At 46.0% G+C, this 142884-nt stretch overlaps 3 protein-coding genes across 22 annotated transcripts in view; 1 reads left to right on the forward strand and 2 right to left on the reverse strand.

Annotated features, from left to right (window-relative positions):
- Nucleotides 1-13804: 13804 nt before the first annotated feature.
- Nucleotides 13805-76762, forward strand: IL34 (interleukin 34). 6 transcript variants are annotated; one of them, XM_072636602.1, is made up of 8 exons: nucleotides 21035-21150; nucleotides 44123-44271; nucleotides 58258-58728; nucleotides 64974-65095; nucleotides 69764-69841; nucleotides 72775-72936; nucleotides 73917-74049; nucleotides 75171-76762. In XM_072636602.1, the coding sequence occupies exons 3-8, from the start codon at nucleotides 58701-58703 to the stop codon at nucleotides 75389-75391; spliced, it is 744 nt and encodes a 247-aa protein (XP_072492703.1). In that variant the 5' UTR covers nucleotides 21035-21150; nucleotides 44123-44271; nucleotides 58258-58700; the 3' UTR covers nucleotides 75392-76762. The 6 variants fall into 6 exon arrangements, with proteins under 6 accessions (XP_072492707.1, XP_072492702.1, XP_072492708.1 ...); XM_072636606.1 differs by lacking the exons at nucleotides 21035-21150; nucleotides 44123-44271 and adding an exon at nucleotides 13805-13902; XM_072636601.1 differs by lacking the exon at nucleotides 44123-44271 and having other exon boundaries at nucleotides 21028-21150.
- A 3636-nt stretch (nucleotides 76763-80398) lies between these two features.
- Nucleotides 80399-117152, reverse strand: MTSS2 (MTSS I-BAR domain containing 2). 12 transcript variants are annotated; one of them, XM_072636590.1, is made up of 15 exons: nucleotides 116957-117152; nucleotides 104916-104977; nucleotides 104552-104625; nucleotides 98460-98544; nucleotides 98144-98235; nucleotides 97955-98029; nucleotides 95327-95484; nucleotides 94482-94583; nucleotides 93841-93948; nucleotides 92418-92515; nucleotides 91389-91596; nucleotides 89478-89552; nucleotides 88351-88527; nucleotides 87141-87306; nucleotides 80399-85156 (listed from the first exon to the last, which is right to left on the reverse strand). In XM_072636590.1, exons 1-15 carry the CDS (start codon nucleotides 117023-117025, stop codon nucleotides 84381-84383), a joined length of 2325 nt encoding a protein of 774 aa, XP_072492691.1. In that variant the 5' UTR covers nucleotides 117026-117152; the 3' UTR covers nucleotides 80399-84380. The 12 variants fall into 12 exon arrangements, with proteins under 12 accessions (XP_072492691.1, XP_072492690.1, XP_072492694.1 ...); XM_072636589.1 differs by having other exon boundaries at nucleotides 91389-91599; XM_072636593.1 differs by having other exon boundaries at nucleotides 91389-91515; nucleotides 116957-117151.
- Nucleotides 117153-119609: 2457 nt separating this feature from the next.
- VAC14 (VAC14 component of PIKFYVE complex) overlaps nucleotides 119610-142884 on the reverse strand; it is a 131879-nt gene continuing 108604 nt past the window's right edge. For 2 of the 4 annotated variants that reach the window (XM_072636586.1, XM_072636585.1), the window contains exons 15-19: nucleotides 133465-133639; nucleotides 131442-131560; nucleotides 130537-130616; nucleotides 127081-127231; nucleotides 119610-120362 (exon numbers count right to left, since the gene is read on the reverse strand). In XM_072636586.1, coding sequence (XP_072492687.1) covers nucleotides 120200-120362; nucleotides 127081-127231; nucleotides 130537-130616; nucleotides 131442-131560; nucleotides 133465-133639 — 688 coding nt within the window. In that variant the 3' untranslated portion in view covers nucleotides 119610-120199. Of the gene's footprint in view, nucleotides 120363-126814; nucleotides 126912-127080; nucleotides 127232-130536; nucleotides 130617-131441; nucleotides 131561-133464; nucleotides 133640-142884 lie in introns of all 4 variants that reach the window. The other 2 variants (XR_011972957.1, XM_072636587.1) reach the window with 2 other exon arrangements.

Consider the following 142884-nt stretch of genomic DNA (forward strand, 5'->3'; position numbering starts at 1 on the left):
AGATCAAAACAGGAGACTCCTGGCAGATTTTGGAGGGGAGGACATGGAATGCTGGGTTAAGAAATTTGGGATTTATTCAGCAGGTGTTAGGGAACCATCAGACAGTTTTGAGGAGGAAAATGTGATCAGCAGAGTGTTTTAGGAATGTTAGTATGACAGCCTGCATGGGGTGGATTGGTTGGAAAAGCAGGAAGTAGGGAGACTGAGGGGTCAGGAGTGAGATCATAAGGATGATGTAGCCTGGGTGGCAAAGGAGGGGGCCGAGCCCGCAGGATCTGACTTGGTGTGTGGGGGTTGGGAGAGAGAGAGAGTGAGTGTGGGGAAAGGGGAGCACCTGGAGTTTCAAACCTGGGTGACTGGGAGAGTCAAAGGACGACTGTGGCGGTGAGAGGAGGGCTGTCTGAACTGATGAGGCGGGGGTAAGGCTCCCTAGTGCTTTCTGGCTTCCTGCTGGGGAGATGGCCATCAGCCAGCTGGGCCAGGCCAGCTCAAGGGATAGCTCTCATTGCTATGGGAACCAGCTCTAGCAGGAGTAGTTCTGGGGACAAGCCCCCACCCACTGTGGTCATCTCAGAACTTCTCAGATCACTAGAAGCTTCAACCTCCCTCCCAGGGGTTTCACTTTCTCAGTCTTAGGGCATGAGTAATTACTAACAGCTGACTTTGCAAAGGGCTTTACCTATATTATCTCATTTTATACTCATAACAAGCTTGGGAGGGAAATGCTACAGATGTTGCTATCCCCATTTTACAAATGGGGAAACTGAGGCAGACGGAGATTAAAAATGACTAGTTCAGCTCACACAGCTAGTGACCAAGGCAGGATTTAAATTCAGGTTTTCTAGAGTACTATTCCAACACATTGTACTATGGGTGAGGAGTTGATGGGGCAGAGAGAGAGTGAAAGTGTGTGTGTGTGTGTGCGTGTGTGTGTATGTGTGTGTGTCACTGGCTGGCTTTAAAACTCACCTTAAATCCTTTCTTATGCTTCCACCTTAGCAATTACTTCCTATTTATGTTGCATAGAAACATGCATATTTATATACAAGCCCACATTTTTAATGGTAAATTTTTATTTCTTCACATATATATATAAATATTTCACTGGGAGTAGGTAGATCACATAAATTTGTACAATTCTGTAATTTACATTATGGACAACATGTGAATGAGACACGGAATATAAGTAAGAGGGACTTTGCAAAGTGGAAAAAAATCCTTGGTTTTAGGGAAGCTAGCTTGGACAAAAATAATATCAATGTACATGTATACGTGCATTGTATATAGGTATATGTATGTGTGTATATATATATATATATATATATATATATATATATACATACATAAATAGCTACCATTTTGATAGCACTCGAAAATTTATTTAAAAAAAACTGTTCTAAGCATTCATTTGGTTGTGCAGTAAATAGAGTGCCAGGCCCAGAGTCAGAAAGAGTTGAGTTCAAATCCAACCTTAGACATTTACTAGCTGTGTGACCCTGAGCAAGTCACTTAACCTCTGTTTGCCTCAGTTTTCCCATCTGTAAAAGTGGGGTCATAATATCACCTATCTCACAGAGCTGTGAGGCAGGAATGAGATAATATTTTTAAGACTCTCTCTAAACCTCTCTATCCACTATGTAAATGCTAGTGTTAACACTGAAGCTTTTACAAAGAATATAATGTATATATTCCAAAAGGTATAATCACAAACATATAAACTTACTCCCAAAACACACAGAGATATAATTCCCCTCTCCTCCTTGGACCACCTCAATCTCTTGGAAGGGGAAGAGGGGTTGGATTCGTAGCTTAGGTTAATTCCCGTAGAACACAGTTGAAACCTGCCCTGGCCTGGATTCCAAGGTCCTCTGACTTTTCAGGGCTTCCATGCTAGGCTAATTGGCTGCCTGGCCCTCCTCCAATCCTGACTCCAAGATTGTCATGGTTTAAATTCCCAAGTCCGATGGGGATCACCTGTGGCACCTGAAACCAAGGAGGACAAGTAGCACAGAACAGAAACAAACACCCTAGACCTATTTCTTGGAGCTGGGGTTAAAGAGAGAGATCAGGGAAGGAAAGTCCTTTCCCTCTCACTGGTTCAGTTTATGGCATTCACAAGGGCACAGTAGATAAGAGACTGACCAAAAGATGGTGGAAAAAAAACATGCAAATGAATAGGTTTCAGCACTTTTTTTATTTTAAAATTTAATTTAATTTTTTCTCCACATTTATTTGTTTTCAATTTTCAACAATCATGTCCACAAATTTTAAATTTTTTTCCCCTCCCTTATCTCTCTCTCCCCAAGAAGGCATACAGTCTTATATGGGCTCTACACATACATTCTTATTAAACACATTTTCACATTAGTCATGTTGCTTAGAAGAATTAAAACAAATGGGAGAAAGCATGAGTAAAACTAAACAAAACCAAAAGAGAAAATAGTCTGATTCATTCTGAGTTCTGACTCTGCATGTGGATGGCGTTTTGCATCATGAGTCCTTTGGAAATGTTTTAGGTCCTTGCATTGCTGTGAAGGACTGAGTCTACCAGAAAACTTCCTCTCACACTGTGGTCATTGCTGTGTACAAAGTTTTCCTGGTTCTGCTCCTTTCACTCAGCATCAGTTCATAGAAGTCCTTCCAGACCTCTATGAAGTCTTCCTGTTCATCATTTCTTAAAGCACAATAGTATTCCATTACATTCATATGCCACAACTTGTTCAGCCATTCCCCATTTAATGGGCATCCCCTCCAATTTCAGTTCTTGACCACCACAAAAAAAATCTGCTATAAATATTTTTATGCACATAGGGCCTTTTCCCATTTTATGAACTCTTTGAGATACGGCCCTAGAAGTGTATTGCTGGGTCAAAGGGTATATACATTTTTATAGCTCTTTGGGCATAGTTCCAAATTGCTCTTTAGAATGGTTGGATCAGCTTACAGCTCCACCAATAATGAATTAGTGTTCCAACTCTCCCACATCTTCTCCAGCATTTATCATTTTCCTACTTTATCATGTTAGCCAATCTGATAGGTGTGATGCTTCACCACTTTTAAAGATGCAGGCAACCAATAAAAGGAAACTCCCTCTACCCATGTGGAAGAGGATACAGCAGGCTCCACACTGAACAAAGTGGGCATGCTCAAAGGCCCCTTAGGGCCAGTTCTGCTCAGAATAATTAATGCATTACTTGTCGAAGATGGGCCTCCTCGGAAGCGTACTACGCCATTCCTCCTCTGGAGTGCAATTTGTTTAGACTGCCTTGGTTTTGAGGCAGTGACAGAATAATTAATCAACTTCTCTCAGTCTCCCATTTCCTCATCTGTAATGGGGATAATAATAGCTCCTATCCTGGAGGGTTGTTATGAGGATAAAATGAATTGATGATATTTGTAAAGAACTTGGCAAACCTTAAAATGCTATATGAAGTATCTAGATATTATCATTATTATTATTCTGAAAGGAGGTCAAGACCATGCTGCTTTGTACCAGTGCTAAACACTGCTCTACTCTATACATGCCAGAGGATGCTACAGGTTACGGCAACAAGGACATCCTCTCCAAGAGCAGCTTCCTTCCTTCCTTCCTTCCTTCCTTTTCTTTCTTTCTTTCTTCCTTCCTTCCTTCCTTTCTTTCTTTCTTTCTTTCTTTCTTTCTTTCTTTCTTTCTTTCTTTCTTTCTTTCTTTCTTTCTTTCTTTCTTTCCTTCCTTCTTTCTTTTTTGGTAAGCAGTATTTTACTTTTTCCAATTACATGTAAAGATAGTTTTCAACATTCATTTCTTATAAGACTGAGTTTCAATTTTTTCTCTCTCCCTGTTTCCCATCCCCTTTCCCCAAGTCAACAAGCAACATGATATAGATTATTCATGTGCAGTCATGTAAACATATTTCCATAATAGTCATGTTGTGCAAGAAGAAACAAAACAATAGGAAAAGCCACAAAAACCAAAAAAAGTGAAAATAGCATGCTTCGATCTGCATTCAGACTCCATAGTTCTTTCAGAGACAGGTTTCAGGACAGTGGTGGAGAAACAGGTCAAAGAAATCCTTTCTTAGCCAGCACCAGCCTCCCACTGATTCACTAGATGGTTCAGGAGGAAGCCCTAAGATCCATTCTCTTCCAACTCAATAGGATGCTGTCAGTTCCAGACTTGCTGGAAAGAGAGTTCTGTGTCTGTTCAGAACTGTTGGGACTCTCTGACACTGAGTCTTTGGGCAGAGTGCCTCTACTTTGAGATCTATTGATCTGTACAATCAATGGAAAATGGAAGGTCAAGAATGGGTCCTCCTGTCCCCCCAGGACAAAAGAAATAAAATTCTACAAAGAGAAGAGTCTAGATGCTCACACGACCCTTAAATGGAGACCATCCTTCTTGGTCTAGATGAGAAATACTAACTAGCTCCCTGAAAGGTTGATCAATGGATTTGAAGATGAAAGGGGGCAGGGAGAAAAATCTAGGAGAAAAAAAGGGGAAAGTTAAGTGTAAGAGAATTCTTCTAGGCTTGACTACCTGAATCAAAGGCAACTTCATTAAAGATGTCCTCTGACCCATATCCCAGGATGGAGCTGATCTCCACTCTCTCAGAGAAACATTTGAAACACAGAGGAAAAATGATTGGAAGATACAATAGCTAAAGCCTAGTTAGTCAATCAACAAGCATTTATTAAGGGCTTAGTATTTGTGAGGTACTGTGCTAAACACTGAGGAGGAAAAAGGAGGCAAAGCAAATTGCAGCCTAGTCTTGATAAGAATAGTTTTTGTCAATAATCATAAAAATAATAACTAGCATTTATATAGCACCTACTGTGTCCCATGGGGCTGCTAGGTGGTGCAGTGGATAGAGCACCAGTGCAGGAGTCAGGAGGACCTGAGTTCAAATCTCACCTCAGACACTTGACACTCACTAGCTGTGTGACCTTGGGTAAGTCACTTAGCCCCAATTGCCTCATCCTGGGTCATCTCCAGTCATCCTGATGAATATCTGGTCACTGGATTCAGATGGCTGTGGAGGAGAAGTGAGGCTGGTGACCTGTACAGCCCTCCCTCACTCAAAACACAGTCAAGTGTAAGTCATGTCATCATTTCTCTGATGGCATGGTCTTCTTCAGCAACGAAGGATGAGCACACACTCTGGCCCACACAATGTTAAGCACTTCAGAAATATTTGAGAATTTGATGCTCACAATAACCCTGGGAGGTAGAAGCTATTATTATCCCTATTTTGCAGTTGGGGAAACTGAGGTAAATGGAGGTTAAGTGACTTGCCCAAGGTTACCCAGGTAGCAAGTGTCTGTGGCCAGATTTGAACTCAGGTCTTTTTGACTCCAATACTGCACCATCTATCTGCCTCTAAGTAGAGACAAGATAATCACTTTGTACTATTCCTATGCACTATTGGGCAAAAATCAAAAAAGAAAATACTGACAAGTATTTTATTTTTTTACCAGGGCAAGGGGAAAGCTCAACATGCACACACATGGACACACTGGGCAGGAGGTGGACCAAGTCTTCTTTACTGCCTCAGTTCTCATCAGTCCTCACCTCTCCCTTCCTATGGCTGCAAATCTAGACCAGGCCCTTATGACCTCGTACCTGGCCTATGGTGTTAACCTCCAAACTGGCCTTCCAGCTTTTAGTTTTTTCCCTATCTCCAGTCTATTCTCTACACAGCTGCCAAAAACGTCTCCCTAAAGCACAGCCTTGACTGTGTTATTCTCCTGCTTAAGAAACCACAAGGGCTCCTGATTGCTTCTGGTACAGAGAGTACACAATCTGGCATTTAGAGACTCTTTCACAATCTGGTTCCAACCCACCTTTCCCAACAGGATTTCAGGGTAAAGTAAAGATTGGAGATTACTTTCCTAAGAGAGAACCTCTGGGATACACTTTGGAAGGTAATCCATTTTAGAGATGAGGAAAACTGAGGCCTGATGATGTTTGGAACCAGCTGATCAGAAGGTGGTAAGTCCAGAGCCTGAATTTGAACTGAGCTCAAACCTCACAAAACACTTTGCTTTACAATTCTCTAAAACGCTTGAATTGTAATGTATTTTATAATTATCTGTATTTGTATCTTAACCTCAAAAAAACTGCATGAAGGTACAGACCATACCTCATGTGAACTCTATATATCAAATGAAATAATATTTAGCATGATGCCTGGCACACAGTAGGTCCCTAATAAATGCTTATTCCCTCTATAGTTCACAGTAAGCACTTAATAGATGTTTGTTGTATTTTTACCCTGTAAACCACTGAGTGGTTTCTTGCATGAGTCACCCTGTTTCACTCTCTGTTGGGGCAGCCCCTTCTCATTTCCTTCCTCATTCCTAGGAAAGGCTCACACCTTCTCAGGACAAATGCTAGTCCCAATACCAATCATGGCACACATCTCTCCACTGTCCTGACTGGTTAATGGACCGTTGCTAGGAAAGTTTTGTGGCTTAAATGAATGAGAAGACATCTGCTGCAAAGCCAGTGCAGACACAGAGAGAAGCGTTCAGGTAGACACAGATTACATAAGCCCAAAGCCAAGGAAAGGAGGGGAAGACCCAATGAAAGGCTATTATATATAAAGCCTTATTATATTTCAGTCTCCACCTGGTGATGTGTCATTGTGACTGAGAGGTCACCCAGCGTTCTTGAAGGTAATGCCAGGTTAGCAAGTTCTGGCAGGGCCTGCCAGGCTAGAAATACCTTAGGTGCAGGCTTGGGGATGGCCATACATTTCTGAGGAACAGCCATAAAGGGATGATTTTTCAGGTGCTAGCAGTTCATAAAGCCTACATGCTGAAGGTACAGGAGTAGTCATCTGTGTGATGTAAGAGTCCAAATAGGTACTCAGAACAGTATGGGTGTGACATTTAATTAATTAATAATAAATCTTTACTTTTACTTTTTTAGGTGGCTTTATTTTTTAAACTGAACTTAAATGATGAAGAAAATGAGCATTTTCATATACTTGGAGAACAGAAGGAAATTGAATATGAAATTGCAAATCTCTTCAATGTAGAACTTGCTTTTCTTTTTAGGTATGCAATACATTTCTCATATAACTTTCAAAGCAATCCTGCTTCTCTGGTATTCCTTCTGACCTTCCTTCTATTTCATCTGTTTTTGGAACTCTATCTCTACCTCAGTCTCTCTCTCTGCCACCTCCTCCTCTCAACTGAAAAAAAAAAAACAAAGCCCATGTATTCGTGCCTACTTGATTAGCAAAACAAAATCCCACATCCAGCATTTCTAAAAATATATTCCTCCTTCTGTATCTTGCATCTATCACTGCTCTGTCAAGACATGGAAAGCATTCTTCCTCATCTGTCTTCTGGAACTGTGAATGTTCACTATATCAGTGAGATAGGTTGTCTTTCAAAGGCATTTTTCTTTATGTTGTTGTAAATTAATAATATTAATAAATGATGATATACATAGTATAAATTATCATCCTGGTTCAGTTCATTTCACTCTGTAATCAGTTCATACCAGTCTTCCCAGGTTTCTCTGAAACCATCACTTCTGTCATTTCTTACAGCATGATAGAATTCCATTAAATTCATATTCCATAACTTGTCCAGCCATTACCCAATGGATGGGTATCCCCTTAGCTTCCAGTTTATAGCAACTATGAAAGAAGTTGCTAAAAAAATTTTGTACATATGGATTTTTTTCTTCTTTTTTAAAAACATCTCTTTGGAGTATAACCCTAGTAGTGGTACTGGTGGGTCAGGCACAGTTCAGGAGCTTTGTAGAATTCTGCTTTCCAGAATGGCTGACCTGGGTCACAACTCCACCAACAGTGCATGCATGTTTTCCCACAGTCCCTCCAACATTTTTAATTTTCTGTCATCTTTACCAATCTGATGGGTGTGAGGTAAAGCTTCAAACTTACTTTAATTTGTATTTTTCTGTTAATGACTTGAAGTATTTTATTTTTCATATGGCTGTTGATAGTGTAGCAGGTAAAAGATGAAATGACTGCAGAAAGAAAGGTTCACTATTCCAGGCATATTGATTTATTAAGCAATGTGTGCCAATTGCCCAACAAACCAAGATCAGACCTCCTCAGCTTAGGCTGGGACCCCAAATACAGGGGGAGACAGATTTTTATACATTAAAAACAATTAATCAAATAAGACCAATTAATTAATAGGAAACAACACAACATTAAGGTAATCTGATTTCTAATTAGAGGAAAGATTAAGGACTTTCCAAGTTGGGAGGGGAGAGCAAATAGGTGTAATTCCTTGAATTCAGAAAAAGAGGTATTCTACTTCTTAAAAGTATTGTGAAAAATCAAAGGGTGATGGAAACAATAATCAACTGACCAGAATGGGGCCAGGTTTCAGAAAAGACATACGTATTGCTTTGAAATGTATAATTGTGAGGAAACTCCTTATATCAATCTTAAGATCTGAGCAGGTGTCTGATCAGCATAACCAAGGTCCTTAGCTAGGGCCACCAGGTAGAGGTGTCCAGCTTCCCAGCCACAAAGGACTAGGTTCAAACAATGCAGTAGGGTTTTCTCCCAATTGAATAGTTTTTTTTTTCACAAGACAGAAATTGGACCAGCCCTGTAATTGACGAGAAAGGGAACTGAGTTAGATCCAGAATTGAGTCACAAGATGGAGTCAGTGTGATTAGCTCAATTCCCACTATCACTTTCTGCTCCAATCCCCTCAATTTCCTCAATAGCTTGGATTTCTTCCCACATACTGTTTTCTAAGATTACACTGGAACACCAAGTCTTCCAACACCAGAGAACCATTGATTGCCTGTCAGGACCAACAAGCTAGCAAACACTCTTAACTTGTATTCTGAGGCAAGGCTTCTAAAGATCACTGAGACTCTCGTAAATCCCATAAAATCTCATAAAAATATATTGATTGTTTTTTTTGTGAAATTGAAAACACTGATAAATTAGCATAACTGCTTAGGGACCTGTGGTATAGTTACTGTTCGTTGGTATAATGGGTTGATTCATTGAATGTGGAGTCAGATGACTTGGGTTTCTTTCTCAATTCTGTTATTTACTACCTGTGTGACTTTGGGCCAGTCACTTACCCTCACTTTCCTCTTCCGTCTAAAACAAAACTGTTTATCTTTCCCCCAAAACATATCCCTCTACCAAATTTGTCTATTTCTGTTTTGAGTACCAATAATTTCTCAACCTCAACTTTATAATCTCAATGTTAACCTCAATGCTTTGTTTTTCTACATCCCATATAGCCAATCAGTTGCAAATCTGGCCATTATTAGAATCACAATATCCCTTGCATCCGATCCCTGCTGACTCATGTATCCATCATTTCTCACCTGGACTATTGCAATAGCCTTCTAATGGATCCCAAGTCTCTCTCTCCACTACAATTTAGCCGTCACCCAGTTATTAAAGTGATTTTTCTTAAACACAGATCTGACCGTGTTGCTCCCCTACTCAAACTATTTCAGTGGTCCTTCTGTCCTCAAAGATAAAATATACAACCCCCTGTTTGATTTTTAAAACAGTAAACTGGCCTCAAATGATCTTTCTAGCCTCATTTTGCATTACTTGCTTTTCTGAACTCTACTGTCCAGTAAACTGGTCAGACCTCATGTCCCATGGAAAGATGTACAGCTCCATGGAATATGCCCCATTCTAGTAAATCAGAGGGTTCTCATCACCACCAAATACTGGCAAAAAGAACATGGGAACTTTGGATCAGGAAACTTGAGCTTCATTCTGTACTCGGACTTTTACTTCCTGTATCATCCTGAGCATTCTCTGGAGAAGTGTTTAAAGACTGGAAAAGAACCGATATTCATAAGGTGGCTCCAAAGAAGTGAGAGAACTTTTTTTAAAATAGAAGGCAACATTGGGTAGTGGAATGAATATTGCACTTGGAGTCAGAAGGCCTGGGATGGAAGGAGAGAGGAAGGAAGGAAGGAAGGAAGGAAGGAAGGAAGGAAGGAAGGAAGGAAGGAAGGAAGGAAGGAAGGAAGGAAGGAAAGAGCATGGAAGGAAGAAAGGAGGGAGAGATGGAAGGAAGGGAGAAGGAGAGAGGGAGAGAAGAATGAAGGGAGGGAGGGAGGAAGGAAACAAGCATTTATAAATTGCCTATTATTTGCCAGGTACTGTGCTAAATACTTTACAAACATCTCTTTTGATCATTGTTAAAAGGTGTGCCTTCAGAGCAGCACCATTGGGACTTATGCTGATGATGCTCCAAATACATCCCAACTCTGATTCTGGAATTGCTTCCAGAGTCAATTTGCAAGCCACACAAGAAAAACTGGGTAGTTATTTGACATTAACATCCCTTTAGACCATAGATAATCAGGGAAAACATGGAAACCTAAGCTCTGGAGCAGGGATGCTTAATCCTTTTTATGACATGGATGCCCTGGGCAATCTGGGGAGGCCTTTGGAGCCCTGCTTATAATTATGATTTTAGAAGCAGAAAATAAAACAGGAATTCAAAGGAAACCAAATATGTTAAAATACCGTTATCAAATTTTTTGAAAAAACATATTTATAGATTCCAGGTTAAGAACTCCTACCCTGTGGGTATTTGACCTCTTCCCTGTTTATCCCATCTCCCCCCATCCCCATCCCCACCTCTGCCTTTTTTTTGCCCTCCCCATTAGATTCTTAGAATTGTCTACTAGGCCTCAATTTCCTTATACATTAAAGGTACATCAAACTGATGACTTGAAGGCCAAAGAAAAATAGATTTTCCAAACAATATCTGAAATATATTTGTTTCCTCCCTTATACAGATATTTCTTAATTAGTTATGTCTAAAAAATAACATAAACTTTGAAAAACTAAAAAAAGGTGCCTATTGAGATATTTCTTTTGGACTGGAGATGTGGTTTCATCAGTGTAAGGAACTCTCTCTACCAACACACGTCAGAACCTTTTCAGAAACTTCTAGGCAGCTATGTTGTTCTATGGCTAGACCTCTGGGCTGGGCGTCAGGAAGACCTTAGCTGACCTGGGCTCTGACAATCTGACAATCTCTAGCTGGGTGACCCTGGGCAAGTCACTTAACCTCTGTCTGCTTCAATTTCTTCAATTCTAAAATAGAGGTAAATAATACTATCCACCTCACAGGATTGTGAGGATCAAAGGAGACAACATTTGTAAAGCGCTTAGCTCAAGGCCCTATGCAAATGCTAGCTATTATTACAGTCTCAGCTTCCCAGGCACTGAGAAATTTGTCCTTGATCACAGAATGTGTCAGAGATAGAATTCGAACCCAGGTATCCCAGGCTTGAATGCTATCTCTGTGTCAACTAAACATGATTTCTGTTCAAAAATACCTGCATAGTCTTCAAAGGAAGGAGTCCAAGTTATCAGTAGCCATATAAAAATGTTCTAAATCACTAATAATTAGAAAAATATAAATTAAAACAACTTTGAGGCTTTACCTCATGCCCTTTATGTTAGAGGATTGGGTCTGCAGTCAGGAAAACCTGAAGTTCTAATCCAGCTTCAGACAGTTACTAGGCAAATCACTTAACCACCATTTGCCTTAGTTTCCTCATCTGTAAAATGGGGGTAATAATGGCACCTACCTTGCAGGGTTGTTGTGAGGATCTCAGCAAATGAGATAATAATTATAAAGTGTCGGGCACAGAGAAACGCTATATAAATATTAGCTGTTATTATTATTTAGATCAGCAAAATTGACACAAAAAGAAAATGACAAATACTGGAGGGAACAAAACCCTCGTTAATGCATTGTCAGTGGAGCTGTGAACAGGTCGAGTCATTGTGCAAAGCAGCTTGAAACCATGCCCACAAAACTATTAGAAACTGTGCATCTCCTTTGACCCATTAATATCACTCACTATTAGGGGCAGGTAGGTGGTGCAGTGGAGAGAGCACCAGGGCAGGAGTCAGGAGAACCTGAGTTCAAATCTCACCTCAGACACTTGACACTCACTAGCTGTGTGACCTTGGGCAAGTCATTTAACCCCAATGGCCTCATCCTGGGTCATCTCCAGTCATCCTGACGAATATCTGGTCATTGGATTCAGATGGCTGTGGAGGAGAAGTGAGGCTGGTGACCTGCACAGCCCTCCCTCACTCAAAACACAGTCAAGTGCAAGGCATGTCATTATTTCTCTCTGATGGCGTGGTCTTTGGCAATGAAGGACAAACACACATGCAATCACTCACTACTGGTCTGTAGATCAAAGAGATCAAAGACAAAGGAGAAGGACCCATAAGTACCAAAATGATTCTAGAAGCTAGCAGTAGTAGTAGTAAAGAATTGGAAATTGAGGAGGTGTACATCAATGGAAGAATGGCCTGACATACTATTGCACAGGAATTTGATGGACTGCTGTTGTCCCATAAGAAATTTTAAAAGAGATGGTTTCAGAGAAACCTGAGAAAACTTGTAGGACTTGATGCAGAGTGAAGTGAGCAGAAGTAAGTGAACAGTTTATACAAGAATAACGTTGTAAAGACAAACAACTTTTAAAGAAGTAGCAACTCTGATCATCCCACTAGTCAACCATGATTCCAGAGGACTCATAATGAAACAGGATCAGATGCTAGAGAGCTGATAAGGCTCAAGAGCAGTACAGATGCAGATAACATTTTTTGGGGCTTGTCCAAGACAGGAATTTATTTTGCTTGATTATACATGTTTCTAACAACGGTTTTGTTTTCTTAATTAGAGAACGTGGAGGTGAGAGGGAGAGAAGGTGAACCTTCCTTTAGAAAAATAGTAATTTTAAAAAGTTCACATAAATGTGGGACACGCATATATAATAACTTTTGACCCATTTCCCAATAGTCTAGCAACAGACTGCAGCATTTAAAAACTTTTTTATCATGGCTATTACAGGATTCTAGTGAGATAATATATTTAGATCTTCTAAAGATTTCTGAGCTGCCACCAGTGTTGCATTACTAATCTCAACCCAATTACTGCAAATTTAAAGTGAAAGCATTTAATAAAATCTACTAACTGGTGATATTTGGGAATGAAATCTGGTGTCAGACTTTCCTGGCCCCCATTCCCAGACTATCATGTGTAGTCCTGCCTTTTGGTCTCTGGGCAAGCACTAGGCTTTCCCCCAACTATCCCCTTGTTTTCCCCAGCCCAGTGAAAGGGGAGTGGCTTACACCAGCTCCTCATTCTGCTTACCCAATTGCATGCTTCCCAGCTAGGGACCTGACCCTTTTTGCTCACTTGCCCCCAGACATTGGCAACTCCTTGCCCAGTCTCTCTATTGGCTGTTTCCTTTTGTCTCCCTCCCTCCCCTCCCCCTCCCACCTCTCATCCACCAGTGAGATTTCAATTGTTCTTTTCAAACTGGGGGCATTAAAAGCTACTGATTTGTGTAACTGCTCCTGAGGGCTGTAGTTCCCCCTCTTCTAGTAGGAAGGCCATCAGCAGGGCCTGCTGATTGGTACCAAAATATATCACTATTTTCTAGCCATCTCTGGTACATACAATTCTTGCTTTATGTAAGCAGGCCATTGAGCAGACCTCTATATAAAGTGACTTTTGCCCAGTGAGAATTGGCAAAGGACTTGGGGAAGGGAGGGAGGGAGAGAAGGAAAGAAGAAAGAAGGGAGTCACACACAACTCAAGGGCATGGCAGGGCTCCTGACAAAGAAGCCAGATTAGAAAGGGTCATTCACATGGGGGCCTGGCCAAATAGAGAGAAAGGGGGGGTAAACACATGAGGGTCCTGACTTGGACACAGATAGGAGAGGGCAGAGACTGGGGATAAACACCATACCAAGTGCATACTGGACCCAGACACAAGGGTGGATGGATGGAATGGACAAAGTTCTTGGGCAAAGGTTTCTATCTGAATAGGACATCCCAAGCCAACCCCCTTTCGTCATCTGTATCTGCCTTGTTGATGAACATCCATCTCTCATATTGTCGGTAGGACGACTTTTTCTAGGATTTTATTTTTGGTGATGGTGGGGGTGGAGGCCATGGAGCACCTAGCCGAGGGGCAAAGCTGGGAGAGAGAGCAGGGTACTATATAATAAAGTGAACACAGGTGTTCTTTTGTAATGCACATTTCTTTCAGGATTCTTTACTATAAAGTCAAATTTGCATAATGTGAATTTATGTAAAGCTAGAACTGTCTGAAAAGCATTAGAAGAAAAGGAGGAAAAAAGGGAGCAATTTGTGGATATTTGACCTTATTAACAGATGCTAGATCCCCCACATTCTCAATAAGCCATAGCTACTGAAGACCTAGTAAAGAGAGTTAGGGGAGTGGGTGGATTAATATGGTGGTCATGCTGAGTCATGGTGGTGAAGTCCAGAAAGAATGAGAATTGTAGCCAGGAGGGAAATGAATCATAACTGGCCTGGGGCTATTCCCAAAATGGATGGCCCAGAAGGAACTCACCAATGAGAAGAGGGAACCCACATGGCAGAGGAATGTTTCTAGGGTGAGAAGGCAGGTGAATCATGGTGGTGAAGTGTAGAGAAAGTCAGAAGCAGAGCGAGGAGGAGGATGATTTAGGGCATATTTGTCCATTTGTGATGATGTGCCTGGCCTTTTTCATGAAGTTGGTCCCCTTGACAGTGGGTACAAGGTCCTGGAATCTTTCCACTTTGGTTTTTGGGGAAGTAGTAGTAGAAGTGGTGGTGTTTTGACCCACTTGGTTCATTTCATACTATTCTCTCTTGCTGCTTCAATTAAGCCACTTTATCTTACTTACAAATAACTTGAGGGATATTGGGTGCCAACCCACCTGGCTACATAAAAACCATAACAGTAACACCATCTCACATGTCTGCAATGATTCGAGGTTTACAATGTGCTTTGCTCCCAACTTAGTAAAGCAGGCAATAAACAAGTCTGATTGCACCTAAAATCCTACCTTTTTTATGAGAACCCTTTCCTGATCCACCTTAATGCCAGGGCATTCTTTCTGTAGAATATCTTCAGTTTATTCTGTCTATAGCTTGTTTGTACAGGTTTGTTTGCATATTGTCTCCCTCAAATAAATTGTAAGGTCCTTAAGATCAGGAACCTTCTTTTACCTTTTTTCATATCTCCAGAGCCTAGCATAGCGCTTGACAAATAGAAGGTGTTTAATAAATGATTGCCTATTGATTGGTCTGCTTATCTTTAATAATCAAATATAATTTCTCTGGATCATAGAGCCAGAGCTAGAAGGGACAATAGAGATCACTTAATTCACACCTTTGACTTTTCAGAGGAGGAAACTGAAGCCAAAGAAGTTAAGTGAACTTTTAAAAGTTCCACAAAGCTAGAACTGGAACCCAGATCTCATTCCAGAGATTTTTACTGCACCACCGTTGGACCTTTCCTGTGTGACACAAATTACAATATTATGCAAAATGTGACCTTTAAGCCTCATGATTAAGAAGGTGACAATTGTCAGGCCAGATCCAGAAGGAATATCAACAGAACAGTGTCAAAAGTAGAGACAAAACAAAGGTTTTTCCATAGCCTGGACCTGCTCAGTGTACTTTACCATTTTCATCAGACACAGAAGAAAGACCTCTGAAGAAAAGGGAAAGACACTGGGAGGGCTTGGCCTGGTGAGGAGAGAGCTAAGGGACAATGAAATCTCTGATGGAGAAAGTGGAAATCATTCTTTCCCAAGGACCAAAAAAAAAAGGTGCATGTAGTGTGAGGGACTGAGGTTAGATATAAGAAAAACTCTCCTGTGTATTAGACCAGTACAGTACAGGAAGCTTTTGGAATCTCCTTCTCTGGGAGTCTTTAAAAATAAGACTAGCTGGGAAATATTAAGTCTGGATCTTTCTGAAGGCAAGGAAATCCTGTGATGACTTCTTTTAAAATTTCCTTCCTAGATTACAAATCGCTCCAAAATGTTCTCAAACAAGACTGTGTCATCAATTCAACGAATACTCCTTAAGAGTCCACAATTCGCAAGAATCTGTGCTTGGCAATGGAGGGGAGGGAGGGAGAAGTGGTGGAGGTGATATAAAAATAAAGAATGACACAATCCTGGCCCTTCAAGGAGGATAAGGCAGATAGTGGGGCCAAATTGGAATGTCGAAAATGCACAGGAGAGGTTCAACAGGTAAGTGTGAGAAACTGAGGAGGGACAGATTACTTCTGGCTTTGGGCATCGGGGATGTTCTATGAAAACAGTATGTACAAAGTAACATCTGAGCTGTACCTTGAAAGAAGAGAAGGATTTCAGCAGATAGATATGAGAAGAATGGCAGTGGTGTGAGCCTAAACTGGTACCCAAATCAATGTTTCAGAGAAGGGCTCCGCTAGCTTTGAAGGCACCCAGCTTATACTACGGGTTTTGGAACTGACCTAGAGAAGTCTTTAGAACACCTCTGTACTGTGGACAGCCATTCTTCTGTCTTTCGAGGCATTCTAGTTTAGCTCATCAGAAAGATTCCCTTCCATTCCAACTGAGAGAGAGGAGTTATTTCCTTTAGTGGACTCCCTTACAGTGGAGGCGGGGGAAAGGGAGGGGGCTGCTTGGGTGGTATTTGTGAATTATGTGCATCCTAGCTTTATTCAAAACCAGATGTGGTTTGAAGAATGCTGACCCAGGTTACATCTCTTCGAATAAGGGGGGGAAAGAAAGAAAAGAAGTATAAGGCCAAAAACAATTTTAAAGCAATAACAGGAGAAGACCTCTTGCTCCCAAAACTTCTTTGCAACAGATTGCCTTACAGACCTTATCTGTTTCCCCCTTATCCATGTCCCAGGAGGTCTAATGTTATGAAGGCTCTCAATTTCTCAGGTAGGGAAACTAAGGCTCCCTGAGGAAAACACTTCCTGTTCCCCCTAAAGCTAGCAAGTTCCCTCTGAAATTATCTCCTCTATCTATCTTATCTGGACAGAATTGTTTGCATATTGCCTTTCTCCCCTTATACTATGAGTTCCTTGAGGGGAGGGACTATTTTTGCCTTCCCTTGCATCTCCAGCACTTAGCATAATGCCTGGCAAATAGTAGGTGTTTCATAATGCTTGTTGACTTACCCTGGGTCACATAGCAAGTTGGTGGAAAGTTGAAAATTTGGAGTTTCCTGGCTTCCTGAATATGTCCATTGGACCCCACAGCCTAGCTTGCTGATGCCAAAACCTTTCAAACAAAGTTTCTCTGTTCACCAACAATTCAGCCTTTCCTTTTGTCCTCAACTTGGGACATTCCTGAATCAGTCAGGGGAAAAAAATGTTTTCAGTCCCCCAAATTCCAGATAACTATCACAAAGTGTTTGACTAATCATTTCTATTACCTGACTACAGAGCTATAATTAGGGCTGGGCAACTGGAATTTCCCCCCAAGGCACTGACAGGGGGGTACACCCTTGCCTTCTCATCTATTCTCCGATTACCAGCCTCAGGGTCTACTGTAGTGTACCTCACTCCTAGGGTCTGCCTGGTCTGGTGGAAGAGCACTGGCTCTCGAGTAAGAGTATCTGGGTTCAGATTCTGCCTCTGATACTACCTTGGTGAGCTTGAGGAAATTCTTAAAGCTCCCTAGATCTCAGTTTCTTCATCTGGAAAACAAGGGGGTTGGACTAGATAATCTCTGAGGTCCCTTCCAGTTCTGCATTCCTGATCCTATGAACTCCCTGCCTCTTACCAGGGCTGATTCTATCCATATTGTATTTCTAGACCAACGGACACCTGACACCTTCATTCTGTATCTAATCTATGGAATCTGTCAGTATTGGGATTTTTTAACTGAGGTGGGATCCCAAGTCCTTCCTGTACCCAAGGTGAACTTTCCCTAGCCTGGTTCCATCCTTTGCTCTCCTTAGGTGGCTAACCTAGCAATGGTTTCCCAAACATCTTTCCCCTCATGGAACTTAATGTCCTGAGATTTGAACATGAAGATCTCTCTCCCTACCTGCCCTCTCCACAACCAAATTTATCTGCCTCATGTCCCAGAATTCCTAGTTCTAGCTCTACCTGGCTGGATTGGAATTATTCCTGTCCCTGAAACTCTGTAAGATCTGAGATGGTGAAATAAGCAGGAAAAAAAAAAAGGTTGGAATTGACAAGCAAAATTGCCTCATAGGGGAGTTAATTGTAGTGCAGAGGAAAAGAGAATTGTACATTATGGGGGTTAGGGATGCCCCCACGATCTGGAGACCTGTAAAATTTTTTGGCCTTCCCTTTTCATTGGAGAAGAAGTCTGAATTATGGTGGTATTAAAAGATAAAATATGTTAATATTATACAATATTATATCTATATTTTATGCATGTCTGAGTTTCTAAACTTTTTCTGTGTCATGTGCTGGCCTTCATGTGTTGTCTGTGGCTTCCACAAAATTCCCCCAAAATTTCCATTTAATGTCTTACGCCAACCTTTGATATATTGAAACCATGTTAGAAAACGTTTTGATGTGGAAGGGATAACTCTATTGAGGACTGGCATCAGAGGACCTGGGTTCAAATCTCAACTCTCTCAGCCATTCCATTTAGACACAGGCTGAACCAGGAGCAAAAAGGGTGGAAACTTAAAATAGACCGATATAGGCTCTGTGTGAAAAAATATTCCTAAGAATTGGAGCTGTTCAAAAGTAGAATGATTGCCTTGAGGGGTGCTGGGTCCCTGGGGGTCTTCTAGCAGAGGCTAGATGACTATTTGTTGGTTATGTTATAGGAAGGGATTGGTTTTATGGATCGGTTGGACTGGAGGCTGCTGAGGTCGGTTCTAACTCTTCAATTTTGTAATTTTGTGATATCTTGGATAAGTCACTTGAACACTGAGTTGACATAGGTCTAATCACTGTCACTCCCCTATACAAAAGTCTTCAGTGGCTCCTGTTTCCTCTATGGCAAGATACAAATTTCTCAGCCTGGTATTTAAAGACCTTTCTGCTCTGGCTCCCACCTACTTTATTTCACACCATTCCCCTTCATGCATTTTATATTCTAGTCAAAATAGAACTCAATAAACCATCTCCTGTCTCTTGCTGTTTGCACAGGCTGCCATACCTATCTGGAATGTGTTCCTTCCTCACCTCCCTTTCTTAGATTTTCAAACTTCCTTCCATGGCTAAGCACAGGACCTATGTCCTGATCCACTAAGTTGCTCTTTCCTCAGTTTTCCTTGGATCATAATTATTCATGTACTTTGAGGGAGATCCTGTCATCTCTCCTGTCCCCTCCCCTAGAAAGTAAGGTCTGTGCAATTAGGAAACTTTCCTCTTTGTCATCCCCAGCAAGGAGCACAGTGCCTTGTATATAGTAGGTGCTTAATAAATCTTCCTTTAATTTGACCTTGTTTCTTCCTCTATAAGGAGGATGGAGTAGATGATTGCTAAGGCTTAATTTAGCCTTTTTAGGACCTGACTTCAAATTCCATTTCTGAGTCTTACTGTGTGTCCTTGAGAAAGTAATTTCCCACCTCCCTGAGTCTCAGTTTTCTCACATATGTGTAAAGGAATTGATTTTTCACTGATCTAATCACAAAAAAGGGGCCCCTTAATCAGGTGTCCAAGGAACTGTAAAATTCAGCCACTCCAGGTGATCTCTGAGGTTGCAACGGTCTCTCAAATGACTCAGAAAAGGAATAACTATAAAATGCCTCAAGGTAACCTTTAAAAGTCCGTTCCCCCTGAGTCCAGGAAACAGCTTCCAAGGGGAAATCTCCTCAGAGGAGCAAAATCACGGAGCCAGAGAAAGGATAGCCGGGAGACAAAGAGAACCTCAAGAAAAAGTAATAGCTACAAAGGGATAGGACTCTGTCATGGAAGATACTTGGGCCCATCTGACAGAAGCATGTGGGGACAGAAGCTGTAGAGCTGAACTCCCCCTCACCCCACACCAAATCTTAAACTCATTAGTGAGGACCTGAAGCCTTTTCTTATGGGTTTAGGGGTAGGAGGGCCAAGAAAAAATGTATTTACTTTTCATTTAAATGTTTAGTTTGTCTTTATAAACAGTGGTGACCACCAGCAATTGCTTACTGAGGTTGTACTCCCTGGGAAAAGCTGGGAAAAGTGAATGGGGTAGGGTAGGGGAAGGATGTTTTCTGAGAATAGACAGACCCAACACTGAGCAGCCTGGGGCTGGAGGCTCAAACAAACCAAAAGATAAAGGGAATTACACATCCTTTAAGACTACTTTCATCCAGAGGAAAGTAACACAGTGAGGGACAACGAGAAGTAGTTGAATAGTTCCAGACACTTTCCTATTTCCCCTAACCACTCATTGCTACATGAATATTATGATGTAAAACAATCCTTTGTTATTAAAGAAGGCACAAACGAAAAGATCCCAACCTGGACTTGACTTCCCCCTGCCGCGGAGAGTTGGCAAAGGGTGATTTGTTGTTGATTCTCTGCCAAGGAGGTGCGCATCTAGCCAGCCTCTTCAAGAGGTACACGCCAAGGGGAACGAGGTGCCCTTTTGGGCACCACCTTCTGCCACTCTGGTACCACACTTTGTTATCACTGCTGCCAAGAAAGCATTCAGGAGGAGGATGCCTGTCAGACAGGTGGGAATCTCTGTTTGTGCCTCCTTGACAGGGGAGCACTAACAAAGGGTGGGACTCTGGTTACGTGCGAAATAGGCTGGACTAGATGGTCTCTAAGGTCCTTTCCAACTCTAGACCGGTAGTGCTCAATTCCGGGATGGGGCTACAAAGATGGGGAGTACTGTCACTGCCAGTCTGGCCTTGTCTGCCTGGTGTGAGCAGGCTAGCAAATGCTACCCACATATGCAGAAAACAACATTCTGTGCAGAAAACAACATTCTGGATGATGCCGAATAACTGCTTTCAACCCACATAACTGGAATCTCCGGGATGGACGGTCCTCCTTTCAAGGGCGTTTTTCTGAGCCATGGGGAAGAATTCCCCTCCGCTTTCCCGGAATTCTCAGGGTTTCTGGCTCGGACTGATGCTGCCGCTGCCACCACGCACCGCGGCTCTGAGTCATCCGCGTGGCAAGCGAAGCCTGGGAATGAATGTGAGAGACCCTCGCGGGAGTCAGCGCTAGCGCCGGGCGGGCTGCAGGAGGGCAGGGAGGCGCGCGCCTCAAGGCGCGTGACCGGCGAGTGGCGGGGGGGGCGGTAGGTGGGTGGAAGGGTGGGGAAGAGAGACTGCACGAGGAGCCCTGGAGCCCGGGCAGGCGAGCCGCACGGCCGCGGCCCGGAGAACGGCCAGGGGGACCTGCTGCGCCCGGCGCGGCCCCAGGTAAGTGGTGCGTGTGGAGGTGCGCTGCTGCGCTTAAAGTTCGGGTGTGCCAGCCTGTCAGCGAGCGTGTGTGCACGGATGTACGTGTGTGCCCACGGATGTACGTGTGTGTCCATGGATGTACGTGTGTGTCCATGGCCAAGTTGGAGGAACCTCGGGGACTATTAGGAGAGTTGGCCCCGCGCATCGGGGCGGAGGTGGGAGGGTAGCCTCTGAAGCCGCACTCCCGGCCGCGGCCCCCAGGCTGGACTGAGTTGAGCTGGGCAGGGCTGGGTGATCGAGTGGAAAGAAACCCACGACCTGCCGCGCTGCTCTGTGAGCGAAGCTGGGGCGAGTTGCCTGCCAGCGGCGGCTCCCGCTCGGGCTGCAAGTGGCAGTACCCTGCCCAGATTCGCAGCCTACGGCCACCCTCTGGGACAGGGACTCCCGCTAGTCCAGAGGCAGCCGGGCTTCTGACGCCCCCCTCCTTGGGCATTTGGCAAAGGTAAAGAAGCTCGCGAGCTGGCGCTGCTGGAGCTGAGAGCGACAGCTGTGTAATTTGGGGTCTCGCTGCTGGTTACGTAAGAGCTTGGGGAGTGGGGGCTTGTGATTCCAGGGTCCTCGGACCCGCGATCCAGCCAAGTTCCGTCCTCCCCCTCTGCCTCCTTTCCCACGGCATCTAGGGGCAGACTGAATAAGCAGGTCTGGCCCCTGGCCAGGCCCTAAAGCAGCGCGGGGCGATTGAGGAAAGTGGCGGTGTCTGTGCCGCTCGGGTGTCGGGACTGCTCTGCTGCCTTCTCGGCCGTGGGTGGAGGCGAAGGTGCCTCGGGCGCTGCGCCCCATTGGGGGCTGCGGGGAGGCTGGAAGCTGGGGCAGACCAAGCGGCCCCGCCCGTCCACGTGCAGACAGGTGTTTGCTCGCTCAGCTCGGCCTCCCTCGGCCGCCCGGAGTCTCCCCAGTGCTAGTGACAGTGACTGAGAGAGGGGTCCGGAGAGCTCGGGAGGGGGGCAGGAAGCTGGTTAGGGGCAGGCCGGGCACTTGGCTGTCAGCCGGCCCCCGGCCGCTGCCTATCTGTGAGTGCGTGCTATTTTGAACCCGCTCTGTGAGTAGCGATAAGACTGGTGCGCTGGGGGAGGGCAGCAGCTGCCGGAGAGGCTCCGCTGGGAGATCCAGGGCTTCAGTTAACGCCGCCTGCACAGAACCACGTAGAGGAAGCGATGCTTCCAAACGTTTTCATGGCTAGTTTGGGGTGACTGGAATAATAATAACTGACATTTTTATATAGATCATTAAAGTTTCTGGGGGTGCTTTATCACCCCGATCTCATTTGAACCTCCTGCTACAGGTATTACTATCTCCATTTTGCAGATGAAGAGAAAGCTGGAACTAAAGGACCGAGGAACGTATAGTGGTGTATAGATAGGTCTTGCGGTCTGCAAGGCTCGGGTTCAAATCCCGCCCAAGACTAGACGTATGATGCTGGGCAAGTCGCATAGCCCCGAAGCCTCAGTTTCTTCTCCTGTAAAGTGGGGATAATCATAGCACAGTGTTATTATGAAGATCCAAAGAGGTGGCACATGTAGGGTGCTTGAAAACCTTAAAGAGGTATAGAAATTCATTATTAAAATGAAGGGGTTGGACGTGAATCCATGGTCCTAAATCCATGACTTGCTTGCAGTTCATAAGTGTGTGTATTTGTGAGGGTGCGCTGGGGGGGAGGGGGATTTGAATGCCGGGTTCGGGTGTTAAGCCGGCACACCTCGAGAAGCCGGTTAGCACCGTCTTTTGCCAAGGTACTGGGTAGTGGAACCCTGGAGTTTATCCTTCCCTGTAACCTTATTTTGGCAGGCAGCTTCTCATTTTGCCAAGTGAATACGGTCCTGAGGTTCTGCAAACGGGGGAAGAGGATTTTTCCTCCACAGCCTTTGAAATTTGCAATTATGGATGTTTCTCAGTCCTAAATTTGGGAAAGATAGAAGGCTCTTGGCTTCCTTCCATTCTGTACTATTCTAAAGGGGTTGTGTGTGTGTGTGTGTGTGTGTGTGTGTGTGTGTGTGTGTGTGTGTGTGTAAGAGGGACATAAATGTACATTTAAAGATTGGTACCACAGCCTTGGGACAGGACTAGTGTTTCTAGGTGTGATCAGGAAAGGCTATTTGCAAAGAAAGGGGGAGGAGTTGTGAAAAGACCTCACAGTTGTGAAAAACACTCCGAGATCTGTCCATTTGTCAAGGATAGGCAATTTCACGGCATAACTATCTGTTCGTGGAGAAAGGAGATTCAGAAACTGAAGTTTTGGGGCAATTTCTTTCCCTTTCCCTCAAATCTTGCCAGACGTTTCATTTGCCTGTGGACAGAATTTACTGGTTGCTGGCAGATAGTTTTTTTTCCCTCCTTTATTTCCTGGGATCTCAGTTTTCCCATCCTCCTCTTTGGAAATGTCTCTAATCCCTAATTAACAAATTCAATGAAAAAAAAACCTTTCTTTGCATCATTATCTTTCCTCATTCCCTTTAAAATAATTTTTGGACTATTTCCCCTCCAAACAAACCCAGTTACAGAATAAGCAAAATGAAAAAGAAAAAAAAGTCCAAAGGAAAAAAATTACAAAATTATGTGAAAAAGAGATTGTGAACTTTTATGATTTTTGCTGTCGCTTTGTTAGGAATGGTAATGGGGGATTGGTGGGCCTGGAGGGCCAGGACCCCAGGGTTCTAATAATCTCAATGTTACTCCCACATCACTACCCTACACAGTAGGGATTATTTCATTTCTTTGTATCCCTAATGCTTAGGACAGTGCCTGATACATAGTAGACTTCTCTCCACCCGCCACTGTGACATTACAGTTTACAAAGGTTCCAAAAGTATCTTTGTAAAAGTGGATTGTTTGGAACGTGAAATCCATGGAAACAGTGTTACAAATGCTGATGAGGTTCCCAGACATTCCCCAAAAAGCCATTTTAACCCATAACATATTGACAGCTGGAGCCTGAGTTCTGAATGTGGGGAAAAGGGGAAGTACAAGGATACTTTCCCAAACAATAATAACAAATTGCTACCATTTACATAACATTTTAAGGTTTAACTCATTCAGTCCTCTAAAGAACTCTGGGAGCTAGGGGCTGTTATCTCCATTTTGTCCGTCAGTTGACTTTATCCATAGGGTTTTCTTGGCAAAGAGTGGTTTGCCATTTCTTTCTCCAGTGTGACCCCATTTTACAGCTAAGGAAACAGGCAAACAGGGTTAAGTGACTTGCCCATGGTCACAAAGTAAGTATCTGAGGTCAGATTCTAACTCTTCTTGATTCCAGGTCCTGTCATACCACTTAGCTAAGAAGGAGGGGAGAGCTGCATATGTAGGTTGAACTTACATGTAAGAAAGGAAAAATTTTGCAAAATACATTTTTTTTAAATAAAAGGAAGAGAGTGGTGATTGGAGCAGTGTAGGGCAGTGGAAAGCAAGCTGAATTTGGAGCCAGAAGACCAGGGTTCCTTCCTCCTTTTCTTATCTGTAACATGAGATTGGACAAGATGAATTTTTGTCATTCTCTTCAAGCTCAAAATGCACAGTCTTGTGGTTTTTATACTTCCTCACCCCCTCCCCCTTTGATTTTGTATGTTTTGAATTCCTGTATCACTTTCTCAGAGAGCTAAGCACCCTGGACCCTAATGGATGAGGCTACTTACATAGCCATCACCCTGGTTCAGACCCATTTCACCTCTTACCTAGACTCTTACAGCAGGTTTCTAATTGAGCTCCCTGCCTTGTGTCTCTCCTCATTCCAAATCATCCTCCACATAGCTGTCAGTGATTTACCTAGAATATAGGCCTGATTGAGACCAGTAGATAGTGCTGGGTCTGGAGTTAGAAGACTCATCTTCCTGAGTTCAAATCTGATCTTAGAAACTTCCTGTGATGCTGGGCAAGTCACTTCACCCCTTTGACCTCAGTTTCCTCATCTGTAAAATGAGCTTCAGAAGGAAATGACAAACTACTCCAGTATCTCTGCCAAGAAAACCCCAATGGGAGTCACAGAGTCAGACACTACTTATAGGCCCCATCATGTCACTTCTCCTCCTGCTCACTCTCTCTCTCTCCTCTCCCATTCAGTACACTTCAGGCTCCCTATTATTTCTAAAATCTAATATAAAATCTTCTGTTTGGCATTTAAAGCCTGTAACATCATTGCCCTTCACAGGGCCCTCTTTTCATCTCAACCTCTATGTCTCTATGACTTTCCTCATGCCTGAAATGCTTTCTCCTTGACTATTGACCCTGACACTGCTTGACTTCCTTTAAGATTAGTTCAGACCTAGAATGAACTAATCCTGTTCTGAGTGGTTTAAGTGGGGAAAGAGAAGGAAGGGTAAAAGAAATACACTTGCTATTTCTCAGACTCAAGATTTGTGAGAAGAGTGGATACCTTCATGTTGGAAGAAGTGGGAGGAGCAGGCACTAGATGTACCTCCTGCTTCTCTGAGATCAACGAAAGAATGGTGAAGACACAAAGCAGTGTGAGATTGAAATACATCAGACTCAATGGAGGAGCAAGTGGTAGGGCATTAGGGGGAAAGATAACACATTAGAGAACAAACAAACCAGTCTTCCTCGTCCTGAGTAGGGGAGTTAAGATTGGAGTGGGGGAAGAAAAAAACTAACATCTTGGGGGTGGGGATGAGGGAAGTTAGGGGGTGATCTTGCCTGTCAATCTGGGAATGGCTGAACACAATAGAAATATAATCAAGTAATATTACACCATAAGAGATGACCCAAGAGATGATTGCAGAGAATCCTGGGTCATGGAAACTGATGAGGAGTGGGCAAGGAAAACAGCTTATCTGTAGAACAAAAACTTGAAAAAACTCAAGAACTCTGATCAATACAATAACCAGCCATGTCTTCAGAAGACCTAGGATGAAGCATGTTATCTGGCTCTTGACTGGGGACAAAAAGAGGCTTGGCCAATATGGGAATTTCTTTTGCTTGACTCTGCTTACTTGTTCCCAAAAGTTTTCTATCCTTTTGGAGGGCTGTTGGGAGGGTGGAGAAGGGTTAGCAGTAGTAATTCCAAATAAAAAAGGCTATTGAAGCATTTTTTTAAATGCATGCAAGAAAACAGAAGGAAGTTGAGAAAGAAACATCCAGGCAGGGTAATTTGTTATGTACTTAAAAAAAGTAAGCAGTGTGACATGGAGATTCATGGCTTCATATGCACCCTCTGGGTTCAGCTGTGTATTTGGAAATGCTCCCCCCATTTTTTGGTGTTTAAATTCAGAATAAAAATGTCAAATTAAAAAAAAAAAAGATGATATAAGGAGGGCAGAAGCCTTTCCCAGTCCCCTGAGCTGTTAGAGCCTTTCCTCAAAGACTGCCTTCTATTAACTCTGTATGTATGTATTGATTTATATATATACTGCCTCCCCCTCTAGCACTGGACATGTTTTGCATTCTGTTTCAATTTTCCCAGAGCTTAGCCCAATGCCTAGCACCAAGCAGACACTTTATATTGCTTGGTGATTGATTGACTCTATAAATCATGAATAACCATTCCTATTGGGTCTGTCTTGGGGAGCAAATGAAATAGTGTATGTAAGGCCCTTTGTAGATTTTCAAGCGCTTTATAAATATCCACTATTATTGTTATTTATTGCTTCAGACAAGCTGGAAGATTTCCTTGAAAAGAATCATTTTTAGAATATTACTATTAATAATTATTACCACTGCTACTATTATTACTGCCATTACTGGAGCTTACTACTTTTCACTGATAATCTTACTGCCATTATTTACAACTACTGTTATTGTTACTATGATTATCAGCGCTCAGCCAAGGATGCCAAGAACTGTTCAGTATGCTCAGAAGCTACTGATACGACGACGAAGTAGATGCTGTTGTAAGATAGAGATAATAGTGAAGTCGGTCCTCGGGGCTTGCACAAATGTCAGTGAGCTTTAGCAAGAGTTAGAGAACTCCCTATACATGTCAAGTGCTCCCTGAATATGAGTTAGAGAGAGGCTAACTATGGCGGGACTGAACCCTAAGTTAGTCTGAATGGATATGATTGCTTGGCCCCCTCTTAATCTCAGGAGATGATTTGTTGGGACTCTCAGCCAAAAGCAGGGGTTGGGACAGACTTGCCTGGACAGGGCAAATTACCTTTCTTGGCATCTGGCTTTGTTTATTTCTGCTACCTGATGGAAAGAAAGCAGAGTTGTTTGTTTTTTGTTTTTTTTTTTCTAGAGGTCACATGCTCTAGAGGAAATACAGGTAGGTCCAAATTAGGTGAATGATGAATCTCCTGAAATGGTGGCATGTATTTGAATTCACATTATTCTAAAGTTATAATTATATAAAACAAGATAGTGGGTTCCAGCCCAGTAGAAATACGCTGCACTCATTCAAATAATATGAACACTATAGGGGATTCATTATTTACGTTATTTGGGACTTATATGTAACGCTGGATATAAAGGCAGAACTCTTCATCTGTCTATCTCTTTTTAACATTCATTAAAATTTTTTTGAATTCCCAATTCTCTTTCTCCTGACCCTTCTCCACCCATTTAGAAGGCAAGTAATATATCATTTATACATGTGATGTCGTGTAAAACATTTCCATATTAGCCATGTTGCAAAACAAAACAAAGGCAAACAATAAAAACCAAGAAACATAAAGAAAGTGAAAAAATGTTTCAGCTTTACTCAAAGTTTATCAGTTCTCTCTGGGGAGGGGGATAGCATTTTTCATCATGGGTCCCTTGGAATTCTCAAGGATCATTGGCTTGATCAGAGCAGCTCAGTCTTTCACAGTTGATCATCCATCATACAATGTTGCTCTTACTATGTACAATGTTCTGGTTTTGCTCACTTCGCTCAGTTCATGTAATTTCTTCCAGGTTTTTCTGAAAGCATCCTGCTCATCATTTCTTAGAGCACAGTAGTATTCCATCACAATCCTATACCCCAACTTGTTCAGCATTCCCCAGTTGATGGGCATCCCCTCAGTTTCCAATTCTTTTTACCACCAGAAGAGCTGCTATAAATATTTATTGTACATCTATGTCCTTTTCCTTTTTCTTTGATCTCTTTGGGGTGCAGACTAGTAGTAGTCTATTACTATTACTACTAGTAGTATTGCTGAGTCAAAGGGTATGCATATAGCCCTTTGAGCATAGTTCCAAATTTTCCTCCAGAATGTTTGGACCAGTTTACAACTCCACTAACAGTGTATTAGTGTCCCTATTTTTCCATGTCCAAGAAGGCAGAATTCTTTCAATTAATTGTCCTCTTTGGGGATTAAATCTCTAGGCATCAACTAGGAAACCACTGCCTATTGTGACTTAAGGAGCTGAGCCAAGGAAATTCCTGTGGGATTGGGCCTAACATTTCTGGATTAGTGACATGCCACTGATATTTGGATAATCCAGAGAGAAAATAAAATTGTAAAAAAGTTCCAAACCTTTGAAAAGTGCTCGATGGTACATATTTTATAGGACAGTGAGTCACAACTAGTTTTGTTTATAGAATTTCTTGAGAATTTCTTAATGTTCTTTGAGAAAAAGTAAGATACTCTGGAGGGTTGCAAAACCAACCTTAGGAGTTCTGGGTCAGAATTTCCTTCAGAAGGGGAAAACCAAGGCCATTAGGAAAGACCCACTTTTATTGTGGGGTTTGGCATAACTGTGAAAAGAGGCTGAATTTGTTTTTTTTTTTAAACCTGACTACAAAACCTTATGCCCTGAAAAAGAAAAATGCCAGCCTACATGCCAAGTAATGAAAATGTCCTTTTAAATATTTCTCTGCAGAACCAGAGTTGATCCATCATGATGGACTTGTTCTTTGTAAGATAAAGCAGCATACTTAAAGATCTCACATACTATTTGAATGCTTCTGATCAGTGGTAGGGGCAGGTAGGTGGTACAGTGGATAGAGCACCAGTGCAGGAGTCAGGAGGACCTGAGTTCAAATCTCACCTCAGACACTTGACACTTACTAGCTGTGTGACCTTGGGCAAGTCACTTAACCCCAATTGCTTCATCCTGGGTCATCTCCAGTCATCCTGATGAATATCTGGTCACTGGATTCAGATGGCTGTGGAGGAGAAGTGAGGCTGGTGACCTGCACAGCCCTCCCTCCCTCAAAACAAAATCAAGTGCAAGTCATGTCATCATTTCTCTGATGGCATGGTCTTCTTTGGCAATGAAGGATGAAGACACATGCACAAAAGAGAGGAAAGATGGGGAGAGGAGGTTGTAAGAGATGTTTGAGTGCCATACAGGGGATTTTTATATCTGCTTCTAGAGGTAATAAGGAGACATTGGAGTTTATTGAGAGACAGTGTGTGGATGCTCATGACTGTATATCTTAAGTATCTTCAGGGTCTGTTATTTGGTATAGACAATTCCTTCATCTTTGCAGATTATAACTCATTTACTTTTAATTTACTCCTAATTTATTGGCAGAAGGTAGCTAGATGGTACAGTAGACTGAGCATTGGACTTGGAATAAGAAAGACTCATCTTTATGAATTCAAATCTGGCCTCAGACACTAGACCCTGGGCTAGTTACTTAACCCTGTTTGCCTCAGTTTCCTCATTTGTAAAAAGATCTGGAGAAGTCAATGGCAAACTATTCCAGTATCCCCGCCAAGAAAACCATGAAGAGTTGCATACAACTGAAAATGACTGTACAACAACAATCTCTTGTCAAAGTCCCTTCCACAAGGTCACCGGCACAATGAGAGTGTCAATCTGGGATTAGGACTCACCACCCTCTATGCCTCCCATCTTTCCCAGGGTCACTTTTTCCTAGCCCTAATGATGCTTCTGTTGTATGTTGCTGCTGTGTGTTTCATTTTCTCTCTCTTTGTTTCTTTATTCCGTACTCTCCCCTTCCTTCCTCCCTCCCCCCCTCTTTCTCACGCTCTGTTTCTTTTCTTCCTTCCTTCCAGAGTGAGTCTTCTGTTTGTGTTGGATCTCTGAGCTTCCTTTGCTCTCACCAGTGCTTCACTGATCTGCTTTGGGATCCTCTGCAGGAATAGCAGTGGTATGCATGAAAACCCTTTCACAACTGGGTTTCAGTCAGCTTTTCTAGATTTGCTTCACATTGGTCCCCTTTATGAATGGTGTGTTCCAGCTAGAGTCTTTAGCATCTTCCTTAGATGCTATGTCCTTCACAGACGCCTGTTAGACTGGGAGCTCTTTAGGGACAGGGACAGTTTTTTGCCTTTCTTTGTATCCTCATTGCTTAGCACAGAGTTCTTGTTCAGTCATTTTTCTGTTGTGTCCGACTCTGTGATTCCATTTTGGGTTTTCTTGGCAAAGATACTGGAATAGTTTGCCATTTTTGAGGAAACTGAGGCAAACAGGGTGAAGTGACTTGCCCAAGGTCACACAAATAATAAGTATTTGAGGCCAGATTTGAAGATGCCTTCCAGATTCCAGCCCTGGGGCTCTCTAAGCACTATATCTCCACCTAGCTGCCCTGTAAGAATTTAGTACATGTTGATTAGCTGACTGATCCATCTTCCTAACTGTTAATTCCATCTTTCTCCTCAGACTATCTTGAATCTGCTTATTTGTTTACATGTTGTCTCTTACAACAAAATATCTCTTTGTACCTAGTACATCACCTTACATATAGGTGTTTTTAATAAATGCTTATTTGAACTGAATTGTTAATTACCTGAATTTCTGGAAAAAAGAAAATAAATAATTTTTAACCAGAGTAAAACCTGATGTGGGAATGAAGCTCATGATCCAGAAAGAAATATTTCCCAGGGCAGAGGTTAACCTTTTCTGGATCCTGCATCTCTGTGGCAGTATGGTGAAACTCAAACTTAAAGCCCCTGACCTAGGGGTCTTCTTATATAGTAATTCATTCATTCAGTGATTGCTTACTAAGCCCCTACTGTGTGCCAGGGTCTGACAAGTGCTGGGGATACAAAGATTTAAACCCCCCCCACCAGTTCCTGCCTTCAAGGAACTTGCGTTCTGTTGGGAATAAACAACACATACACATACAAGTAAACATAACCCACATACAAAGTAAAAACAAAGTAAGCTAGGGGGAGGGAAAAACACCAGTAACTGGGGGATGGGGACATGGAGTAGAGGAGCAAGCATCTAGGTCAGGATTGGTTGGTTGGTTGTTGTTCTTGATGCTAGAAGAGTATCAACATGATGTCACTATGTCAGGGTCAAGGTACAGTGTGTCTGACTGTGGCTGATCAGACCAATAAAAACTTGAAAGGTTCTACCACAGGTCAAGGGCAAATAGTCCATGTGAACGTCGGGAGTGGAGATGTCTCTAAATTTGTGCATCTCATGTTACCTTTGAGCTACTGTAATTCTGCTTTGTTCATAAAGCACAACACCTTCTCTGATGAGGGCACACTATGCTGAATGGTCATGTGCCAGTGTCTCCCATGTCACACAATTTCAAAGTTCTTCAGAGAGATCTTGAGAGTGTGCTTGTATCACTTCCTCAGACCCCCATGTGTGTGCCTTCCTTGTGTGAGTTCTCCATAAAATAATCTTTTAGGCAAATGTACATTTGGCATTCAAACAACGTGGCCAGCCCATCAGAGTTGAGCGTTGAATGCTTGGCAGTTCAGCTCAAGCAAGGACTTCAGTGTCTGGTACCTTATCCTGCCATGTGATCTTTAGAATCTTCCTAAGACAGTTCAAATGGAACTGTCACTGATCTACCTGGCACTGATCTACCGTTCATGTTACACAGGCATATAACAATGAGGTCAGCACAACGGCTCTGTAGACCTTCAGTTTGGTAGTCAGTCTAATACCTCTTCTCTCCCAAACCTTTCTTTGGAGCCTCCCAAACACTGAGCTAGCTCTGGCAATGTGTGCATCCCTGGAAAGTACACTACCAAGATAAGTGAACTTATCCACAACATTCAAAACTTCTACATTTGCTGTAACTGATGGTTCTTTGTATGAATGATGCAGTGCTGGCTGGTGGAGAACCTCTGTTCTCTTGGTGTTGTCAGGTCAAAATTAACATAAGTGGTAGAGAAGTGATTCAGCCTCAGAGGCTGCATTGAATGTATGATCATTCAGGAATAAAAAGTCAAGCACCAACTCTCCCTCTACTTTAGTCTTGGTTTATAGATTTTTCAAGTTAAATAATTTACCATTAGGTGGTAGCTGCCCCTGATTCTGTTTTCACCCCTGTTGAGGGTGTCTGACAACATTGCTGAAAATATCATGCTAAAAAGCATGGGAGCAAGCACTGCTTCACTCCAATGGTGACTGGGAAAGTGAGAAAGCATTAGCCATTATCCAGAATCTAGGCAAGCATTCTTTCATGAAATTGATGTACAGTACTGATGACCTTCTTTGGGCAACCAAATTTTGCCATAATTTCCCACAAACCCTCATGATTGACAACATCAGAGGCCTTGGTCGGATCTACAAATGTTCTGTTCTGCTCTGGGCTTTTCTCCTGGAGTTGTTGGGCAGCAAACACCATATTGACTGTTCTTTGGCCCTTTCTGAAGCCACACTGGCTCTCAGGTAGATGACCATCTTCCAGGTGCAGGATCACAGGATAATCTATTTCCTTTACCTCTATAAGGATGGAGGCATCCTTGAACTCCTATGGGATAACCCTACTCTTTCCATATAACCCAGAAAATTTCAGTCAGCTTTTGTATCAGCAGTGGATCCCCTGCCTTGTAAATCTCAGCCAGAATAGAATCAGTACCAGGTGCTTTTGTCACCAGAGAGGAGCCTCATGGCATTCAAAACCTCTTCTTCAGTTGAATGTTTGGCTAGAGGAGGGATTGACTTCAGCCTTGACTTCAGAATGTGGTCAATGGCTTCAACACTGATTGATGATAGTCTATTGAGAACACTATGAAAGTGTTCAGCCCATCTCCTTATCACTAAGCAATGTAGTGCCATCAGCACTGAGTAGTCAAGATTCACCATAGTTCTTTGGTTCATAAATAGCCCTCATGGCATCATAAAAACATTTTGGGTTGTTACTATCAGTGTAAAGCTGAATTTCATCTGCCTTCTTACTGAGTCAAGAATCCTGCATCTCTCTAATCTTTACTTGTACTTTACTTTTTTTAAAATAGTATTTTATTTTTTCCAATTACATATCAAGACAATTTTTAGCATTCATTTTTACAAGATTTTGAGTTCCAAATTTTTCTCCCTCCTTCCTTCCCTCCCCCATTCTTCCAAAAATGGTAGGCAATTCAGTATAGGTAGGATATTTGATATACATGGACTTGCATGTAAAATATATTTCCATATTAGTCACAGTTGAGAAAGAAGAAATGGATGAAAAGAAAAAAATGAAAAAGAATAAAATGAAGAAAATATGCTTCTATCTGTATATAGAGTTCATCAGTTCTTTATCAGGATATGGATAGCATTTTCCTTTGTGAGTCATTTGTACTTTGTCTTGGATCATTGTGTTGCTGAGGATAGCTTTGTCATTCATAGTTGGCCATCACTCAATGTTGCGAATACTGTGTACTGTGTTTTTCTTGTTCTGCTCATTTCACTTTACAATAGTTCATGCAAGTCTTTCCAGGTTTTTCTGAAATCTGCCTTCTCATCATTTCTTATGCACAATAGTATTCCATTACATTCATATACCACAGTTTCTTCAGCCATTTCCCCACTTGATGGGCATCTCCTCAGTTTCCAATATTATGTCACAATGAAAAGGGCTGCTATGAATAATATTGCACATGTAAGTCCTTTTCCATTTTTTATGCTCTCCTTGGGATACAGACCTAATAGTAGTATTTGCACTTTACTTTTGATGGAATTAAATGCTGCCTTTTTAGAGACAGATGAATTATCTTGCTGGTAAAACTTTGTTTTTTGTTTAACAACTTTTGAATTTTGTCATCATTTTTGTCACATCAGTCTTGATGCTTGTGAGTATTCTGGCCCAGCTGAGCCGAATGGTACTGTACATGGGATTTCTGAAAGCTGTCCACTCGTTTTCTCCCCCATTTTTGCCAGCTGTGTTTTGGTTCAGCTTTTCCTCCAAGTTAGCAAAGAACTGTTCACACTTAGAGAAGCACTCTACTCTATTGACATTGTCTTCTGGGAGTTGTTTTGCCTTGGGTCTGCCACTTTTGTTGATTATTAGCTTGGAGAGGATAAGTCTATGATCGGTCCAGCACCCTATGCCACACTTCACCTTTTTTACTCTCATGTCCTGTGTTGTCTTTTCTCCTTACAATGACATATTCTATTAAATGCCAATATTTGATGTGAGTGTGCATCCACAACATTTTGTTGCATTTAGGTAAATGGAAGACAGTGTTGGTGATGAGAAGGCCATGTGAAGCACAAGTCTTCAGAGTGAGTGACTGTCCTTGTTCCTAATTCCATTACTTCCAAGGACTCTCTGCCAAATTTGATGGACTCTGCCTACTCTGGAGTTAAAGTCACCCAGAATTATTAGCTTGTCCTCTTTCAGCATGTTAGGGTCTCTAGGTCTTCATAAAATTTAGATCAGGATATGCTTGTGTAAGAGGAGACACCTGAGCTCAGCCTTGAAAGAAGCTAGGGATTCTAAGACATGGAGAGTAGGAGAGAGTCTATAATACTACCCTCAAGGTCTGTGGTACAAGGTTATTATTATAATTATATTATAATATAGAAATTACATTATAATATACCAATTACAATACAAATTATAATATACAAATTATATTATAATATATAAATCTGTTATAATATTATGTCATACATGATAATATGTGATAATAGAGTATATGTGATATTATGTTATGATACTGTGTTATCGTATAATATGATAATAAAAATCTTAATAGTTTTAATAGTCTAAAACCACGCTAAGACTTTAAGGACATTTTGTATAATAAATAGTAATAATTTATTTATATTATAGGTCATATAATGATATAATACCACAATACAGTGTTGTTATTATAACAGAGTTCCTCTATGCGTGTGGGTACATACGTTAATATTCATGGCCTATCACTTGTAGCTTATCAGCATGTCGGAGTGTTATTTCTACCCCAAAGAAGAACTTCTGGGGTACTCAGTGCCAAGCATTCATGGAAGATGGTGATTGACCACTTCATGTACTTCAAGCAGCTGCTAGAGAGCTCTTATAGGCTCCATGCTTTTTCATCCTTGGAGCCTGGCACTCAGAGAGAGCAAGTTTGAGCACTGAGGTGGGAGGAAGTACACAGGGTCATCTCTGATCAAGTAATTGAGGCAATGGGTGGGGCATGGGGGTCAAATGTTGTTTGAGGCATCAGCCAGGTCTTGTCTGAATTGGTAGCATCTGGACCCCAAAAAAGTCATAGGATTCAGAGCTGGTAGCAACCTTAGAGGTCACTTAGTCAACCCCCCTGATTTTATAGAGAAGTAAACTGAGGCCCAGAAAAGCACAGTGTAGGTATTTAATGAGTGTTTATTATATTTAATTAAATTGAACTAGCCACCTGAGAAATAACAGTGATTCTGGGCCAGATTCCTCCTTTTTTGGGGGAAAGAGACTTTAGTTTAATGTAACAAACATTTGTTGTTCAGTTGTCTTTCAGTCATGTTCAGGTCTCTGTGCTCCCATTTGAGGTTTTCTTGGCAAAGATACTAGAGTGGTTTTCCATTTCCTTCTTCAGCCCATTTTTTAGATGAAGAAACTGAGCCAAACAGTGTTAGGTGATTTGCCTAGGGTCACACCGCTAGTAAGTGTTTGAGGCCAAATTTGAACTCAGGTCTTCCTGACTCCAGACCTCTATCCACTGCATCACCTCGGCCTTACTCTTATCATTTGTACTGTTTGTCATTTATACATAAAAATGATTCAAGATTCTTTGAAAAGATAGAATAGGGACAACCCTCTAATCATAAATGTCAGCTTCCATATGCTTCTCAAGGGTTGGTAATGAAGGATCAATAGCACAGAAACCATGCTGGAAAAAGATTTCCTAGAGATGGTGAGGTTCTCCAGATCGTCCTATTTATCAATGACATAGTTAAGAGTATAAACTCCTTGAGGTCAGGGGCTGTCTTTTGTCTGTATCGTAGTGCCTGGTACATAGTAAGTACTTCAGAAATGTTGATTGTTTATATCAAGCTCGGCAACATTGTAGCGTCTCTTGGTAGAGATACGTAGTCAGAAGAATTTGGCCTAACCATTCACATGAGAAAAAGCCAAGAATATGTGTTATTGAGATTACGACACACAGTGAGAGGTATGACTTTTAGAGTTAGTCTGTCAGAGAGAGGCAGACGCGCACACACAGAGAAATACATACAAAATATTTGTGAATCATTTATGCCATGAAGTAAACGCAAAATAACCTGAATAGGGGAGAATGGGAGATCAGGAAGGGCTTCATGGAGGAGTCGATGTCTCAACAGGGATCTGAAGGAAGATCTAAAGATCCTGGAAAATAGTGATGAGGAGGGAATGCATTTGAAGGATGGGAAATAGCTCATCCAAATACCCAAAGGTGGGAGATGGAACACTGAGTTCAGGGAACAGCTGTTAGACCAGTTTGGATAGAGCAGACTGACATGTAATAGTGTGACCCTGAGCAACTCACTTAACCCTGTTTGCCTCAGTTTCCTCATATGTAAACCAAGCGGAAGAAGGCAACAGTAAACCACTTCAGTATATCTGTCAAGAAAACCTCACTGGATTTTCTGGGGTGGCTGAGAGTCAGGTACAACAGAACACCAAAAAGGCTTGGGATCTTTAGCCTGCTAGAATTGCTGATTCATGGAACGGGGATACTGAATGTACATCTTCTCTAGTCAGTCAAGAGTTAACAACCAATGAAGACAGGTTCTTGAACATCTGTTCTGTGCCAGCTGCTGGAAAACAAGAGACAAAAGGCTCGATTATCTCTCCAAATAGGACGATGGCTATGTGTCTCTACTTGTGTCCAAAGGAGGTCTGGAATCCTATCCCTCACCCCCCACCCCCAGGGGAATTTAGGTTGGTGTGGGAAAGCCCCAGTGGAATCTGTACTGACCAAATAAATCCCTTCTTGCTTCACTATTTTGGTGTTCTCTTCCAGGGAGTCAAGAAGATGTGGATTCTAATCTTGCTTTCAACTCTTACCAGTTTTATGATCTTGGCCATGATGCCTAACATCTAGGAGCCTCAGTTTCCTCATCCATAAAATGGAGATAATTGGACCTATAATACCTATCCCAAAGGGTTGTGGTGGGGGCTAAGTGAAGCATTTTGCCAGCTTTAATGTGCCATATACATATCTGTTTGTTGATGATCTCCAGGGCCTCACATTTGTAAAGCATCTTTTATCTAGACAACTTTGACTGTTGCTTTTATTTCATGATTGTTTCTAGCCACATCCCAGTAAGGGAGGTGGCTCCATCTTACGGAAGAGGAAACTGAGGTAAAGGAAGAGTTGAAGGAGTGTGGCATGATAAGAACTCTAGTAGGGGAGGCAGAAATCTTGGGTTTTACTCCTGGCTCTGACACTGCCTTGTTCTCTGAGCTTGGTCTAGTCACTTAACCCAACTTCTGGCCTCAGTTTCCCTCTCTGTAAAATGACGGTATTGGATTAGAGCATCTCTAAATCCCTTCCAGCCAAACTAGTTCCATTCTCCTGAATATGCTGTATGTCCCCTGCCTCGGTGCCTTTGTTTGTTTTCTCCTTTTTGCTCAGAAGTACTCTCTCTTCTTGTTCCCTGTTGAATTCCTTTAAAACTCAATTCAGACATTAAGTTGGGGTTGGATTAGAAGCTCTAGAAGGCCCTTTCCCTGATCTTTCCCAGTTGGTAATGACCTTCATCCTCTGATATCGCAAATACACTTACCATGTAATACTGTCTGTTACAGTTTTTCTTCATTTTGCAGGTGAAGAAACTGAGGCATAGAGAGGTTAAGTGACTTGCCCAGGGTCATACTGACAATAAGTGTCAGAGGTGTAGAGTTTGAACTTAGATCTTCTTGACTCCAGGTCCAGCACTGTCTTCACTGTGCCACCTAGCTGCCAAATTATACCATATGAACATAATAGAACGTTGGAATGGAATGATGGAGACACTTTCAGGGAAACCGAGGAACTTACAAGAATTGATGCAGAAGCAGGAGAACACTTTACACAGTAATGGCAACACTATGAAGGTGAACAGCTCAGAAAGGCATTAAGAACTTGGATCAATACAATGCCCAAATACAGTTCTAGAGGATCCCTCATAAAACATGCTTCCCAACAGAGAGGTGATAGACTCAGGGCTCAAAGTAAGATATATTTGGGGGGAGGGCATGACGAATGGGAACACAGTCAACAAAACTGGCTACTCAACATTTTTCAGACCTAGGCTGTCAAAAGAGCAACATTAGATTATTACAAGTTCTTGAGGACAGAGCCTGGCCTCTTTTTGAAACTTTTTTTGTGTCCCCAGAATTTAGCAGAATGCTTGGAACGTAGCAGGCCCTTAATAAATGTTTATTGATGGATTGAAATTGCCAGAGCAAATATCTTGGTAATGCAAGAAAGTGTTTCCTTTCAGGTCCAAGAGTAAAAACTAGGCAGACAAGCAGAAACAGAATTGGTTCAGTGACACTGATATTTATTCTAGGAGGGCACAACCCTGGATTTTCCCCTACAGATCATCAGAATCCTTGAAGTAGGTCATGCTCAGACTCAGGGACTACAGCACCAGAGAGCTGTTTTGTCAGTCTTGAACTCCTGCAGGGGATTGGAAAGTAGGAGAAAGAAATAGGGAGGAGGGAAAGGGAAAAGATTATCTTGAAATCCCTTAGGTGCCCAGTATGGTCCTTTAAGCATGTTGTTTCCTGGGTCAGCCTTTAAACTTATTCTGGTTGGAATGAGCAAGCAGCATATACCCTCTAACAGGTCTATCTGGAATTAATTAACTCCCAGCCTTGGGAAAAGAGCATGCTTTGGGTGCTACAAACCCTGCCTCCTATTGCCTCGATTCCTGGAAATGACTCCATTACCGCTTGAAGTGTGCCAACTTGTTTGTCTGGTTAAGCATTAGATAGTCTTCTGCAGACTAAATCTTTACTAGCTCAGGAGAGGAGACAGGGGCTCAGCTGGAGAGGAACTGATTTGTAGAACAGTTCCCTTCAGCTGCTTGGAAAGTACTTAGTTTCATGATGGGCCTTTGTGGGCCATGTGGTGTGGGAGGTATGGACAGGAGCTGATTGGAGTCACCTCTGAGAGCCCCGGCTAACATCAGAAGTAACCTTTTTTTTGCTTTTTGCTTTTAACGTTTTGCTGCAGCTTTTATGGGGCACAGGCTGGCAAACTTTCTCTCAGTAGCTGCCTGCCTACATTGGATCTCCTAGGACACTGATCCCAGCTTTCTCCAGAGGAGAGGAATAGGGATGGGAGTGGGGTGGGGCTGGTTTTGATGGAATATTCAAGGCTATCTGATAGGAATGGTTCTGTGGAGCTTTAGAGGCTGAGCTGGCGGAATATGTTTGTGATAATTTAGCGTTTCTCAATTCAACAAGAATTTATCAAGGGTTTATTGTGTGCCAGGCATTGTGCTAAAGCGTGGGGATGCACATACAACCAAAAGGAAACACAGTTCCTGTCCTCACATAGCTTCCATTCTGATGGAATTTCTGTAGCATTTTGTCGTGAAAATGTTCTGCCATAAATAGTGATCTGGGAACTATATGAACTATGTGGAAGGCTAACTTGCTACTCTCTATGAACTCACCAATGTGTATCTTACCAAACGATGTCCCCTCTACCTTCCTTTGCTCTTGGAACATTTTTACCTCTTTCTCTCCTTCCCCCATCCCATCCATTCCATTTCCACAGTAGAGTATGAAGTAGGAAGGGGGTGGGAGAAGGATGTTGAAGGCTGGAAGTATTATGAGCTGCTGTTTCGGATCACAAGCTGTACTCTGGTTTCCTCTATCTTATCATGACTTATACTTTCCTCCAGTGAACCTTGACCTGGTCACAAAGTCTAAGGCAGATTACAGAGCTTGGTCTCTGTGTTAGATATTCCATTAAAAAAAAAAAAGGAAGGAAAAAAGAAAAAGAAAGGAACATGCCTTGTTTAGCAATGCTTCGTGGCTCCAATCTGCTTGGTTGAAGGTGCCCCCCCATCCCCTCTAGACTGACTGTAAATTTATCCATTGTAGTCTCCTCCTCAAGGGCAGAGACGCTTTCTAAAAAATTTTTTTGTAAACACAGTGCCTTGAACATAGTAGGCATTGCATAAATGCTTGTCCATTGATTGCTCTATATTTTGCCCACTGAACTCCAAGTCCGTATCAGTAAGGAATGAGAGAGTTTGTCCCAGCTTGGGGTGCAAGTTCAGTATAATCCCTATAGCTACGCATACATAATCTGTCCAGTTCAGCACAGTTTTTAAAAAAAATCAAACAAACAAACAAACCAGAACCCCCTGGTAAAATGTATTCAAGGTGGATAATTGAAAAAGTATTTAAGGAAAAACAAGGAAATAAGCAGGAAATGGCCCACGGATCTAATGTTAGGACCTTCCCACTGGGACACAGCGGTGTCAGGATGTACTGGGGACTCAGCGGTGGCCACCTTCAAGGGAGATTTATAGATGAAAGTTGTCTGGGTGAGAAAGGAAGACAGGGTTTCGTGTGACCTGGACAAAACAAAGCAGCCTGGTGGTGTTGTATAGGAAATGGGGGAGGGGCAGTGTTGTTTTGTCCCTTGCACAGCTGTTGAATCCCCTTTCAAAGCTCCTCACACAGGGACAAAAGCCAAAGGAGACAATGGAAAAGGAATTTCTGGCAGGATTGGCCCTGAAGATTCTAGAGTTTGGAGAATTCAGGGTAGACTTTGCTACAAATGATTGTAATCGTATATAGACCCATTGTAGATGCTTGATAATTTTGTGTTGGAATGAATTGTATTGTATTAAATAGGCTAAAATCCAAATACCAATCATTCTTTAGCACTTCTATAGCATAATATGGTTACAGATCACTTTATGTTCATTAAAGCATTTATCTACTCCTCACAGAGGCCCCAAGAGATTTACCCAAGGTGACACAGGATTAGAACTTGGGTCCTGTGATTCCAAGTTCCCTGCTCCCTCCCCTTGCATGGTGGCTTTCATTGATCATTGGTAGAATGTGAAATGAACTTTGCAAATGGTTAATTGTCCTGTGAACATCAGTGGGTCGTTGCCATTGGGAATCACAAGCATGGTAGGAGTAAGGAAGGAGAATCAATGGCCCTGGAAGATTCACAGCCTGGACAGTTAGCTCCTGAATAATCCAGGTAATGCTAAGAAAATAATTATAAACAATCACTAACATTTACATGTTAATATGTGCCAGGCACTGTGCTAAGGGCTTTGTGATTCCTGCCGCATTTGATCCTCGAAACAACCCTGGTATAGGTAGGTATAGGTGCTGTTAATTATCCCATTTTACAGATAAAACTGAGACAGAGGTCGAGCGATTTGCCTCAGGGGTCTGAGCCTGCATTTCAGACAGACCTAGGCCTGCAAACCAGGTCTTTTGGTTCTCAGTCAGTCTTTTCAATGATGCCTCCAAGAGGCTGGCTACTGGATCTTCCTAGGTGTTTTCCAGTAAGTATTATGGATACTTCAGCAACAGTAAGTTTGGAGGCTGCGTGGAGCAGAAGAACAGCGATTGAGTCCGAGGTCCTGGGCTCAAATACTGCCTCCAATGCTCACTAACCATGGGCAAGTCATTTATCCTCCTTAGGCCTCAACTGTAAAATGAAGGGATGGGACTAAAATGAAGGTCTCTGAGTTCCCTTTTAGTGTTAAACTATGAACCTACTTGACAAGCAGTGGTTATTCTTGCCATCCTCTTTGGCCTATCCTCCACCATGATCACTTCTACTAATGAGTGGCAGCGAGGTGGTTCAATGGGTAGAGCTGGGCCTGGAATCAGGAAGACTCATCTTCCTGAGTTCAAGTCTGACCTCAGACACTTTCTAGCTATGTGACTCTGGGCAAGTCACTTAACCCTGTTAGCTTCAGTTTCTTAATCAATAGAATGAGCTGAAGAAGGAAATAGCAAACTGTATGGAAGGAGGATTTTGTTATCCATTTAGAGTTTAGTTTCTCAGGATCCATGACCATGGGAATGTCTAGTTTCCACGTGTTAGATAATAACTCCCAAAATAGTCTCAAGGATCTTCAATAGTAGTTCTTAGGATCATAGTGACGGTCCTACTGAGGCTGCGTTGTGAGATAAGGGGTGACGTAATACACCTGTGCAGAATGATGACATTGCTAAAGTTAACCTGTTGGCTAGATGCTTTCTTTGCCTGATTGCCTTATAAAAACAGGTGGACCCTGGTCAGTGAGGGGGGAATCCATGGGGAAACTACAGGGAACATGTGGGGGAAAACCATGGGGAACCCATATGTGTGTGCCTCCACTGGACCCCATAGAGGCTTGAGGGGAGTTAGTGGAGTGCATGAAGTGTGCCTGTCTTGACCCCATCGAGACTTAGGGTAGCTGCCCCCCCCTTCTCTCTGGCCCCTTCAAGAAGGGTGATTAGGAAATACTGAAGGAGTTGGTTCTCCCAGCAACCATTTGATTAGACTAGACTAGAATAAAGCTTATTGTTAACCCTTCCGAAGCTGTCTGCCTGTTTGACCAGATCAAGAGTGAACCTGTTAGAGGCTGGAGCCCCAGACCTCCAGTGCCTCCTGTGAGTTATCTGTGAAACACAAACCGCTCCAGTGTCTTTGCCAAGAAAATCCCAAATGGGGTCACAAAGAGTCAGACACTACTGAAAAAATGAATAAGCAGCAACAGCCTCACCAGGGAGCAAAGACAGATGTAGGGACATTGAACTGAGGAGAGACACTTTTCTTATATTTCAGCTCCTCTACTAAAAGATTGGGTTGGGAAGGATGCTGCAGTATTTCTTTTGACTCATCTGTGGCTTGCAATGACCCAGTCCTCTCTTTGCCACTGATAATTACAAGCTGGCTGGGTCTAGGAAACAAGAGGTCCTTACAGTATTGCCATCCTCCTAGGAAGGATTGTACCAGACACCACAGTTTAGAAGAGTTCTGTGTTTGGAAGGAGATGCCTCTGGCATATTTTACAGATGCAGCCACTGTAACTGCCAATTGTCATGACTGAAAAATAATGTTCTGGTTAATTGGATTTCTTTGTTTAATCCCCTCTCTGTGATTCTGCCCCCCTCTATTCTCATCCCCTTTGTCCCAGCCTCCTTTTGCCACATTCTGGCTAGTATTACAGTTATCTGTGTACTTGTCCTCCCAGCAGGAGGTAAATGTCATAGCCTTCCTAATGCCTGGCATGCCTAACATGATGCCTGCCACAGACGTAGACTGTTCCTGAATGGACAGTTTATTCCCTCTCCCTGCTATCACCCCTCCACCCTTCCAACTGCCAAACTGATGAAATTCCTAAAACCCAGATCTGATCATTTCATAAACACATCCCTCTCCCCAACTAAAAAAATATTCACTGGCTCCCAGTTACTGCATAGAAACTTTAGCTTCCTTTGAAGCCCAGCTCAGATGCCGTGAGCTCCTTCTTTCTCCTTCTTCCTCACCCTTTCCCCTGGTTATGAACACTCTCTCTTTCTTGAATTGAAGTTTGTTTTTATTTTGTCTTTGCTTACTTGTGAACATTGCCCTTCAGTGGTATATAAACTCCTCAAGGGCAGGGACTTTTTTTTGGTGGGGGACGGGGGGAGAGAAATGGGATGGGTTAGGGGAAAAAGGATAGCTCCAGTATGTAGCAAGATGCTTTGCATGAAATAGAAATTTACATGTTTTTTTGAATTGAATGAAGATAGACAAGGGCCTATTAACAAAGTATTGGCAAAACTCTTTTGGAGAGACAGGGTGGGATTGTAGGAAAGTTATTGAATATGGCCATAAGTCCTGAGTTCTAGGCCTAGCATGGCCAGTGGTTAGACTTATGACCTGGGGAAGGCTTTCAGCTTGAGTTTTCTTGTCCCTGGGATGAGGATAATCACACGTTCTTGGTACAGTTACAGGTGTGTTCAGATGAAATGATGGGCGTGAGAGAGTAGAGAGTGAGCTGTATCCAACCAGCATGACAGGGTAGTCTGAACTTGTCAAATAAAAGAGCACAAGAGTGATTTGCAGTTCCACAGAACAGAAGACCTGTTCCACCCAGGTATGTGTCTACTACCTGATCATTTCCCTTTGCTAAACTTCTGTTTCCTCAGCCATCAAATGACATTGATAATCCCTGTAACTACCTGCCTTGGTTGTGAGAAGAGTGCTCTGATTGAAATTGGAGCTTGTTAAGACATTGTACGGAAGAAGTGAAATCCAATGAGGGCTTTTAATCATTCAGCTCCCCTGTCCTTTGAATAAAGTCCCACATGTGGGAAAAGACAAGGGCAGTGATAAGCCCAGAATTACAGTTAGAATTTGCACTCAGAACCCTCTCTGTCAGTTGAGTGGCCTTGAGCTCTTGGGGCTCACAACTATTGTAGCTACAATAAGATCCTAGGCCGGGGTGGAAAACCTGCAGCCTCAAGGTCACATGTGGGTCTCTAGGTCTTCGAGTGTGACCCTTTGACTGAACTGAATCTGTCAAAGGGCTGCACTTGAGGACCTAGAGGGCCACATATGGCCTCAGGGCCACAGGTTCCCCACTTCTGTAGAGAAATGGTCCCTAGACATGATACTGAGAGCTCCTAGGGACCCATGTGCTGCTCATATAAACCTGTCAGCAATATCCCTGGCACTGTTGGGTATAAAGAGGGTTGTTTTGACTGTTAAGAGACCATAGGCATATATCTTTTATTTTTAAATTTAATCATTTTATTTTTCTAAATTACATACAAACAAAATTTTTTAGTATTCTTTTTTAATGTGTTCCATATTATCTCCCTCCTTCCCCTTCCCCCTCCTTGAGAAGGCAAACAATTTGATATAGATTATATATCTGCATTCATGTAAACATCTCCATATTAGCCATGTTAATGGCAACATTAACTGCAGACTACAAAAAAACTAAGAAAGTAAAAAAATTATGGTTCAATCTGTATTCGGACTCTAATTCTTTCTCTGGAGGTGGATAGCATTTGCTGAGAACAGCTAAGTTAGTTACAATTGATCATCGTACAATATTGCTATTATTGTGTACAATGTTCTTTGGGTCTGCTCATTTCACTTTGCATCAGTTCATTTGTGTCTTTATCCAGCTTTTCTGCAAGCATCCTGCTTGTTATTTCTTATAGCACAGCCATATACCACAACTTGTTCAGTCATTCACCACTTGATAGATATCCCCTCGATTTCTAATTCTCTGCCACCGCAGAAAGAGCTGCTACACATATTTTTGTCCTTTCCCTTGATCTCTTTGGAGTACAGACCTACTGGCTGAACCAAAGGGTATATACAGGAGTACAGACCTACTAGCTGAACCAAAGGATATATACAGTTTTGTAGTCCCTTGGACATAGTTCCAAATTGTTCTCCAGAATGGTTGGATCAATTCACAACTCTACCAATACTGTATTAGTGTCCCTGTTTTTCCAAATTTCCTCCATCATTGATCATTTTTCTTATCTATCATATTAGCTAATCTGATGGGTGTGAAGTGGTACCTCAGAGAATTTTAATTTGCATTTCTCTAATTAATATGATTTAGAGAATTTTTTCATATGACTGTAGATAGCTTTGTTTTCTTCTGAAAAGTGTTTATATCCTTTGACCATTTATCAGTTGGGGAATGATACACATTCTTATAAATTTGACTCTGTTCTGTATATATTTGAGAAAAGAGACCTTGATCAAACTTTTTTTCTTTGTTTCCTGCTTTCCTTCTAATCTTGTCTGCATTGATTTTGTTTGTGTAGAAGTTTTTAGTCTGATGTAATCAAAATTATCCATTTTATATCCTGTAGTGTTCTCTTTCTTGTTTCAACCATGGGCATATTGAAGGTGGGAGCAACAGATGCATTTTTGTCTATTGCATATTTCTTTCTGGAATCCAGGTCCCCATCTTTGCTCTGTTTCCTGGGAGATATTACTGGGCACTAGCCAAGAGACGCCAAGGGCTTCTTGATTGTGCTGCTCAAGTGAACACTGGTGTCCTTTATGGACTGATTCATTCACATGGTCACTACCCTAGTTCAGGCCCTCATCACCTGGAACTGTAACAATGGCCTCTTAATGGGTTTCCCGGCTTTTAGCCCTTTTTAGTTCATTCTCTATTTGCCGTTGTTCAGTCATTTTCAGTCGTGCCTGACTCTGTGACCCCATTTGGGGTTTTATTGGCAGACATACTGGAGTGGTTTGCTTTTTACTTCTCCAGTTCATTTTACAGTTGAGGAAACTGAGGTAAACAGGGTGAAGTGACTTGCCCAGAGGCACACAGCTAATAAGTAGCTGAGGCTAGATTTGAACTCAGGTCTTTCTGTCTCCAGGTACATTGCTCTATTGATGCCCTGGCTACCCTTACCTTATCTTTATTCATCTTAGATTCAGCCCAGTTCAGTTCTAGGCTGCCAAGATCTTTTTAGATCTTTACTCTGAGATCCAGTAAGTCATCTTTCTCTCCCACCTTTGTGCCATCTGCCAATTTGACCTCCATGTCAGTTATGCCTTTGGGAGCCATCTCCAGCCATCCTGATCTATCCCTGGCTGCTGGACCCAGATGGCTCTGGAGGAGAAACTGAGGCCAGTGACTTTGCACACTCCTCTCTCACTTCAGTCTCATTCATATGCAAATTATGGCATCACCTTCCTGCTGTCCTCTTTGAGAATGAAAGACAGCAGCAGCAATTATTCCTTTATCCAAGTCACTACTAAAATGCTGAACATCCCAGGGCCAACCACAGATGCTTGAGACGTCTCACTAGAGACCGACTTCTTTCCAAGTGCCCTGCAACCATTCCATACTATTCTTTGCGGTCAGTCAATCCCCGAGTCCCCACATCATCTACCAACGCTATTGTCTTGTCCTCATCTATCAGTCTTGTTCACAAAACTAGCACGAGTGACTTAACCAAATGCTGTGCTGGTCATGTGGTCTTTTCACATCATGCCCAGATCTGTCTGTCTAGTCACCATGTCAGAAAGGAAAATGATGTTAGACTGGAGGGACTTGTTTTTGATGAAGCCAAGCTGGCTCTTCGTGATCACCCCTTTTTCTAGATTTTCTCCAATTATCCCTTAAATAATACATTCTGGAAATTTGCCTGGAACCAAAGTCAAGTTTACTGGCTTAGTTTGCAGATTCAATTCTCTTTTCATTCCTTCTCCCCCTTTTATTTAATATCAGAATGTAAACCCTTCCCTGGTTCTTCAGGATCTCTCTAGCTCTCCATGAATTTTCAGAGATTCCTGTCAATGACTCAGCAGTCATATCTGCCAGTTATTTTTTCTAGTGCCCTAGAATATAATTCATCTGACCCAGGTGACTAAGGGTGACTAGATCAATCCTCTCTCACCATTTCTTTCCTTAACTTGGGTACCAGCCTGTTTTTTGACCCAATCAATAATTCTCCCTGTCTGAGAAAACACAAGCAAAATGAGGGTCAAGTGTCTTGTCTGTGTCTTTCAATATCATTGTCTGGTCCTTGTCCTTCTTCCCTCCCTTCCCCCCAACATAGCTTTTAAAAACCTTATTGTTATCCCTAATTTTCCTCACCAATCTCAGTTCATTCTCTGCATTAGTGCCCTGATGCTATTTTTGGCCTCAGATGATTATTAGCCTCAGTTTCCTTATCTGTAAAATGAACTGAAGAAGGAAATGGCAAGCCATGCTAGTATCTTTGCCAAGAAAACTCCAAATGGGATCACAAAGAGTTGGATGGGACTAAAAAAACTGAATGACAACACTATTCTTGCCATGTTTTGGTCTTCCTCTTCTGTTACCTTGTCATAGGAAGTTGGGTTTAGAGGTAAACATAACCTTATAGGGTATCTGGACCAACCCTTCCATTATGTAGATGAAGAAACTGAGACTGAGAGAGGTTAAGTCGGTCAGCTAGCATCTGTTAAGCACCTACTATATGCCAGGTCTTCTGATAAGCATTGGGGATATAAAGAAAGGCCAAGAAAAAACCCCCAATCCCCCAAACCATACCAAACCACCAGTTCCTATTCTCAAGGAGCTCATGGGGAATTTGCCCAAGGTCATGCAGATGGAGAGGCAGGATTTGAACCCAAGTACTTTGACTCCAGTTTCAACCCTCCTCCCCTTTACTCTATCACAGTGCTTCTGACCTTGCCCCCTTCTTTTGTACCTGCCTTTCAAAAATTGAAATTGTTTGGTAAACTACCCTGTGTGTTTACTTCACTCTCTTTAGACAACTCCCTCCTTGTCAGAATTTTTTCTCCTAGTATCGTGAGAATTTCATTCTTGATAATTTTTAATCACTTCTGAGTTGCTTTCCCCTGTAGAATTTTAGTTTATAGAATTCTAACCATTCCTTCTCTGAACTCTTTGAAATATGCTTTTCTCAAAGCTAGGTTCTTTATCATAAAATTTCAGATAGAGTGATTACTTCCTCTCAAGTTTCCCATGCCTTTGCTGTGACATTTGAAGAAAACTCCCTCTGGGATATTTCCCTCAATTTGCATTTCCACTTATGGTTTGTGGACCCTAGAGGGAGATTCTTACTTATTCCTAGGTTTCCAAGGAGTAATCCAGAAAGTCCAGGTTCTAGTAGTACTGTCATGCATAAGCCCCCACTGGTGTACTTCTCTTTGACCATCAGCCAGTAGATTTAATTAGTTTTTAGCAAATACATTTATTAAGGTGGTATAATAAGATCACTTGATACAAAGCATATGAATATATATGAAGATCCTAAGGATAGGCTCAAGCTTAGAGTACAGTGGTAGAGAAGAACATATGTAGAATATATATGTGGTAGAGTTCACTCATAACTCTAGGTCTTTGTGGCCTGGAAATCCTTTCTTAAGTACAAAACTGCCATTCTTCTCTTGGTGCAACAAGTTTGCTCCTTGAAGCTGTCACTCTCTACAAGTGACCATCTTTTCAAACCCATTTGTCCTCTATATCCATCTACTACTTCCCTAGTCTCTCTCATGGCATAGCCAGTGGGGTACATTGGAGACAGATGGGGAAGAGAGAGAGAGAGACAGACAGAGAGACAGAGAGGCAGAGAGACAGAGACAGAGAGATTGAAATTTCAGGGGCTAAGTTTCAATTCTGGAATCTTCAGATCTTGAACTTGGACTTATATGCAGCTAGACTGGTATAAAACTTAACTGACCTCCATGCTCATTCATAGGCCTAGAGGCATAACTGATTCACTCAATCACAAGATGTTTCTTGAGTGACATCATCTGCTTTCTTACACGATTTATAGTCCTATAATACTTTTAAATTAACTCATATTCACACATTGTTATAGTTTGTAGGAAATTCCTTAGTTCCTCTTTTGCTCTGATTGATTCAATTGAGGCATCTGAGTCTTCTGTGACTCGAGATAGGGATTTATTTATTTAATATATTTATATTAGGGAGGCAGTATGTTAGTGGAAAAAATATTGACTCCAAAACAAAAGGATCTGAGTTAAAATACTACCTGTGATGTTTACTGTCTCAATGATCCTGGGCAAGTTAGTAAACCTTCCCAGGTCTCAGTTTCCTCATCTTAAACTTAATGCTTTGGACTAGATGGCCTTGGAGGTCCCTTCTAGTGCTATATCTCCGATACTATGATAATTTCCACTTCATCAATAAGTTACTGCTTATGTGCAAGAATTAGATGCAGAAGAAAATTTTCCATTGTTGGTTTCTCCTTCTTTGGAAGGATGAAGTAATCATTGAAGAAGAGACAGAGTTCCAGAGGATATTCAACTTATTGGACTTGCCCATTACTGCTATTATCATGCCTAGGTGGCAGGTTTCTTTGTGATCTGTTTATCAGACTTCTAATTTTTCTTTTCGGAAGGGAGGGGCAAGAGGTCTGTGATAAACTCCTATGAAAATATAATTATATTTGTTCTTCCACCTCCTTTGATGTTCACTCAGATATTGTCCACACAATTACACTCTCCATCCCCCCAACCTGGTTCCTGGATTTGCTGACACAAGTATAATGGTAGTATGCCTCTTTTTTTTATCTATATTGTTTCTTTTGAAGAAGGTATCATTTCAATACCATATTCCAGTCATAGTCTCATCCCATCAAGTCTCAATAATAACCATGATGTCAATGTTGCCTTATTGTAAAAAGAGCTGGGGTTCACCTTGGTTTCTCCCCCCCATCCCGAAAATCTGTGCATTTGTGTAAAGACATCTGAGGCTTTGGACTTTATTATTGAATTTTCCCTTGGATGTTGCCTTTTTGTAAACTTCTGAAGGTCTCTGTTGTAATTCTTCTATACTCCATGATAGCTAACTTGATCAGTCAGTAAATAAATATGTATTAAGCACCTACTATGTACCAGTTACTGTGATAAGCTTTGGGATTACAAAAGAAGACAAGATAACTCCTGTTCTCAGGGAGTTCCCAGTGTAATGGGGGAGGTAACATGTAAACAACTATGTTTAAACAAGATCTCTACAGGAAAAATGGGAGATAATTAGATGGTGTTAGTATTAATTAATGGGGATCAGGAAGAGCTTCTTGTAGCAAGTGGGATTTTAGCTGGGATTTGAAAGAAGCCAAGAAGCAGAAATGAGGAGGGAGAGAATCCCAGCCATAGGGGATTGCCAGTGAAAAGTCTTAGAGGTGGGAGGTGGAACTGGGAACAGTAAAGTCAGTGTCACTGGGAAGGAGGAAAGCATAAGAAAATTGGAAAGGTGGGTGGGGTGAAGAGGAGAAAGTTATGAAGAGTTTTAAAGGCCAATTAAAGGATTTTCTATTTTATATTACTATTCTATATTAATATTCCGTATTATCTGAAGGTAATAGGGAGCCATGGGAATTTATTGAATAGTGTGTGTGTTTGTGTGTGTGTGTATGTGTTTATGTGTGTGTGTGTGAGTTACATGGTCAGACCTGCACTTTAGAAGATAATTTTGATGACTGAGTGGATAATGGATTAAAGTGGGGACAGACTTGAGGCAGGGATACTAACCATCAGTCTATTGCAGTAGTTAGAGGATGAGGTGATGAGAGCCTGTACCAGGGTGGTGGAATGTCAAAGGAGAGGAGTGAGTATATGCAAGAGATGTCACTAAGATAATATCAATTGCCCTTGGCAACAGATTGGATATTGATGGGGGGAGAGGGGGGGGTCAAGTGTCAAGGCCTCAGATATTGAGTCTGGATGACTAGGAGGATGGTAGTGCCCTCAATAGTAACAAGAAAGTTTGGAAGAAGAAGTTTTAGGGGAAAGAGGGTTCAGTTTTGGACATAATAAGTTTAAGATAATTAGAGGGCATCCAGTTTGAAATGTCTAATAGGCAGTTAGAGATGGAGGAGAGAAGAAATATTATTACTGAATAGTCAAAATTTTCTTTGTGAAGTATTAGACAATGTTCTTACCTGAGAGGGCAGGGGGAGGAGCTGTAGGAAGTGTGAGGAGGGATGAAAAAGTTTGTGGTGAGATAGTGAGCCATTTAGGGAAGGATAAGAGGATTACTTTGCTTCAATAAGGGCCCATTTGTGATTATGTACCGCACATTTTTGGTGGATCCAGTCAGCATGGTTTCATGTTCTTCTCTAGCTTCTTTTGGTGATGTTTTAGTAGGAGTAGAGGCAGTGGATGATGGGAATAATCCTGGCTTGAGGGTTGACAGGACAAAACTAATGATAGGATCAGGGGACAAGGGACTCAAAAGCAGTAGAGAGTGTTGAATTGAACTCTCAGGGGTCAAGATGAGGAAGTGAGAATTAAAAAAAAATAAATAATAAAAAAAAATGAGGAAGTGAGGAGTGTAGCGGATACAGAGGTGGTGACTTAAGAAAGAATTTAAGAGGTAAAGGAGTGGAGGTTTTTGAGGATGCGGTGAAGGATCTGGGATTGTAAGGTGGAGGGAGGGGTGAACTAAGCAGAATGGTGTGAGATAAAGACATTTTAGAGGTCATAAACATGGAGCTGGTGTATTTGTGGGTGATGACAAGGTCAAAAATATGACCATATCTAAGGCTGTGACTATGTGTGTAGCTGAGGTGGAGTGAAAGGGTAGGTCGTGGGAAGTGAGTAACTTGAGGAACTGGAAGGTTAGGGTTTTTGAAGAAATATTGATAGGAGAGTTGAAGTCATCTAGTATGAGGGCAGGAGTGGGAGAGGAGAGAAAGACTACGAGTCAAGTACTGAACTCATTGAGGAAAGAAGGGGAATGTCAGAGAGACCAGTAGACAACAGCTACTAGAATTGTGATTCGGTGGTAGATATGGAGTGAGTGAACCTCACAAGAGGAGAGGTTGAAGGAAAGCTTGGAAATAGGGAGCAAAGAGTATTCTAACTCCATCACTTTGATCAGTAAGTAAGGGGGTGTGAATGGGGAACAGGGAATGAATAAAAGTGTAAAGTGCTGGCCAAAGAGGCTGTGTCATTAGAAGGGAGCCAATGGAAAGGAAAAGATGAAAGAAAATTTGTTACCAATGGAGCATCATTCCAGAGAGCACATGGAAGTAGTAGGTGGTCTTAGAGTGGGATGTTAGGCAAGGAGAGGGTTGGAATGGAGGCCACAGTGGTGTGCTGAAGGCAGCTTGATAATCTAGAACTGATTGTTAAATTTGCATCTTGAGCATTTATACTTTGGAAATCAGCAAATGCTAAAAATCAGGGCTCGATTTGTTATTTTGTTGATTGTTTTGACTTAAGAAACTGATTGAGAAAATTGTAAAAATGTAAATTAAACCTGAAAGTATGTCATAGGTATTTCTTCGCCTTGTGAAAAATTCATACACACATCCCTGGTTGAATGGGATGAGAATAAGGATATGGTCAGTGGAAGATGGAGAATGGGCCTTAAATATACACAGGCAGCTTTTTCCTTCTCTCTTTGCTTTCAATTTAAAGGTTTCTTAAAATTAGTTTCAGGAACTAAAGCAAATACATTCTTCAGAAAATCTTAAATAATTTTCATTATTTTAATATCATTTTCATTTCTGAATATATCTTTTCTCTTTCCCTGTCCTCTACTCTGTAAAATATTCCTTATAATGGAAAAAAAGAAAAGGAGGGCATGGGGAGGAATTCAGCAAAACTAATCACTATATCGATTGTCCAGTAGTACATGCATGGGATATTTTACATCCATAGTAATGCCATCTCTGTAATGTAGGAAGTGAGGAGCATTTTCTTGTTTCTTCTTTGGGGCCATGCAAGGTCATTATAATTACACAATGTTCAGTTTCAAGGGTCTGTTTGTTTGTATCCATTTACACTGTTGTCATAGTGAATAGTATTTTCCTAGCTCTGCTTACTTTACTTTGAACTTATTTATATGTAAGTCTTCCCATGCTTTTCTAAATTTTTACATTCATTTTTTTCTTAGAGGATACTAATATTCCATTAGATTCATGTTAGTCAATTTGCTAGTTGGTAGAAATTTACTTTGTTTCCTGCTCTTTGCTACCACAAAAATGTTATTGCGAATATTGTGGGGATTTTTCTTTCTGTCTTTAACCTCTTTGGGGAATATACCTAGGAGTGGGATGGAAGTCTGGGCCAAATGGTATGGACATTTTCGTCACTTTCTTAGCATAATTCTGAATTATTTTCCAGATTGGTTAGATCAATTCACAGCTCCACCAAGAGTATGCTTATTTTTATGCAACTCCTCCAATACTGACTATTACCATCTTTGTCCTTTTTTTGACCAATTTGCTGGGTGTAAGGTATAACCTGAGAGTTTTCGTTGTTATTGCTTCTATTATTAGCAATATGGAAGTCTTTCAAATTGTTAATAGTTTGCAGATCCTCTTTTGAGAACAGTTCATACCCTTTGGTCTTTGGTTGTGGTCTTATACATTTGTTAGTATTGTATATATTTGGGTAGCAGATCCTGAACAGAGATATTTATGGAAGAGATTTTTTTTCTCTGAATCAACTGCTCTTCTTAGACTAGTTGCATTGGTTTTGTTAGTGAAAAAGCTTTCATTTCATTCTTTCATTTATTTTTAAAAGACACCTTCAATTTATTATTTATTTTAAAGATTCTTTTCTGTTAAAATTTTGAGTTCCTAATTCCCTCCCTCCTTCCCACTCCCTGACCAAGCAATCAATATGTTATCAAGTATACATATAAATTGTGCAAAACCTATTTCCATAGTAGCCATATTTTTATTTTTAAAAAGCAAGAAAAATAAATTAAGAAAATTATACTTTAATTTGCACTCAGGATCCATCAGTTCTCTCTCTGCAAGTGGAGAGCATTTTTTCATCATGAATTTTTTGGAATTGTCTTAGATCATTTATTGATCAGAGTAGCCAAGTTTTTTTACAGTTGTTATTGTTATGACACTGATGTTACTGTGTAAAATGATCTCCTAAGTCTTCTCATTTCACTTTGCATCAGTTTATCTAGGTCTTGCCATGTTTTTTCTGAAACTATCCCACTTTGTCATTTCTTATAGCGTAATAATATTCCATCACTATCATATGTAACAACTTGTTCAGCCATTCCACGATTAATGAGCATTCCCTCAATTTTCAATACTTTGTCATCAGAAAATGAGCTGCTATAAATATTTTTGTACATAAAGGTCCTTTTTTTCTTTGCTCTCTTTTTGATATAGCTTATTAATGGTATTACTGGGATATGCACAGTTATATAGCCCTTTGGACCTAGTTCCAAGTTGTTCTCCACAATGGTTGGACCAGTTCACAACTCTACCAAACAGTTTGTTAGTGTACTATTTTTCCATATACCTTCTAGTATTTGTCATTTGTGATAGGTGTGAGGTGGTACCCCAGAGTTATTTTAATTTGCCTTTCTCTAATGAATAGTGATTTAGGATATTTTTTCACGTGGCTATAGGTAACTTTGATTTCTTTTCTGAAAATGGCCTGTGTATATCCTTTGACCATTTATCAATGGGCAAATGGCACCTATTTTTATGAAAGTGACTCAGTTCTTCTATACTTGGTATATGTTTGAGAAATAAAGACTTTAACAGAAAACTTCCTGGAAAATATTTTTGAATGACTCCATTTTATGGTACCTTTTTAGTAAAATGCAGTTTCTCTGATTATGCCTTTTAATTAGATTTATTTTTCCTTTTGTTTTGTCTGACATCATGATTGCTACTCCTGTCTTTTTTTCGTTCAGCTGAAACATAATAGATCCTGCACCAAACCTTTTTTTAAAAAAAACTCTGTGTAACTTTTTTGAAAATTTGAATAGAATGATTATTTTATTATACTGACTCAACCTATCCGTGAACAATGAATGTAGAAGCTGCTAAATCTTGTGTGATCCTGACTGGGCCCTATGATATTTGAATTGTTTCTTTTTGGCTGCTTAAAGTATTATTTTCTCTTTGACCTGGGAGTTCTGCAATTTGACTGTGATATTGCTGGGAGTTTTCATTTTGGAATGCTTTTAGGAGATAATTAGTAGGTTCTTTCAATTCCTATTTCGCCCTCTGGATCTAAAATATTGGGGCAGTTTTCCTTGATAATTTCTTGAAACATGATGTCTAGGCTCTTTCTTTGATCATGGCTTTCAGGTAGTCCATTAATTTTTAAATTATCTCTCCTTGATCTATTTTCCAAGTCAATTGTTTTTGAATTTCACAGGTCTATTTTTTCATTCTTTTGACTTTGTTTTGTTGTTTCTTCATGTTGCATGGAGTCATGAACTTCCAGTTGACAATTCTAATTTTTAAGAAATCAGTGAGATTTTGGATCTCTTTTTTCCATTTGGCCAATTCTGCTTTTTAAGGAGTTCTTTTCTTTAGTGAATTTTTGTGCCTCTTTTACCAAGCTGTTAATTATTTTTCATAATTTTATTGCATCTCTCTCATTACTTTTCGCAATTTTTCCTCTTCCACTCTCTTTTTGTAACTTTTTGAGGAATTCTGATTGGGTTTGGGTCCAATTAGCATTTTTCTTTGAGGATTTGTTTGTAGCAGTTTTCACATTATTATCTTCTTCTATGTCATGTCTTGGTCTTCCTTGCCACGTGGTCAAGTTATTTTTTAGTTGTTTGCTCATTTTTTTCAGTCTGCTTTTGACTCTGAACTATATGTTAAAGTTGGGCTCTGTACAGCTAGGGGGAGTGGTGAAGATGCACTATTCCAAGCTTTAGGTTTTTTTTTAATTGTTGTTTTCAGAGCTAGTCCTGGGGGTCTGCAAGTTTTTGATGCTTCTGAGGTGATGTGATCTTGGGAGAAGTATAGTCGCTATTTTCCTGGTCTACACTCTGGTCTTTACTCAGGAAGGCCCACTGCTTTCCTGCAATCACAAGTACTGGCATTCTCTTTGCCTTGGAACTGTGACTAGGGCTCCCTTGTGACTACCCCCTCAGTGTTCCCTTTCACCCTGCAACTGGGACTCAGATATGCACGTGGGCAATAGAGTTGCCAATCAGTGTCAGCAAAGCCCTTACATGTCTGGGCTGAGAGCTCCCAAAGCTGTTGCTGTTGCTCCTACACCTGTTATTCTAGTGTGAGGGCTCCAGACGGATGTTACAAACTTCTTCTAACCTCCAAAATTTTCTTAGGCTGGAAATAGGTCTCATTCTGACCCTTGGAGCAGATTTGAGACATTATTTTGTAGTTGTTTGCAGGGGGCTGTTGAGAAAGTTCAGCTGGATCGCCTCTGATCTGCCATCTTTGCAAAGGCTTTTCAGTTCCATGTGTCTGAAGTTCCCTGTTTCATCTTTTGTGATTGTTTCTGCCCTTTGTTTGCCTCCTCGTCACAGCTGTGAAAGGGACCTCATTGGGTTCTTTTCTCGTTTGTTTCATGGTATGACCTTAATATTCAGGTCATGTGTCTGATTTGAGCTTATTGTGATATATGGTATAAGGTGTTGGTGTAAGCCTAATATTGGGCAGATACATTCTTAATGCCCTCATTAGGTTCACTTAGGGAGGTGGTACAGTGGATAGACTGTCTGACCTGGCATCAGGAAGACATCTTCCTGCATTCAAATCTGACCTCAGACATGTACTAGCTGTGTGACCCTGGGCAAGTCACTTCACCCTGTTGGCCTCAGTTTCCTCATCTGTAAAATGAGCTGGAGAAGGGAATGGCAAACCACTTTTAGTATCTTTGCCAAAAAAATCCCAAACGGGGTCACAGAGAGTCAGACACAACTGAAAAATGACAACAAACAATATCTCTGGCTCAGGACTATCCTTTTAGAATGGGAAGGAACCTTAGAGGTCATTATTGAGTTCAACCCCCTCATTTTAAAGGAAACTGAGTGAAATAGTAGACATAATACTAGAAGATCTGCGTTCAAATCTTCCTGTATACACTAGCTGTAGGACCTGGGTAAATCACTTTAATTTCTTACCCTCAGTTTCGTCCATAAGACTGGGGATGATAATAGCATCTGCTTCCCAGAGTTGTTGAGAGGATCCAATAAGATCATATTTGTTAAAATAATTTGCATACAAAGGGCTAATCAATGCCAGTTGTTATTATCACATATTATAGGAAACTGAGGCTGAAAGAAATTAAGTCACATGCTCAGGGTCACACAGTCAGCAGGTGTCAGAGGCAGGGGTGGGGACCTTGGGGCCTCGAGGCCACAGGTGGCCCTCTAGGTCTTCAAATGCAGCCCTTTGACTAAATCTAAACTTCACAGAAGAAACCCCAAACAAATCTCACCTTGATTTCTTCTATCTTTTTCCCAAGAGGCAGCGGATGGGATAGCTGTAGGACCTGGGCAATAAGACCTACATAGGTGGCTGGGCCTGAGCAGGATGACCCGAGTTCAAATTTGGCCTCAGATACTTATTAGCTCTGTGACCCTGAGCAAGTCACTTAACTCCATTGTCCTCAGTTTCTTGAATTGTAAACTGGGGATAATAACCCTTGCAGGGTTGGTGTAAGGGTTAAATGAAATATTTGTAAAGCAGCTAGCACAATGCCTGGCACATAGTAGCCCCAGAATAAATACTCTTTCCCCTTCTTGTTATCATCCTAGAGCACTTAGCAATGTGCCCTGCAAATATTAGATGTTTGATGGATATAGTTGTCCTGACAGGCCAACTGTTATTATGTAACATATTTCTTTCCTCTTTTCTCTTCCCAGGAACAGGCTTAACACCGAGCAGCCGTAAAAGGAGAAACCTAAAAACACCACCAGATTTTGATTGGACTCTGGGAGGTCGGAGGGATCCTGTCTTCTCTCCTGAACCAGAACACCAGTTTGCCTGGCTGGGGCTGGCCTTTCCTGCTAAGGAAGGCTGAGGGATAGGATGTGCATCTGGGGCCAAGGGCAGCCCACGCAGAAGAGGAGATCAGGGTAGAAGAAGGTCACAGCAGGCCCACGACATTCCCCCTCACCCCCTCTGCTTCTGCCCCCTGACCTTGGTTGGGGCCGTTATCTGGATTTTGCCCCTCTCTCTCAGCAAGGGCTTTGTGCCTGCCCATGGGGAGACTGTAGCCATGTAAGCTAATCCCTTTTCTTCTTGGCATTCTGGCCACTGGGGGGAGAGGCTGCCTTCGCTCACTGCCTGGACCCAGCTGACCAACATGCCCCGTGGTGGATACCTAAGACTTTGTGAGTAGGATGGCCTGGGCCTGGAGCCAGCCAAAATTCTGGTTAAGCCGGGGGCTAGTGGTAACCATGGTAACTGTGGCACTCTGGGGTTGTTGTTGGTCTTTTTTTTTTTTTAAACATATGTGAAGTTGAGATACTTAATTAACCCTTGGCCCTGCCTGGGGAGCCTGTGTACTTTCTGCCTGAGCCTCATGTTTGTTGGTGGGGGGTGGGGAAAGGGTTAGCAGTGGGGGTGGGGCACTTCCTGGGATGATGCTTGGGGATGGCTGGAAAGGATTCAGTGAGATCAGGAAGCAGCATCTGCCTTCTATTTGTAGCAGTGGAGAGAAAAATAAGGGAATGAGGTAGGCAGGGAAGAGTATTTCTAGTCTTCTTGGGGGTTACTGTAAGGTTGGGGGTATCTCTTTTGAAAATGATTATCTTTAAAAAAGAAAAAGAAAAGAGAATAATTATCTAGCATTGCCCCTCCCCTTACCCTTCCCAAATGCCCATTTAAAAAAAAAAAGTATTCCAATATTTCATGAACTCTTTGGGGAAGGCACAGACTGTCATGAAGACATGCTGACGTATTTAGGACAAAGCACATTGTTTCCTTTCCACCATGAAGGAGGACAGAAATAGGACATAGCAGTGACACCTGTATGTATTGTTCAGTGTGAAGGTCATTTTTAGCTTTGGTGATGATAAATAGAATTAAAAAAATGACAAGGATGGATCAAGAAGACTCTGGGGACAGCAGCTTGTCCTGGGACCTTATCTGTTAGAAACTTCACTGAGCCAGAGAAGCAATAACAGTGATAACAACAGTGAAACTGACTTTCCTATCGATCCTGAACCTTTCCAAAGAGTCTCTCTGAATGCCTAGGCAGTGATGCCTCAGGCCCAAAGTGATTGGGCATCCCATTTTAGCCAGAATCTCTTTTTCCCCAATGGCAGTATTGGGGTAGTGGATATAGCAGCAGGCTTGGAGGCTGAAACACTTGGGTTCCAGTACAGCCCTTGGTGTGTATTATCGTGTATGACCAGGAGTCTCTCAGTGGTGCTCCCCCACCCCCCAAAAAAATTTTCTCAGACTATAGGTTACAGATCAGTTACTACTCTACCTAAGGGGATGGGCTTTTGAGAACAGGAATTCCCCTCCAGTCTAGAATAGCAATAGTGAATGCCAGCTACCTTTCCAGCCTGGTGCCTGCAGTTTGACTTCTTGTAAATTGGGGGTTGGATGTGAAGCAGGAGAGCTCCCCTCTCCACCAGGGCAGGGAAGCTGAGAGGTCAGGATTTAGAGAGGTGGGGGCGGGGATCAGTGCCTTAGACATCAGCTTTGGTTTCCTAGCTCCAGATAATGAGACTGGGGGCCAGAGCAGCAGCCATCCTATCCATAACTTGTGATTTCCCTTTTCATTTCTTAAGGTAATGACCATATAGGAACAGATCTCTAATTAGCCATTGTGTTTTCTATACCTGCCCAATAGATCTGCTGGCATTTCAGTGGCTTCGAGGCAGCATTACATATATGAAAGCCTGAGAGTGATGGGCTATCTGCCCTAGTTTCTGGGAAATGTTCATATGTAGGTCATGAATCAATTAGTCAAAAGTTTATTGAGCCTATAGTGCCAGCTGGTGACTGGAACCCTGCAGGGTGTGGGGGGTGAGGGAGGGTGGGGACATTCACAATCATGGCTGCTACTCTTTTGAACTCATATTTTTGAGGAAAGGGTGTTATTTGTTATTTATTGAAATAACTTAGAAAGGTAAGATGGTGAAGTCAAAAGATCATTGACAAACTTGTAGAAAATAAAAATTGGGGAAAGTATTAATCATTTAACAAATAAACTTGAGAAAATTGAGAGTTTGGTAGGAAAAGGATTTGGACCAACGCCATATATCCTGCTGAATTCCAGCTGAATGAGAGACTTAAACATTAAAAAAGAGAGAAACTCTGGGAAAAAAACAGAATAAATTTATCCCATTTGTCCCAGTTAAAAGAAGAGTTGATATTTTTCTGTTCTTGATTACATTAAAATTAGACTTTTTTGGATAATAAACTGATAAATTAAAGAGCAAAATAGTAGACTGGGAAAAATAGGACAGATTGAAAACTTCTCATCTTAAATTAAGAGCATTAAACGATCTGTGCTTCAAGGGAGAAGGAGAACATAGATAAAGGGAAAGGCAGGAAGTATATTGAAACAGGATGGAAGGCACAGATGAAGGGATGGGAGGAAACCTGCTTGCCTGGGACTTGTGATATGGAGAAACAAATCATGTCTCAAATTTTTATCAGTGAATCATCTATCAGGCCCCATATTCTAAACTCAGGACTGTGTGATATGAATGAATAAAGCATTTGTTAAGTGCTTTTTCTGGCACTGGAGATGCAGATAGAAAAACAAGACAAATAATCCCTGGGGAAGATAACACAGAGGAAGGTTCAGCTGCAAGTCAGATGGAAAGGTCCCATGATGAGGACATAGGAGTTCAGAGAAGGGACAAATTCATGGGGGCTTGAGTAGAATCACAAGACCATTAGAAGGAGAAGAGACCTTAGAGGAAATCTCCTCTTTTGGGGGCTTCTTCAGTTAGATTAGGTAGATGATGCTCTGGTCTTGGAGGCATGGAGATGTGGGTTCAAATCTTGTCTAATACTGTGTGACGTAGGCATGTCGTTTAACTTCTCTGATCCTTCTTCCTCATTTGCAAAATGGAGATTATAGTAATACTCAGTATACAGAGTTATTTTGAAAAGGCCATATAAATGTCAATTGTTATTATTACATAGGAGGAAACTGAGGCCTAGAGAAGTGAAATAACTTGCTAATGAGTTAGGGGCAGAGAAGGGACTAGACCCCTGGGTCTCCTGATTCTCCTCCTCATTGCCTAGCCAAATTGTACACATTCTCCAAGGCCCCATTCAAGTAGAGTCTTCTCCCAGAAGCCTCCTCTGATGACTCTAGGACCCATCGATACCATCATGGGTCCTTTTGTCTTCTGGCCCCTTCCTGCCTTTCCAGTTTTCCTTTCCTTTCACTTACCTGAGACATTGGCCTCCTTTGCTCTTCCTCAAACCCAACACTTCGTCTCCTGACTCAAGGTATCTTCTCTAATTGGGTCACTTTCCGTCCTCATCTCTATCTCTTGGCTTCCCTGGTTTTCAAGTCCCAGCTAAAATCCCACCTTTCCCTGGTTCTCTGTCATCTTAGTGCCTTCCCTCTATGGATTATTTCCACATTATCCCATATGTAGCTTGTTTTCACATTGTCTCCCCATTAGACTATGAGCTCCTTGAGGGCAAGAACTTTGTTTTTCCTTCTTTTGAATCCCCTGTGCTCAGCACAGTGCCCAGCACATAGTAGGTGCTTGTTGACTGACTGTCTGGGAAAATGAATGGGAAAAAGTAGATTATAGCTATCTCTTAGCAGTGGGGATTGGGCTGAGGGAGCCACCCAGCTGCTTTCATTCAGTTTGGAAAGGATTTTTTAGCTGGCTTCAGAAAAGCTTGGGAAATCACATCCCTCTCACTTAATACAGGAAGTGTTTCTTGGACTCGTAATGACCCCCAGTGGTAAAGCTTGAGAAGTTTTCAAGGTGTGGCAGACTACACTTAGGAAAACAAAACAAAACAAAACAAACCCTCCAAAAAACCCCAACCAAAGCCATTGGCAGTGGTTCCTTAAAAACCTCCACATGGTGTGGTGGAGTAAAATGTTGGACTTGAACTCAGGAAGACTTGAGTTCAAATCCTCCTTTAGATATTAGTCAGTAGCATGCCTCTGGGCAAGTTATATCACTCAACATCTGTCAGCCTCACTTTCCTCATCTCTAAAATGGGGATAATAGTATTGATTTCATAGGACTGAAAGGGTCAAATGACATAATGGATGTAAAGCACTTTGTGAACCTTAAAATGTTATATAAAAACTACCTATTATTACTATTCATTAGCAGATTGGAGAAGAGAGGGGTGACAAGTCAGTGTCTTATAGCAATAAGTTTCATATTGGTGTGGAACTTTAAGAGGGCTAGTTCTGATAGCTTATAGGATTTGTCCTTCTAAGGGTCCCCCAGGGTATTAATTTTCATATATTCATTCAACAAATATTGATTCTACACTTGCTGTATGCCAGGTGCTGGGAATACAAGGACAGAGAGCTTACATTCTGTTGGGGGAAATATATACACAGATAAATAATTTCAAAATATCTGCCAGGTGAACACAGGGTAATTGCAGAGAGTTTGGGGGGAGTGGTAGTGAGGGCTAGTGGTATAGGCCTCAGTCTGGGTGACTCAAAGGTGGGGAGAAGGGGCCTCCAAACCTTGTTCCTAGGGAGGGAGGTTGCTATCAGCAGGAAGATGTTTAGAACTCAGTGGGGTGGAGGTGGCAAAAAGTAGGCACTCAGGGCAGATAGAGGGAGAAAAGTTTCTTGGAAGGAAGGCAGATATTGATAAATACTATTAAATTTGGGAGTGAATCTGGGGCAAAAATCTGTATATAGAAATAGAAAAGAGGTTCCAGAAATGGCATAAAATGATGAAAGGTAGGGACAAACCTACAATAGATATTTGGGTCAGTTGTTATTGAGTTGTGTCCGACTCTTTGTGACCCCATTTGAGGTATTTTTTGGCAAAGATACTTAAGTAGTTTGCAATTTCTTTTCCTCCAGATGAGGAAACTGAGGCAAACAGGGTTAAGCCAGGGTCACACAGCTAAGTAAGTGTCTGAGGTCAGATTTGAACTTAGAAAGATGAGTCTTCCTGATTTCAAGCCCAGTGCTCTATCCGCTGTGCCACTTAGCTGCCCTAGGTGGGGTGGGTTACATGAGTGATGCTTTGAAAAGGATATGGCACCTTTCCCCATCCCACGCTGTCCTGTTCTGGTGCTGAAAATTTTCGCACTAGATTCATTCCTTTGGACTTTCTAACCACACCTGCTGCCCGCCCCCCCCCCCCCCCCGCCCCCCCTTAAAACACAGGTATTGCTAAGAAGTCATTATTTGCTAACACCTTAGTGGGAAGTTTGCCAATTAGGCCCCTCGGGACAGGGAAGAACAGGGATGGGTGAAAGAATTCCTGTAGACACAAAGACTTTGCCTCATTTTGCTGAGGACCAGTCCTGCCAAGAGGGCCTTCAGAGTATCAGAGAGCCAACCTTGTGAAATCTTAGGTTTCAGACATTCTTCTCACAGGCTTCATTAGATGAAAAATGAGCCACAGGACAAAAAAGGGAATGGCTATGGGCAAGCCCTGCCCAGACTTGAAAAGTGATCATGTCCAGCCTGGAGGCAAAGTTCCTAAGAGTCTGGTCCTTGGAAGGGATCTGTCCCACTTCCTACACTGGATTAGAGTAGATGTGCTACTGTATTGATGAGAAGAATAGAGATCCTCCTTAAACCTGAGTTTCTACCCCACAAACCCGTAAGTTAAAGAGTGACTGGGGAAGGAAGGCAGTGTAGATTTTACACTGCTGTGCCTGATGTGATTTGCCTTGGTGGCCAGGAACTAGACAAAGCCATCTTTAGAGAGACAGACAGACCTGCCAGGACCTATGGTCTAGAAGCAGCTGATGACAGCCTTGATGAGTGTGTGTGTCCCCAGTACTTCAGCCATACTGAAAAAAGTGCTGGCTTGGGCACATTAAGACCAGGGTTCAGATCTCACTTCTGACACTTGCTAGATGTAGGACCATTAACCAAGTATCTTAATTCCCCTGAGTCTTAGTTTCTTCCCCTCTAAAGCGAGAGAATAAGACTTGTAGTGTCTACCTTATACAACTGGTGAAAGCTCAAACAAGACAATGGTGAAGAAGGGAAGAAGCATTTATAAAGCACCTACTATGTGCCAAGCTCTGTGCTAAGTGTTTTACAAATATTATCTCATTGGACTCTCACAACTCAGGGAGAAAGGTGCTGTTATTTCCCTTATTTTACAGTTACTAAGGCAAACAGAGATTAAATGGCTTACCCAGGATCACACAGCTAGGAAATGTCTGAGGCTGATTTTAACCTGGGTCTTCCTAACTCCAGGCCCAGTGCTCTATCCACTGGGCCACCCAGCCACCTCCCATGTAGGTGGAGTAGCTGAATGTAAATGATCATTATTGTTTATTGTTATTACTCTGTATTCTGGTTGAGGCTAGATCCCAGAGACCCTCCCCAAGACCTTCTTCATTGCCAGGAGCATCTGGAAGCAGAGCAGATGTTTGAAGGGACTGACCTTCCTCTGAGTGCCCTTGTGTTTGTGATTTTCAGTTCTCTGTTTTTACCTTGGCACTGTTGTGGTGAGTGAGGGCCTGGAGGCCCAGACCAAAGAGTGTGCCATCACTGGGAGCCTCCGAGACAAGCTGCAGTACAAGAATCGGCTCCGGTATATGGTGAGTCTGTGGGTCCATCCTGTTCTCTCTGCGGGCAGCTCCCCAGGCACCAAGGGCCCTGACTTGAGTGGTGGAGCAGGCATCTGCTCGCAGTCATCACCCTGAGCTGTCCATCCCTGGGTCTTCCTTCTAGCTCTTCCAATATAGAGATTGTTATTGTCACTGTTTGGCCTTCATTCTTGAAGAGGACAACGACGTCAGGAAGATGATGCCATGACTTGAACGTGAATTGGGTTTAAGTGAGGGAGGCCTGTGCAAAGTCACCAGTCTCACTTTCTCCTCCAGGACCATCTGGGTCCAGTGGCCAGAGACAGGTCAAGACAACGGGAGGTGGCCCCCATAGATATAGTAAGGCAGACCCAGTCTTGGAGTTCTTTGTGCTCACACAAAAACAACCAGAGGCTGGAAACTCCTGTTTCCTTCCCTGCCCTGCTGGCCATCCTGAAATTCTCCTCCCCAGCCTCTCTGCAGTGAGACAAAGATATATTAACTATGTAACAAAAACTATTCCAAGAAAACCAAAGCTAAAACTGAACAGGGCTATCCTCTTTTATAGTTACTGTAGCACCTGGTTCCCTGGTGATGTTTTCACATCTGGTGGTGTTTTCACACCTGGTGTTATTCTTGCTTAGAATCCTTAATGGAGGTATAGGTGGGCTGTTCTAGTTGCTAGGCTATACTATCCCACTTACTTTGTGATTCAGAACTTGACTCCAGGAAGCCTCTTTGCTGCTTTTCTGGGTCTCTGCAAGAATGCTGAAGATTCCAGAAACTGGCCTGTTTGGTCATCTTTGGAGAATTATGCACAGATTTGTGAGTGACTTAGAGCTGCCTGGGGGATTGGGAGGATGTGACTTACCCCAGGCATTATGTATCAGAGATGAGATTTAAACCAAGGTCTTTCGGACCGCAGAGCCAACCTTCCATCCAATATAGCTTGTTGCTTCTCATGGGATACTTGTAACTCCTCACTGTCACTCGTGGAGTATATAGATAGGAATAAGGACTGGATCTGTGAATGCCTGGGTACTCTCAGGTGAGAAAACTCTACTACTAATGCATGCTGGCATCTTCTCTTTGACTTCAGGTCTGACAGAGCTGTCTTGAACATTGAGGAAGTAGGTGACTTATTCAGGGTCACAATTTTAAATGTATCAGAGGTAGCATTAGAATTCAGGTCTTTCTGGACCTGAGGCCAGGTCTCTGTCCACTGTACCATCCTAGGATGCAAATATCTAAGAACCTTCTCTTCCTTTTGGACTTCTTCTGGTATTCTTAGAGCCCTAGACTCCCCTCTGCTTCTTCCCCCTACCCCAATTATGCCAAATCTTTTCCAATATCCAGTGTCCAGACATCCTTTCCAGTATCAGTTTTTCTCTTGTCTTGCCAACACCCTGCTCCTTGTTAGACTACTCCTTGCTCCCCACTGTTACTTCCATCCTCTCCCTGTGCTGCTGTTGTCCATCCATCAGCCTCTCCTCCTTTGAGGTTCACTCTGTCCGCATTTATCACCCAATCCAGCTCCTTCTGGCTATTATCTATTGGTCCAGGTCAAATGATAGCCACACCCTTCATCTCATCATCTTCCACTTTGAGAACTCAGAAATTTCTTTATCTGTTCTTAATCTCCCATCATTCCATCTCTCCCTATGTCTCACTCCTCTTGCAAAGCTATTATCATTGGTCTTCACCATCACCCATCACCCTTGCCATGGCTTTACTCTCCTCCCTTTTCAAACTTGAAGCTTTGTTGACCAGGTCAAATGTCCACTGCCCTCTGCTCTCGGATCCCATTGCGTTTTTGTCCCATATTTTTCATGCTTCCACAAACCTACCTCTGGATGTCTCTCACAACCTGCCTGCTCTGCTCCTGCTCACATGTTGCTGAAGGGAGTCACACATCTGGACTGACAAGGTCCACTAACAGTGTATGTTATCTGATGCCATCTAGGCCCTCACCGGAGCAAGGTAACCAGCCTTTTTACCCCAGCCTCCTTCATTCTCTAGATCACTCTTCCCAATAGCTGTTCCAAACCTTCTCTCCTCAAGTCATTTTTGAAGCTGAAGACCCACTTGATACTTTCCTGAGAAAACAAGCCATTAGTCACAAGCTTCCTCTTTCTCTCTTTAGATTCCACAACCCCTTGACATTATCTTGCATCTTCTTTTCCTTTATTCTAGTGTATGACAGACAGTTAGCCTTTCTCCTCATCAAGACCAACTCTTCTATGTGTATTCAGCTGTCCCATCTCCTCCCATGTTCTGGCAAATTACCTTTCTCTCTGTAGTCTTGAGTCTCTACTCAAGAATCGATCTTGAATTATCAACTGGCTCCTTCCCTGCAACCTACAAACATGCCCCAGAACAAAACCCCAAACCTCACTAGAATCTACTTTGCCCTCAAGGTATAGTTGTATATCTCACCTCCTTTCCTCAGTCAGACCCCTAGAAAAAACCGGCTTCTCTCATCCCTTCCACGTCTTGTCTTCTTGCTTCCCAACCTTTTGTAATCTGGCTTCTCACCTCAACTGAACCAGCTGTATCCAAGGTTACCAGCAGTTTCTTAATTGCTAACTCTTATGGCCTTTTCTCAATCCTTATCCTTCTTGATTTCTCTGGAGCATTGACCACCTTCTCCTGGATACTCTTACTCTCTCTCTCTTTTCTAGGTTGTGTGACCTTGCTCTCTCTTAATTCTCTACCTATCAAATGAGATAATTAAATTTAAAGTGCTTAGCCCAATGCCTGACACATAGTAGGTGCTTAATAAATCCTTTCCTTCCTTCCTTCCTTCTTTCCTTTCTTTTTTCCCTTCCTCCCTTTTTTCCAATTCCTCCCTCCCTCCTTCCATCCTTTCCTTCTCTTCTTTTCCCTTTCCTCCCCACTTATTTTGCTTCATCATTATTCATTTCATAGAACATAACTCTGGATATGCCCCAACCCCGTACTGGCCTCTCTTTTCTCATTGTCTGCTCTTTCATTGGATGAGCTTTTCAACTCCTGTTATGCTCTCTATGAGGATGACTCCCAGCCCGAGTCTCTCCTGATCTCCAGTCCTTGATCTCCAAACAGACTATTGGACATTTCAAAAGAGATGTCCTGTAGGTATTTCAAATACAACATGGCCAAGCACAGAACCCATTGTCTTTCCCCTCCAAACACAATCCTCTTCTGAACTTCCCCTTTTCTTTGAGGGCACCTGGGCATCCTTCTAGTTACTCAGTCCTTCCAAACTCTTCACTCTCCCTTACCCCACTTATCTACCCAACTTAGCTCCTCTTATCATTTCTGTCTCCACATTATCTTGTGCACTATCCCCTTTGCTTGACTTTCATGGACACTGTCTTAGTTGAAGCCCCCATCACCTCTCCCCTGGACTCTTGCAGTGGCCTCCAGATAGGCTGTGTTGCCTCATGTCCTTGCCCTCTTTAATCTATACACCACAAAATTGCCAAAGTGATTTTCTTAAAGGTTTAGCCTTCTCCTACTTGGTAAACTCTCCCTATTACCTCTAGAATCAAATACAAATTTCTTGGTTGGTTAACCCTTCCCCACCTGGCCCCAGCTTACCCTCTTCAGGTTTCCTTTTATACTGTCTAAGACTCAGCCAGATTTGTCTTCTTACTGTTGGTCACATGTGACCCTCCATCCGTGGTCTCTGGGCCTTGACCCAGGCTGTGTCTCATTTCTACATCCAAGAATCCCCTTCAAAATTCAGCAAAACTATTGCCTTTTGTCAGCTTTTTGGGAGTAAGAATTATTTCATTTTTTAAATTTATTTCGTCATTTTATTTATTTTTGACCCCTAATACCATGCCTGCACATAATGGGTGCCTTATCTACTGTCTGTTTAATATATTTGCATATGATTTCTGGCCACAGTCTATAAGACTGTGCTTAGGTCCCGAAAAGTGCCCTTTTTCTCCATCCTCCTTCCACAAAATTATTTTCTCTGTACTTGATATGTATTTTGTATTTACTTAGTGTTATAAATGCTGTTTCTCCCCAAAAGAAGTTAAGTCCCAGAGGGAAGGGGTCATTTCATTTTTGTCTTTGTAGCCCCTGACAGCCTCCTGTGTCTAAGGAGGCAGATGAAAAGAGAGTTGGCCTCTGAGTCAGGGTGACCTGGAGTCATTCCTGCCCTTGACATGTACAGATTGTGTGACCCATGGAGTGTCCAAAATGATGTGAGCTTCTGTACAAAGCGACAATAGCAGAGAAACAACTTTGAAAGATTGGTGCCAAGGGCTGCCCGTGTCTCTAGTGGACCTGTGATGAAATGTGCCATGCACCTCTCTCTGGACGCTGAAGTCAGGGGTCATACGCTGTGGGACATGGCTAATGCCTGACTTTGTCTGGCTTGACTATACATAGGTGTCACAAGGACTTTGGCTTTCTTTTTTCTTTTTTCTCCCCACTAGGACAGGGGTTGAAGAAACAATGTAGATTTTTGTTAATTGAAAAAAAAATTAATTGAATTTTTCAAAAATTATTTGAACTGCAGAGAAGTAGCTATTTTATATTTATAGAAGTTAAAATTTCTTACCCACATCAATGAAATCACCGCCCTGTATTAAAAAAAACCAGTCCCTAGTCCCTAGAAAGTGCCCTAGCACATAGTAGGCTTGTGAATGCCTCTCACCTTGTATTTCTTCCTTGTGTCTGCAGAAACACTATTTCCCCATTGATTACAGGATCAGCGTGCCCTACGAGGGAGTGCTCAGATTGGCCAACATCACCAGGCTGGTAAGAAACTCCCTTTCCCGTGAACCCATTCACATTGCAGGAAATGCAGGGCTCCATGTCACGTGGCCTTTATCACCTTGATTTTCTCTGGGGTATCTGAAAATCTGCCAGTGGGGATGTCTAGTAGTTCTGTGATCCCATAACCAGACTCCAGCGATGGAGAGGCAGGCTTTCCAAAGCATTCCCAAATAATCAGGGCAGGATTATAAATTCCTAGAAAACAGGGACAATGCCATTTTTGTCATCTTTGCATCCTCAACACCTAGTGTGTAACAGGTGCTTATTAAAGGCATGTTAGCTGTTACCCCCTCAAAAAAACTGGCTGTTTTAATTTCTGATAAGGGCTCATCTAGTCTCTCCTTCAGGATCTCCAGGGACGGACCTACCAGCTCACCCATGGCAGTCCATCCCAGTTACGCACAGCTGTATTTGTTAGGCACATTTTCCTGAAGTCAAGTTTAAATCCAATTCCATTCCATGGCGGGTCTGTCCATTGTTCTTAGCTCTTTTGTTTGGGTTCAAAAACCAACTTCTCTGATCCCTGTCTTACTCCCAGCCTTTCAAATACTTGAAGGCCGCTATTAAATATCTCCTTCCCTCCACTTCCTTCAAGTGAAGGTCCCTCACCATGCTGGTTGCCTTTTTCTGGATGACCTGCAGTTTGTCAATGTCCTTCCTAAAACTTTGGTGCCCCAAGCAGAATAAGGACCTCTGGACATGTTCTGCCCAGGGCTGAAATCAATGGAAATGTTATCACCTTTCACACTGGAAACTCTTCCCTGTAGCCTAAGATTGAAGTAGTTTTATTGGTTGCTTAGATCTCTGCCTCTTATAGCTAGGACACCTTGATACAAGAATTGTCTAATGATTTATAACTGCCAGTAAGATACTGCTGTCAGTCATACCATCAACAGGTACATACATGAAAAAACAGTTCACTTTATATTTTATATAAAATTTTTACATTTAATATAATAATAAATAAAATATTTTATATTTTATTATATTCTCAAAACATATACTCAAGGCAGACAAAAACCAGTGAGCCCCAAGCAGCAGTTGAAGCAATCATAGTTTTAGTTACTTGGGCAGGATAGGTACATTGGAATTTTGTAGAAGTCAAGTGGAAGGCAGGGATTTATACATCAAAGAATAGATAGAAGGAAAAGTACTGTATCAGGTAAAATAATAAACTAGTCAGTAAACACTGGTGTCATCACTGGCATTGGCCAACTAACCATTGATACTGGTGTTATGATTCAGTGTATCAACTTGATTCTGTAATCTCTAGCTAGTTATGTGAATCTTAAGTAAATGGAAACAAGACAAGGCAAAAATTTCCTTATCACAACCCCTATCCTGTCCCTGTGCAATTGAATTTTGAACCTAGCAGATAGACTTTATATTTATCCCCATTATATGTCTTCTATTGGACCCATCTTTATCAAGATCTTTTTGAATGCTGACTTTGTCCTTCCTTGTTAGCTATACTTCCCAATCTTGTATGATGAACTAATTTAATCATTGTGGTATCTTTTTCTTCAACCAAGTTACTGACTATCATGTTGAACAGCACAAGGACAAGGACAGATTAATGGAAGCTTCCCCTAAAGACTACCTTCTTGTTTGACATTGACCCATTCATCACTGCTGTGTGTGTCTCATGATGCATCCGGTTCTGATTTCAGCAAACTCTAACCAACCTACATCTTGTCCCCAAAGATATCAGGAGAGATTCTGTTATGTGCCTTGCTGCATTTTCAGTATCTCTACATAAGTTCCTGTAGCCCGATCATTGCCCCTTGACCATGGCCCTGCAATAAGAGTTCTTTCAGCAACTCTGCCCCTTGAAAGGTGGCCCTAGGGCTCCTTTGGAAAGTGTTTATCAGGCCCTCCTCATTTTGTAAGGGGATGGGATATTCCCAGGGGTCAGAGGCATCACACTTTGCCCAGGTGTAGATAACTTGCAGTTAGGCTGGACCCTTGGAATGGAAGGAAGGTGAACTTTGTGTCTTGTAAAAGGTAAGTGTGCTTTTCTGTAATAAAGCAGAAATTGCGGACACTTACATTCATCTTTGGAAGTCAAACAAGGAAGGTCATATTGGGAAATATTAAACACCCCTTATCAATGCACAGATCCTTTAGGACAACATTAGCTTTAAGTACTTTGGATTTCTTCTGGTTTCTTTCTAATTCAGTTCAAGAAATATTTAATAAACAACTTCCACGTCCAGGCACATGTACCTTTTACTCATGTCTCTCTGCTTTGGGAGGATGAGTTTGTGGAAATCTCCGAAAATGGCCAGGAAAAAGTCCTATATGAGTAGAAAGGTATGCTGGTGATACTTGGAATCTTGTGGTCTGCTCCCTGTACCCAGATCTGAGAGCGTTGGGTGGGGCTGGGCAGGCCTCGGTCAGTTTTAGTGAATCAAGGTTTGGTGTGGATGCAGGACTAAAGTTCAGCTAGAGTAATGCTGAAAAGGGATAGCAATCATACTACCTCCCAAAGGCACATCTTCTTGTGAACGTTCTTAATGGGCTCAGTGGTAGTCCAGTGGGCAGGCTCTGGCATATATTCAGAAACTGCCCCAAGTGGAACTCTCTACCTTTCCCCCTCATCTCCAACCTACAGATAATAGTCATGTAATTTATCAGCCACATCAAATAACACATCTAGACCAGCTAGATATTAAATCAGGCATAGTCAGGCAGCCTGGGTTGATTTCTTTTGCTTTCCTTCCTGTCCTCCCTCTCCCCATCCTTTCTCTTCATTGTCTGGAGGGGAAGCTTGGTGCTTAGTAGGTGATTGTTTGGAGGGGCATGATCTAAGGCAAGTTATATTTGTGATAATGACGATGACACTAATAACTCACGTTTCCATAATACTCATAAATTTTCAGGTTTTTTACTGTGTTTCCCTTGGTTCATTGCAGCAACAGGCAGAGGTGAGTCAGCCAAATCTGCGGTACCTGTGGGCCTCGCTGAATTGTAACACTATGGAGATCATCCAGAACGTCCTGTTGGAAAATCATCCATCCTGGAATTATATTAAGGAAATATATGAACTTCTGATCTATGTCCGGGAAATTGCAATGGTAAATTACTCCCCCACTCGTTTTTCTTCCTCTCCTTTTTTCCAGAGGGTTGAGGAGAAGGGATGCCATTAAGAGAGGTTTAGTGCCTAGGGGAGAAAGGCAACAGTTCTGCTGTCTGGTCCAACCACATCTGTCAGGAAATAAGGATTTAAACACCTCCTGTGTGCCAGACATCTGAAGTAGAGTTTCTTTTTGAGGACACTGATAAACTGGAGAGTGTTCAGAGGAGGGCTACAAAGATGGCAGAAGGCCATGCTAGAGGAAGGTTCTTACTATAGTAGGACTGATTGAAGGGATTGGGAATGCTTTTTCTGGAGAAGGAAAGAGTGGCTCTCTCCAAGATAAGCCCTTTGAAGGGCTGCCACATGGAAAGGGCATCAGATTTGCTCTTCTTGGCCCTAGAGGACAGTGGGTGGAGGTTGCAAAGCAAAATCTAGGCTGGATGTAAGGAAGAAACTGACTAAACATTGGAGCTCTCCCAGCGTGGAATGTTCCGCCTTGGAAAGTTGTGGGCTTCCTGTCACTTGAGACCTTTGAGCAGTGACTGAATGAGCAGCTGTTGGGTTTGTTGTATGGAGGAGTTGTTTGTGGACGCTTGGCTTCATTGCTTCCTGCTCCTCTGCCATTTTTAATCTACTGATTCTACCTCCTTCCAAGCTTGTTATAGGGTAGGGGTTGGACTAAATGGTCCCTGATATCTCCTGCTTCTGTGATTCTTCCTCATGGGCCTTTTAAGTATTAGAAGATTATGCCCTTTGGGGCAGTGGATCTGCTGGTCTTTAGGTTAAATATCCCAGTCCTTTCTGCTGTCTGATATTTTCAAGTCCTTTCACCTCTTCTGGCTGTGCTACCCTCCTAAGTATTGGTTTTTAAGCAAGGTGCCCAGAACCAAATGCAGGCATGGTCAACCAGCACCAAGGACCATCTGGTGTGGTCCCATCTCACAGAGAGGTCTTGATGGTTCAGTGTTTATCTTCTAGGACCTGCAGGTGGACCCACAGGTGGAGACAATCTTGACTCTTGCAAACTCAGGCCGGGATCGGAAGTTGGTGAAGCCAAAGGCACTTCTTGACAACTGCTACAAAGTTATGGACCTACTCTACTGCTTATGCTGTAAGGATGGCAGGGGGAGACTGGATGAGTGAGAGGGAGGAGGAGGATGGTTCTCTTCAAGGTGCTGAGGGAGCCCTCAGGACCTGGTTCAGGGTTTATTTAGTGCTGATGCATGTCCCACCTGTCCTATACCTCATGTCACATGTAATATGTGTCCTGTGCTTTTTCTTACCTTTAACTGGGGAACCGGGGCAGTTAGGTGGTGCAGTGGATAGAGCACCAGTGCAGGAGTCAGGAGGACCTGAGTTCAAATCTCACCTCAGATACTTGACACTCACTAGCTGTGTGACCTTGGGCAAGTCACTTAATCCCAATTGCCTCATCCTGGGTCATCTCCAGTCATCCTGATGAATATCAGGTCACTGGATTGAGATGGCTCTGGAGGAGAAGTGAGGCTGGTGACCTGCACAGCCCTCCCTCACTCAAAATGAAGTCAAGTGCAAGTCATGTCATTATTTCTCTGATGGCATGGTCTTCTTTGGCAATGAAGGACAAACACACACCCTGGGGAACTAGAAGTGTTTAGCTTGGAGAAAAGGAGACTCAGGGCAAAGGACCTGGTCAATGTCTTCTGGTTTATGAAGGGTTTTCATGTTGGGGTTAGACTTGAGCTTTTCTTGTTTTTTTTTTTTTTTTTTGCTCCAGAGGGCCAACTGAGGCACAATGGGTGGAAGCCAGAAAGTGGATGATTTAGGTTTATGTCTGGAAGAGTTTTCTAACAACTAGAGCTGTTCCTAAGTACAGTGGTCTGCCTTGAGGTAGTGGACCCTTCCTCATTGGAAGAGGCTGGATGATCATAGTGACATACCATGTGTTAAGCTTTTGCAGCCCTATGTATCATTATCATCATTCTTAATAAAGATTATTTTTTTAGGCATTGTTTAGCTGCTCTTCCACCTTTTCAAATTCTCTAACTCTCCCGTGTATGTCTCAAGAGGTGGTACTCACCTGGGAGAGATTCACATTTTGAACAGATTCCTTTAATTCTAGTGGCATTTTTTACAGACTTGAAATGAGAAGGTGGCTTTTTTTGGAGGGTAGATTTCAAGGAGGAGAGCAGATACATAATGAGAGAAGTGGGATTTGGACCATGGTTCCCTGATTTCTGTCTTCTCTCACAGGTAAAGAGAGCAACATCCGCAACTGGGAAGACTGCGTGGTCCCCCAAGCTCAGCCTCACAGCCACCACCCCCCTCCTCAGTGTGCTGGCCCAGCCACTCTGCTCTACTATCCTTCACAAGCCCAAACATCCCTAGTCTTGGAGAGAGAGCTGAGGCCCCCCGAGGTGGAGGCTGCCCCTTCAGGGAAGGCTAAGCTGGGGGAAGAGCGCTTTATACCCTGAGCAAGTCCTTCTAGCTTTGACTCTGCTCTGGGAGCCCAGTGGGACCACTTGGGCCTAGCCTCTCAAGCGTCTCAGACCTACAATTCTCACCTCGGCATTTGGGAGGGAGGCCCTTGGAATCCCCCCACCTCCATTCCCATCCTGGGAATAGTCCCTTGTGGAGCAGCTCAGAGAAGGAGACCCTCTTCCTTCTGAGGAGGTCTTGTGCCAGAGATGAGCTCAGCTGTCTTCTCACTCACTTATCCCCACGAGCCTAGTCTCTCTCTCTTTTTTTCCTTTTGCCTCAGAAGCCTGTAGCAACTGGAGTTGGTGCGGGCAGGCCTCAGCCCTCTCCCATGGGCTCCAGTAAGCAGGGCAGAGGGCTCCACCTATGGAGTGGGCCTGTCCCACTTGTCTGCTTTAGCCCTTGTCTTCATGGTAGGGAAACAGATCCCAGGCCCCTGCCAGTGCAGAATGAAGAGGTAAGGGGCTCCTCAGTACCAAGAGAGCTGAGTCAGTGAAGGTGGGGCAGAATGTGCAATCATTGCTAATGTAGCTGAGGAGCAGCTGATGGGGGAGCAACCAAATTAATTACCAGTTGAGTCTGTGCCTTCAGGTTCAGTAAAAGTCAGATTCATCCCTGCCATCTGCCTCCCTTCCAAGGGCAGAGGCCAAAAGCAGGAAGGGGAATGTTGTAAAAGTGCTTTGAGCTCCTCAGGGCCAAAGGACATGGGAAATCTAGAGCTGTTGCTGAGAGGGAGGAAAGATCCACCAGTACGTTCTGAGCTGGTAGCCTGGGGTACTATTCCAGGAGAGCTGGGAGGTGCCTGGGAAGGGGAAGAATTCGAGGTTGGGGAGCCTCCCTACTACTGGAGAAAACCCTGCTGTGCAGTTGGGAGGATCTTTCCACGTTCTATAGAATGAAGGGAGTGCTAATGTTCTGAGGTCAGAGGGATTCCTCTTACAGGCTTGTGGAGAAGCTCACTGGGACAGTTCGCTTCTGGCCCACTGAAAGCCCTTTGACCTGGGTTGGGGGGTGGTGGTGGAGTTCTTCTGGGAAGGGAGAAAAACTGAGGGTCCTGCTTTTTGAGGACTCCCATACCCTGAGGACTGCTCCCAGGAGGCCCAGGGAGAAATGTTTCCTTGGCTTCTGGGGCTGCTTCTTCCCTTGGCCTTTGAGATCTGCCAGGGGCTCTGGAGTGGCCATATTGTGGTGTGTGTGTGGGGGGGAGGTGGGGGTTAGGAATTGGAGCAAGGGGCTTCCCCTACTGGAGACAACAGCCTGGGGACTAGGGAGGAGGAATGGGGTGCATTAAAATGCCATGTCTTGCCATGCTGATTCTTTTCCATTTCTTTAATTTTTTTTCTATTAAATACTTGTTTTTCATTTTATTTGATTTGTGACTTTGTTTACCCAAATGAGGCAGCTGAGTGGGGGTGCAGCGCTGTCCCTCTGGACATCTTTTAGTTGTGTCCCATCGACTTCTGCCAGACTTTGAGCCACCAGGCAGGAAAGGAGGGTTTTTCCTTTAGTGCACTTTTATAGGATCAGAGATATTTGGAGCTGGCAGAATCATCCAGTATAACTCCTTTTATTTTGCAAGTGGGGAAACTGAGGCCTAGAAAGCTTAAAGTGTTTCCCCCAGACCACACAGGTTGTTAAAATGACAGGTGGAATTTTGAATCCAGACCCAGAGTTCTTTCCATGGTACTATGTTTCCTCTACCTACCAAGGTCTGACCTCTGTCCCTCCCCAATATCTTTCATATTCCCCTGCCCCATCTTTCAAGTAGGACAAGACGATGCTCACACCAGGTGCAGACTAACTCAGGAGCCTGGGAGCCTTCCTGGAGGCTAAACTTCACCTACCACTGCGGGAGGGGAGTAGTTCTGTCAGGTCATATCCAGCTGCTTGGGGTTTTGAGTTTCCTCTGCTGGCATGGGTGTTACACCCTTGGTTTCCCTTTGGAAGTCAATCCATTTGTCCAAGTGTTTACATTTGGAAGGGAAAGCCTGATCCACATACCCTTAGAGGAATGAGAACCTCTCCCCGAAGAGGCGAAAACCCTTAGCAGAGCCAAAACAAGGCTGCCAAGCAAACAACAAAAGGAACAGGTGTTTACGAAGGTGTCTGCTATGTGCCAGGCACTGGGTGGCATATCCATGTGGCAGATATGATCTCATCTAAGCTCTTCCCCTCTCAAACCCCCCCAGACATCCCCTCCCCCTACTCTCTTAGCTGAGAACCCTGCCTCCTGTTTTATAGAAAAAATGGAGGCCATTTGCTTGAGCCTTCTCATCTCCCATCACTGAAATCTCCTGCCGCTGTCCACCCCTGTGTCATATGATGAAATGGCCTCTACCTGTGATTTTATTCCATTTCCTTTGCCATCCCCACTTGTTTTCAATCTCTCCCTCTCTACTGCCTACCAACACGTCCGTGTCTCCCCCATCTTGAATCCTTCCATCCTTGCCAACTTTCATCCCCTTTCTCTTCTAACCTTTGTAGCTAAACTCCTCAAAAAGGCCATCTGCAAGAGGTGCCTCCCCTTCCTCTCTCATGTTTAACCCCTTACAGTCCAGCTTCCAACCTTATCATTCCCCCAGAGCTCCTCTCTCCAAAGTTACCAATTATCTCCTAATTCCCAAATCCTTATTCTCTTTGACCTTTCCCTTCAGCCTTTGACACTGGTAATCACTCTTTTCCTTGGTGCTTTCTTCTCTCCTGGTTTTCCTCCTCTCTGACCTCTTCTTCTGAGTCTCCTTTGCTGAATCCTACTGCAGATCACACCTTCTAACTGTAGCCATCCTGCAGGGTTCTATCCTAGGTCCTTTTCTCTTCTCCCTCCATACTGCTTTACACAGTGATCTCATCAACGCCTGTGGATTTAATTACCATTTATGCTGATGATTCTCTAATCTACCTATCTTGCTCCACTCTGCTGAATCTCACATCTCTTACGGCTTTTTAGACATCTCAAGCTGGGTGTCCAATGGATATCTTAAGCTCAGTATGTCTATAACAACTCCTCTAATTTCCCTGTTACTGTTGAGGGCAGTACCATGTTCCCAGTCCCTCAAGCTCACAACCTAGGAGTCATCATGGGCTCCTCACCATCTCTCACCACCTCCTCCCCTCACCCCCCACCAATATCCAGTCTATTGCCAAAGTCTGTCAATTTCACCTTTGCATCATCTTTCAAATATGCCCATTTATCTCCTCTGATGCTGCCACCACTCTGGTGCAGGCTCTCATCACTTCATGCCTGGATTATTACAATAACTGTGAATGGGACTGTTACCTCACATCTTTCCCCCACTCCAATCTGTTCACTATTCAGCCACCAAACTAATTTTTCTAAAGCACGGCTCATCCCCCCCACTCAATAAACTCCAGTGGCTCCTGGTCACTTCTAAGAACAAATGCAAAATCCTCTGGCATTCAAGCCTTTCATGACCTAGCCACCTAGCCCCTTACTGCCTTTCTAGTCTTATTCATTACTCCTTGACATACACCTTTCTCTGCAGTGACATTGACCTCTTTGCTGTTCCATGAACAAAACACTCCTTTCCTCAGCTCTGGCCATTTTCTTTGGGTGATCCCATTCCTGGAGTGCTCTCCCTCCTGGTCTCCACCTGCTACCTTCCCTGGCTTCCTTCAAGTCCCAACTAGATTCCCACCTTCTACAGGAAGCCTTTCCAACCTCTTTTCATTTTAGTTCCTTCCTCTATTTATCTTGTCCGTAGCTTGTTTGTGCATATTTGTTTGCTTCTTGTCTGTCCCATTAGATGGTGAGTTCCTTGAGGGGAACATTTTTGCCCCTTTTTGTATCCCCAGTACTTAGCACAATGCCTGGCACATAGTTGACACTTAATACTTATTGTCTGATTGACAAGCTGTGGGTCTTTGTGTCCCTTTGTCAAGGAGGTCAAGGAAAGAAGTTTCCTTCTCATCTACTGTTCCGGGGCCCACTCCATTTGGGAACAGCTCAAGAGGTCAGACACCCAACATCTGCCTCTCTGCAGTCACTAATTAAATGTTTCTACTTATAGGCAGAGGATGCCTATTCCTTTTTCCACCAGACACCTTTCCAAATACCTGAAGATGTCTATGAGAGTCTTTGTAACTTCTCTCTCCTCCCTCCCCCAGGCCCTCAATGCCAAGTTGTTGTTTTTTCCCTCCAAGCTAAACATTTCTAGTTCCTTCAACTGATCTTATATGGTGTGGACTGAAAGTCCTTTCAACATCCTGATCATGCTCTTCTAGAAATTCTGGGGCTCCACTCCTGGGTGCTTCCTGGCTCCACTCCCACCCCCAGATTTATGTCTTATCTAGCCAGGAGCAAAGCCACAAGGCTCCTTCCTCTCCAGGACTCTATTAATATTCTCCTCACCCCTTTCTAGTACCCCTTTATGTAGTCTCCCAATAGAATGTAAAATCCTCAAGGTCAGAAGCTATCTTGTTTCTTGTTTGCATGTGCGTGCATGTGCGTGTGTGTAATGTATACATACATATATTCCCAATGTTCCAATGTGTCTGGCACATAGTAAATACTGAATAAACGCTTTCTCTGCTCCAGATGCCTTTGGAGATTGCAGAGAGCCAGGATGATCCCCTATCCCCCCAAACCTAGCTATCCCTTTTTCATAAAAGCAGCAACTGGTAATGCTGGGTGGGAACGGGCATGAGTGGTAACAGCCTTAGCCATAGTCAGGGCCTTTCATGACCACCCAATCGGTGGTCATTCCAGCTCTGCTGTGCAGTCCTCTGAGATAACCCATTACTTTTCTGGACAGCTAATTGTTTTCTAGCTGGGTGCTTTTGATCCTTGTAGTTCCCACCCTGAGCTGACACTATACCTTTCATGGGAGCGGAGAGCGTGATACCAGGAAGCCAGGACCAAGCAAGTGTCCATCTTCCTAGAGGAAGGCGCAGAAAGGAGTAAGGCAGAGAGAAGAAAAGGGATGGGTAGAGGCGAGAGCAGCTGAGTAAGAGGAAGCCAGGCAGGAGTCTCGAAGAGGCATTCATTAATTACAGTACAGCTTTTATTAATACTGGAGTGTTCACAGTGCGTTTGTTACTTGTAGCAGTGACTATTCAACTCAAGGGCTGGATCATGGTGGGGCAGGAGGGAAAGAGGATAATTTATCCAAAGTCCAACAAACAAACCAATGAAAAGAAAAGGAACAATGGCTGGGTAGAGGGGTCGGGGAGCAGGTGAGGAAAGGGGAGCCAAAGGGAAGACAGGAGTACGGGGCAAAAGGGAAAATAAATTAAAAAAAGAAACAGGTTAACAACAGCACCAGAAAAGTTACGTCAGTCGAAAGACACTTTTGAAAGGGATTTTTCTGTACAAAATGAAAGAATAAAAACAAACAAATCCCCAAACTAAAAAAAAAATTGTCTATGTGGTGGTATTGTTGGCTCCAGTCAGAGAAGGCTGGCGGGCCAGGGCCTACGTGGTTATGACTAATTACTAATGACAGGACAGGGCTGGGTTAGGGCCCACAAAAAAGGGCAGAATTGGAGCTTTATATACAACACCAGGGGTGCTTCCAGGGGAATGGGGATATGATGGGCTCAGCCTAGGGAGGAGTATTGGGGGCTTTTTCAAAGGCCCTGTGACTTTCCTGATTCTCTCCTGCTCCTCCTCTTTCCCTCACATCACCTTCTCCTCTAGCTTGTTTTATCTCATTGATTCAGGAAAGCATGGCATGCAGAGGGTGATGGGGGCCTTTTTTCTTCCTTCTGGAAGAAAGAGTATTTCTTATTCCTGACTGAAGTGGGCCAAAGAGCAAGAGAAAGAGAAGGGTTATCTTAGGAGCTGAAATGAGGAAAGAGCATTCATTCTAATTATCTTGACAGCCCTCCTAGTAGAGCCTTCACCCGAAGCCTTACAGAAGGCTCCCATTGTCCCTAACCAAGGGACAAGAGTGCCCCTGGACATTTTGGAGAAAAGCAATGGGGTGGCCATAGGTATATCTTTTCTCTGTTTGCATGGAACACCCCAAAGAGGGAACCCATGGTAGAAAAGTAATGCAAGGCCAGGGGCAGAGCTGGAATCCCCCCAGTGGATAATTCTGCCCCACAGCCATAGAGTGAGCCACCCCTAACCCTACTGGTCAAGAAGGAGAATGGGTGAGAGAGTGGAAAACTTGACACCCACACATGCTCACTGGCAGTGGGTCAGAGTGTTTGGACTCCGGCATGTTTGGACACATAGTTTGGAGCTGGGGCCAGGCCTTTGCACAGGCTATAGCAAGGATCCTCTGACCAAACAGGCCCCTGAAAGTCCCTGAAAAGCAGTCAAATGACTTTCCTGGCATATAAGGGAGTAAGGGGAAAAAGGGAAGGCACAGAGGAAGAGGAACCCCTTACACTTCCCATAATTTTACACCAAAAAACTGCTCCTCTACACCCTCCCTCCCCCAGCACACACACCAGCCCACCCCTTCCCACCCCAATCACACTCACTGGCTGCGAACCTTCAGCACGTCCCACACCCACACCACCGCAAACCATCAGCTTACATGGCCCATCATGCCAGCTGCCTAACAAACTCCTGCCCAATGCTTTCTGAACTGGCCATTCTGCCCCAAGGAGCAACCTTTGCTCTCTGTCCCCTCGCCATCCTCAGCACATGCTACTCAGCATCACCACCACTCGATCTCCAGCCTCAGTGCTCTCCCATGAGCTGAGCCTGGTACAGCCTCCCTCTCTGCCCTCATGCTTTCTAACTCAGAAAGGCTTCAGGTGGCTTTTGAGACTAGGCTTAAAGGACACCCCTGAAGCCTGAGAAAATGTGCCCCCAACAGAGATAATATCCTTTGAAGTGCCCAACCGAAAAGGGGAGGGAATTCAGGTGAATTTGGTTTTCCTGCCATGAATCCAGAGACCCCTTTATCTTATGGCACAAGAAAGATGTCTTTGGGTTCCTAATGCAAAGGGCAGTGGAGGAGGGAGGCTCAGACGGATTCCTAATCAGTATAGACAAGGAAAAACGAGCTTTCCCAAGCCCACTGACCACCCTGTCTCTGGGAGCTGGTGGTGACAATGATGGGCCTGCAGCCTGAGTCCTCTTGGGTACAGGACTCACTCCTCTCACCTTAATCTCACATGCTTTTTACCCTGTTTAGACCATGGAGTGGTGGAACAAAGGGAGGGAGGAGAGGAGGAAGCTTCCAGAGCCACTCTCTCCATGGCCTGAGCCCCTGCTCCTGCCTCTGCCCTAGAGTAGGGCACATATTTTGGCACTGTATGGGGGCAGACAAGGCCACCCCCACCCTACTACCCTGCTGCTTCCTGGTGCAGGCTTGGAAGGCTGGGGCCTGCCAGTGGGATCTTCATAGATGGCATCTCCTCTGGCAACAGAGGGTCAAAGCCAATCTTCAATAATCACCCCACCTTTGTCTCCTGCCTCCCTCACTGCCCTAACCCTGCCATGGGCCACAAAGGGTCTATAGCTTAGACCCCCAGGCCCTTCCGATCATTTGGGCCAAACTCCAGACACTGGAGATAATATTAGCCACTCCATGGCTTTTTAACAACAAACACAACTTCCCTTTTCCTGCCAAAGGCCCATACGGCTACAATTCAGCTGCTTCTGCCACACATGTGTGCACAGCACACACACACACACACACACACACACACACACTCACCTGCAGAGATACAACTTTTACACAACACACACTCACACAGTCACACCTCCCATTCACACACACAATCTTCACCCAGGTATAATCGCCTTCATTTTATTATTATATTAACAAAATAACCCCCACCCCCTCCCTACACACATACCCTCTATACAGCTCTAGCTCCTGACCCCAAATCTTGGGTTGGGGTGACAGGATGGCTGAAACTGACCCAAAAGTGCCACCAGAGTTACTGTCACAAGGTGCTCAAATTAGACCTGGTTCCCTTAGAGACACTGCTAACCACTTCCATGGACTGAGTTTCTCCATAGCACTCTGGACATTGCTTTCCTTTTCCCAGTGTTTTCCTCAGCTCCTACAAGTCTCCCACCTTCCCCACCAGAAATAACTAACTCTGTCCATCAGTACATCTGATGAGTGGTAGGAAGGTGTAGACTAGAAAGGACCCTACCAGTCCAAGGACTGCTTCTGGTTATTCACGCCTCTGACATACCTGGTGCCAGGGGTTCCTGTTTCTGAGGCCATATTGCCTATCACTACAGAGGCCAAGGCAGTAGTTGACTCCTGATGACTCCGAAGTGAGGCCTTGAAGCCTCCTGGTGGTCCCTGGCCACCTTGGGCCCCATGTCTCTCTGAAGCACTGCTGGTCTTGCATTCCCCCTTTCCTGCCATCATGGCTAATTCAGAGAGCAGAGACATTGAGAAAGAAGGAAAAAACAAGGAGAAAGTCAAGAACAAGATAGGGAGGAACCAAGCAGCGGCTCAGAGTAGGTACCAGTGCCCCAGCGGGAGGACGAGATGATGAACAGAACGAAGTTTGAGAAAAGACCATGGGTCATGTCCTTGTTTTATAGGAGGCTGTGTGTGCATGTGTGTTAGTGTTGGGGGAACTGTGAAGCTATGGATCCCAGGCCTGGCTGGGCCTCTTCCCTGACTCATGCCTGGCCAGGGACACCTTTCCCCACCACTCACTAGGGAGGGGCAAGATGTGCAGAAGGCAAGGGGTGGCAAGGAGATGAGGAGAAGAGAAAGGACCAGAGTGGGGTGAGACAAAGTATGAAAGAGACTCCAGAAGAGTTCAAGGCCTATTGGCTCCACCTTTCCAAGGTTTGTTAAAGAAGGTTTTTCTTGCTTAAATTTTTAAATCTAAGTTCTGTGTCTCTATCCATAAAGTGGCTTTGCCTTGTATTTTTTAAAAACTTTTCTTTTCTCTCCTTTATTGTTTTTCTTTTGTATTTAATGTGGCTCCCAAATGTTTTTCTCTCCTAACTCCTCTCTCATGTGGCCCCAGCTGCTCAGTCCAGACCCTGACAGCTCCCTTGCTTGGGAGGCCGGGGAGGTGGCAGCAACATCACAAGATGCGGGGGGCAGATCTGTCATTGGTGATGGTCCTTCGAAGCCGCACCCCACGCCGGATGGCCACCAGCATGTCTTCAGCTGGAGGGTCACTCGAAGCAGCAGGGGGTGGGATTGGCGTCTCTTCCCCTGAGGCGCTGGATAGGGTAGTGGGAAAGGGAAACTGCCCCTCTCCCAGAGCATGGGCTCCTGCCACCAACTCCCCAATCTTCTCTACCAGGCTATGGCGATTGGCTGCTAGCTGCTGCTCCTCCTCGGCCTCCTCAGCTGTGAGAGACTGTCCCGCTCCTGGGTAGCTGGCCACCTCCAGTGAGGTGCTGCCCCATGCAGTGTTGGGGAGACTCAGACGTTTGGGGGAGGCCTTAGCAAAATCAGGTGCATGGGGTGAAGAAGCGTCATCAGTATAGAAGACGCACTCCTCACTGCCCACCCGGGTGGGGCCTGTGTAACCAGGTGAATCGGGCACCGTGGGGGTCTTCACTGGAACAATAGGTGGGCGAATGGGGATGGGACCAGCATTTGAGAGAGTGCGGCGCACTGAAGGCTTGGTGGAGGGTGTGCGGCGGATGGTGGCTACACCTGGCGGGGCTCCTGAAGGCAGGGCCATGCCTGTTGGTAGTCCAGCCGTGGAGGCGGGTCGCTTGGTCTGGATCATCCGGCGGTAATTCTGGGCAATGTTGCTGTTTCGGGGGATGGTGGAAGACTTGTCGAACTCACTCTGCCCCTCAACTTCCACGTCCCCGTTCACAGAGTAGGAGTCATAGTCTGAACCTGGGGCACCCATGAAAGACAGCATGATTCATGAGCACACACACCTGAAGGCAGTTGCTGTCCTAGGTGCTGAAGATATACAAAGCCCCTTCTCTCTACTCCCTCATTCTTTCATCTCCACCCATTCCAGCAGATATTAGGATAAGTCTTACATTTTTCCAGCATTAGATGGCGTGTTATAGGTAGGGCCAGTTGCTAGGAATTTTTTCACCTCCTTACCACTTCAGGGTTCTATAAACATATAAGAGACAGTGCTCCACCCTGCCTTCTTTATAGCTCCTCACCCTCAACCAAAGCTGGATTCCAAGCTTTTCTTATGCAGAGAACATATGGGAATGGGTAGAGCAAGGAGAGCCTTGTGAATCACATCCTATCCACATTGTGATACTGATTCCTGTCCCCCATCTGTTATTTGGGTTTGCACTTTGGAAGGCAACATCTCCAAATATTTTAATCTGGGGGTCATGAATTTGTTTTAAGAAAATTCTGATAACTGCCTTTTAATATAATAATTTTCCTCAGTAATCCTGTTTAACATATTTAAAAACATTAGTCTGAGAAGTCCATAGACTTCACCAGATTGCCAAAGGATCTGTGTTCAGAGCGTCTGCCTTATATAATTATGAATTTGACACAGGAAGAGATTTTAGAGATTATTACTAGCCTGGGCCTCTCATTTTATAGATGTAGAAACTGAGACCAAATAACTTGCCTGAAGTCACAGCAGAACCCAGATTTGAATCCAGGGGCATAGTGGAAAATATACTAGATTTGGAGTCAAAGCCTTTGGCTACCATTTGCTTCCTCTGTAACCTTGGGGAAATCACTCCCCTTAGAATGTTTGCTCCTTAGTGTCAGACCTTAAACTATATTATAGGGAAAGCTTTATGGAAATGTAAAAGGATAATTTAGATTATTTTAAATTAAATTTTTCTTGTGTAAATAAAATCTATGTAGCCAAGAATAGAAGGAATGTAGAAAACTAGGGAAAAATCTTTCATAGATGATCTCTCAGATAAGAAGTGATTGGCCTGGAATATTCCTGTGGTGTAGGAAATGATTTAGAAAATCATGGAAAGGCTTGGACTTAGGAAGAAAGATGCTATCTACCTTCAGAGAAACAGATGAAAGGTAGAAATAAACATAGTATGGTCTTACATATATGTGTATGAGTGTATATGACTATATATGTGCATGTTTGCAGATCTCTATGTATATGTGTATCTATCCATGCCTAATTGTAGCCTTCTTTAGCAGGGGAGGGGGAAAAGATAACGTACAAAATGCACAGCACAGAATGAAGGAAAACCGGCAAAGAAGCAAAGCCGAGCAGCTCTGAAAACCATGTGTAGTCTTTATGATATAGGTTTTCTTGAAATGAAAATGTATTATTTTATAATGAATCCTCTCTTATGGTCAGCTGTGTCCATGGCAATGCTTTCTTTTCTTTTCTCATTTTGTATTTAAATTTAAAATTAAAAATAATTATGAGAAAAAACTAAAAAAAAGTCTTCTCCTTGAAGGCAGGGACAGCTTTTCTTTTCTTTGTATCTCCAGTGCTTATCACGGTATCTGGCGCACAGAAGGTGTTGAATAAATGGTTTTTGACTGGCTTACTCAATTCCATAGATCTCATCTATAAAATGAGGGCATTGGGACTACATAACCTGTATCATTCCTAAGTCTATGATCCTAATATCTTCTGCCATCAAATACTATGTTTCTTCCATTTCCTGAACCCATCCTCAGGCACTTAGTAGCTGTCTGACTCTGGCCAAGTCGCTTAACCCCCTCAGCCTCAGTTTACCCATCGTACAATAAGAGTTAATAATAATATCTACTTCCCATGGTTGTCGTAGAGATGGAAGGTCACAGTGCTTATGAAGCACTTAACAAACTTGAATGAGCTAGATACATGTTGCCTGTTATTAGCTACTACATGCCTGCTGCTCTAAGAGTCCCACTGATGGCCCCAGAGCAGTACCTTGAGAAGGGATGGTGTCCTCGGAGCAGGAGGGGGTGGTTGTTTGTGTGCTATAGCCGCTTGAGTATTGCAGGGAGTCCCGGCTGCTCTTCTGGTGCTCAAGGCTCAGGCCCCTCGTCAGCACCATGGCCAGGTCACTGGCAGCAGGAGAGACCTCTTCACCATGCTGAAAGAGTAGACAAGATGGAGTCAAGGTGAGCCCGTCAAGACAAACACAAAAACTAGAAGGTGGGCCAACCTGTAGGTATCACATCCCTAACCCTGATTGTGTCTATACCCCACCCCTACCTCCTACACTCTGGTCACAGAGTCTGCATCCACACTTGATGGCATGGTCCCTCCCCCTTGCTTCCCCCTCATTGTGTCTCACCCCCCTTTAGTCTCACAAATTAAAATATTTCTCCTTAGTTCCAATGAGGTAGAGTTTTTGCTCTGTTCCTCTAAAGGAACCAAATTCAGGCATTTAAAACTTTGGGGGAGTACCGATCAGTTGAAGAATGACTGAACAGATTTGGTCAAATGAATATAATGGAATACTATTATGCTGTAAGAATTGATGTAAGGGATGGTTTCAGAGCAACTTGGGAAGGCTTGTATGAACTGATGCAGAGTCAAGTGAGAAGAACCAGGACATCAGCACTATGAAGTGTACCATTTCAAAAGCCCAACAAATTCTGATCGATGTAATGATCAACCATGATTCCACGGAACCAACGAGGAACGAGGTTGCTACCCACCTCCTGACAGAAGGACCAAGGTGGAGATTGAGACACACCTTTTTTGGACATGGCCAATGCTGGAATTAGTTCATTTGACTCTGCTTATTAGTTTTGAGGGTGAGTTTTTTTGGAGGAGAGGGCAGGGAAGGAGGAGGTAGAAGGGAGGAAAAAATGTTTTATAATTGAAAAAAAGAGGAACTTTCATCCTGTGCTCTTTTTTTTTCCACCACTGCTTCAAATTGTCCTCTTTCTAAACTCCCATCTCTGATGTCTTGCTCACACTGCTTGGTTATCCTTAGCCAAGTGTCTGGACATTCTTACCGAGGGGCACCTCCCATACCTCTGACCCTCATGTACCAGTCACTTAGCTCAGGGCAAAGGAAAGGGGAGTCAGGGAGAAGCTGTGTATAAGATGACTCCTGGCTCCCAAGCCTGTCCAGTGCTGGTCTCAGGGCACCTCCACAATGTTGTCCCCTAAGGGGAGGGTGTACCTTGGCTGCAATGGTTGCAGGGGACATTCTGGGTCGAGGTGTCTCTTCTCCACCAATGCTGGGATAGCTCCCGCTGCCTGGGCCCACTTCTGCTTCCCTCAGATGCTCTACTCGGTCCTTCCTCCGCTGTAGAGTGGTTGCCACTGGCTGGTCATATGGGCCAGCCTTGGACCAATCCTGAAGGTGGGGAGAACACTTATAGATTGGGTGACAGGAAAGTGGGCAGGCTTATACCAACAGGATCAAGGTCAGAACAAGAAGATGGCATGGCATGGAAAAGCTGGCTGTTCCCCTACTTGCTCCAAGAAAGAAACTTCATCTGTGCTGGCCCTGGGAATGACCTGCTTTCAAACTGCCAATCCCTCCCCACCCCTCCAAAAAACCTTCCTCTGTTTTTGGGGTGAGGAGGTGAAAGTGAGAGTGAGAGCGCACAGCTCACACCACCACTCCTCTATAACCAAAAAGAAGAGGGCGGTCAGCTGGTGGAAGTCCAAGTAGTCTATATATGGACCACAGCCTGATCTCCTCATCCCCCAAGCTGCGCCATATGGAAGATGAATCCAGTTCACCTGTCCTGCAGCTGATGTAGAGGATAGGGGATGAAGTGGGGTGAGCTACTGAGGGAGACCGTTCCAGAGGAACTGGGGATATGGGTTTCCTTAGGAGTTCAACACCTCCCTGTCCATTCTCCTAGCTCATTCTCACCTCCTGTTTCAGTTCTCACAAGGCCTGGCAACAGGGGAGAACTTTCTAGAATTGGCTAAAAAGCAATGAATTGAGACACAGGCAGGAGAGGATAAGGGGAAAGATGTGGGACAAGTAGTCCCCAAGCAGCCCAGGGCAGGACCTGAGTATAGGTTAATGGCAGTGAGAGGGGAGGCATGGAGGGAATGGTATGCAATAACCACATCCTGGCTGAGGTAAGGAGCTCCCCTCCCTGCCCCCTATGCCCCACTGACCCCTGGGGAGGAGGGCTGATCTAAAGGAAAGAGGGGAAGAGGACACAGCTTTCCCTGAGCATCTACTCCAGGAGCAGTACTGGGAGGATAGGAATGCTGATGCTCCAGACTTCTCCTCCCCTTCCTTTCCCTTCCCATGCCCTGACTGTCCTTGGAGGCAACACTGACCGAGGTGGGGGAGCTGCACTCGCTAACTGACTGGCAGGTTTCCGAAGCCTCAGAGGATGCCGAGCTGGAGGACTTCTGTGGTGCAGCCAGCGGGAGTAATCCGCCACAGACATGCGGAGAGCGAGAGGAACAGAGTGGAGCAGAGGAGAGAGGAGGAGAGCGGAGTAAAGAAGGAGAAAATAAACCTGGTTAGGGTGAGGGCATGCAGCAGCAGGGACAAGCACATGATTATACATACACACACACGCACACGCACACTCACATGCGTGCATATACACATGTGAACCAAACAGCTCAAGCACCCTGTACACACAGAACACAGCTCAGAAGATACCCATCCCCAACTAAGCACTCACCCCTGATGCCGCAGATACCCTTCTTTCTAAATTTATGTATGCTGCAGATACACTCACTGGCCCAGAGCCTCTTTTATGCACACCCACACAATATATGTATGGGTCCTCTTAACTGGCTCTCCCCTCTCCTGTAACACTTTAAATTATTCATCATCCTCTAATCTTTTAAAAATGTAACTTACTTTACTGATTTTTTTTTAATTAAAAAGTGTATACCTCCCTTGTATCCACCTCCCTAACTGAAAAAAAAATTAAACACCACTCTGGTAACAGATAGACATAGCCAAGCAAAAAAGATTCCCGCATCAGTTATGTCCTTCTGCATCCTGAGGTCCAGCTCCTCTAAGTCAGGAGGGTCAGGACCCCTGAACTTGCCTGAAGAGAACAGGCATTGCTCTTGTGTGGGTGGGAACCCCTGTCTCTGAGAGGAGGATAGGAAGAAGTTACGTACCTGTCTTTCTGACTTGGCCCCTCAAAGCATCCATAGGCACAGGGGCCCTTAATGGAAAGGAGTGCCCAGAGACTTGGGCTTTGGGTCAAGCTTTAGTGTTTCACAAGGACGATGTAGAGTTGAGTGCTTTGTCTCTTGTCTAGGATCCCCCTTCTCCCCCACAAACACACACAGAACAGCTCCCTTTGCCCCGCTTGACCACTTTAAGCCAAGTTATCAACACATTCTGAGGTGGAGACAGTTTGAGTGCCAGCAAAGGGTTAATTTAAGCCTAGCCAAGAACTAGAACATGCAAGCAGAAGGACGCCATAATCAGAGAGTCCCTGGGAACAGTAGATCCTGGTTCATCCCAGCTTTCCAGAGACTCCCTCAATGGCCTATGGGTGAAGAAAAAGGTTGACCTCCCCTTGGCCTGCCTTCTCTCCTTAGCAGGGCCTAAACTCATGCCTCCCATGGAAGGGCTAGCTGTGACCACTGCTACCACCATCTTTGGACATAGAGAGGAGCATCTGGAGAAGGCGTCCTATAATGGCCTTGGTCCTCAGGATTCCAGGAGTCTGGGTCAGCTTAATTTCTCCTCCCCCTGGTCACCATTTGTCCTCCATTTTCCAGACTGTTTCCTAAGTTTTGTTTTTGCTTTCTGTAGTCCAGAACTCTTTGACCTGGATTTGCTGTCTTTCTTGACCCAAGTTTTCTCTGCCCCAGGGCCAAGAGTGTTCATTTGCTTCCAATTCAAGGTACATCTATATGCACTAGGTGGCCAAGGTTGGGGAACCAGTTATCCTATTGGCCACCAGGAGGAGCCTGTATCCTTCTGGGATTACATCTCAGGCTGGCGCCTTTTCCCCAGCAGTGATTTTAGGATGGTAAATTTAGAAGGAAATTTAGACCAACCCCTTCACTCTACACATAAGAAAATGAAGGCCTAGAGGAGTTTGAAAAGGACTTTCAATTTTAGAGGGATCATAGGTGCCTAAGTCACCCAGCTGGTAAATAGGCAGAATAGGAATTTTACAGGGATCTCTTTCTCTAAATAAGAAGAGAGGCAGATCTTCCCCCCTTGCCCCATCCCTGCCCTGGCCCTCCCAATCCAACACTCCTCACCTGGCTGGTGATGTCCGAGGGCATTGGTGATGGAGGTTTGGAGTACATGGCATCCTGGGAGATGAAGCCAGAGTCATGGGAGGAGACACTGGAGAGGCGGGCACTGGTGTTAACTGGCTGCGCCAGGCTGCGGTAGCGATAGGTGGAACTGGGTGAGTATGTTTGGGACCCGCCAGGCCATGGGGCGCCACCCTTTGTACTGTTACCACTGCTGGGAAGGGGGATGACAGGGGAGGGGGAGGGAAAAAGTGTGATGGGGAAGGAATAAAGAGGGGGAGAATGGCAATGGGGGTCAAGGGAGGGGGGACGAGGGAGAATCCAAGGTGGGGAGGAGAGAGGGGGAGGCAAAGGAAGGAAAAGACAGTGTAAGACAACAGGTTCCGAGACACAGGCATCATACACAGGAGGAGCTGAGCCACGGAACTGTCAAGGACAGGGAGGGGATGGAGGGAGAATTTGGGAAAGGACTGGGCAGGTCACTCCCAGGGGTCTTACTCTGTGGGGCCCTGGCCAGGACCAGTTGCTCTGCCCAAGTTTGATCAATCTGACCCCTTCTGCTCCCTCTACAATCCCAATTCCAAAAAGACTGGGCAGGGAGAAGGTCACCATGTTAAAGAGACAGAACTCAAGTAAGGACACCAAGCAAGGAACGGAATCAAGCAGAGTTACCCAGATATGTCTGTGCAAGTTTGGACTAAAGCCATTATCACCTGACTCTCAAACTAGTCCTCTGTCCCAGAGGCAGCTGGCACAGGGGAGCAAGCAAGCACTGGCCTTAGGAAACCCTAAGTTCAAGTCCTGCCTTTCACACTTATTAGCTGGATGGCCGTGGACAAGTCATTTTAACCTCTGCCTGATAAACATAGGTGCCTTGTAGAGCCTCAAAGTAAATTAACTGAATTGATTTAGGGTAAGCTTCAATTGAAAAGCCAAGTGGGGTCAAGCCCTCAAAATTCACAGCTGTGCCCCCCTACCCCTTGTCCCCCCAAGCCTCAGAGGCCAGAGCTACCATTGGTTAAACACACTTACCTACACATGCTGGACTTTCTGGAGCCAGAGCTGCTGGGGGAAGATGGCGGAGTCTGATATGACCAGCTGTAGTCAGAGCCCTTCAGATCTTTGATCACCTGAATGAGGGGCAGAGACCAGGGTCACCAGAGCCAGGCACCCCTCCCTCACTGCCAGGGCAGCTGCTGTCAGCGATTTAGGAAGTCAAAGGTCCCACCTCCCATGGCTTTTTCAGGATCCCTTGGACCCCAGGAAGACTCTTTTGGACAGTTCGATGTTGGATTCCTCCAGCCCTTAGCTCATCTGTATTGCTCCTTGTTTCTAGTGGAAGGGGGTTGGTCTTAGCTCTCCAGGTTGGGCCCTAGACAGGGAGGAGCAGCTCCACCTGTGGAATGACTCAGTATCCCCACTTCACCCTGTTTCTGTGTTTCTACTTTATGAGCAAACCCACCATGCTTTATCACTGTAATAATAATAGCCATAAAGCGTGGACCTAGTGATTTCATTAGCACAGAGAATATTCCCTGCACCAATGTAGACCAGCACCTTCTCTACAACTTCTTGGTCTCAGGACCCTTTTACACTCTTAAAATTTCCTGAGGACTCCAGAGAGCTTTTGTTTATATGGTCATATCTACTATGTAGGAAACGAAAACATCTTGACCTCATTATGAAAATAATTTTGATCCTGCATACTCCCTGCAAGGATCACAGGAACCCTTGGGGAGAGGGATCCCCTAGACTATACTTTGAGAACCATTGATCTTAGAGAGTGACTTTGAACTTTGGCATCAAGTGACTTGCTCAGGGTCACACAGACAATATTCGTCAGAGTTGGTACTTGAATCCAGATCTGCCTGACTCTAAGGCCAGCTAATTTTCTAGTACATGAAAATAATTGAAATAAAAGCCCTTTAAGGCTCACAAAAGTACTTTACACACATTGGACCCTCACAACTATCCAGAGGAGTAGGTTTGAGGATCATTAAGCTCCATTTTCCACATAAGAAAACTTGAGGTTCAGAGACATGGAATGTGCTATCTGTGGTCATATGGCATAGTAAATGTCATAAGTGAGATTTGAACTCATATCTCTCCAGACTACAGGTCCATGTTGCCTCAAGGTTCTGGGGATTTGTCTTTCCCCATTCTCCGTCTCCGTGGTCATACACACAATGCTTTTCTGAACTCTTGGAATATCTGCAGCCTGGGTGGCTCACTTTTGACCATGCTGTACATAAGCCTTCCTTAATGGACCTGCAACTTTTCTCCCCCAGGCCAGAGTTAAGAGTGCCACTCTGGGCAAACTCTGTCTTTCTCCTTACCCATACTCTGCCTGGCTTTCTCTGTCCTTCCCCAGACATCTTTCCCAGCTGTCTTCCCTGCACCCCCTCTTGCCACTGTGCAGGCCACCTGCCACCCCCACTCCCCAAAGAGCCCTCACCTGCTCACTAGCTGGGGGCAGCTTGTGGGGCTCGGCCGTCAACACCACCAGGTCATCGATGATGCCTTGCAGGTGGGTGATCTCCCCCAACATGGTGATCTCTCCATTCTGGGTAGGGAGAAAGGTCAGCAAATGTCATCATATGTGCCCTCAGGGAAGCTCTGTCTTTCAGCATTCCAATACAGAGAGGACAGAGCACCCCTCTCCTAGGTCCAGCCTGATTCCTCCATGGTGCAAGGTTGAAAGATTGTACTGAGGCCTGGCATTCTGTTTCCTCTCCTTCCCTCCTGACCCCAAAACTCAGAGTTTTAGAGACACTAAGGGCCCCTGGAATTATCTGGGCTGGGTGTCTATACCTTTAGAATGAACTTCTAATGGGTTCTCCATGAATTCCAGGAGTGTCTTGGCTCGTCTTTTATAATTTGATTGGACTACAGTTATGTCCATGATAGATAACAATAAAATAGCCAATTCTCTATTTTACATTATGAGAGAAACTGAGGCTCACAGTGCAGTTCCCTCAATTTCCTTTGTGGTAGATAGGTAGATAGAGCCAAGAGGGACGTATGGGAACCTTGATTTTGTTTTAGACTAGACTTATGACTTCATTGATGAAGGACCCACTAACATCGGTTACTGACCTTCAAATCCATGTCTAAGACACCAAGCAGCTGAGCTTGAACACAGGTCTTCCTGTGCCTGAGGCCAGCTCTCCATCCACTACACCATGCTCCTTCTCTGGTCTGCCATGAATCCAAACCAGAACGTTCAAAGGATCCGACTTTCATTGGCAGCCCTGGACAACTTTACATCAATGTCCAGAACAAGAACTCCTAATGTCCTACAAGAGGAGTTCTTAGCCTGGGTGGTCCATGAACTTGTTTTTGTAAAAAAAAAATGTTCTGGTAACTGCATTTCAATATTAATTGGTTTCTTTTGTAATTCTATGTATTTTATTTTATTCAATTAAAAACGTGATTCTGAGAAAGGGTCCACAGGTTTCCTCAATCTGTTGTCAAAGGGATCCATGACACATTAAAGTTTAAGAACTCCTAACCTACAATCCTGAAATGGCTCCTGAACCACTCAAGAAACATGAGCTTACAACAGGTTTTGTCATAAGTGTGCCGTATTCAAATCCTTGGGAAATGGTTGTCTGGGTGTGCCCTACATGGCAGCTCTCTATTCAACATGAATTAATCTAGCCCTTGCTATCTTGGTCTAGGTTCCCAGCCAGAAGCTGGAGATACAAAGGAAAGGAATGGTGCAATTCAAGTCAGAAGTTTATATTGACTAGAGTGCTGAGTTCCTCAGAACCCCTCGTTCTATAATCATACCAGAAAGGAAATGCCCAGTGGTGGGGAAGAGTTCTGTGCCCAGGTTCTAAGGAGAAGGTTTTGAGGAGGGATCTTAGAATATACTCTCACTCCTCCTGTGGATTTTGCTTTCCTCCCCTGCCCCAAAGCCCAGCCTCGGTAGTGCATACCACCACAGGCTGTAGGAAGGTGATGAAGGTGCAGAATCGACCCCTCTCCTCGATCAGGGCCCGGCGCACGGCTTGCTTCTCTGTCTCCTCCAAGAGCAGGTACATGTCGTTTACATCCTGGAGGGCATTGTCCAGCTGTGGCTGCAGGTCCCCTTTCCCTGTGGAGGACAGGAGGAGATGCCCAGATGGAGAGGCCACCCCTTCTCCCCAAGTGGGCCAAGCCTGGCTCCTCTCTGGGAGAAGGTCCAGCCACAGAGATGCCTCCCCTTTACCCAGCCTTCTCACTCCTCCCAAGTCTGAGGAAGGGTACAGAGAGTACCAGTCCTGACTGGTAAGGCAAAGCTTCTGCCTGCAGTGGGGGCTTTCCATAGGTGCAGGGGTGGAGGCTGGAGGGAAAGCAGGGACCCACATTATGGGAGGAGCCCAGGGCCTTGTAGAGTCTTGTTCTAGGGCAGAATATACAGCAACCCATGCAGCAGGGGTGGGTGTGGAGAGCTTGTCCCAGACAGGGAGGGCAGAGAAGGCACACAAAAACACACAAGTACAGAGGATGCCGAAAGCCAGAGCCAAAGCTGCAAAGCCACCTGAGGTCTCAGGTGTATGGGGAAAGGTCATCTGTGTGAGCGCAGGCCAGAGATGCCCTACACTGAGGCAGCAACATGGCAGGAGGAGACTGAAGACCCAAGCACACATGTGGCTCACCCACTCAGCTGAGAATAGAAGCAATGCATGTTGGGAACTGTTGTTCGGTGGCAAAGAGAAAAGTGGCCAGGTGCAGAGGGACTGGATTTTCAGAGCCCTCCAGCTACCACTTAGGGCCTTGTCTGATTCAGGTTCTAAGAATAGGAACCTTTCACCCTCCATCCCCCCCACCCCAGGGCTGGTCTACCAAGAAGACCATATGAGCAGGAGAGAGGTGGCCATAAGACAGTTTCCCAGTATGCAGTTGGAGTGGGCAGACGAGGATGGGACAAGGCAAATGCTGAGCCTGAAGGTGGTTCAAAGCACATAGCTATGGGCTTTGTGGGCTCCAAGAACAGACTGGGAAATGTTTTCCCATTCTGGTTATCTACTATGGTAAAGGCCAGAAGAGATATGATGATCTTAGGGCTATGCTATGAGGAGGGGGCACCTCCTCACTTTTTAGCTCCCTGGGCAGCAAGGGATAAGAACCTATTGAAAGACTTGAGTTGCCCCACTCCCTTAGCTCCTGATGGAGACAGCAGGGAGTGGGGTCCAAGAAGAAGGGGGTTGGCCCAAGCCCACACAAATTGGTCTCAGCATTAGCCCCAGGGCTCACCCCAGATGACTGCCTCCCCCAGGAACAAGTGTGGCAAGAGAGGGAAAGAAAGAAAGAAAATGAGAGAATGAAGGAAAGAGAGTGTGTATGAGGGACAGAAGATGAGATGCAGAGAAAAGGGAGATAGGATGTTAGCAGGGGGAGGGAGACATGTAATGAACCCCATGTCACTGGCTGTGAGGCAGCCTGCCATAGTAGGAAGGGGACAGTTCCTGACCTTACGGCCAGATCAGAGCTGAGTTCAGATCCCACAATGGCTCCTTTCACCAATTTCCAGATGGCAGTAGGTTGGGTTAATAGCATTCTGCCTCAGATTGGTCATTTTCTCATACCCAGGAAGATGGGATCATGCCTCCCTCTCTCCAAATCCTCCTGGGGAGTGGTGCAGTTGGGGGTGGGGCAATAATAGCTCCTGGAGATCAAACCCACTGGGAAACCAGAGAAGGGATATAACCAGATGGAAGAGACCAACAAGGGACAGACCTACTGCCTTCCCAACCTCATCACTCCAGGATGACCTGGCTTCCTTGACACTGTGGTCTGGAAAGGTTCATTCCAAGCCCCCTTGGAGTGATATGAGACAGAGAAATGCAACACAGACATTAAAGCAGGATGAAAGACCGGGAGAGGAGGGCCTGAGGAAGGGCCAGGGAGGCCAGCAGGAACAGACGGCAGCGGCGATGACGACGTTTGACTTACCAAGTAGCTCTACAGGAAGGATGTGGGAGGGAGAAGAAAGAAGAGAAGAGAGAAAGAGAGAGACAGAGAGAAAGAGAGAATGTGTGAAAGACAGCCGATGGACAGAGAGCTATTTCTCTCATTTTGAGGGAAGGTAGCTGGGACCCCTCGACCCTCCCTGGGCTCCCTCTTAACAACTCCCTTTGTGAGGTGGGAGGGGTCTCGAAGATGAGGTGGGCAGTTTCTAGGGGGGCTTATGTTCTGTGTGTGTGTGTGTTAGAGCTCTACAACCTGAGACTTCCCTGAAGCCAACCTGAGATCCCTCCTTAAGATACCAGCCAGGATGAACCCTGGTAAGCTGGTTTTACGAAAGACCAAGGGCCCACCTCTTTGGCCTCTTTCCTTCTTGGAACAATGAAAAGCATTGGGAGCTGCCCTGGCAGAAAGCCAGAAGATGTGAGGGCTCCCATGGGGTCTGCCTGCTATACCATGCCAACAAGCCCTGACACTGCCCCCTTCACTGGGGATGGAGGAGATGCTGCCCACCCTTAGGCTCTTGGCTACACAGATCATCAGACCTAGAGACCATCCAACATGTCCCTCCCAGTGTCTATAACTAGAACACTTTCCCTAGGGCTGGGGGGCCCTACCTTTCCGGGCTTTCTTCTGTAGCTTTAATGTGTCTGATGATTTCTTCTTAATCTCATGGCGAGCCCTTTTGTATTCTACATGGAAAGTGAGGAATAAAAGTAAGACATGTCATGGAGGTCACTGAGATGTGGCCCCAAAACCAAAGCTTCCTGGCCCCTCCCCAGCTTCTTCCCGCCCTTCCTAAGCACCTTTTGCATGGTCCTTGTCTAGCTGGTTGGCGGTTTTCTTCCAGTCCTCAATCCTCTCTTGCAGGGGGTTGATGAGGCTTTCCAACAGGGCACTGCAAGGACCAAAGGCAGATTAGAAATGCAAATGTCCCATTGGCTGTGAGGAAGTGGTGTGTACCCCTTGGGGGCAAGGGAGGGGTTTTAGGGATGGACAAGGTTAATTGTGAGTGAGGTTGGGTCCCTGCCCCCCAAAATTTGGAAGACTCAAGGTGAGAAGGCCTCCCTGGGCTTCGTGTGGGTCCCAGCCCTGGCCTCAGCCCCTGCCAACCCTACTCACTTGGTAAACTGCCGAAGCTTGGTCTCAATGCTCCGGTGACGCATGCACATCCGGGTGAGGGCTGATCCAATGTCTCTTGTGGCCCCTGGAAAAACAAGAGTCCCCTCCATGCTGAGAGGCTATCATGGGACAGATCTGGCTGTCCAGGGATGCCAGGAGGGCATTCAAGGAGGGCGGGGTTGGGGAAGGGCTTGGGTTGCAACTGCCACTGCCTGGGACTCTGAGTCTCTGACCAATCCTCCTGAAGGCCACCAGAGGGTGATGTTTGCCCACAGAAATGTCCAGCACTGGGGACCAGCCAGCACCCTCCTCTTCAACTTGGACATCTCCCTATTTCATTGTCCATCTCCCTGGATATCTTCCTAGTCTGCTCCCATGAGGCTGCCATGTTGTCCTCAAGCCTCTGAAGACCACCTGGCCCCACCTAAGCCTCGCTGGGGAAGAGGAACAGAGAGTAGGAAGGAGAAAGAGGAAAGGCTCACTGCTCGAGTCTCATATACAGTACTTGAGGGTTTCCATAGACACACAGAATGCAAAAGCTGGTAAGAAATCTCATAGGAAGGAGTTAAAAAGTCCAACCTCGTTTTTTAATAAGGGAAGAAACTGTGACCCAGAGAGGATCATTTGTCCAAGGTTACAAGATGAGCCAGTTTGGAAAGTGAACTCCTCTCCTGACTCCCCCAGGACTCCTTTTACTCCACCAGTTCCAGTCCCACAAAGTCCTGAGGCTGGAAACATCTCCAGTTACTCCGGTGGTTGTGAAATGGGCGATCCTCTTCCTGGAGCCACGATCACACTCACCTCTAGCACTTTGATCACTACCATTGTCAGTGTTGAGAATGCCCTCTCTTCTTTAGCCAATCAAATCACATCTACCCAAGGTCCAGTCTAAGTATCACCACTGGAGTTCTTAGCGTCTGCATCATCGGATCAGGGGATTTGAAGTCAGTGGGGACCCTAGAGATACTCATTTTTATTAGAGAAGGAAACTGAGGCACAGTGAGGGAGAGTAACTTCCCGAGTTTTGTCTAGGAGCTCATGTCCTCTGTTCTGAATTCAGTGTGTCTCCACCTTTTATCTCATATGGCATCTCCCTAATGAGCATCTGAGCTCTGACAGGGCAGAAACTCCTACATATGCCATCCCCTGCCCTCAACACTAAACATAGTACCTTGCATATTCCAAGTACTCTTCTAGCAAAATAGCATAGGAAAACCTGAGTTTGAATCCTGCCTATCATGCATACTAGCTGTGTGACCTTGGGCAAGTCACCTACCCTCCCTCAGTCTCAGTTTTCTCATCTGTAAAATGGGGATAAGAAAAATACCACCCTCATCATCCTCTACCAGAGGTGGATCAAATGAGATAATGTATGAAAAGGGCTTTGTAAATCTTAAAGCACTAAATTTTAGGTGTTATTCACAGTAAACTTCAAGAGAGAAGGACTACAGCTTTTTTATATTTCATGTCTCCCTCAGCCCTGAGCCCACGGCTCTGCATACAGAAGATGGAAAATAAACATTTGCTGAACTCAGTAGAATTGAATAAATACCATATTCCTGAATGAAAGTGGACACTGGACCCACGGAGCTGGGGTCTTGGATGTCAGCTGCCCCCAAGGGCTTGACAAGGGGCACATTCCTAACATGTCTGGAAGCTCCAAGCTTCAAGGAAGGACGGACAGAGGTCCAAGTGGCAGGGAATACTTTGAGCTACATGATTTGGACAGCTGGCATTCCCCTTTACCACTCCCTACCTCCACCGAGAGCACAGTGGGCAGGACTCACACTGCCACATGCCAGGGGCTGTCTCTCTCCCTTTAGGGAAGCTGGTGGTAAGACTTGAAAAATATTGACCTATCTTTGATATCTCCACAGGCTCTAATGCTATATATAGGCTTGCCAGGGATAAGAGTGGCAACCCTGGATGGCACCCTTCAGTGCTCCTAGCTGTTTCTGAGCCTGGCATCAAGAAATTATCCCCAGAATTTCTCCTACCATAGGGCTCATAGGCATTTGGGTAGAACCTCCAATGGTACCCCAGGGGAATACCACTAGAGAAAAGAGAGAATGGTGGAATTGTTTTTTAACTGGTGTTCCTCTCTTAAGGAACATAATGGGATAGTATTGTGTTATAGGAGATAATGAAGGGAATAACTTCAGAGAAACCTGGGAAGACTTATGAACTGATGCAGAATGAAGTGAGAGCTAAATAAACAATGTATGCCATAATGAAAACACTGTGAGGGCAAACAAGTCTGAAAGACTTGAGGACTCCAGCCAGGACCCCACAGGACCAAGGATGCAGCCTGCCCCCACTGCCTGACACAGAAAGGATGGTCTCAGCATGTAGGATGAGACGCACATTTTTGGTCAGGATCAATGTGGGCATTTGCTTTGCCTGACTATGTATATTTATTACAGGAGTTCTTTTTCTTATTCACTGGGAGAAGGTCGTGTGAGGGAAAGAAAACAGATGAGGTAGCCAGGCAGTACAGTGGATCAAGTTCTGGATCTGGCGTCAGGAATACTTGAGTTCAAATCCAGCCTCACATCCTTAATATCTGGGTGATTCCTAGCAAGTCTCTCAGCCTCAGTTTTCTCATCCATAAAATGGGGATAATAATAGCACCTGCCTCCCAGGGTTGCTTTGAAGATCAAATGAAATCAAATGAAATCAAGCAAACTTTCAAATGCTTTCTAAGCTCTATTATTATGTTAATTAAAAATTTAAGTGAAAAAGAAAGAGAATGGTTGAGCCCTCACACCACTAGAGGAGCAAAAATGGACCAGAGGCATGGAGTCACACCAATGTCCTCCCCATGCAGGCTAGCCTTTGCCATTACCCAGGTCTTGGGTATAGGCACACAGTTTTCCTTTTCCACTAGTCTTCTCTCCAGGTTACAAGCCCTTCCAAACTTCCCAAAGCTGGGTGCTTATGGGCACAGAGATTTTACCCTGGTTCTGGTGCCCAGGACTACCACTTTCTCCATGGTGCTCAGGCCAAAAAACACAAGAGTGAGGAGGAATAGTCATGTTCATGTATTTGAAGGGCCATCCTGAGGACGAGGGACTAGGCTTGTGCTGTTTGGTCTGGAGGGCAGTACCAGGGACAATGGAAGAAGATTGCAAAGAAGTCAATTTTGTCTTGATGTCAGAAAAAATTTCCTAACTCTCAGAGCGGTCCCAAAGCAGGATGGGGGATGGAATGCCCCAGAGGTGGTGACGTCCTCCTTCTTGGAATTCTTTGGGCAGAGGCTGGATGGATATTTGTTAGGTATTTTTACTGGGGATTCTGAGGTCATAGACTATAATTTAGAGCTAGAAGACATCTTAGAGGTCACTAGATCCAGCCTCCTTATTTTGCACATGAGGAAACTGAGGCCCAGATATGTTAAGTGGCTTGCCCAGAGTCACACAATTAGGATTGGAGGCAGGATTTTAACCCAGGTCTTCTTGATTCCAAGTCCAATATGTCATCCAACTCTGAAACTGATTCTCTTCAGCTAAGCCCAAGATCCCTCTGTCCACTGCCACTTGGGAAGAACCAAGGGGAGAGACACTGGGCTTGTGTGCCTGTGGGCAGAACTGTTCCTTCCTACCCCTCCTCAAACCCCTCTCCCGATCATCAGCCTCTCTTAGAGGTTCCAAAAGAGGCAAAGGGGTCTGGATCACAGGGGTCTGGACCACAGGGGTCAGAAATAGGAGTCAGGGGGTTACCAGAGTGGTATAGAGAGTAACTTGTCCAAATTAGTTTTGCTTTAGGTCCTTTACTGGAGGGGATAGGAATTCTTGTTCAAATGGGCACCAGTGTTTAGCCCCTGTGCGCTGCAGGGCCCACGTTAGTCAGATCAGGTACAGCCCCCTTCCTGCTGTCCTTGCCCCAAAGATGCAGAATTCTTCTCTGCAGAGGATGATGTCATTGGGCCTTCATGTCTCTTCTCACAACAGGTTGAACCTATTGCCTGACTCAAATATTTTTGCCTTTGGTAAGTACTTAATAAATGCTTGTTGAATGTTGGATGGTATCCTCCCTGAATGTCCAAGTCTTTGACCACAGCTAGCTGTCTTCCCAGGGCTCCTGGAGGTCCTCACCACCTCCACCACCACCACCTCCACCTCCCTGACTCAGGGAGGTGATGTCTTGTCTCGCTGCCCACCAACTAGACTAGAGAACTCTGCCCAGTCTGACAGAGTGGACTCTGTATGGCAGGCTGCAGGGCATAATGAGCTTACTGTCCCAGAGTCAGGGTATGGAAGGGAAGAGGGGGCAGATAGAGGTGGGGTGGGAACACTGTGTCTAGCTGGCTATCCCTGCTGGCTCCCACCCTGTTCAAAGCCAAGGGTTGGTCATTCCTCATCCCTGGAGTTTTGTCCCACCAGCTCCTTTGGGGATAGCTATGTGCCAACCCTATAATCCCTCTCTTTTCAGGGGCAGTAGTGTTTACTCTTCCTTGACCACCCAGTGCCTCAGTGGGTGTCCCTTACACTTTACAGTTTTTTATGTACCCTACATTCCAGCCAAACTTTTCCTTGCACAACTCCATGCTTTTACATGGGCTGTGCCCCATGCCTGGAATGCCTTCCCTCCATATCTCTATCTCTTGGAGGTCCTGGCTCTCTTCAATTCTCAGCTCAAATGCTACCTCCTACACTCCCCTCAGTTGGTATGGCCACCCTCCCTGACATTAACGTGGTACATATTTTATATTTAGTCACACAAATGCATGTTGCTTTCTCTTGGTAGAATTTAAGCTTCTTGAGGTTCAGGTTTGTTTCATTTTTGGTTTTGTATCCCCAGTGCACATAGTAGGTACTTAATAAATGCTTGCTGAATGAAAGAGTGGATTTAGTGGGGCAGTGCTAATGTCATGTGCTAAGTTCATCATCACCAATCCTCTGGAAAGCTACTGAGATGCAGAGAAAAGGGGCCGATCCAACATCCCTCTTATCCAATCTGCAGTGCCACAGGCTGCCATGAAGTCTTCTAGGACCACCTTAATCTGAAGGAGTTGTTCACCAGGCTTTGAACACTTACTGCCTTAAGCTATTCCCTGTCTGTCACCTCAGGGAGGGAACTCCTTAAGCATAGGGGCCCAGGTCTTAAATTTCTTTGTGGAGGCAATCTATGAAGCTCAGAAATAGACTATTTATTAACTTATTTAATATCTAATTAATTAAAATTATTAATTTATTAACCAATAAATACTTATTTGATTTCATATTAAATTAAAATTAGTTAATTTAATTTATTAACTGGATTATTAACTAAGTATTTTTTAATTGATTAACTGGTCAGCCAATGAACTGGGAGTTCCTTTTCCCTCTTCAGTTCGTAGGATCATAGGTTTAGAGTGGGAGGAGACCTTAGAGACCATCTAGTCCAACCCGCTTATTTTATAGATGAGGAAACTGAGACCCACAAAGGTTAATTGACTTACCCAAGGTCAGGAAGTAAGTGGCAGAAGCAGGTTTTGAATCCAGGCTTTCTGAATCCAAATCTAGGGCACCTTTCCCTGCACCAGGCTGTGCCTATCTGCAATTACTGGTCACATCTGTCTGCAGCTATCCTCGGAACCCAGAGCCTCTCCAGTCTTTGCTGAGATCAGCACCCAAGGCAATTGCAGGATGGAACTCTCCAGACCACAAGCCCCCTTTCACCTTGAGTCTTTTTGTTAGGACAAGGGACAGACAGCTCCAAAATGTGTCCATTCCATCTTAGACCTGAACCTGGAATTGTCCATGGTGCTGTTTGCTCATTAGACAGGGTGGACCAATACCAGAATTGCACCCGGTCTCTATAGAGCTCAAAGCCCTCTTCAGACATGATTTCACTTGCCCTTGGTATATATCGTTAGGGATGAAGAACAATAATTATCCTCATCTCATAGAATGGTGGGGAAAGGAGGCCTAGAAAAGTCAAGCAACTTGCCTAACAATGCAGAGAAAGTCTAAAAACCTGACCCTGGTTCTTAGGCCTCTTTCACTGGGTATGATATCCCATGGCCCTGTTGTTTTCTGCATCACCTGTCCCTGTTCTATTCTCTGGCTCCCGCTTCTCTGCCCTCCTTATTCCCATTTCTAGCCTCGTACCTCGGGTGTTGGTGGCCATATCAGCCACTTTCTGGAAGGCATCCAGGAAAGCAACTGCAGCCAGAACTGTGGTCCTGAGAGAGACAGGAGGACAGCAGAGTCACTGGAATAGCTGATTCTCTTACAACCCACCCTGATCAAAGTTAGGAGTCTGAGCTCCAGACCCCTCCCAAGGGGACAAGACTCAGGAAGCCCCAGGTTGCCTCTGTTCTCCTGGTCCACCTGGCCCATGCCAGCTGGGTACCAGAAGAGGGAGAGGGCAACATGATGAGCCTGGGCTGCCTATCAGGGGTCTCACAGATGGCCTCTTTAGGGCACCCCCCCCCCAACTCCATGCCACTGAGGAGCTGCTGTACTGCCTCACCTGAGCTGAGAGTGTAACTTAGTGGCCTTGGAATTGAAGTCTTCCCAGATGGGATAGGAGCTCTGTAGGGAGCAAGAGAGAAGAGACAAAAAGGTAGGTGACATAAACAATAGTGAACGGCAATTGCTCTCCAAAATTCAGCCCATTCTATCTGTTGTCATTTGTAATCTGCCAAAGAAGAGAAAACAGAGTAGACTGGGCTTTTCCCACCGTCTGACAATCCAAGGACCTGTCAAAATTCTGTGGGCATGGGTACTCCTCCTGAGGCAGACTGAACCTCTTTATAACTTAGTAAACGGTCTTCAAGAGCTGCTGTGGCCCAAGATGGATGCCCATGCCAACCTGGTGATGATCCTCTCTGAAATGGGCAAGACTGGTCACGGTACAACACAAGTGTATGTGGTCCATCTCTGGGACCTACTTCAATGAACCAGCATTTATCAAGTGCCTACTTTATGCTTAGCACTGGGGATGCAAAGACAAAAATCGAAATGGTTCCTGCCCTCAGGAAGCTCATGTTCTACTCCAACCTTTAAAGCTAAGAGCTCTAAGACTTGTAGCCTCTGAGGTCATGCAAGCCAGGAGGGGGAATCAGAGGAGGGCTTTGGTGGATGGAGCATTTCTTACAATGCAGCAAAAATGGAGGTGGAATCTTTGTCCTATACCCTCTGGAAGAGCAGAGCTTGGGAGATCCCAGGGCCTGCTCAGAGCCCTTGGGTCTGGAAAAGGCTAACAGCTCATCCTCTCTTTCTGGGTCCCTGGCAAAGGCATATGGCACCCCCCTTCCCTTAGCATCCCATGAATCACAAGAGACCCAGAATTCTCATGGCTTTCTCCATGACAGCAGCTGTTGCTGGGGTGGGAGAAAAGAGGCAGGTGAGGAGATGGCTGGGGAAGGTGAATGAAAGGGTGTGCTGGGTTGGGAGCAGCAGTTACCTGCCTTGGGACTATATTCTTATTGACCTTGTATTGGCAGAATACAAGGCAGAGGTGGGATGGGAGAAGAGGAGTCCTAAAATTGTTGGGATCATAGATTTATAGCTCTAAGGACCTTAGAGAGCATCTTAGTTCAATGCCCTCATTTTACAGATGAGGAAACTGAGGCCCAGAGAAAAGGAGGCACTTGCCCAACATGACAGGTCAAAACCAGGATTTGAAACTAGGTCTTCTCACTCTTTCCATGATGCCACCTAGAGCAGGGTGTTGGCAGAGCAGATAAGAGGGACCCAGGAGACCAGTTTCCCAGACTTTACCCACTGTCCTTGCATTGGGCAATGCCTTAGGGAGGGAAGTCCTAGCTACGAGCACAACAGAATTCAGCCTGGGAGGAATCAAGCCAAGAGTTCACCCCATTGTCTAACCTAAATGGCCAGGTGGTTATTTCATCCCCATTCCTCCAGCTCTACCCTCAGGGGAGATGGAGAATTATGAATGGCCATCCCTGTCCAAAGGACAATCCAATCCAGACTTTCCACTATTACTGTTCTCAAAGTAATGGGCAGGTATGAACTAAGAAGGGGAGAGGATACTTTAAACCCCAGAATTACACTTGCATTCAAAGTAATTCACCTACTTAACATTTTAAAAAATGTTTATTAGTTTTTTTTGTTTTGTCACCTACATTTCCTAATGAATTCTTCCTCACGTTCCCTCGTAGATAGCTATCCTTTCCAACAAAGAATTAAAGGATGTTCAGCAAAACTAACATATGAAAAAAAGTCTGACATTGTATTTAGCATGCCATACCCATTGACCACCATCTCTTTAAAGAATCAAGGGATACCTTCCAAGAAGCCTTAAGCTACATGTCTATGTGGCCTGTTTGGCTTACAGTGGGTCCCAGAAACCCAATTTGACCCAAGAGAAGAACATAAGATGTCCCTAAGATGGTCCTTGGGGTCATTTCAGAGAGCTCCATGTCCATCCCAGTTGACACATGTATATGTAAAGAGAGAGAATCTATATGTAATGTATGTATAAACAAAGAGGGACACCAAGGCACCGAAAGGGACACTCATTAACTATGGGTCACACAGCAATTGCCACTAGATGGTAGTGGTAGAGTCCATATCCCCACCCTCTAAGGATATTCTCTACTTTACCCCTGCACAATGAGATAGCCCGTCTCCCACAGCTGACTAGGGGGGCTGACTACCTTTGAGTCTCAAGGGTCTCCATGAAGGATGCTTGGTGCTGCTCTGAGATGCTCCCCTTCACTGGCCCTGATATGCCCCCTCTACTTCCCACCTTAAGACAGGGTTTGTGGCTGGTGACTCTGATGTGAGCTGACCAGGCCATGCCCGTCCTGGGGCCAGGATGGCTCTGAGATTGGAATGGTCATGGTGGCTGTGCTGGGCCCTGCTGGCTTTAGGGGGATAGCCAGCCACCCAGGCCTTGAATGAGGCACTTGTACTGGGGACAGAAGTACCTTTCTCTTCCCTATGGTGGGGAGGAAGGAGGGGGGAAACAGTGTGGCCTTTATCCTGGCCTGGCCCGAAGAGGAGGAAGGAGTTTCCCGTCTGGGTCCAGTGAGGGGAGGCTGACACTTCCCCCCAAGGCCCAAATTGGAGTTGTTGTGTTTAGCTTTGAGCAAAACAAGTTGGTTGGTTTTCTTAAGAGCCTTTTCTGGCCCACACCTCCCACCCCCACCCCTGCCTGGGTTGCTCAAAGGCGTCTTTATGACAGCCTTTTACAGGCTAACCCCTCGCTTGACACACACTGCCCTCAGATGAGGAAGACTGGAGCAAAGGGAACAAATGTGGCTAGGTTGGCCCTGAGCCAAGCCCCACTGCAATACCCATCCCTCCAGAAAAGGTTGAACTGGACCTGGGCTGAGTCAGGGTGGGTTAGACCCAGATAGGGGCTTTCCTGCCCAAGGGGTGGGAAGGGGCTCACTTTCCACAGGGGAAGCCCAGACTTGAAGTAGAGGCAGAGGCAGATGCTACGAGTTCCCTCCTTACCTTAGGCCCTCTCCTCCAGCAAGAGTGAGGCTCCTGAGACAGGGAGAGGGAGGGGGAGAGAGAGAGAGAGAGAGAGAGAGAGAGAGAGAGAGAGAGAGAGAGAGAGAGAGGAGGACACAACGCCTGGTGTTGGGGGAAGGGCTTGGCCAGCCTCCCTTCTGGGGAGGCCCCACAGGAAGAGGGAAAAGAAAGCTCAAACAGGCTCACGGGAGAAAGGGAAACTCCCCATGAATTACGACTAGCAAAGGGCTCTCTATAGGATGCCCCATCAGAGCCCCCAGATGCCATTATCATCCAGCTTTTACAGGTGAGGAAACTGAGCCTGAGAGTTCAGAAGGGGCTTGGCAGTTAGTAAATGTTTGAGACAGTAGCTGAACTCAGCTCTTGTCTTTCCATGTGCTCTACTGACTCCCTCAGGGCTTCAAACTTCTAGAAGCTTCCTGGCTTCTCTTCTCACTTTCCTCAGGAATCTTCTAGTCAAGCTTCAGGGAGATTTGTCTTCAGTGCCATCCCTCCCTCAGCCACCTTTTTAGTATAAAAACATAGGAACATAGGAAGAGAGACTCTGAGCTCCGAGGGCTTTCAAGCTTCTCTGGCCTAATGTGGATCCCCAGGCCCCAGGAGATTGGACTTGAAGCCTTACTGCTTGGGGCTGGGGTATAGGAAGGGGAAAGGCACTGAGGGGGTGGGATGGGAAGGGAAGACAAAATAAGCCATAGGGAACAGAAGAATTCCATCTCCCCCCCACCAAGCAGCCCCCAAACCGAGCCTGAAGGTCCCAGGAGAGGGAAGGCAAATATTTGAGAAACTCTGAGACACATAATCCCCGGGCAGGGAGTGGCCAGCAGCTGTGGGTGGAAAGGTCTCCCACTCCCTCACCCTGATCCCACAGGGCTCCCATTCCCTCACCCTGATCCTACAGGGCTCCAGTTCCAGTCCAGGGCCATGAAAATTCCCTCCTGTTGGCACAAAGAGTCAGTCCCTGAGCCTAGGAGGGAGAAGGATCCCTGGACGTGGCAGGACTAGTTGTAGCCATTTCTTAGCTACTGAAACCCATCCCCACTCTGGAGACCCATCCTTACTCTGGAGGCCCTGTTCTGGAGGCCCACTCCCACTCTGGAGACCCACCTCTCCCCATTCTGGAGGCCCATCCCTGCTCTGGTTCCTGTGGGGGCAGGGCTGGCGGGCTGGGGCCCTTCAGGACAGGATGGTATGAGGCAAGAGATGCCAGGCCAAGCCATGCCCTCTGAAGTTGACCCTTTGGAGAGATGGAAAGCCCAGTGGAGAGCTCAGCATCTCTAAGGCGGCTGTGAACTTAATGGAATGATGCACGTCAACGGGAAAAGAGACTTTTAAGTTCTCCTAGTCAAACCCTCTCATTTAGGAGAAGGAAACTGAGGCCCCGGGAGAGGAAAGTGATTTGTTCGAGGGACTAGACACCAAGTCTGTCAGCTTCTGGAAAAGTCTCTTGAAAATCTTAAAACCTTCTACAAATGGTAGCTCTTCTTACTGCAACTGCTGTGATTATCGCTGTCAGGCTAATTACCATTTTTTGGGGGGAGGAAGAGGGTCTTTGCCTAGGACTTCAATTAATGTAGGGAACTCCCAGTGTGGACACTACCTCCACTAAGGCAGACTGGGAGCTTGGCTTCAGTGTATATAGTTTTAGAGAATGGCCTTGGCCCCGAGGTTGGAGGTCATGTTCCCACAGACCTGCTGTATCAGACACTTGTCTCAAACCCAGCTTTTCTTCACCCCAAAGCCACTGCCAGAGGTAGAAAAGATTTCTGTGGTCCAGAAGTGGATTATTGAAACACAGAAAAGGCTAATAATCTGTGGTAGAACCCAGATCCTAGCACCTGGGCATCCAGCTCAAGTGCCCTCAACCTGGTCTGGCTTATCTTTTTTAATAGGGGTGTGTGTGTGTGTGTGTGTGTGTGTGTGTGTGTGTGTGTGTGTGTGTGCGCGCGTACGCATTTATATAACTGTATCTTATATATATCTTCAATAGCTTAAAAACCCACTAAAATTTGGGGGGGGGTCATCCTGTATCAAAACTCCTATTAAGAGAGATGAGGTAGACTAAGAGGGAAGAGAGAGAGAGAGAGAGAGAGAGAGAGAGAGAGAGAGAGAGAGAGAGAGAGAGAGAGAGAGAGAGAGAGAGAGTGTCTATCTTTCTTCCTCTTCCCCTTTCTCTCTGCCAGACAGTAAGCTAGGCAAAGGGGCATCTATGTGGCATAGTGGATAGAGTGCTGGGCCTGAAGTCAGGAAGACTCCTCTTACTGAGTTCAGATCTGGTCTCATCTATTTATCAGCTATGTGACTCTGGGCAAGTCACTTAACCCTACTTGCCTCAGTTTCCTCATCTATAAAATGAGCTGGAGAAGGAAATGGCAAACTACTCTAGTATCTCTGCCAAGAAAATCCCAAATGGGGTCATGAGGAGTCGGACACGACTGAAAACGGAGAAACAACTAAGCTAGGCAGGTATTACGTATATAAATGAAATGTCTGGTCTGGTTTCAGAGTCAAGAAGACCTGGGCTCAAGACTGGCCTGTGCTGGTTGTGTAATCCTGAACAAATCATTGAACCTCTCTCAGCGTCCCAGGTAAACTCTCGAAGACTCTGGGCTGCAGAAAAGATACTCATCTAAATTGCGTAGGTTTACAACTGGATTAAAACTTTTGGGACTCCTTCCATATAGGACACACACACATTTAAAGTTTGCAAAACTCTTTCTGCACACTATCTCGTGTGAGTCTCCTAGTCCTCTGAAGTAGGATTTTTAATTTCCATTTTACAGATGGAGAAGCTGATGTTTCAGTTAGATGTTAGGTTAGAATCATCCAGTTCTAAGTAGAAGAGTCAGGATTTGCACTCAGGTCTTATTGCCTCTAATTCTCTCTGTAACACCACCATGTGGCTGTCTGCATCTCTAGGGGTGAGCAGAGGTGCTTGCTGGATAAGCTACCATTGATACAAGTCTAGAACAGAACTCAATGGGTCCCTAGACCTCTATGAAGAGTCTCCCGGTGAGGGAACATTCTTTAAGGCCTGGGCTGTTGACCAAGGGCCTGGATGGGCAGGGAGGTGAACCCACAGTGACCAACTCATGGCAGCAAGGGATAAAGTTGGAAAGATGAGGACTTGAGGGGCCGGGAGGGGTCTCCCGACAAGGCTAGAAGGTCTCAGGACTGAGGGAACCTGAGACTCCTGCCCATCTTTTGAATGCCCAGTTCAGCAGACATTAGGCCAGTGATGTAGACAGAGCTTGCTCTAGGCTACTTGGCACATCTAAACCCCCTCCTGTCCTATAGTTTCCCTGAGCACCAACCTCTAGGTAAGACCCTAAAGGCTTTAAAGAGAGGCTGGCCCAGACCTGCAGCTGCTTAGTCCCCACTGCTTCCTCCTGCTCCCTGAGGGCCTCTCCTCTTTAAGTGCAACCACAATCTTGGGGTATAAACCCTGTCAAGATACCCACTTCCTGCACTGGGTGGCAGGGATGCCCCCAAGTCCTTCCCAAAGAAGGCTAAAATTGTAAGATGGGAAAATCAAAGCAGAAACTGGAAGGATGAAGCCAAAGTAGGTGGGAGGAGCCAGGATTCCCTGGGGAGTTGGCGGGGGGAGCATCTACTATTTGCTGCATACTGTGCTAAGCACTTCAGAAAGATTTTCTCATTTGAACCAGCTTTGACTGGAGGTAGAGCAGCAGGACACAGAACTAGATGGCACTGTGCAGAGATTGCTGGACCTGGAGTCAGGAAGACCTGACTCAAGCACTTACTAGCAACCTTTCTAAGCTTCAATTGTCTTGTCTTTAAAATGGGTATGCCAATAGTCTGTAAGGATCAATGAGATGGTAGCACTCTGTCAAAGCATTACATCAATGCCAGCCATTTTTATTATTATATTAATAATAATTCTTCTGGGTTCGATAGCTTTGCTTGTCTTGTTCCTGGGTTCTCAGGACACGGCTATCCCTCACATTTGTGGCTTTGCAGATTTGGGCATCTTTGGGGCAGGCAGAAAGCAGGGATAGAAGGGGGGAATGAAGAGAGAGAAGGTCAGGGGCCCTAGAGATGGGGAACCTCCATCAGCCTCCTATCCTGGCTGCAAAGAAAACATTGTTGGGCATCACTGTATCATTCCCCTCTCTGCCCTAGAACACTGCCTTTCACAGTTTGTGACATGGGGAGAGGGGTAATGGAAGAAAAGTCATATCCTCCCCAGCCCTGGATGCACCCTGCTGCTCTCAAGTTTGATGTTTCCAAAATTGGGAAGAGCCTGTGGGGAGGAAGTTATCACCCTCCATATGGGGAGGCCTGAGGCAGAGAGAGTGGGGATGGGAGTCTGGGCAAAGGTGGGGTTAAGGGCGGGTGGTCCAACAGACTTCTCCAAACTCCTTCAGCTTCTGATGACTCAGGTGCCCAGGCTTCCACAGCCAGCTCCAGGAGTGACGTCAGGGACAGGTACCAGAAAATGGAATCAGACCCTAGGCTCTGGGGTCCCACAAATTTAGGTCTCTCGGGTCTCCTCAGTTCCCTGGGATCTTTCCTCATCCTTCAGGTCTCGAGGAGTCAGCCGGTTTTACACAATCTTTGCATTTGAGGTTAGGAGCCAGCAGCCACAGTGTGATGAAATCCCCTGGACTCCCCGGCCTGGGGAGGTCAGCAGAAAAGGCATCCAGCCCTGGTTCTGCCTCTATAACTACCTCTTTGGGCAACTGGTTTTCCATCTCTGGACCTCATTTTCCTCACTTATAAAATGCTTCCAGCCATGAAATCCTCAGGCTCGATACCTAATCTCTTTTAGCATCCTGTTCAAGTGTCTCAGATCAGATAGCCAGAAAGTTCTGAGATGCTTACCCTTCTCTCCATCTGCATGACACTGGGCAACTCATTTAACCTTTTTGAGCCAGTGTGTCCTCATCTAAATCCAAATTCCTATAAATCCAGGCACATTCCATCTACAAAGAAGCAAGAACTCAACTGTTGACAGGTAGCATGGGGTAAGAGAGAGAATGCTCGATTTGGAGTCAGGAAAACATGTTCAAATCCTGCCTTCAGATACTTCTTAGCTGTGTGACCCTGGGGAAGTCCCCTAACCTCTTAGATTCTTCATCTGTAAATAAGAGGGTAAAAACAGGGATTGATCTCTAAGTTCCTTTCCAGATTGAAATCTATGAGCTTGTGATCTTGTTCCCGCAGGAGTAAGGTAAGTCAGGACAATAATCTAAGCCTGGGGAGTGCTCCAAGGATCTGTGTCCACACTTTCACCCCTATACATGAGGGTGAAAGGAGACTAAGGTTTGCCTGCCTTCCTGCGTAAAGAGATGTTTGAATGAAAGCTGTCTCTTGTATCTTTTGTTTGTGAGGCAGAGAAGGGAAAATATAGGGGAGGAAAGGGGCAAGGAGAAGCTACAACTCCAACAAAGTCTTGGAAAGCATGCATCTGCTGGGGCACCAGCTTTGAAGAACTGGACCTCCTTAGTCCTCCCAAACTTTTGGTAACAGGGAAGGGATCTCGTGATGTGCTTTGGTTCAATCCCTTTATTTTACAGATGAGGAAACTGAGGAGCCAGTTTATCACTCAAGGTCACTCAGGAGTGAATCGACAAAGCCCAGATCTAGTGGTCTTTCCACTGCCTTTTTTCCTCCAAAACAGAAATGGTGGGAAGGGGAAAGGAGGGGCCGTTAGTACTGCCACTTCTGTATGACTTAGCTTCTACAGGCACCTGAAATGCCTGAGGACCTGGAAGCTGGTGCTGGGAGTCAGAGGCTAGGGAATTTTTAGGGACTACAACATGCAGAGGTCTTAGAAAAGGGGTCACTGTAGGTGGGAAATTCCGACTCGATAAACATTTGAATTTTTTTTTGACATACATAGAAATAAGCCTCAAAGCTGGCTTCAGATGGGTGGGAACTCCAGAAGACTTGAGTTCAAGTTTGACACCTACTAGCTATATGACCCTGGCTAAATCACCTTCTCACTGTCCCTAGCAACTCTCCATAAGTATAGACTGTAGAACAGGTGCTGATTTTCAGTCTGTGATGGTAACAGTTTCCTCACAGGGAATTTCCTATATTGATTAAATCCCAGGCCCTAGGTTGGGACATCGGAGGAAAGATATGCATAGTAAATAAATAAATGAACAATGCTGATGGGTTCACAAGATGTAGAGTTGGAAGGGACCTTAAAGATCAGCTAATTAAATTTCTCTTATTTTGCGGAGAAGGAAACTGAGTCCCAGAGAGGGGAAGGTCACCCAGACAAGTAAGAGGACTAAGATTTGATCCCAGGTCTACTGACTCCAAATCCAGTGCTCGTCCCATTGAGGTAGGACCAGTGTGCAGACATAAGATCAACAGCCTGTGACCAGTTGAGTCCAGAGGGTACTGACTAGTGGGCTGGGGGGTGGGGCAGGGAGATGGGATTTGACCACCTTTTCTAGTTTTGCCAAGTACATTTCTCAAAGTCTTTTTTTCTCAGCCTTTTGTTGCTATTTGAACATCAGGTCCAGGCTGGGGGTGCTCCTAGGAGCCAATCACATGTAGAACCCTCCCTCTCCACCCCCACCGAATCTAAGTAGGAAAACAGTTCCAGAGCGGCAGGGGGGTGAGAGAGGGTGGTGGTACAACCAGTGCTGCCATGGGGCAGCCTGCCACATTCATCTCTCCAGGTCCTTGTGCCAGGGTCCTAGCTGTACCCCGCAAGCCCCCTGGCCTCCAGAGTGGTAGAGAGTCTAGAGATGGGGCTCCCAGGGAGAGCTGAGCTGACTTGGAGAACTCAGTGATGTGAGCAGCTCTCATTCTGCCTTCTGCTGGGACTAGCTTTGCCTGTCCTAGCGCCTTGCTGATGCTGGATGGGTCTTTCGTGAGCTCTCTTTCCCTCTGTACATGTAGTTAGTAGACATTTATATGACGTACGTAGTTAGTATGTAGTATGTTACAGGGATGTGTTACATGCCCTTAGAGTAGCCCCACAGTGAGGCATTCTAATTCCAGCTCTTGCTTCTGCCCCGTTTCACTGAATCAGAAAACAAACCAAGGCTGACCCCTCCCTCTCTCTTCTTTAGGAGAGGGGACCAAGTGGAAGAATTGGCTTGGGCCCTTTGGTAGAGGAGCCTGTATCATGTAGTTTCAAAGGCTGAACTCTAGAACATCTAAGTCCAATTTCTAGACAGATGGTGTCTCCTAAATTGAACTCCACCCCCCAGTCACCCTGAGCCCCCTGTCTAAGCCATTCTTTACCCTCAGATCCCTTCCTTCTGTATCGTCCCCAACCAATTCCTGACTTCTCTACCCTGCCCTGTGCCCTCTGAGGCTGCTCCATCCCCAAAGGTCTCTCCCTTTCTTTTGGTTTCCTTGAGGCCTTGGGACTAGCACCCCAGGTCGTGGTAGCCCTGCTTGGGAGAGAAAGGTCAGTAGGCTTACAGTCAGTTCTCTCTGCCCTCCCAGGCTACAGTCCCAGGGCAGAGAGGTTCCTGGAAATGTGGGGAGGGGTGTGAGCCTGCAGAGCAGGTGACAACTCAACCAACACCCCCTGGTGACCTTGAACGTGTTCCCAGGCCTCCACACCTCCGAAGGGGGAAACAAGAGATAGTCTCTTCTTCCTGACTTGGGTGAGGGGGCATGGGTGAGGGAGGGGACCCTTCAAGAGCCCGGTAAAAGGAGTCACATCTGCGGGGCGATGGCCGGCCGAGGGAGGTGTCTTCCTTCCCGGGCCAGGGCACAGGACAGTCCCTGCCGGGTCGGCCAGCTCCTTCCCTGCCCCCGAACCCCGAGGGTTCGGCCGCCCCGCCCCCACCTTCCCCCGGCTCTGGGGGGCGGGGGAAGCCCCGGAGTCCGCACAGCCGATCCCGGCCTTTGGTCCGGCAGGACCCTGGTCCCGGGCATCCGGAAAGGCGCAGGCCGGGGGGGAAGGGGTTAAGTCCTCTCTCCCGGCTTTATTATTTTTCCCCCTGGCCTTGGCAATGACAGTATTGTCTGGGCTCCGGGGCTGCAGCAAGGAGTCAGGGGGAGGGGAGGGGGGGAGGGGAGGGGGAGAGGGAGGAGAGGGGAGGAGGGGGGAGAAGGGGGGGAGGGGGGAGGAGAGGGGAGGACCGGGGAGGACCGGGGGGAGGGGGGGGAGGGGGGGAGGACCGGGGGGAGGGGGGGGAGGAGGGGGGAGGACCGGGGAGGACCGGGGAGGACCGGGGGGAGGGGGGGAGGAGGAGGGGGGAAGGGGAAGAGGGAGAGGGGGAAGAAGGAGGCGCCCAGGCATTTAAAGCGCGGCGCAGACTTGCCCGCTCCCTTCCGGCCCATCGGGGCCCCGAGCAATGGTGCACCCCTGTCTGGAGGCGGGGGTCCCCACCCCCCGAGAAAGCTGAGGCTTCAGGGCCCCCTCCCGCACCCCCCGCCCAGCCCCGCCTCAGCCTTTCTTCCGGAGGCAGGAGAGCGGCCGGAACGTCCCGGGCGTCCGGTGGGCTCTGTCCAGCAGGCGAAGGCAGAGCCCCGGGCCGGCCCCGGCTCCCCCAGCGTCTCGCCCAGCCAGGCGGCAGGGACAGGAGCCCGGGCCGGCCCGGGGCCACGGCCACGGCGCGCTCACCCGCGAGCGCGCGCACACACAGGGCACACACCCGCACACACAAGGCACACCCGCACACACATACACACGCACACACAAGGCACACACGCACACACATACACACGGCACACACATACACACGCACACACATACACACGCACACACACACACACACACACGCACACACATACACACGCACACACAAGGCACACCCGCACACACAAGGCACACACGCACACACATACACACGCACACACATACACACACAAGGCACACACGCACACACATACACACGCACACACACACAAGGCACATACACAGACACACACACGCACACACACGCACACACAAGGTACACACACAAGGCACACAGGTTCCTCCCAAGTGCCTACGGACACAGTCCCCGGGAGCACATGGATCCAAGCGGGCGGACGGACTGCCGGCCGGGGGCCCGCAGGCTCCCCGGGGCGTGAGCCGCGCCGCAGGCAGCCAGGGGGCGGGCCTCCTCCCGTTACCTTCATGTCGTTGACGATGGCCTGGAAGAGGCCCCCCAGGGCCCCGCACTCTTTCTCCGCCGTCTCCATGCCGGCCGGGCGCGGGGGCCGGGACTGGCCGACGGGCCGGGGGCGCGGCTGCCGGGCGCCGCGAGTCCTCGAGGGAGCGGGAACAAAAAGCCGAGCCCGTCCCGGGGCTGCCGCCGCCGGCCGGGCGCTCCGGAGCCCCCGCCTCTTCAGCGGCCGGCCGCCCCCCGGGCCCGCGACGCGCGCAGCCGCCGGCCCTCCGCAGCCATGGCCCGCGGCCGGCGGGCTCCGCTCGGCTCGTGGCCCCGGCCTCCCCCCGCGCCGCCCCGGGATGCAGGGCCCGCAGCGGCCCGCGTCCGTTCCCCCGCAGCCGAGGGCGCAGGGAGCTGGCGGGGGCGCAGGACAGCGCGGCGCGGCGATCCCGGGGACTGGCGGGGAACGAGCGGGGCGGTAATCCGAGCCCAGGAGGCTCCGGCGTCACATGGGCGCGGGGAGAGGGGGAGGGACCCGGCGGGCGGAGGGAGGAGAGGAGGGGGGCCGGGCCGGGCGAGCCAGCCGAGGGGAGGGGGCGGCGGTGGGGAAGGCCGGGCTCGGCGCAGGCCCATTCACGAGCAGGAGGGAGGACTTTGAAATCCGAGCCCCTGGGCTGCCTTACTGGTTTGGTGAGCCCGGGGCGCGGGGTGGCACAAAGGGGGCCCAGAGGGAGACGGGGACGGGGCATGGCCGGACCGTCGTGACGGCCCCAGGCGGGACCGCTCGGATTTCCGCGGAGGCTTGGCCCCTCGCCCCCAGGCATCCAGATGGGGGGGACCCCGATCCCGTACGTTGAAGGCAGAAAGCTCTCATCCACTGGCCACCCTGAGTGAGGAGCTGGGGTTAGGGGGCACCACCACACCAAACATTCCTTCCAGGAAACTCCCGGGTTACAGAGGTAGGCAGGTATGGCACGGCGAGGGGAGGACATTCCTTCCACGAAGACTCAGGCTCAGACGCACACAAAGATACCACCTGAACCCGGGAGGTTCCTCCCCGGGAATCCTTGGAGAGCAGGGCACCTTCCCCTGCCCCTCATGCAGGTCGCCAGGCATGCACGTCCCTTCCCGCTGGCCCACTTAGGGGCTGGTGGAGGATCATCAGGGAGCTTACAGAGTCCCAACTACTATGCTAAGGATGGAGATGGAAATACGGGCAAAGGTGAGGACACCAGTCTGCTCGATGACTTAGAAGGCAGATGGGACAGTGAGAAACCTTGGTGAGGGAAAGGCATCGTGGGGTCTTTGGTGCCAGTTTAGCCAGCCAAGCTCAAGTTCCCGACGCTAGATTGTCATTGGTCACATATCACTTCTCTACTCAGTTCCGATCCAGTGCCCCGCCCCGTGCCCCCCTCCCGCTTCTAGGATCAGAGGAACAGTTTGCCCTTGGTAACCCTTCACAAACTACCTTCCCAGCCAAACTGGCCTCCTTGCTGGTCCTCCCAAGACTTTCCAGCTCTTCGCATGGCCTGTCCTATCTTCTACACGGAGTTTTTTCCTATTCCCCAAGTCCTGGAGACCGTTTTCTCGAGGTACCCGCCTTGCACGTTTTGGATATTCCCGTCTGTAGTCTTCCCCCCACCATGTAAGGTCCTGCAAGCCAGGAGCCATTTCACCTCTGTCTTGTATCGCTGGTTTTTAGCATAGTGAGACGAAACACTGGAGAGAGCAGGCTTTGGAGACAAAGGAGGTTCTGCCTTCTGGGACAGCCTGGTTGCTCCAGACATTCAACCCCTGAGATCTAAGTCTCTACGGTTATAGAAAAGACGTGACCTGCATTGGTGGAGGGCATTTTCTTATATGGGAGTTCCCTAACAAAATCACAGGTCTGATCTCTATCCTCAGTGTCTGGCACACAGTAGGGACTAAATGTCTTGTTGACCAACCCAGCCAGAATCACTCTGTGAACTTTTGGTCCAAACCAAAGTTGGCTAACGTAGAGCGAACTAAGCCAATGCCTAGTAGTACCGAGTGATGATGGGGATAGATGGCCCTTGATGCAGCGAAGAACTGCAAGGATAGGAGGCAGTTAGGGCACTTGGCCTCTATCCCAGCTCTACTCCTGTGTGACCCTCTCTGAAGTGGTTGTCCCCATCTCCTGGGGCTCTGTCTCCCTTGCTCCTTGGAGCCCTGGGAGGTTTAAAGAGCCTCTCCCAGAGGGGCCTTCCCCTTGGTCCCCAGATACCATAGCCATCCTGCTGCTGGGAAAAAAAATCACATTCTAATTTTACAGGGTGTACATAGCTTTTAAAAATATTTTTAAACTAAAAACTGCTGATAATTAAGAGGCCTTTGGAATGAGGTTCTGAGGAGGGTAACTAGTATTTTAAACCCCTGGCAGGTCCAAGGAAGTCCTTGCTGGGTTAGGTTCTCTCTGTGCAAGGTCTCCTGTTAGTTCAGAATTGTTGAGGGGTGGGGGTGGGGAAGAGAAGACAACACAAAATGGCCACTAGCACAGTGGAAATCCTGGCCACCAGACTCCTCGGGTACCTCCTGGTTTAATGCCATGGAGTCATGGCCAGCATGACAAGAGATCCTTAAAGAATATATGGGGTTAATAAGGGACCTTCCAAAGGGCAGAAAAGAGAAAGAGTAGCTCAGATGTAGGGAGATGATTGAAGTTACCATCATTCCTTTATTGTTATGTGGGAGATCTCCATCATTTCATACAAACCTCTGTGATCCAGGTGGAGACTAGATTAAGAGCCAGAACATATATATATATATATATATATATATACACACACACACATGTGTACAGATACACCTACATGTCAAGAGATCTGGGCTGGGAAGGGAGCAACTGCATTCTGCTCTCAATCCAAATGAAAGGAGCTTGTTAAAAAACAGGCTGATTATGGGGGAGGCAGAGGGGCACATCTCAAGACGACTCTCAGGGCCATCCTAGGGAGAGCTGCTGCTGCTGCTGTTCTAGCACAGACGGGCTGGGCCGGGGAGAAGCAGCCAATGTTGGCTACTCCTGGGCATGGGATGGAGGGGTGGGTGGGCTGTACTAGGCAGCAGACTTTCTTCCTCTGCCGTTCAACGAGCTTCCTATTTGTGGTGCTTGCCTAGCTAGAGTGGAGGGTAGCCACTCACCACCCACCCTCTTCCCTGTTAGGGTCCTGCAGAGGACTTTGTGAAGGCCACATGGTCACAGGACCACTGCAGCAGCCTCTGCCTCCAAGCTGCGCATGCTGAGGACTCAAAGGACGATCCTGCGGTCTAGCTGGTCCCCACGTCCACTTCGCTGGTGTCTCATCTCCAGATGCTTGTTCTGGACCCTCTCAAAGTGCTGTAGGAGTTCCACGTAGTCAATGCTGGGGGCATCTGCCTTCCGGGAGCTTGGGGTTGTCTTCATACTATCCCTGAGAAGAGAGAATGTCATTAGTCACTCTGAGCAAACCCAGTCAGACGACAGGAAGCTGAGCCCCAGGGACAGTATCAGAATGTGGGGCGCCAGTAATGAAGAAGTCAGCAAGTGTGGTTCAGGCACACTGGCTCCTGCCTACAGGGTAAACTGATATTAAAAACTGCTACAAAAGGGAGAGAGCAGCCTGTCTTTTCTTCCCCTGATGTTCAACAACAAATGTGTGAAAAACAAAGCACACATGCTTGGTGCTGAACAATGCTCTGAAGCTATGCACTTATAAGGATCAAGCTAGGACCTTGGAGAAGAGCTTGAAAAACATTCCTTCACTGCAGAGGTGGGGGACTACAGGTGTGGGAACACTGCATACAAGGGCACCTGTTGGACACGGTGGACTGCTCTGCTGCACTGTATTTGCTTTGTTACAAAAGCAGGCTTGATGGAGACAAGAAGAGGACAGGTATATTAAGAAATGAATGTAAGAAAAAAGGCATTAATTAAAACAGGGAGTCAGCGCCTACAACTCTGGTGGTCCTCGCTGTTCAGTCATTTCAGTTGTTTCCAACTCTCTGTGACCCCATTTGAGGTTTTCTTGGTGAAGATACTGGAGTAGTTTGTCATTTTTTTCTCCAGCCCATACAAGAGATGAGGAAACTAAGGCCAACAGGGTGAAGTGACTTGCCCAGGGCCACACAGCTAGTAGTGTCTGAGGCTGGATTAGAACACAGGAAAGATGAGTCTTCCTGCCTCCAGGCCCAGTGATCTGCGCACAACGCTCTTGTTAGAGGCAGTAACAAAGACCTTACTGCTCATCATGGTGTGTGTGTGTGGGGGGCAGTGACCCTGGTCACAGCAGTGATAGCCAGAAAGGCTTCAAACATGAGCAGGGGGAAAGACTTGCCCAAGGACCAAACTTGTCAAGCTGGGCCAGGCTCATCACCTCCCAGGTCCTGGGGTGATGGCAGATTTTTGTTACAGCAATTTTTGCAGCTGATTTACTAACTTGTAGAGGGGCTACGATCTGTAGGGGGAAGGAATACCCACACAGATGAAACTGTGGCAGGTCACAGAGATTAGAGACCACCCTTGACTTGTGTCCATTGCCCTGGAGGCCAGAGCAATGCTGATGCCTACTGGTGGATGCCTTGGACTGTCCATCTTGGTACTGGCACCTACCCATGTGACTCCTGGTTTGACAGTGGGGATAGGACTGGAGACAGAGCCCAGAGCATACATCACGGGGAAGCGTTTCCTGTTTGCGAGTTTCTCCCTGGGGGGATGGGGACCAGAATGACTTTGGAGTTGGAGTCAGCTGGGGCTCCAGGACAGGGTGGGCTGGGTGGGTGATACGTTGAAGGGAAAAGGCTTAGCCCTCTAGTGGGTCAGGGTAAGGCCTTGGGAAAAGGCTGGAGATGCTAGTGCTGGGGCAGCCCAGTCACAGCTGGGTGGGAACGTGGCCGAAGCCCAGACTGTCTGGAGCTCTTGAGCTTGCTGCACGCTGACCTCTCCATTGCCCCCTCGGCCCTCACCTCCTCACAGAATTCTGTCCCCTCCCTGACTCCTCAGTCCCACAGCTACACTTCTATTCCCCTTGCTGAGATTCTAACAAAATATTGAACATTTTTGGTTTCTGCCCCTCCCCTCTCGCCTCTTCTGAGGGAGCCAGAACATGTCGAGGATGTGCTGACTGCTTCCACCTCCGAAGACAGAGCAGTGCTAAGTAAGGCCACTCAAGAGAAGCTGGGCACTGGCTGGCTCAGGTACAGGATCACTCCCAACTTCTCTGACTTCGTGTGGAGGGGCTGATGCCAGGTGGTACAGATGCTGCTGCATGAGCACTGAGAAAACAGCAGGCCTATAGCTTCCAGGTTCAATCCACACTCTGGGTGGGGATCCCTCTCTGGAGCTGGCTGGGCTGGCCACAGGAGATCAGGCCATCAGGCAGAGTCCAGATGGGCCTGTCACTGGAAGGTCCTCTGGGGGAATCAAGCCTGGGCCAAAGCTAAGCCCCTTCTGCATTTCCCAAGATGCCTGACACTACAGACAGGTCAGCATTCATGCCTGAAACTTCAGCAGCCTGCAGCTGTCCCTTGTTCTTGAGAGAGGGTAAGATCTTGAAAGTTCCCACAGATGTGCTGCCCCCGACCACATACAGTCTGGGGAGTCTTGGGTGGGGTACTTCAAGCCTGACAGGGATGATGCCCCAAATCCCGATGCTCTTTCTGGTGGGGAAAGCCAGCATTATGGAGCATTTTAAGGTTTACACAGCACTCAACATGGTATCTCGTTTTGAGAACTCTGGCAGGTAGGTGATTATCCCCATTCTACAGATGAAACTAAGGCAGTCCAAGGTTAAGTGACTGGTCCAAGATCCCACAGCTCAGGTAGGGTCTTCCTAGATCCAAGTCCAGCTTTCTTCTATTCTGGTTGCCTGGCTGTCTGCATATCCTTAGACATGGCATGCTTACACATACCCAACAACACACAGGCACCTAAAGGCACCTGAATCCTGCCCCTAGCAACCCGAGGACTTCATGTCCAGAAGGAAACAAGATTAGGAGTTCCCAGGGAGACAGGAGCACATGATGAGCTAATGCCAGGCCTTGTGCACAAAAGCAGTCAGGCCTGGGGGTGGGGAGAAGATGGACAGTGGCCAGCTGGATCCACTTTCCCCTGCCCAGTGCTGCTCGGAACCCTGGACCCAGCAAAGGCTGCCTGCACTGGCCTCTGGGGGGCTGTTTTGATAGGTTTATTTTCAGCTTGGATTGGATGGAGCACAGAGAATGCTCATCTTCCCAGGGGTGGGCTTAAGCTAAGAGTCATGACCAGGAGTGCGGAGCTGGGGGAGGAGCCCTGTTGGCAAGACTTCTTTCCTGGGAAGGCTGATCCTGGCCTCAGCTGGGAAGGCAGGGGTGAGGGGACTACTTTCCCAGGAGGAAATTGCTACTCCTCACTGAAGACTCGGATGGGGATCAGAAGGTCTCCCCTCCACCCAAGCCTTCCCTCTGGCCTCGCTGGGGAGAGGCTCTTTGGAAGGGGGTGGGGAGGCCTGCAGTCTCAGGGCCTGTTCCTGAAGGGCAACAATGCCACTCCCAAAAAAATGGCATCAAGGATCAGCAAGTGTCTCTGAAAACCAACTCAGCTGTTTGTTCCCACATGCTAAAGTCCCATTCCCTGGGCAACCTCACATGGTTGCCCAGCTGCTTGCCAGTCAGGGCCTTCAAAGAGAGCCTGCTCCGTCCTAGTTCAGCAACCTCAGCCCTCCTGCCTCCCCCTTCCCAGCTGCTGCTGAGACCCCTCTTTATCCTCTGCCCCATCCCCCTTCTCTTTTTGCTGAGGCCACTTTCCTAGGCACTTTGTGACCACGGGTGTAGCTGTGGAAAGGCTCAGAGAGCTTAGCTTTCAGGCCAATGACACCCGTGTCTTACAGAGAAAAGAAACAGGGAGGCCAGAACCAGAAGGCAGGCCTCCTGACTCCCAAGCCAATACTTCAGAGAAAACTTAATTGTGATGGAAATCCAAGTTCTTCTTGTAGTTGGTAATAAACCACCAGCTTTCTAGATCAGGACTGCTTTGCCTCTGGCCACTGGCAGAGTTCTGGGGGACACTTCTCCTCCCTTTGCCCATGTAGGACTTGCACTGCCAGGAAGGCTCCTCAGCAGGGCCTAGGCTTGGACATTCCCCATGTCCAAGAGCCAACTTAGCTCTAGGCCCAGGAGACCTAAAACAGTAAGTGTATTGGCAGAACCCACCCTCAGACATGAAAACCAGTCACTAAGCCAGAGACAGGAATGGGGAATAGAGGAATTACCTGAACAGCTGTACCCACGCAGACCTCACCATCCAGGTACACTGGCCATCTCCTGACTCTGGGCACTTGCCCTGGCTATGCCCCATGCCTGGAGCACATTTCATCTTTATCTCCTGCTTCCCTCAAGCTCTTCTACAAGAAGGCTCTTCTGATGCCCTGGAAGGCTCTATCCTGTCTTGAGCCTGTCTGGACCTTGTGCCGCCTTGTCATGTCTCAGGTGCCTTGGCAGTGCGTGGACGGTAGAGACCATCATTCGGCCTGTCTTGGTATCTGTGGCACGTAGCTCAGTGCCTGGCACAACAAAGATGACTAATACTTTCTTCCTGCCTTGACTCAACTTGACTCATCCTCTGACCTCTCCCCACCTCAGACAGTCACTCCCAGGAGCTCTGTTCTCTGATCTGCATTAGGCAATACCAACTGCTCTGAATCTTAACCTGGGACCTTTCCCTTTCAACCTGACCTAGAACTAGGCTTTGCAAAAAATAACTGAACAGAAGGAGGTGAGGAATGGGGGACACCTGGGGTAGCCAACACCAGATTGCCAAGGGCCAGCCCTTCTTGTATCCCAGGGTCTTAGGACAGCTAACATCCTTGAGGATAGAAACAGCCTCCCCAAGTGGTCCCTAGAAAATGTGGGTGCTTTCCCCCTAAGCAGGGAACCTTGGGTAGTCTCACTGGTCTGTTAAAGTCAATCAGAGGTATAGAGTTTGAGCAGGGTAAACAACCCTTTCTAGGGACTCCTGCCGTCACTAAATCCCTCCCAGTGTCTTTTGCCCCGGGTATGACACAGCCAAGCAGAGGTGGTGGGACAATGAGTAGGCCCCACAGCTGCTCTCCCCTGGGGGGTGGGGGTAACGGAATGTAGGTCACTGCTAATCAGACCTCAGGCTGACAGCTCTACAGGCCAGGCGGTGGCAGGTGGAGGGAGGGGAGGGTGCTCTCTCTCTCTGGCTCACCTATAGTATTGCTCCCAACTACGCAATCTCACCTCTTTTTTCCAGAAGCAGACACCAAGCCCTCTGCTACATTGGGAGGACTCGACGAGTGGGCCAAACCAGGCCTCTGAGGCAAGGGAAGTAGAAACCTGGTCAGCAGAAAGTCCAACTGAACTATCTCCCAGCTCTCCGTGAGGATTCCCTGCTTTACTGGGGGTGGAGGTGGGCTGGGGACACATACTGCTACAGAAGAGTTCAGCAGGCCAGCTTGTAATGGATGGCCCATGTGTGGGAGAGAGGAGTACTGGCAAGTCACAGCAGTGCCCTTGAACTCTATCTAGGAAAAGGGGTGGGAAGGAGTTGGGTTGGGCTGGGACTTAAACCAGGGGAAGGAAAAAAGTCCAAGGCATGCCTTCCTTGGGTCCTGAATCCAAGGGCACATGCAGCTCTCCAGCTGAGTCTTGTCACCCCCCAGCAGTGCTCAGATAGAGAAAGCACAGTCATCCCCATTCCTATCTGGAGAAAGCAAGGTGTGAGATGGCAAAGAGGCCAAAGAAATCTTGAAATGCAGAGGTTTGGGCTAGCACTGTATCTAGTAAGGTGGGAGGGTGAAGGACAGTCAGAGCAGGTCAGATGAGCTGGCAGGGGGAAGTCACTCTTCCCAGAACCAGAGCGAAGGCTGTTTCAAGGAGCTCTCCCTCCCCACCCCTGGCCAATTGGCCCTTGTGGCTGCAGCAAGGTTGGCCCAATCATCATACAACCCGGGGTGGGGTGGGGGGTGGGGGTGGGGAGAGAGGGATTCCAAACAAATGGGGGCATCTGATTCAAGCTGGGCTCCCTCCATTCAGTGTAAATCTTCTCCCTGGCTCTGCTTGTTTCCATGGTGACCTGACAAGTGAAATTTTCCATCTCAGATGCCAAATGCCTGTGGATGAGGCAGAGCCCTCCAAGGGTTACCAAATATAGACAAAACCCAACAGGCTCCTAGGGCCTGGCCAGGGATGGACTCTTGGGTGGGAGCCTCCCCTCCCCCATTGCTGGGGCAAAGGTCGAGCTCTCCAGAGGCAGCCAGAGTGAGGGAGCCCTGTTAGGTGTGCCTGGTGATAGGCTGCCCCCCCCCCCCCCAAGAACAGTTCTTCCCAGAGTATGGATGCCCCAAGCCAGCTGCCTTCTGGGACGTGTGCTCACACTCAGCCAACAGCTGGCAAACAGTCAACAACCCTTGTGGGCCCCTCAGTAGTTTCAAGACATGTTCCTTGGTCCCCCAGGATGCCAACCTTTTCTCTCCTCCCTCCATCCCGCCATCCTGGAAGGCAGGTCAATGGCTCAAGGCTCAGCCTTCTCTGTATTCAAGGGCTGGAGCTCAGGAAACCAAAGGTCTGAAGGCTTATTGGGCTGTCTTTGGAACCATGGGGCTGGGAAGATGCCTATAGGGAGTGAAGCCTATCTACTCCTTTCTGGACGTCCTTTTCTCTAGTTGGCACTGCTGGTGCTGCCCACATTTCTCTTCCAACTTCCCTCTTTCACTAACTCTATGATAACCTTTGCCTTTTTTGGATCACATCACATCACATCACAGCCTGGAGTACATCAAAAGCTTGCTCTGAATTGTTTCAGAAAAGCAGTTCCAGAAGGTGCTAATCTGCTATCACCCGATGGTTTCTGGCTATTTCCATTCCAGGAGGATGTGTGTCCACCTACCACATATCTCACAGATCCCTCTTGGCAGCCTGGCACATAACCTCCGGGGTCTGGTTACCTGCATGGGCTGAGGGTGACACTGTGCCCTGAAGCAATCCTGTTGCAGCAAGAGAAGGAAGACTTAGCTACAGTTTAATCACTCAATGTATCTCCAGGCCTGGCTTTGAATGTTCTCTCCTCTTGGAGGACTGGCGGCGGTGTTGGGTTGGGACATCCTCTGAGCATACCTTGGTGGGGTGGAAGGCCCTGTAGGAGATGGGACTTACTCGGTCTGCATGAGCTCTGGGTTGGGCACACACTGCAGGCGGTGGGAGAGGAGCTGGAAGGCACTGCTCTGAGGGAGAAGCATGAGCAGGCCATACAAGGCCTTGATCAGGTAGGGGTTGTTCTTCACGTCCAGTAGCTGCAGGCGCAGATCTGAGGAGAGACGAAGGGGGCAATGAGAAAGGCTGTCATGGCAAACTCTGTCCCTACTCCCTGGCTTTGGATTGGCACCCTGCTCCCCAATACCCTTCTTCGTCCAGGCCTTGGGTCAAAGCCCCTCTGGCCAGCAGCAGAGGAAGATGACCAGGAGCCATCCCACAACAAAGCAGGTCGTTGTCTGCGCTGAACTCCACCTCCTCTGTCCCATATGGAACCAGGCCTTTCTCGCTGGGAGAACAGTCCCCCTGCCTGTCACACACACACACACATCTTTCCTTCACGATGATCCCATTCCCTTATGTTCTTGGGGCCAGTGGGATGAGGGTATTCTTGTTTGCCAAGGCTTGCCACATCACCGTTCTTGGGCTTGGTTCTGCCTGGACAAGAGAATCTCCTTGCTCTATGGAGTAGACACAGGGTCAAGGGGAGGTTTTATCTTCTTTCCATCCCAGATTCTCATCTTTCCAGTCTTGGGCCCTCAAGGAATGGCTGCCATGGTCTTCGCTATTTTTCTTTGACCATCTGATGCTTTACACAAATAGCCAGAAGTCTGAGCTTGCCTTGAGACCCCAGAGCAGAGAAGGGGAGCTGGTCCCTAGCTTGCCCTTGGCTCCCCACCAGCCCAGCACAGGACCCACTTCATTTGCTTATTCATCCCCCCTTTCCCAGGTGGGCACCTCCCTCTTGAGAGGGTCTAATGCTTGTACCAGATTCCTGTGTCTGCTTCTGCACGTGCCAGCAGGGCAGAGCTATAAATAGGGTGATCTGGGGAGAAATGCAGCGGATTAAGACAGCTTGAAGGGAGGACAGAATGGAAAAATGCTTTCATATTTGGCTAAACACACACACACACACAGAGCGTGTGTGCGAGAGCATCTGGCTTCTAAGTGGAGAGGAAGCTGGCTGGCGGATGCTTCTGGAGATCAGACTGGAATCATACTCCAACATGCTGCCTCTCTAGACTTCCCAGGTTGGGAAATTCCCCCTTTGCCAATGGAGGGAGGGTGAGGGAGACTGGAGATGAACATGATGCTCATCTGGGTCTGTTTCTAAAGAAGGGTAGGGAAGCACATGGAAAATAATGTCCACGAGATCTACATTAGCAGTGCCATATCTGAACTTTTGGGGTCATCCCTGGAAGAGAGGACGACAATCTCCCAAAAGTCTGGGGCCGCTGGGCCTCAGCCCAGAGCAGCTTCTGAAGGCAGGGAGCTTCTCCTCACCTCGAAACAAGACAGTCTAAGGCAAGGTCAACTGTCCTTTTTATAAGAGGACACTTTAGCTTTAAACTGGATGAACAAATCTGATTTTGCTTCTTGCTCCGCAAAACAATATTTCCCCCATCTCTTCTCTGAGGGGAGCCCACAATCCTCTACTTGTAGCAGCACTGCAATCATTCCCCTGACAGTAGCTAGGCCAGTGCAAATCCAAGATTTTGCCTCTGGGGAATGCTAGGCCAGAAGGAGAAAGAAGGCCTACAAAAGGCTAGCTATATGAATGACGGAATTCTCTTTTTATTGGGAGAGGGCAGGAATGAACCAATGGATAAACTCCAAAGAGCCCGAGCTGCACTCACCACCATGTTCTAAGAGGATGACCTGACTGTTCTATCCTGTGCTTTCATGGTGGGGTGGTTCGGTTTATGCTCTGGAGCTGGGCGGGGAGGGGAGGCTACACTTCAGTTGCTGGAGGTGTCTACATGTACGCAGCAGGAGAAAGGGTTCTTAAACCATCTACTTGGCCTAGCTGGATTAAGGCTACAAGTCTTAACAATGGTTCCAGAGAGCTCGAACTCAGGATTCTTCCTTCATCAAAGCAATGGGGTGCTTAGACTTGTCCCCTCTGGGGTCACGTCAGAGAAAATAACCACTTACCTGTAGGTTTTTTTAAAACACCTGTTCAACCAGTTTCTGCTTCTAGCAAGCATATGGCACTTAATTAAGAGACAATAATAAGCACACTCTTTGTACGTCCTCTTTGTCCAACCAGACAGGGAACCCCAAGAGGACAGGGCTCACTTAGCCCTAGTTTTGGAGGGTGGTGGTGCTGGGTGTGAGTTCAGATCTATGGGGCCAGGTGCTGAAGGTGAGGAGGACTGGATCAAACCTGAGCCTTTGCAAAGGAAGGCCAGAAGGGAGGAGAAGAGAAAGCCCCTTGGGAGGGACTCTTGTTAACGGATCCTTCTGGGAAACAGGGTCTCTGTTTCCATGGCACCGATCTCTGAGCTGGCCTACTGATGATGCAAGTCAGCCACATGAGCTTGAGATGAGCTGCAGGAACATCTCCCCTGCTTCAAACTCAGCCTCACTGTCCAGGGATGAGGCGGGGGGGGGGGGGAAGTCTGTGAGACACAGAAGGTAGCTATCCACACTGGCTGGAGGTAGAGACCAGGACTGTTTGGTGGGAAAGGCAACCTGCACGGGCCTGTCCCCCAGCTGCTCCAGGGCATGTGATTCTAGCCATGCTGTAAACACATATGTTTCAGAGCAGTGTCTCTTCAGAGGTATGGGAGGTGTGAGTGTTCCTAAGCCACACTGCTCTCCCCACTGGCTGCCACTCTCACTCGGCCTATGTGTTGTAAGTGTAATTATTTCTGCTCTGCTTCCAGTGGACAGCACTTCCTCCATTCTCTGGCCACCAACAGGACAGACAGTTCAGGGCTCTTATACGAACAGATAAGACACTGGGAGATGGGAAGGTACTTGAAAGAGATCTTGTTTGTATCAAGAAACACTAATGTCAGTGAAAGGGTTGGGGAAATTCCCCAAAGCTTAAAGGGCTGGACTAGGACCAGGCTGAGAGGAGACGCAGAGACTTCTTTACTATGTCCATCATACAGCTGGCGGGGAGAGGGATGACTAAAATGACCACTGTCCATGAGGTACAGTCGTACCTTCAAAACTGAGCTGGGTGTAAGTGATCATCACATACACAGAAGGCACATTTGGGGCATGCCTATTTTCCCTGGGCCTCATATCTTTTCCCTGTCATCTCACTGTTTCCTCTTCTCTCTAAACAAAAAGCTTCCCAGACTGCTTTCTCCCCCCACCCCAATGTCCTGCTCCAGCCCCAAGCTCCTCTTCTCAGACCCCTTCAGCTCTTCTTGGTTAGGACAACATGCTCTGCCACATACACAATCAGAGGCTCTACAAAGGTCCTGGCTGGCCCCTGGCAGAAGGACACATAACTTCTGCTCTATTTACTTGTAGAGCTGGAGCAATTGGTTGGGGAAAAAAGTGGGGCCCTGCAGCAAGGCGCCTCAGCACACACGCATACACACACTCCTCCAATGCTCTTACATGTGAAAATGGGACATTCGATCAGTTGCACAAGTTTGTCCACTTCAGTGAGAAAATCCACAGTAACCTCAAGATCACCACTGGACATTTAGTCAAGGAAAGAGGATCTTAATTAGAAAGGTACATTACTGGAAAAATTCTGTGGAGTCCCACTGAGGCTGGGGCCATGCCCACCAGCCACCCTCTCTCCTGATATTCCCCTGCTGGAGGGATGTGAGGAGGGGACCTGGGAAGACCACCTGGCTCACCAGGCTCCTCAGCTCACACTTCCCCCCTGGGCTCGGTTCCCATGTGTAGAGCCAGGTTCAACATAAATGGGAATGGAATTTTTTTTTTTTCCATTTAGTCTCTGTTGCTCCTAATGAGAAGCAGGCCAAGATTTCCCTCCTTCTAAGTGAATTGTTTCCACTTCCCCAGCTCTCTCTTCTCTGGCCTGTCATGTTTCGACATGGCTTTAATCCCTTGCAGCCTCAGTGAGGTAGAGGATGTTGAGAGAGCAAGAAGACCTCTAGCTCTGACAGCAGTGGGAGGCTCTACACTGGGAGCTTGAGCAGGTAAATAACAGAAACCTGAAGAGGTGCCACCATCATCAATGTACCTTAGGGCTGGACCTGCCACTGGTCTTCAGGGTGGCAGAGGCTGGAGAGGGAAGGCCATGCGGACCTCTGCTGAGCTCAACCCACAGCCTAGGAAGAGTCTTTCCTGTCTCTTCCCCAAGGACCAAGTTCTGCCCTAACCCAAAGCAGTCCCAGGAACTTCACTTCAGTCTCCCCCTTCCACCACATTCCCCCTCTGCCAGCTCCCCACCCTGTGTTGCTCCAGGACTCCCACTGCTCAGTGTCTCTGTGCAGGGCATGTGGCCCTGTGTGCCTACCCTGAGCACCAACAGCTGCGAAAAAGGATACAACTTCTGGATGAGGTCATAGGCGTGCCGGTAGTTTTGGGTAAGGAAGCAGAGGGACACTGTCGTGACTGGGTTGTGGCACCAGGAACGGTAGAGGCAGCAAAACAAGCTCTGGCTTTCCTATGAGATGAGAGGGCAAGGAGTGGGCTGGAGGCAGGCAGCGCAGGTGAGGGGCTAGCAGGTGAGGGGCCAGTGAGGCTGTGGTGGCAGGGAGGAGCAGGCCGAGGGCTTTCTCAGGCCGAGCCCCATCACCGCTCTGCCCCAAAGCAACAAGAACTAAATCACCGGTGGCTGAGGCCAGGCTGGAAGGAAGATTTCTCATTTGTGTTGGCTCTTTGGCCTTCAGCAAAACTATGCTAATTGGTTCCCCTGGACCCTGTGGTCTGGGAAACTAGCCGGCTCAGGGAGCTGGGCTGGGAGGAGGGGAGGGGAGGGGTGCTACACTTCACTTCTCCCTGCAGCATCCCACCCTGGTCTTCTCCTAGGCATCCACCACCACACCAGTTCTTCCTACTGTTTCTCAGGTCCCCCAACCCCACCGCGAGGGTCACCCAAAGGCTGAGTCTAAGCTGAAGGGAATTTATGCCCCAAGGGAAAATTCTTGAGGAATTTGCAAGTGTCTGGAAATAACCGCAGTGATGACGGCTCCTTCCAAGAAGTCCAGAGCAGTTTACAGATACGGACTTGTTTATCCCTAAGAAGCCTATGTGAGGCATGTCCTGTGAAACTCGAAACTCGCTATTTGGAAAGGAAGAGACAAGGTTTAGAAAGAAGGAGCGAGATCCCTGAGGTCAGCCAACATCTGGAGCTGAGCTCAGCTGACCTTGGGGATCTGGGTTCCAATTCTAGCCATTAGGCTTGTAGTTACCCTCACAGGGCCTATTGCTGCACCTCTGCTGCCCCTCCCTCTCTTGTGCCTTGTGCCACCCTTATGTGTGCTTAGGATTCTGGGTCCGTCCTGAAGTCCTGACCTCTCTGGGTGTCCATGCTACTTTTTAATCCCCCAAATTAACGACCTCCAGATCATATTCTTTCCTAATTCACAACTTTTAGCTTCTTCCTCTCTGCTAAGACTGGAATGAGAGACACTGGGCTCTTTATGGGACTCTAAACTCTGCCAAAGAAAGTCTGTGAGAGAAAACTGTGGTTCTAGTTGGGCTGATCTGCAGTCTCCTTCCTGCCTCTCCAGCCATCCTGACTCAGAGTCATCAGATGGAGCCCAATTTGTCCTTGGAGACAGAAAGGCAACATAACACCCCAACAATATGCAGCCATTCCTGCATACAGATGTGTGCAGCTGCAGAGAAGAAAGAGGGATGAGGGGGGAAAGGCAAGGGTCCTAGAGTTTATGAAAACAAACCGGGCCTCCCCCCACCATACCCTTTCCTTCCTCGGACATCCTCCCCTCTCACACATCCAAGTGTTCTAAAGGCTTGGCACTGACAGACAGCTTCCTAGGCCCTGTCCTCAGACATGGTAGATGGACATCAAACTAGACTAGTCATGGACCCTAGAATTCTTCTCCTCTTAAAGAAGCAAAGTTCTCCCCAAGTCTCTTGACTAGACACAGGGACCTCAAAGAACACTGCACTGCTCTTTAGATTCTTTATCAACCTGGCCAAGGGGAAAACAATGATGGGGGTCTTTTTTTTTTTTTTTAAACTGAGGGATAGGATGGGGAGAGTGGGACATGGGAGGTTTCCAGGGCTGGAATGGCCCACGGATATAAGGCAGGGATCCTGAGGTCTCCTGTAAGCAGATGTCTTGGGAAAAAAAACAAATTTGGAAATCAAGGGGTGATGTGCTCCTGAGACAGGGGCATTCAGCTGCTTATCTAAGTTAGTAATGAAACTCTGAATGTCCATTCTTTTAACTTCTGGTGCTTCTGGGGTTCAGAGGTGGGAAGGGCCTGAGGGATAAGAGGAGTGGCTAGGCCAGAAAGTTTCTGTAGTTATTTGCAAGACTATATTCTACACATCATGGCAAAGGGAAGAGATTTGTTGCTTTGTCTCAGGATTAAATACCAGAGTCTTCAGATCTTTGAGCTGATTTCTTAGCTGGAAGAGCTCAGTGGAGGTCAGTAAGATAGTGTTGAGGGTGTGAACCATCGTTGAGGCAAATTTGAGGTCTTCCTCTCGAAGAAGGATGTCGGCCATAGAGTGGAAGATGTTTTCGGCATTCAACAGCAAACATAGCTGCCTGTGTGAGACAGAAGAAAACACTAGGGGTTAGAGGAGAAGAGGGGAGAGTGAGTGCCCAGGTCCCCTGGGAATCCACATGCATCATCCCTGAGGGCTCTTCACTCATCGGCCAGAGGCCAGCAGTGGGAGGGTCAGCAGAGGAGCCTCCCTAGCCAGGCTTTCACCATTCCAGTTCTGTGGAGCTGGCACTAACCTGACTCAGCGCCTTGTGCCAACAGAAAGGGGCTTGTCTCAACAAGCAAAGATGCAGAAAGAGGCTGGACTCCATTCCTTCCAACAAATCTCACCTTTGCTACAGATCCACATCCTGACCTCATTCACTCTCAACAGCCCCAAAAGGCTAAAAGGAAAAGACTTGCTGGGGTCACAGCTCTAAGGGATTGTGTTGGACTCTTTAACAAGACATGTTCTCTGTTAAAAACTGAGAAGCAAACAGGTGGCTGAGACTCACTCTCCAGAGGGACCCTCAGGGAGTTGTCTTTCCTGCTTACCTGCTTGGCCACTGGGGAGCAGAGAGAAAGAAGTCAGACAACTTCCAGTGCCTGAAGTGGGAAGGAGTAGGAAACAGTGGTTTTTGCATGGCAGGGAGCAATGGATGGGGCTGAAGATAGGAAGCTAACCCAGTACTGGTCAGGTAACTATTAGAGAAAAGAAATACTAGAAAAGGCATGTGGAGAAGGTACGTGTCCAAAGGAGACATCACCGAAGATAAACCATAGAACAACTGATCTCTGTGCCCTTTAGAAAAAGAAAGGAGGGGAAAATGTAAAGATGAATTAGGATGCAGATCGTAAAGAAATTTGGAAAGACCCTGCTGACATGAGTGAAAACAAAACCAAGTAAAACAAAGAGCAAACAAAGGAGTGTCTAACTGATCACATGAGAAAAAAGAGGGAGAATGTCCAGAGAACCCTGGGGGAGAAATTAAAAGAGTTAGGGCACTTTTAAATGCAAGTAGTTTTAACGCCCATATCGTTATCTGTATTGTGCTTAAGGCTATTTCTAATAAAACGTAACATTAAAAAGTTAACAAATCAACAAGCACTTATTGGACGTTTACTAGGAACTATGTTAAGTAAGTGTGGTATAAGGAAAGATGGGGTCCCTGCCCTCAAGGAGCTTACAAAAGGAACTTTCCCAAAGTCCCCGAGCAAGAGAAACTGTAGTAGAAACAAGGCTCAGGAAGCAGCTGGTAAGGGCTTTCTCCTTCCTCTCCCAATTTGCTCTGCTTAGTAGCACATGGGAGTACCTTTCAATGGCCCCGTCCAGCCAGCACTCTACGTTTCCAGATTGGGGTCTAACACTCAGGTTCCCTAGAGAAGTCTAGACCTCTAACCCAGGGCTGGGGATCCTGCAGTCTTGGGTCCCTCTGGGTCCTCAAGTGCAGCCCTTTGCCTGAATCCAAACATCACAGAACAAATCCCTTTATTAAGAGAGCCAGACTAAAATTCAGCTCTGAGCAAAGAGGCTTGTTGGAAATGGGGCAGGAGGGACTGAGCCAAAGCTGCCTCTGAAGTGTGGTGGCCCTGCAGTGAACAATGACACCTTTGGGGGCCATCAGCCTCACAAACCTGTAGGGCTTCTCTCTCCCTATCTTCACAACATGTGAAGTGGAGAAAACGTTACCCCCAAATAGGCTCCATCATGCTGCTGAGTAGCATCCAACTCTGCCAAAATCCCCATATGAATACAAGCCTTGGCCTTGTTGCCAGCCTGGTTTTGATTAACTAGAGTGTTTTTGTTTTTGGTGGCATTAGGAAAATCCTAGAGCATTTGGTAATGGAGAAATAGGGTAACATCCCCAGGATGCAAACCACCAAGCAGCAAACATCAGACAGGCTGTGTTGATTCCACCCCAATCCTCTGCTACGGATCCAGCAGAAGGGGGAAGAAACTAAACACAGAAAATCTGATGAAGTGCCTGGAGTTTGCCACCAGAAGAGGTTCTGAGATTCTGCTACAAGCACAATGCCTACCCCCACCCAACCCCAACAATTCGCCCTAAGTGCTAGGAGATCCAAGGTACAAGCAGAAAAACAAAAAGGTTTGAGTTATCAGGACTCCCAAACTCAGAAGGTCCATTATAATTAGTAACTACTCCTCCCCACTATCTTTAAAGACCAAGACAGCAATCCTGAATGGTGACAAGCATAGGTCAGGGTCACATGCGCCTCTAGACATCAGAGAGAGCAGAATGCTTACTCCATAGGAAGTGCTGTGGACACAAGCTGAGGTCTAGTGGGCTTTGGTACCAGAGATCAGGAGAGATGAGCACCAACACAGGACTGGGTTTTCTTCTGGATGTATCTCATCCCTTTACTGAGAAAACCCAGAGCGTCCCCTTCTCCTCACATTCCTTCTCCCTCCCAGTCTCCTTTCCACTTGCCATGAAGAAGAGCTGGATCTTCTTGAGGCCAAGCCCAGTGCCTCCCCACCTCCCCCCCCCCCCCGCCCCCGGCCCAGGCTGCTGTTCTCTGGGAGCTTCTTTCCTGGACCACTCCCTCCTCTCATCCTGAATCGTCTTTTCCACTGGCTCCTTCCCTGGGCTCCCTCTTACTTAAACCTCTCAACCCCACCTCCAACCCAGGCTTTCAGTCAAGTGATTTTCCTGTGGCTCTACTCTCTTCCACAGCCAAGCTCCTACGGAGAGCTGGCCATGCTCCTCCCCCCCACCTCTTGGGCCAGAGCCGGGCTTGTTTTTATCTTTGCACGCTCAGCTCCTGGTGGAGTGTCTTACACATAGTAGCTGCTGCATAAATATTTGTTGTTAACGAAGTGAGAAAGCAGATGGATGTCAGAGGCAGACTAAAAGTGATCAGGAGTTAACCAGGGCAGCAAAGCAAGAAGGCTGAGGTCAGTGCAGGGAGCCTGCTACTTAGGAAGAAAGGCATTTTGAGTTCATCCTGAAGCCTCCTCAGACCTTTAAGGGAACAAATGACGAGCTCCATTCTCTGTAGAGTCCTGCCTGGGGGATTATGGGGAAGGACCAAACGAAAGAGGAATGGGGGACAGAGCTCAGAGTGGACAACTGGTCAAACACAGGTGAACGGCAGCTGCCACTGCTTCTGTGATAAGATCCAACAGCTGAAGCTGTCACCAGGGTAGGAGATGCTCAGCATGCCATCCTTCAATCCCATACCCACCACACGGGATGCCTGCAGCCCCTGGATCATGTATGTGAGAGCATGTATCAGAAGGGTTCCCATTAGATGCTGGGGATAAGCATACGATTGATGTGCTTAACAAGTTTAATGACTATCTGTCAGAGACACTGGAGAGGGAATTCTTACTTTGGGGAGAAGCTTGGCCTAGAGGATATCTCAGGTTACTTACAACTCAATTCAACAATCAAGCAGAGCTCAGGATAGGCTGGACCACAGAGGAAGCCCAGGAAGAAACTAGGATGAGCTGGTCAGAGTGATCAGGGAGAAGAGGATATGCTCCAGACCCTGGTGATGTGCTGAGAGAAGACCTCTCCTTGCTCTAGGCCTGTTACCAGCAAATCTAGAAACCATGACGGAAAGCAAGAATTGGCCTTACAACAGCCTAACACCTACAAGCAAGTCCACTGAGCCATTCTGACCAGGCTTCCCTATCTTTCCTCAACCCTCCCCAGGAAGAAAACCACCCAAAGACAAGTGACCATACCTCTCATTCAGTGTCTCATTCAGCCCATCTGTCTGTGGTCAAGTCAGATCAATAAGCACTTAGGAAGGCCCTACTATGTATCAGGCACTGTGCTAAATGCTGGGGATACAAAGAATGCACCCCTCCCCAATCCAAACAGTCCCTACAGTATGTCAAGGAGCTCACAATGTAAAGGGGGAGGCAATACGCACACAAGATATAAACAAGAAACTCTGGAGATAGTCTTGGTGGGAAGGCCTTGGCATTGAGGGATTGAGGAAGGCTTCTTGCAGAAGGTGGGACTTGAAGGAAGCCAAGAGAAGGAAATGAGGAGGCAGAGCATTCCAAATATGGGAGAGTGTCAGGGAGTTTGGAGATGAGCTCTGAGTGTGAAGAGCAAGAGGAGGGGCTGGCTGTGCCTCAGAGGAGGGCCAAAACCTAGCTCCAATACCTATTCCAAGATGGCGGAGTTTGGGCTACAACAAGGTGCTCACTGATCATTCTCTGGTTAAGCCAAGTACAAAGTTGGGCCATCCTCAGCATTCTCAATGCTACTCTGGCCAGACAAGGTGCCCAGTGAGAGCACCAAATGCCCATTCATCCTAGGAGATTTTGGAGAATGTTTCCTTAAGACCCTGTAAAAAGTTACAACAATTCATCACGCATCAAGCTTCTAGAAAGGATTCTCCCTCTCTGTGCTCCACTTATTAAAAAACCACAACAGGGAAGGGGAAGAAGGAAGAAAGAAGCAGCCATCCACAGCTGGCAAGGGCCAGATGCTAAATCACATGGCTTTCCTGTCTTTTACCTCCTCCCTCCACCAAACTGGTTATTAGAATTCTCAGGATACCAATCAGTTCCCTCTGTTTGCTGCTGACTGCTGAAAAAAGATATGGCTGCCATGTTGATATATGGATTGAAAAATTCATCTGGTTTCATGGGGGTAGTGCCTTGGAGGGCAGAGTTTGCTGGAGGGATTTGGCAGCTCATGAAGCTCCCTGGTATCTCAGTTCAGAGCTGTGCATGCTCATGGTCTCCTAGTTGGGATTGAATTTTCCTGGAACTTCCTATGTTGGCTGGAGTTGGAGCTTTAGCTTGGAATGGGGCTCAGTGGGGCAGTTCTAATGGAGTTGGAGAGACAGCACCACCTTTCTGACCATGAAATGGAAATAGCATGGAACCTACAGCTGGAACAATGTCTAGCAGACTAGACAAAGGGAGGGAAGGCAGGTGAGAAAGTATACAGAAACACAGGCTGGGGGGTGCTCCAAAGAACCATCCTGAGAAATGAGATCTGAGATCAGAGAAAAAGGTACTGTTTTCATGTAGTATGGGGAAGGAACAGATCTTAGGACTGCTGTCATCTCCCCAAACAGAAGCCCAGCTTGAGATGCTCTTCCAGGTTCTGCAAGCGGAGGATCAATAACGGAATATAGATGGCTATCATTAAACATTTACCTGTATTTTAGAACACAGTGTGTGTGTGTGTGTCTGTGTGTGTGTGTGTACATACTCTTCACTAAAGAGAAGTCTGGGAAGTTCTTCAGGACAAGGTATGGAAGTGTGGTAGGAGAACAATGCACACATTGTTGGTGGGGACACAAAAGATAGAGGGACAATTACTATTCTTGGGATTCGTTCTCTGCTTGCTTTATGCCATAGAAGTGGCTGAGCATTAAGGCTGGTGAGTGTGTGTATGTGCAGAACTCAGATATGTGTATGCACATATCTAAGAGTGTAACAAAGATATCAGCGTGACCCTGTAACAAATGGAGATGTGGCAGGCCACCTCCGGCCCAGACGTCTGAGATGGGGCAGTGCCCTGGTCCACGGGCTGCCTTGGCAGGAGGTCCCTTATAAAGACTCGGATAGGATCCCCCTCTCCAGTCCACTGTGGCTGTGTTGGTCAGCGGGTCCCTCCTGTCATTGGCCTGGCCTGCTGCCAGAGCTCTATGGACTGTTTCTGACCTTGGGGGTGAGGGAGTGAAAGAGTGGAGGATGGCAGAGAGGTGTCTGATAGTGAGGCCCCATGTGACAGAAAGTCCCTAGGAGTCTCCCCATGTCTCCATCCTTCCCAGATGACCTTGCAGAGCCCTGGGGTGAAGATGCATCCCAATGACATTTCAGAGCATCAGGCTGGCCCAAGGCTGCCTGCCACATGAAAAGATCCAACCACCTGCTCATTTTGGCAGTATTTTTCTCCAGGTCTTCTTTACTGAGTGTTCTTCTAAAAGAGAGAGCAGCAAAAAGCAGAAGGAAGACACACCTAGGTGGGGCTTTCTTGCCCACCTCCAAGTCTACCCAGGCAGCCCTTAGGGACTTTTATCAGCTCCCTCAGACTTTCTCCCAAAGAGCCCTGGATTAGCATGCAGTCATGGACATATCAAAGGATGGCACCGAAAAGGGGAAAACGAATACGGCTGAGAGATGATGAAGCAATGAGAAGTCCAAGTTCTTGAGCCCCTGTAGACCTTGCCTCAAGAGGTGAGGGAAGTTCTCTCTGCTTCTTTTTGCTCCCTGTTTCCAGGCCTAGTCATCCAGAAGGGGAAGCAGATGGGCCTGACAGGATCAGGGGGCTCCAAGCCTTATCTTCCCCAAATATGCCAGCAAAGCCACATTTTGATCTATCAGCAGAAAGCTGTCTGAAGTCAAGCCCCAAATATATGAATTACTCCTGATTCCTGCAGTAAGGAAGGAAATAAGCATTGATTAAGTGCTTACTATGTGTGAGGCACTGTGCTTTACAAATATCATCTCATCTGAGCCTCAGAATGACCCTAAGAGGTAGGAGCTGTAACTGTTTCCATTTTACAGTGGAGGAAACTGAGGCATAAACAGGTTAAAGACTTGCCCAGGGTCACACAGCTAATAAAGGTTTGATGTTGGATTTGAATTCCAGTCTTTCTGACTCCAGGCTTAGCCACCTAGAGGCCTCCAGGCTGTCTGATCTCTCCCTACTTTCTGCCCTAATACTCTAATTTTCTCCACCACTTGACATGGCATCCTTGTGGACAGTAACAACCCCACAGAGGTACTCTCTCTCAGGATGGCTAATGAGGCCTAGTGCTACCCTTGGGACCACATGCTGCACAGGCAACTTCCTCTGCTCAGGGCTGCCATGGTGATCCTCTGGGCTAGGCAAAAAGAACCAGGCTGAAAGGAGGGGCCTCCCATGGAAGGGCCCCTGCCCAGCAGCAAAGGAGATGACCAGGAAGAGCTGTGAGAAGAGATGAGGAGAATGAAGAACAGGGGAGGGGACAATGGGGAATGGGGCTGGGTGTGGGAACAGCTGGGAACCAAGGAAGTTGGCCTCACTTGTGTTGGTGTGGACATGACCGAGGCTTGGCCTAGACAATAATGTGCCGTGCCACCATCATTACTGGAATAGACTCCAGTCTTTGTGTCTCTGGCATCTGGAGGGCTCCCCTGTGACCATGGGGCAGATAAAAAGCCTCCCCCCAACTCCTTTTCACCTCCGCCCCAAGACAGGATTAATTGCTATCACACATCTGGGATGGTCTGGTCTGACCGAGGGGGCTGAGCAGCACACTGCGTGTCTCTAGGATTTCTTCTCCAGCTTCTATCACCAAGTAAGGACAGAATTCAATGGCTCTTCCAGGGTTCTTGTTATTGTTACAGCATTAAGACCAGACCACGGATGTTGGATTTGGAAATGGAGCTAATCTAAATTTGTTTAGAATCAACCAGCCAACTTTCAATCTTCTTCTCCTCCCCCAACTCTGGCCAAAGAGGCCTTTCCAAACAAGTGATAAAACCCAGAAGCAGATGATGTATCTGACACACAGAAGGGACGTTTGTGCAGAGACCTTGTGGAGAGCATGGGAAGGGTGGGAAAAAGCTGGGAATCCAGCAGCATTTCACCATCTTCAGTAGAAATGCCAGATTTTGGGGAAAACTGTTCTTTGGCAACTTATGACATGCCCCATCCAAACCAGAGGAGAGGGCCCTAGAGAAAGTCTGATGTAGACTTGCCATGAATGTAAAGAAAAAAACACAAGGCATCCTGATCCATCTTCTTTCTGGCCCCTTTCAGACTCGCTGCACACTGTACCAATAAGGAAGGTATGAGCCCAGAGCCCAGGCGCCAGGCTAGCTCTTCAAATGGGGCATCAATGTTTTAGCTCCACTCTGGAAGGTACCAGCACCCAGGGAAGGGTGTGTGAACCTGGAAACACCTGACTCCTCCTGCTGCCTCCTCTTACTACCATCTGTTTTTACTCTGTCACTTGAATTTCAAAGTTAACTCTATGACTAACATAGAAAACAAAGAATAAAACACCAGCACCAGCCTTCTAAGTTGGCTGCAGTTTCTTTAGTGTTCCTTCTCAACTCCCAAAGCTGAATCAATCGTGACTTTCTTTTCCAAAATCTGGTTTGGGCTTTGAGTAACAGTGGACCACATAATTAACTATGGGATCTGGGTAATTTCATTTGTCCCTTCCATTTCACTAGAGCAGGGCAAATGGACCTACTGAGTCAGCGTGAAGAGCCAGTGTCCTTGGGCTGCTTTCCAGAAAAGGCTGTTTCTGCAACTCTTCTGAACTATTTACGATCTCCTTGTTGTGAGTACCCCACCATTCTGGTCCTGAAATACAACCCAACTGCCTCCCCTGAACCACTGGCACATTCTCTACAACAACTCTGCAGCTGGTTCCTTCACTCAAACAGGACATCCCAGCTCAGCATGTCCAAAGAAGAAATTGTCACTGCCCTACCCCATCCTTCCTTCTTCTTTCAAAGGTGGCACTATTCTTAATTTTCTGTGATGACTGCCTCATCACTACCCTTCCATTCTGAATCGCCCTTGCTTTCTGCAGCCAATCGGCTGACAAACCTTGCCATTTCTAATTCTACAGCAACTGTCCCATCCAGTCTCTTAGGTTAGGCCATCCTTATTTATCATCTTGATAACCACCAAGGCATCTAATCTTGATTGCTAAATCTGATCCCGGGTTGTGAGGGTGGCCTCGGGTGTCTCCAGAGGTATTACTGCAGTCTGGTGATTCAGCAGGCAAGTATTTAGTTTGGGTTGGATGGAAATGGGAGCTTGAGAATGGAGCCAATCCCCAGGAAACCCCAACCACCCCTTGCTGGGTTAGGGGATCTCTTTCCATGACGCCTTAAGGGGAAAGCTGAACCCTTCCCCATTTCCTGCCCAACCACTCGATGCTCTTGCTCCTTTCCATGCTAGATCTCCATGGCGGAGAGGACAGATGGGTCAAGGCTCCGACTTCTTCTCTCAATGAGCCACTCCTGGAGGTACATGTCTATTTTAGTACCACAAGGTCAGTGTGATGTGAGCTATTTTCAAGCAGGCACCTGTTGTCTTATATGCAAGAAATTCAAAGAACAACCTAATACCGAAGCTGGAAAACACAAGAGACTCTAAGCAACCCAGACCGGAAGAGGGAAGCCCTCCCCTACCCTGCCGTCTTCACCTCCTTCATCCCTGCTCAACAGCTGTGATCCTTTAGGAATTTAAAGAGGAAGCAGCTTTCAGAAAAAGGATAAAATTAGGGCAGGGAGGAAAGGAAGGCCCCACATCCGAAGTTCAGAAAGCTAAAAAGCTGTAGACACCTTTTCTTCTCCCCACTT

This window comes from Notamacropus eugenii, chromosome 1, assembly GCF_028372415.1.
Source record: "Notamacropus eugenii isolate mMacEug1 chromosome 1, mMacEug1.pri_v2, whole genome shotgun sequence".
In the NCBI taxonomy this organism is placed as follows: Eukaryota; Metazoa; Chordata; class Mammalia; order Diprotodontia; family Macropodidae; genus Notamacropus; species Notamacropus eugenii.

Coding starts and splice junctions, on each gene's coding strand:
- IL34 (XM_072636606.1), top strand. CDS start 58,701: ATGCCCCGTGGTGGATACCTAAGACTTT. Junction 58,729..64,973: donor TGGTGGATACCTAAGACTTT/GTGAGTAGGATG, acceptor TGTGATTTTCAG/TTCTCTGTTTTTACCTTGGC. Junction 72,937..73,916: donor ATGTCCGGGAAATTGCAATG/GTAAATTACTCC, acceptor TTTATCTTCTAG/GACCTGCAGGTGGACCCACA.
- MTSS2 (XM_072636589.1), bottom strand. CDS start 117,025: ATGGAGACGGCGGAGAAAGAGTGCGGGGCCCTGGGGGGCCTCTTCCAG. Junction 104,978..116,956: donor CCATCGTCAACGACATGAAG/GTAACGGGAGGA, acceptor TGCTCCCTACAG/AGCTCCTATCCCATCTGGGA. Junction 104,626..104,915: donor AAGTTACACTCTCAGCTCAG/GTGAGGCAGTAC, acceptor TGTCTCTCTCAG/GACCACAGTTCTGGCTGCAG.